This window comes from Chenopodium album, chromosome 1, assembly GCF_948465745.1.
Source record: "Chenopodium album chromosome 1, dcCheAlbu1.1, whole genome shotgun sequence".
NCBI lineage: Eukaryota > Viridiplantae > Streptophyta > Magnoliopsida > Caryophyllales > Amaranthaceae > Chenopodium > Chenopodium album.
Window position 1 is genome coordinate 56,341,593 of NC_137834.1, and position 144,179 is coordinate 56,485,771.

At 38.8% G+C, this 144,179-nt stretch overlaps 7 protein-coding genes and 1 long non-coding RNA gene across 13 annotated transcripts; 1 reads left to right on the forward strand and 7 right to left on the reverse strand.

Annotated features, from left to right (window-relative positions):
• The first annotated feature begins 6,968 nt into the window (after positions 1 to 6,968).
• On the forward strand, positions 6,969 to 19,065 carry LOC145556282 (uncharacterized). Of its 3 annotated transcripts, XR_014091827.1 has the most exons (6): positions 6,969 to 7,168; positions 8,160 to 8,226; positions 8,523 to 8,594; positions 12,791 to 12,887; positions 15,809 to 15,964; positions 18,640 to 19,065. It is a non-coding gene; the product is annotated as an uncharacterized LOC145556282 (long non-coding RNA). The 3 variants fall into 3 exon arrangements; XR_014091825.1 differs by lacking the exons at positions 15,809 to 15,964; positions 18,640 to 19,065 and adding an exon at positions 14,312 to 14,423; XR_014091826.1 differs by lacking the exons at positions 15,809 to 15,964; positions 18,640 to 19,065 and adding an exon at positions 13,351 to 13,474.
• LOC145556271 (transcriptional activator DEMETER-like) lies at positions 8,822 to 21,968 on the reverse strand. The gene is made up of 19 exons (XM_081617926.1): positions 21,009 to 21,968; positions 17,275 to 18,954; positions 16,782 to 17,204; positions 15,820 to 15,910; positions 13,914 to 15,228; positions 13,737 to 13,816; positions 13,546 to 13,630; positions 13,379 to 13,470; positions 13,232 to 13,300; positions 13,076 to 13,112; positions 12,914 to 12,996; positions 11,816 to 12,301; positions 11,386 to 11,422; positions 11,250 to 11,307; positions 10,986 to 11,125; positions 10,834 to 10,899; positions 10,634 to 10,748; positions 10,519 to 10,557; positions 8,822 to 9,198 (listed from the first exon to the last, which is right to left on the reverse strand). Exons 1-19 carry the CDS (start codon positions 21,694 to 21,696, stop codon positions 9,080 to 9,082), a joined length of 5,703 nt encoding a protein of 1,900 aa, XP_081474052.1. The 5' UTR covers positions 21,697 to 21,968; the 3' UTR covers positions 8,822 to 9,079.
• A 5,442-nt stretch (positions 21,969 to 27,410) lies between these two features.
• Positions 27,411 to 38,561, reverse strand: LOC145556295 (fruit protein pKIWI502-like). Its single transcript, XM_081617949.1, has 5 exons — positions 37,851 to 38,561; positions 36,790 to 36,889; positions 36,584 to 36,679; positions 36,402 to 36,482; positions 27,411 to 27,871 (listed from the first exon to the last, which is right to left on the reverse strand). The coding sequence occupies exons 1-5, from the start codon at positions 38,399 to 38,401 to the stop codon at positions 27,809 to 27,811; spliced, it is 891 nt and encodes a 296-aa protein (XP_081474075.1). The 5' UTR covers positions 38,402 to 38,561; the 3' UTR covers positions 27,411 to 27,808.
• A 901-nt stretch (positions 38,562 to 39,462) lies between these two features.
• On the reverse strand, positions 39,463 to 42,902 carry LOC145556305 (ATP synthase subunit beta, mitochondrial). Its single transcript, XM_081617960.1, has 9 exons — positions 42,401 to 42,902; positions 41,730 to 41,805; positions 41,536 to 41,624; positions 41,309 to 41,426; positions 41,123 to 41,226; positions 40,876 to 41,034; positions 40,548 to 40,772; positions 40,154 to 40,465; positions 39,463 to 39,943 (listed from the first exon to the last, which is right to left on the reverse strand). The coding sequence occupies exons 1-9, from the start codon at positions 42,857 to 42,859 to the stop codon at positions 39,830 to 39,832; spliced, it is 1,656 nt and encodes a 551-aa protein (XP_081474086.1). The 5' UTR covers positions 42,860 to 42,902; the 3' UTR covers positions 39,463 to 39,829.
• A 6,831-nt stretch (positions 42,903 to 49,733) lies between these two features.
• Positions 49,734 to 52,698, reverse strand: LOC145556315 (uncharacterized). 2 transcript variants are annotated; one of them, XM_081617978.1, is made up of 3 exons: positions 52,579 to 52,698; positions 52,366 to 52,435; positions 49,734 to 51,037 (listed from the first exon to the last, which is right to left on the reverse strand). In XM_081617978.1, the coding sequence occupies exon 3, from the start codon at positions 51,010 to 51,012 to the stop codon at positions 49,966 to 49,968; it is 1,047 nt and encodes a 348-aa protein (XP_081474104.1). In that variant the 5' UTR covers positions 51,013 to 51,037; positions 52,366 to 52,435; positions 52,579 to 52,698; the 3' UTR covers positions 49,734 to 49,965. The 2 variants fall into 2 exon arrangements, with proteins under 2 accessions (XP_081474104.1, XP_081474096.1); XM_081617970.1 differs by having other exon boundaries at positions 49,734 to 51,070.
• A 1,531-nt stretch (positions 52,699 to 54,229) lies between these two features.
• LOC145588617 (putative ribosomal large subunit pseudouridine synthase SVR1, chloroplastic) lies at positions 54,230 to 71,836 on the reverse strand. Of its 3 annotated transcripts, none has more exons than XM_081645257.1 (10): positions 71,320 to 71,835; positions 61,638 to 61,717; positions 61,302 to 61,402; positions 61,077 to 61,149; positions 60,850 to 60,943; positions 60,703 to 60,772; positions 58,894 to 59,044; positions 57,739 to 57,795; positions 56,739 to 56,794; positions 54,230 to 55,183 (listed from the first exon to the last, which is right to left on the reverse strand). In XM_081645257.1, exons 1-10 carry the CDS (start codon positions 71,717 to 71,719, stop codon positions 55,123 to 55,125), a joined length of 1,143 nt encoding a protein of 380 aa, XP_081501383.1. In that variant the 5' UTR covers positions 71,720 to 71,835; the 3' UTR covers positions 54,230 to 55,122. The 3 variants fall into 3 exon arrangements, with proteins under 3 accessions (XP_081501383.1, XP_081501434.1, XP_081501466.1); XM_081645308.1 differs by having other exon boundaries at positions 60,703 to 60,751; positions 71,320 to 71,831; XM_081645340.1 differs by lacking the exon at positions 54,230 to 55,183 and having other exon boundaries at positions 56,735 to 56,794; positions 71,320 to 71,836.
• A 52,678-nt stretch (positions 71,837 to 124,514) lies between these two features.
• Positions 124,515 to 125,192, reverse strand: LOC145632958 (uncharacterized). The gene has a single exon (XM_081685278.1). The coding sequence runs from the start codon at positions 125,190 to 125,192 to the stop codon at positions 124,515 to 124,517; it is 678 nt and encodes a 225-aa protein (XP_081541404.1).
• A 3,674-nt stretch (positions 125,193 to 128,866) lies between these two features.
• On the reverse strand, positions 128,867 to 130,213 carry LOC145632964 (F-box/kelch-repeat protein At3g23880-like). Its single transcript, XM_081685283.1, has one exon. It carries the CDS (start codon positions 130,211 to 130,213, stop codon positions 128,867 to 128,869), a length of 1,347 nt encoding a protein of 448 aa, XP_081541409.1.
• Positions 130,214 to 144,179: the final 13,966 nt, after the last annotated feature.

A 144,179-nucleotide genomic window follows, 5' to 3' on the forward strand; every position in this document is an offset into this window, starting at 1 on the left:
CCGGCCAACGGATGCAAAATAGCTTGAGATCCCCTGATCTCCCAACCAAGTTTTTAGCTGAGGCGTCTCAAACTGAGGACCATTATCAAACACCATAGACATAGGTACCCCATACCGGGTGATAATATTTTTCCAGATGAAGGAAATCACGTCTGAGGTTTTGATGTTTTTAACCGCCTCAGCTTCTACCCACTTGGTGAAATAATCCACAGCCACCAAGATGTAGCGCTTTCCTCCTGGAGCAGGCGTGTAAGGACCTAGAATGTCCATGCCCCATTTTGTAAACGGGATTGGGCTGTGGATGGCCGTCAGATCAGTAGCCGGACGGTGAATGAGTTTGCCAAATTTTTGGCACTTGTCACATTTCTTCACCAACTCCTTGGCGTCTTCCTCAAGAGTGGGCCAAAAATAGTGTCGTCTGGCTCTGACGGCTAGGGACTTGCCGCCTATGTGAGAGGCGCAGAATCCCGAGTGCAAGTCTTCGAGAACTTCTTTCCCCTTTTCTGGGGTGACACACTTCAACAAAGGCTTCAGAAACCCCGCCTTGAAGAGTTCTCCATTTTTCAACTCGAATCTTGCAGCTTGCTTTTTCAGGACGGCTGCTTCCTGTGGCGAGTCAGGAAGTGTGCCGTCTGAGAGATAGGCCCGGATGCCATCCATCCAGGTAGAGCTTCGGTCCAGAATTCCAACGGGATCCTCATAGATGCTTCTCTTTTCAAGAACTTCCCAGAAGACTGACCGAGGCGTATCATGGCAGGCGGAAGACGCCAGTTTTGACAATGCATCCACCTGATTGTTTTCCGACCTAGGCACCTGATTCAGCCGGAATTCCTCAAGTGCCTTGGTCTCTTCTTTGACTGCCTGAAGATATTTAATCATAGTCGGATGAGTAGCCTCGTAGCTTCCCTCATACTGGCTAACAACCAATTGAGAATCAGATTAGGCGTCAATTTTCATAGCCCCTGCCGCCTTACACATGCGAATACCGGCTAGCAGGGCTTCATATTCCGCCTCATTGTTAGAGGCCTGAAATTTGAAGCGTAGTGCATACTCAAATCTGTCCCCTTCAGGAGACTCGTAGATTACGCCTGCACCACAGCCGTTCTTTGTAGAGCTCCCGTCTACATACACTTTCCAAACCTGATCAAGATTATCCGGAGCCACCGGACGGGTCATTTCAACAATGAAGTCGGCAAACGCCTGACCTTTCACTGCCTTTCTTGGTTCGTAAGTGATTTCAAGACTTTGCATTTCAATAGCCCATTTCAACATTCTCCCGGATGATTCCAAGGTAGACATTGGCCGCTTGAGTGGTTGGTCGGTGTAAATCACCACCGGATGTGCCAAAAAGTAGGGCTTCAATTTTTTGAAAGCCATATACAGAGCAAGGCCAAATTTTTCAACCATGGGATACCGGAGTTCAGCATTTTTAAGAACATGGCTAATGAAGTAAACCGGGAGCTGCACGCCGTCTCGCTCAGCAAGGAGAACGGCACTGAGGGCATGATCTGAGACGGCTAAGTACATGTACAACGTCTCCCTAGGTAAAGGGCTGACCAACCTAGGTAGAGAATGTAAGTGCTCTTTCAACCTCTGGAATGCCGTCTCAGCATCATCCCCCCATTCAAATCTGGTCTTCTTCCTGATTGCTTGGAAGAAATAGAGGCACTTGTCACCTGACCGGCTGAGGAACCTCCCCAGGGCGGCTAGACAGCCGGTAAGTCTCTGCACTTCCTTGACAGAACGGGGTGACTTCATGTCTATCACCGCCTGTATCTCTTCAGGGTTAGCCTCTATCCCCCTTTGATCAGTCAGGAATCCAAGAAACTTCCCAGACTCAACACCAAAGACGCATTTCTTAGGATTTAACATAACCTTATGCCGCCTGAGGGTGGTCAATGTTTCTCGGAGATCAGCAAGGTGATCCGTCTGGAGCTTGGATTTGACTATCATATCATCAATGTACTCCTCCACATTCCTCCCAATCTGATTAATGAAGACCGTATTAATCATTCGTTGGAAAGTGGCAGGCGCATTTTTCAAGCCAAACGGCATCACAGTATAACAGAATAACCCCTGATCAGTGACGAAGGTCGTCTTCTCTTGATCTTTCTTCCACAGGGGTATCTGATGGAAGCCGGAGTAGGCATCCATGAAGCTCATCAAGGCGTGACCGGCTGTAGAATCGACCAGACTGTCGATCTTTGAAAGCGGGTAACTGTCCTTTGGACACGCCTTGTTGAGGTCTGTGTAATCAACACACATGCGCCAGGTCCCATTCGGTTTCTTAACGAGGACCACATTGGCCACCCAGTCGGGAAAATTACAAGGCCGGATGAACCTGGCATCTAGCAGCTTTTTTACTTCGGCAGCTGCCGCTTGACTTGTTTCCTCACCGTGGTTTCTTTTCTTTTATCGGATGGGCTTCTTTTTAGGATCCACGGCGAGCTTATGGACAGCAAGATCCGGGCTTACGCCTGGCATCTCTTCCACTTCAAAGGCAAAAATGTCTTTGAATTCCTTCAGCACAAGGTGCAAGTCTGCACCCAAAGTAGCATGAGCGACCGTCCCAACCCTTACAGTACGTTCCGGACGGTTGTCATCCAGAACGAGATCAATGTTTTCACCAGCCGGTTGGGGACGAAGCTCATCTGACCGTTCACCGGTCAGTGATTGCTATTTTTTCTCCTTCTTCACCTCCACCAGCAGAGGTGCCTTTCTTTTCTTTCCGGCTGCTGGTGGGATAGGTGCTGGATCGACATCCTTGAATTGTCAAGGTCAATTGGTTCCTGACCGCCTGGGGCCACATTGTCCCTAACGACTGAGAGATAGCACTCCCGGGCCGTCTTCTGATCCCCATTCAAGGAACCAACAGAGTCGTTATCCCTCTCATATTTTTTGATGAGCATCAGAGACGGGATGATTACTGCCTTGGCTACGTTGAGGGTTGGCCGGCCAAGGATAATGTTGTAGGCAGTCAACTCCTCAACGACCAAGAATCTGACGACAATATGTCGTCCCTGGCCTTTCTCTCCCAGCCGGATGGGCAAGTCAATTCTTCCGGCTGGGTAGACCATCCCACCCCCAAAACCAACCAAGGGGTGGGTGACCGGATGCATGCTGCTGACATTGTATTTCAACTTTTGCAGGCACCGGAGGCTGATGATGTCAGATGAGCTGCCGGTGTCAATAAGGATCCGTCCAACCAGCTGGTTGGCAACCTTACATTCAATGACAACCGGGTCATCATGCGGACGGCGGACGCTGCCCCTATCCTTCTCAGTAATCAAGACGTCTGGGAAGGAGGTGCTTGCAGATGCCTGCTCATCCTCATCCTTGTCCATCTTTCGAAGATGGCTTTTGGTGCCCCGGATGGTAGGGCCACCACAGGAGAACCCGCCTGCTATTGTGTAGACCGGCTCCTTGTCGGTATCCGAGCTACTAGCAGGCTGGGGGGTAGTCTTGGAGGACTGACCCTTGTTTTTCTTTTTTGCCCCGACTGGGGACTTAGAAATGTAGGACTTCAACAGCCCTTTGTCAGCCAGACGGTCCAACGCCAGCTGAAGACTGAAGCAGTCGTTGGTGTCATGGCCGACCTCCTCATGGAACTGACAGAATTTATTTTTGTTCCGTGACTGGACAGAACTCTTCATAGGATTCGGCTTCTCAATGGACAGTCGGTCCTTTACCTCCATGAGGATGGAGTTGCAGTCTTTGTTAAACTCGTACTTGGGGACATACGGTTTAAACTCCTTCTTTTTCTTCTGAGACGGCTGGTCAGAATCATTAACCGCCCAGATTTCTTTTCTTTTCTTGCTCTCCTCTTTATTTTTGGCCGGCTGAGCAGACCGGCTGTCTTTCGGTTTGTCGGACTTCTTGGAGTCCGACTGATTACCAGGCGAGCAGAGGTCAGTAGCTTGAATGTAGCTTTCCGCCTCCCTCAGGGCCGCCTGTAAGGTGAAAGCCCCTTTTCTGGCTAGGTCGAACTTAAAAGTCGACCCGTCTCTCGGACCCTTGAAGAAGTATGTAAAAGCTACCTCGTCAGACAGTCCTTGGATCTGAATTCTGATCAGATTGAACCGCCTGACATAGGAGCGCAACCCTTCTCTCTCTCCCTGCTTAACAGTGCTCAAATCAAGGCTTGTTTTCTTAGCAGGGATGTTCATTGAGAAGTTGGAAGCAAACAGGAAGGCGAGCTTCCTGAAACTATCGATGGACCCAGCTGGCAAGTTGCCAAACCATTGTTGGGCGATGCCCTTCAATGTAGCCGGGAAGCACCGACACCAAGTGGCGTCATCCAACCCCTGCAGATACATGAGGTTGGTCTAAGCCATGAGGTGGTCTTCCGGATTGGTGGTACCGTCATAGGTACCAACCAACACATTCTTAACCTTGGACGGCTGAGCCGCTTCGGTTATCTCCTGGGTGAACGCAGAAGGTTGTTCACCCAGGCGTAGCAGACGAAGCTGCCAGTCCAATGGCTGGACATTTGGATATGCCACCTGACCTCCAAAGAGGGCCGGCTGCATAAAGTGAGGAGGATACTGTCCGTAAGCCTGAGTAGGCACATACGGTACAGCTCCAATCATGTGAGGGCCAGAATGGACGGTATTACTGCATGTCTGACTCTCATGCAAGGAAGATGCATTCCCGGCAGAGGTATTGTTGAAGCTGTCTGGAAAGTTCGACGTTGAAGCCGACTCAGACAGCGACTGGTTTCTCTTCCGGTTAATGATCTCCCGGGCATCAAGAGTTGATTTTTTACTTCTCACCGGCTGTTGAGTCCGGCGGGAGTTATTGTTATTCCCCTTGGGGAGAAGAATTTTGGACCAATCAATGGTCCCGGCTGCCTTCTCCTTTGGTTGGGGAGTTGGCTGCCGATTTTTGACTAACTTCCCCTTTTCCAGAGGAGTCTTCTTGGCCGACTGACCTCTACTTGGACCAGCCCGGCTCTGGGTGATCAGCTCTTTAATCTCACCCTTGAAACTTGTCATGAATCTCATGAGCTCGTCCCGGGTGACAGGCGCTGATCCAGCTGCCGTTTGGGTTTCCCCTTCCGGCTGCCTAGGGGGTCTACTTGCACCCGCCTGGGAGGCACCCCGCTCCAGAGTCTCTCTGGGCCGGATGCGCTTGATTCTGAGAGAGCCATTTTCGGCTGTAAAGGTTTCGACCTGAGGATCTTCATCCTCATAGTCTGTAAAGACTTCTGGGTCTTCACCCAGACGGTTAGGGGGTGGTACAGACTTTTGAACCATCTTTGAGGTACTCTCCCCACAGACGGCGCCAAATGTTTTGGGTGTTTTTTGTCCCTCGGGAGAGTTACAACACGAAGCCTGATCCGGGGTGAACTGTACCTGCAAAACAAACGGAGACACCGGATGGGTGGTGCTCCGCCTCCGACGCACAAGTTAGAAACTTGAAGGGAGAAAAAGGTGCGGAAATTTAGGTAGGGATCTGCTCGGATTCCAAGCTCAGGATGTCTCTATCAAAGAGTAAATGTGTAATAAATGATCAAAACGTGCCCCCAAAAAGAGGGTAATCTCCCTATTTATAGGGTCTTTGGGATTTGCGCCCCTGATTAGGTCACTGTACCCTAATCAGTGGTGGGCTGCGCCGCTTTGCGGCTTTCTCGGGATTTGGGCCCGAAGGCCGCCCTTTTTTCCCTTCTTTTCTGGAGTGACACGTGTAAAGCAGAGATTGGTCCACTTTGGGCCCTCCTGAGGCTGACACGTGTCGTCCTCTGATTGGACCACGTGGCGGGGTAAAATTACCCTAAACACAAGGGTCATTCCAGATTCTCGTAGCATAGCCATCACCAATTAGTTTACGAGCTCCTTTTTCAAGGACCTCTCTCGCACTCAAAATCGAGCGCCAGGTAAAGCTCCCATTTTGGCTAGCTATGGCTTCCATAAAAGATGTTTTCGGGAAATATTTTCCTTTGAGAACTTTAGACATCAGTGAGTCCTCATTAGTCAAAATTCTCCATGCTTGTTTAGCAAGGAGAGCTTTGTTGAAATTTCACATATTTCGAAAACCGAGACCACCGAATTTCTTTGGGACATACATTTTTTCCCATGCAATCCAACACATCTTCTTCTCATTATTTTTTTGTCCCCAAAAGAAATTCCGACATAGTCTTTCCACCTCATCCAAAATGCTAACCGGTATAGTAAAGCATTGCATAGCATATGTAGGAATAGCTTGTGCAATTGACTTTATAAGAACTTCCCTTCCTGCTTGAGATAAAAATTTCTCCTTCCACCCCTTCAATTTTTTCCAGATTCTATCCTGAATATTTTGAAAAACCCGTTTTTTTGAACCACCAATGTAAGTTGGTAGTCCAAGATATTTATCATGTCCTTCGACAGCCTTAAAAGCTAACTTCATCTGAAGAGTGTTTTCCGTTCTGGCTCAATGTTTCGGCTAAAGGACACCTCGGATTTATCCATATTCAGTTTCTGACCCGAAGCAATTTCATAGGTAGAAAGGATTTCTAGCACATTATCCACCTCCTCCTCACTAGCACGAATAAACAGAAGACTATCATCCGCAAAAAAAAGATGGGAGATAGGAGTGACACTCCTACCAATTTTAATACCATGGATTTGTCTTCTATTTTCAGCATTCCGAAGTAGTACCGAAAGCCCTTCCGCACACATGATGAAAAGAAAAGGTGAAAGAGGGTCATCTTGTCTTAAACCTCTACTCGGTGTAAACGATCTTGACAGTTGGCCATTCACAAGCACATCAAAAGAGGCGGTACTCACACATTTCATAACCATAGCCACGAAATTATCCGACAACCCAAGTGTTAAATAAAGAGAGAATATATACTTGAAAAAATAAAATCAAATAAAATTTTAACTGGATTAAATAAACTCCAAAAAAAAAAAATATTGAAAAAATGTTGTCGAACATGCCCTAAAACTCTCTGGGTTATCAACTCACCAAACTCACTTCAATTTACAGTTTTCGCCGCATAGCAAAATCACGATTTCATGGCGGGCTTTAAAAAGTTGGAGGGAACTTGAAAAAAAAAAGAGCGGCAAAACCTCAAAACCACTTTCTTCTTCCCTTTACTTTGTTTTCTCTCTCCTCTGCTCATAATTCTAATGGTGGCGTCTTGAGTGTTCGTCTTTTCTATCTATCAGAACACTCATTTCGACAGGTAAGTCGAATTCTCGAAGTTTAATTTTTGTTTTAGATTCAGATTTATTTTGTAAGATCTATAATCGCACTTTGAGCAACTGAAATTGTTTTATTATACTTTAAGATGTGCAATTTCATACTTTTATTGCTAATTTTGGAGGTTTAACCAGAATCTGAAGAAAAAGTTGATTTGGTAGATTTGAATCTCGAAATTTTTATAAATATTGTTGGAAAGACGACGAAGTTCACCATTTTTCAAGGTTCATCTAGAATCTAATACATTTAATTAATCTGGTCGATTAGATTTTAAATATTATTATTTTTTAAAATGTTAGGTAATTGAATTCAATGTATTGGAAAGACGGCCATTATATATGTGAATTTCATATTGTATTGATGTGGTAGATTTGAATCTCTAACATTCTAGGTTTCTGATTAAGCTTGCTTTATAATTTGTCAAAAAGACGACGATTAAATCCTTTAGAAATCACCATTGTTGAAGGTTCTACTTGAATCTGAAGCGATTAAATTATCTTTTCGAATTTAATTTAAAACTGTCTAGGGTTTTTTTAAGCCTGTGACGGCGTCTTAAGTCACTGAACCCTTTTGAGTAAAATGGAGTAACTCCGAAAACAAGAAAAACGTAATTTTTATTTATTTATTTTTATTTTTTTTTGGAAGGTGGGATGCAATTTGCAAGAAAAGTATATAAGCTGTTACACATACTATATAAAATAAATGTATTATGTAAGTGATACCATTCAATTCAATGCTAAACCTAAATTATAAATCTGCCTTGGTATGTATCAAGCCTCTACTATTTTTTTAGTAAGACTAAGCTAAATGTCAGTTCAGTTTGTGTGTTACTACAAATTTTTAGAACCTGTGTTTGCGAAGATCCCCTGGTTCATGTGTAACTCAATCGATTTTATAAGTGAAACTTAAGATATGTTGTAAGGCTTTGTTTTGGTGATAAGAACTCACTGAGGCGTCCGTTCATCTTCTTGCAGATTCAGGGCTTGTTTTTTTGGCTGAATTTGCTGTGAATTTTGAACCAATTTAGAAGCCAGTTAAAAGGTAGGATGCCTTTTCTTTTTTAAATATGCTTTCTCAATAATACGTTTAATGGACACTATCTATAGCGCCATTGATTGTTGATCCTTGTAAGTCTCATGTGAATTGATGCCCAAGCATTGACTTTCACACCAAGCATACCTAAAGCCAGGCTAATCTAGGTTTATAATAAGAGGCTTTGATGTTTTTAACCTGTAAGAAGTAAAGTATTTTTGGGTAAATGTTTCTTTTGTTGAATGGGTTGAAATTTTTAACTGCATTAGATTAGATGGTATTAATTCTAAGTCTTCCTCTTGCAGCTTGTCAAATATCGTTTTTTCAGAAGCTAGGGGAACCACTTCAACCTATCATGTGAACTTTGGGATTTGCTGGTAAGATACTTTCCCACTCTGTTTTAAGTTTTTAACAATTTTGTGTTTCACATAATGTTAAGCAATATAAACTATATCCCTTAAGAAATGATTTATTTTTTCAATAGCTTCGCTGCTTTCATCGAAGATGTACAATTTGATATAGTATATCAGCTTAATTCTACCCAGTTTATTTTTTGACACTTTTAATTTTGTCATCAACACTGCATAACATTGGCCGATGCTGAAATTTCACTGAGAACAATTTTTTTTAATCTCAATTTGTCTGTTATGAAGTACTGTACTCACATGTTGATAGCAATTCTATGCTTTATTCCCCTACTGCAGAAACTTGCTCAATTGGAGCATCAATTTAAATTGCTTACAATCTTTATAAATGATGTACAAGGTCAATATCTTGATACATTTCCTAATTCCAGACAACGCTGTTATCTCTTTTAACCTCGCTGATATTTTTGTGACTCCAACAGCCAGTTCATCGTCATTTACTCATCATGCGTCTTACCTTTTGCCCCCTTAGTCTTGCTGGCTGGAAAATGCAATCTGGCTATGAGTGGACGAGGTGCTCTTCTTTTTCGGTCAAATCCCCTTACACAAACAAATCCTGCATTGCCATTAAAACTAAGCATGAACATGTAAATTTGATATAGAGGTAGAGTTGTGTACATAGAATTTTACACAACATAATTCATTATTATGCTTTTTGTTTTTTCTTTTTCTGTTTGTGTCAATATATAAAATTTAAACAAAAAGATACAGGTATATGGTAGAGTAGATTGTAGTATAATTTATATGCGTTGTTTGGTAAATACATTAGTAGATTGGATTTTAATTTTGTCTTTGATAAAAGGCAAATTGGAGCATATTGATGAGTAGATTTTCCTTGGAAACCATTACCTTTTAGCATATAAATCATTTACCTCATGCTACTATATAAGGCAAAATGCACTCTTACTCTTCTGTTTAGTTCTTGATTTTAAATGACTCAACTTACTTTTATTATTGTTGATATACCAAATGCTTTTGAAATTTGGAAAATGCTATTTGCTATTACTTTTTACTAGAGGTGATCAACTATGACCTAGCTTGAAAAAATATGGGTTTGGGCAAGCCTAAAACTACATTTTCAGTTAAAAACCCGAACCTGGCTTAACCCAGCTTGGCCCGACAAGCCCACTACTTTTTTGTGGTTTTGGGCATGAGCTTTAATGTCAAGGCCCGGCCCGGTTCAAATTTTGATCACCTCTACTTTTTACTATTTTGTTATCTATTACTATTTGCCAGTCAAGGTTAAATGAAAATATACTGAATCAACATAGCTTTGAGTTTGAGCTATCTCTTGTTCAGGTGTCAAAAGGATTTAAGAACTTTGAAATTTAAGTTTGAAGAAACTGAGGTTCACAGGGCCAAAATATTCACTTTTGATTTTCTGAACGCCAATATGTAAATTAAATATCTGCAAGAATCCATTGCAATCTATGCCAACAATTTTAAGCAGTTTAAGAGATTGTTCATGATGGCAAATCAGCAAGGATATTAATAACACATGGAAGGAATTAAAGAGTAGCATTAAGGAATTTTGGTATATGCATTACTGGTATCTGTTCATCTATTTGGGCTCAAGATTAAATTGGATATAATTGTTTAAAAGCATGTTGATGTATGGTTAACTTTGGTAAGTTGGTAACTAATCTTTAGCACCTTAGGGGGTCTGGGAACTGGTATAGAGAGAAAGAAGCAAACAGTCTTAGCAATAGTTTTTTGGTTTCCTCTTTATCAATATTATTGTGTCAGAAGTATAATTCTCTTCCTTGATTCGTACTTCATTCTTCTACTATCTGTGTGGTGATATGGAAATATTTGCAAGAGGGGAGGGAAATATTTGTGATTAAATTGCTTAAGGATTAGTGCCATAATTGCTTACCTCTCCAGAAGCAACGTTGAATGTCTGCAGTGGTCAAACCTGGACGTAAATTTTAGAAATGAGAACAAAGAATATCCTCACATGTGTGGAGTCAAAGCAGTTTTTCTTTCAGTACCTCTAAAGATGGTTGGAATTGATGTTCCAAAATAAACCATACGTCTTGGAAGGTTCCATAACAAAGTCCTGGGGACTGCTATTGGATTAATACTGGATTCATGGTCAGCAAATACCTGCATACGATTCGAATAAGCTAAGAGTGGGAGAATGATTGGCACAAAATTTCTAGTTCTTATGTACCCAATTGACTGAACCTACCTCATTCACTTGGAAATATGTTCCATTAAGTGGGAAACTGCCTCTCATTGCAGTTCTGCATGGTATCTGAATATAAAAATTGAGGCAAGCATGACATAGTATGTCAAATGAAGGTAAACACAATATATGCAGTTTGTGTTTTAATCTCTTACCAGAAGTGTTCCCCGTACGCTATGGGAGTTTGATTCCCGCTGACTGTTGCAATAAGAACATGTCTCCTCATTGCACAATATGCTGGGATCTTTAGAGTGACATTTTCTTTCAGGAGGTTCAATAGAGCTTGCAGTTTCACCTGTTTTAGCCATCAATTAGCATCTCTGATCTAAGTAATTGAGATGAAAACTGGAATGGAACTAGCCCCCTGGCTGTCCTCAGTAGAATCATTGTGATGATATATGTAAACTAATTGTACCTACCTGGGGTCCATATTGCAAGTAGGTATGAACATGGGTCATCAGGCTCTCTTTTTCCCAACTACAATTTTGCAGCGACAGTGAGAAAGTAACCAAGGCAAAAAGTATACACAGATAATGCAATTTAAAAATAACTTACCCCTTTCAAGAGAGGATGTGTGTCAGGGAGTTCATAGCTGCAAATGTAATACAGAAAAGAGTTAGTAAAATATAAGATTGTTTTAGTAAATTGCATAGAAAACATTCATATATTTCTTGAGAAGGGACTTGAATTTAAAATTTTATTTTTATTTTAGTAAATTGCATACAACTAGACGTGCTAGTTGAAAGCGTGTGTATACATTAAAGTTTTAGCTAGAAGCCTGCATGATAAATAGCTGTAAGTGGTTTCTGTTTATTTCATTAACATTTTCACCCGATAAAACAGGCAAAAGATAAGAAAAGGGGAGTAGGGATGTACTCATACCACATCCAACTTGCCTTAATTATTGACCTAGACTAGGAAATCTTGAATTTATGTCACAGTAACATTCCAAGTATACATGATTTGGATGGAGTTGCTAACTTACACATGATGCTCTGTTCTCAGTCGGCTTATATTCTTGAGCTTTGGTGTTGGAATGGAAGCAGCTTCAGGTGTTAAAGCCACCAAGGCACTTGAATTTCTATCCCTGCAATTCTCTAGAGTCTGAGACAATGGTTCCATATGAATTTTAACTATTGGGATTTCATTTGGATCGTCGTAAAATGTGTCTTCAATATCACATAATGTTTGTTCCTGCTCTGGTAATGGTTCTGGTGATGCAGGAACTTCCACTATTGGTTCACAGTTCCTAATTTCAGGTTGCCTCTCCAGTTGAGTCTGTTGGTAGTGTAGTGCCAGTGGGGAAGATGAAACTGCACTTATTGGAGCACCATTAACGCAGTTGCTTTGTGAATAAGAGGGGGGCAAAAGCAAAGGATTGGTGCTAGCTTGAGAATTTGGATGTGCTGAACTGCCCCCACTTGAAGGCATAATGCTTCTTTCTTCTGGCCTTGGAAGGGCAAATCTAGCACTGCAGCAAACAACAAATATTTACCGAAATATAAATGTTTAGTAACACATAAGGCACATAGCAGCTTTATGTATAATATGGGAGACTTGTTTGGCAATACTAGTCTATGCTTACAAATAGGTCTTCTCTATAACCTATCTAGTATTCATTTGTTTCACTCTGGTACTTTTGAAATTTTGAATATATACCATAGGCATGATCACTTTTTAATAGTCAAAAATAAAATTAAGGCGTAATACAAGAATTCATTCTGTAATTATATATTTCACCCTTGCCACTTTTGGAGTTTTTTTTGAAGGAAAACCTCTTCCAAGGACAATATATGATTCACTCAGATAAAAATAATTTTAGGTGAAACGTAAGGTTGAGTCTGTTATCATACATCTTTAACCCATGCCTCTTCCTAGGATAACAATTGTATTTTTTATCATTATATATTTTTTTAGACCATTTAAAATGAGCTCAAACTTCATTGTATGGTGTTGATAGGTTTTGCAGACAAAATTCTCCAAGATTTTAAGGAGGCTTTTTCAAGCGAGCTAACAGCTGTTACAACTGCTTGATGTTTTGTTCAAAACCTTGTAAGGTACGTTTTTTAATTGGGATGCTTACTTTGCAAATGCACTGGCAAAATGTCTGCAATCTCCTCTCATGGGACATGCATTGCAATTAGGCTGCTGTTTGGTGCAAAATACCTGCATGTAATATAAATTAATCCTGTTATGATCTATAATGAAAACAAAGGCTACAAAGCTTTTTTTAATGTCAATGTACCTTTCCAAAAGTGATCAATTGATAGTGCAACTCATATCTGCATCAAATAGAATGATAAATTCAATAACATTTTCCAATTGTTAATGTTTGTACTCATTCAAGAATACAATAATCAAATTAAAGAGAAAAAATTCATCAAGAGAATATTGTTTTTACAAAGTCTTCTGGTCCAGCTTGCAAAGCCGTGGCCATAAGTACTTTTGAATGGATGCCAAGATAGGGTACCTGAGACAGCAAATGGTGTTAATATCATTTGAAAATTGTCATTTGTGCAGCAATTAACATAAACTGTGTAGAGCTTACAGTTCTAAAAGATGCAATTGAAGCGACTCTGGTAGGGGTTGAAGCGGAACCCATCCTAGCCTCACAGCTATACGTCCAACATTGGTGTCAACCTGAATATAGCAACAGTCAATATGAAATCTCAATTTAAATTTTTTTTTTTGAATGGAACTGGTAAGTAGACTTACTGGGAAAGCAAGATGGTGCAGTGTCAAGAGTCGCACACATTCTACACTCTTCAATCCCAACCCTTTAACGCTCAATAGGTATTCTCTGGATCATTAACAAGAAATTGGGCATTATAGTGGTTAATGGTAGTTCATGTCATGGCTGGTGTTAAGGAGAAATTTAATACTCTGTATAATTTATTTTCTCATACTTTGTTTTGTCTGGGGGAATATCTCTCAGCCATTCCATGTCGATACTGCCATGATCCTTGACCAGCCTGTCCAACAGACGCTGTACAATTATTTGACATGAGTAATGATGCAAACAATTTATGTGATTGAACTCAGATAAATTTGTACAAGTGGAATATATGAGCTATAAATCTCACCTTTATCCGACCTGCAAGCTTGATGCTCATGCCCCTAGCCTTAATGGTTTCAGCAATTTCATTCACATCAGCGTGTCTTACTGCTTCCCAGTCTGCTGAGTCCCTTGTATTTGCTGTTCTTTCTTTTTTTATACCATTTGGTTCTACTTGTTTTCGCAAACTATCCCAGTCAAATGCATTAGCCTTTACCTCTGCCTTTCCTTTCTCAGATTCGCCAGCGCTTGCATTTGTCATCGCTGAAATTCCACCTGATGCATATTTCTGTTCAGATATTTTCTCAATTATTTTCAGATCATTGCTTGCCCTTTTTAATTCTGCAGTACTTTCGGTAACATCAGTAGTTACTTCGTTTTTCAATTTTGCACTTTTCCAGTTTGAACTTGTTTGAACATTTGCAGATGAAACATCATGTGATGGCTCCTTCATTGACTGCTTTTGTGAATGCGTCACCATGTTATCACCCTCAAGAACATGAAATGAGTGTTTATTATCAGGAAAAGATCTTGGAATGCTATCTGAACTTTTCTCCTGTGCAAAATGATGCACCGCTGATTCTGTAGTCAGATTGCTTTGTTCTGTTGGTTTGCTGTTCTCATCTTTTCTTGATATATGGGGAGATCTTCTATCTACGTCTGGTAATTGAAAATTCAGATTCAACTGGTCATTATTTGCGCAGAATCCTTGTGATTCTAGAGAACTGATTGTTACATGATTGATGCACTCTAGCGGATCTTGTTGGGTTTGGCTGTAAGATTCATTAAGGAAGGGACTCTCTGCCATCTTTAGCCGACTCACAGACAAGGTGGAACAATCAAAATAATTGGATTGGGAGCCAGTTAATAAAGGCTGTGTATTTGAATAATTCTCTGAAAAAATGCTCATTGTTCCAGCAGTCTGCAGATTTGGAGAGTTGATAGTGTTCTGGGATGACACTGCTGAGTGTTGTAAATCTTGTGATGAAGTTGCATCATCGTTTGCTCTGTCATCTCCTAAGACACTTGCTGTCTCTGTCTCTGTAGTTTGGCTATTTGCATTATCAACTGTTGAATTATTGGGGGGTTTTTGGCTGTTTTCACTGGAGTAATCCTTAGGGCTAACTGAACCAGGAGCTCTTCCAGTCACTTCTTTGCTACTGACAACATCCTTCTCTTCACTATCTGTCTTCTCGTTCCAAGTAATGCTTTTCTCTGGTTCAATTATGCAAATATTTGGTTCAACAGCCAAAGCAGTTGTAGTTGTTGACTCCACTGAGAGGGTACTTTCACTCCCTTCTGACTTGAGTGGAAAATGAGCAGCCATTTTCATGAAGGCAGAACTGCAATCAAACAAGATTTAAGATACTTCTCATTCAGGGAATGATTAGACAAGGATAAAGAATTCAGGGGATAACAGTTAAATTAAATGAATAGGGGAAGATTTGTGGAATCGATGTTTGACAGGAAGGAGGAAGAGGTAGAGGGGAAGTTTTACCCCCCCCCCCCCCCCCCCCGGCGGTTGAGATAATAACCTTTGAACACCCGCTCATGAGTCAACTTTGATTTCCACCCTTTTACCTTCTCTGTAATTTCTCTTGAAAACCTTTTACAGTGTGTTTGGATTGAAGGAGATGGAAGGAAAAAAGGGAAGGGAATTGAAGGGGTTCATTTGGATAACAAATGTGAATGGGAATTGGAGGGGAGAGAAATGGAGTGATTAAATTGTGAGAAATTGATCCCTCCAACAATGTAGAGATTTGGAAGAAAAACTCCTCAATTCTTCCATCCCCTCTCTTTCCTTTCCCTTCCCTCCCCTACCTCCCCTTCTTTTCTTTCTCGTTCCTTTATCCAAACACTATGTTAATTATGTACTCAACTCAAGTATGTTTTTAATGGAATATATTGATCTCTCAATTTCAGCATGTTGTTACCTCGAAAGATGGTCTGCTACATTCTGAGTAAGAAAGACTCCGATAACAGAGTCCAGAACAGAGCCTTTCCAAGGAGTGAAGCGTCTATCTCCTGTATGAAGCAAACGTTTTTTGTTACTTACCAACTTTATTACTATGGCTGAAGGTAAATTCGTAAACTATAATTGCAACTTTTATGAAATTTTCTAAGGCTTCAAACCTGTGTTATGCATCAATCAGTATTTCAGTATTGATATCTGTTGAATGGCATGTCTAAATTGAAAATTGATTAATGGATATGCTTAATCTCTTTTCACAATGAATAAAATGTACTCGCAATACATAATAATTAGCATATGAATGTGTTCAGATCTTTTTGCCAAATAATATGTATCTTACAAACTTCCGAGACTTGTAATATGATTTTTAGTAATCAAGTTGAGCAATTTAACTCTACAATTATCATCTTTATCATGTACACTCTTTATTTTGCAAAGTTGCATTGTCTAGTAATAATGAATGAAATGTACTCGTAGCTGATTTAGTTGCTATGCATAATTTTTAGCATATTAATGTGTTCAGATCTTTTTGTCAAATAAATTATATCTTACATTAAGTTCCAAGACTTGTTTTTATGATTTTTAGTAATCAAGTTAAACATTTTAACTCTACAGTTATTATCTTTTATCATGTATACTTTTTATTTTGCAAAATTACATTGTCTAGTAATAATGTTAGCATCAAGGTTTTAATTGTATTAGACATTACCTGTCTAGATTAATCTCAAAAATCAATAATCTGTATACCTTTCAAGGCTTATAGTATTAATTTAGGATTTACAACCTTGGAATGCCAGCCCCTTAGGAATGTACTAGAGACTCTCTCTTTGTGATTCTTATTTTCTTTCTCTTTAGAATAAACCATAGGACTATTATATTACTGAAAAATGAAAAAATAGATGAAAGGGATTTTGAGTATGATACCTTGAACGAGACGCATGCGTGCTATAAATGAGTCCACACGCCCATGGAAGACACTTCGTTCATTTGCCCACCATCTTGCTTTATCCTCATCAGTTCCATCAACACCTTTATTGTCACTGTTCTCAAGAAGAAGTTTCCACACTTTAGTGGTCTCATCATCAAGGTCAACCTTAGGCCGTTGGTGTCTCTTTCTAACAGGATCAAATGGCCCGTCAAATGGCACTATAGTCCCTTCTCTCCCGTAAACAACTAGCCCGTTTCTTGCATTTTTTACCTTCTTTGCCCGGTATGGGACCAGTGCATTCTGTTCTTGAAGTGAAAAGCTGTAGCCTTCTCTGTTGATATCCAGCAGCTTCATTCCTTCAGTCAAATCTTCAATGGAGCTGGAGCTAGTTCTTACCCATGGTAGTGCTGGAACAGAACCTGCAGCAAGTGGCACAATGAGTTATATTCCTCTTTGGATGATGTAAATGGCTGATTAGCTAATATTTACCTGTTGCTTTTCTGGCAGGCTGATTAGCATCATACAAGATTAGGTCCCTCTTGTTTGAAGAATTCTGTTTCCTAGATACCCTCTTTGATCTTGGCTTTGGTGTGCTGTCAACTTCTAGGGCCTCTGTGGAAGCATGTTCTGAAGTATTACTTGTCTTTTTGCGAGGACCTTTGGGTCCTGGTTTCCCCCTCAGTGGGGCCAAATCACTAAAACGAGTAGTGCCTTTTGATCTCTTTTTCTTTTTCAACTTTGCCATGTCAGTCCAACTATCCAAGGGCTGCACCGTGTTCTCAACGCTTCCCATAAGTAACTCGGCATGATTATGAGACACTGCATTATTACTATAAGAAGTAGGGTTGCAGTAGTACTTTGATGTGGTGGGATCAACTCTTGAATGATTTTGAGTGTCGGCTACCAGGTTGATATCTTCGGATGTAGCAGTAGTAGATGGCATACTTGGTATGTGTGGCCTTTGTACCTTTTCAGTTCTCTTCTTCTTGAAAATTTCGGGAAAGAGAAATGTATGAAGCTCTCCAGTAGTAGCATTTCCAAAATTTGAGTGGTTTGGCTGCCAGAAGGTACAGTGATTGGCAGCATCCACACTTTCTGCGGCAATATCTGCCATGCAATAATTTCTCCTCTTTGATCCTCTTGAAATTTTCTGTTCGTTAGAACTTGCACAAGGGCTTGAATTGGGACTTTGTGCCAAATGAGCTTCATTTCTGGAAGAAACCTCAGTGTTGTTTCCTAACAAACTGTGATGACCCTCATCTATTTCCTTGGAGAGGTTAATCAGGTCAGGCTGTGTATTATTCTGGTAGTCTTTTGTGGGAAGTGAGAGATATTTTTTGAGTTCCTGATGTTGGGTATAGTTAAGCTCATAAGCAGTACACACCCTGGATGTTTCCACCATCAATTCTTGGCCCATTCTAAGAGTAGTGTCACACATGTTTGGCTGTGGCACAACATGCAAATATCCATTTGGCATATGAGGGAAGTTACTTTCTGCTGCTTGTCCATTCAAGTCAAAGTTCAAGGATTTTCTGCAGGACTTGGCGACAAGTCCTGATTGTTTTGAGTCTCTTGCTTCAGTTTCTCCTGTTGGTGTTGACACTCCTGCTTCAGTTGCTCCTGCTGGTGTTTGCTCTCCTGTAGCAGTTTCCAAAGGTGTGTTCACCTTGTTCTTCCGCACATACTTTCTTTTAACTTGTGTATCCTCCTTGGGATCAGTGGGCTTGGGGGTTTTAGGTTTTGGAGTATGTTTAGGTTTCTTTTCGCTCAAGACCTTTGGTGTGTACTTTCTCCGTCGTGTTTTCTTCTGTGGTGTCTTGTTTAGGTCAATAACTTGGTCGCTTCCCTTGTCAGGGTTGTGATTCTCTACTGTCATGGAGACCTTACCAGTTGATGATTCTTGTGTATTGGGAATGGTGACTCCTTGAACATTGTGAACGTTGATCATCACAGTAGCAGCAACTTGTTTAACTTGTTCTGGCAACCCGTTCTGCTCAGTTGACCTTTGATAAGTGCCAAAAGGTGAGTTCCCTGGAGCCTCATTACTATCAATTCTCCACCGAGAGTCTGGAGTTGCAGGAGCAAAATTGGAATAATTTCCATTTGCGTGCTTTGTATCTTGAGAAGAGTTGGCATCATAAACACTCTGGTACTGATGAGGAGAAGCACCTACAACACCGTTGCTTATTATTGTCAGCAATTCAGAATCAGCTTAGGGAAATGTCAGAACAGTAATATCCAATGAAAGGTATTTAAAAAAAGATATAAGTAAATTTCAATTTGCAAGCATAGAATCCATTCATCATCTTTCCTTATTCTTTTCTCGGTTTTTTATAGGAAAAATTATATTAATAATCTCAACTTTGCTTTATTTTCTTTAGATAACCCAAATTTTGGGGGTATTTAATTTCTTCATTCCCAACCCGGTCAACAAAAGTCAATGACATGTTATAACAGGTTATGTGACACGTGTCTAATTGTGACACGTGTCTAATTGTGATATGTCCCGTCTTCCCTACCCCTTCCCCTTGAACCACCACGCTATCCCCATAACTTCAAACACCTACAAAACCCTCCCCTACCCCTCCAAACACTTACGAAACCCCTCCCCCTACCCAGAATAACCTGGGTTAGGTGTTTTGAGGGTGGGAGAGTTGTTTCGTGGGCTTTTGGAGGGGTGGGGGAGGTGTTTTGTGGGTGTTTCGAGGGGAGGGAAGGGGGTTATGGAGAATGCGGTTGGTGGTTCAAGGAGGGTGGACGGGATGGGTTGGCTGGCGGGAGGAGTGCATGTTTTCCGGTGCGGGATGAGTGGGGTTTCGGTGGGTGGTGGGGCTGGTCAGGGAAGGAGGAGGTGCTTGGTTTTCTGATAATTTTTTTTGGCTAATTAGCTCTTGACACGTGGCATTTAATTATAAAAAAAAAATCTTTTTAACAAGTAACCGGTCATAAAGATTGAAGAAAATAAACAATCCATAGTTAGGATTATTCAAAATTGGGATTTTTTAAAGAATTTTGTGTAAAGTTCGGGTTATTGAAACTAATTTTTTTTCCCTTTTTTTTTTTATTTACACTAGGTTAGCCCCATGCAATGTACGGTTTTAAAATATGATATAAATTATAGGCTCTTTAGAACATGTTGAAAACAACTACTTTCTCTGTCTTCCTAATTACTTTCTAATTAAATGTGAAAATACAATTTCCAAAAATCCATTATTTTCAAATTTAATTAGGAAGAATCAATTAAACTATATTATTAACTATTTTTAACAACTACTTGTAAATAATTTAATAGTGTAATATGCGTAGAAAATCTAAAATTTAAAATTTAATTTGAATTTAATTTTCAAAATAATGTTAAATAGGGTAGCTCAAAAAGGGGAAAACAATATGACATCATCCTTGCATTTTGGTGGAAAAAAATTAAATAAGAGAATGACACGTAAGCAATGATAACGTCAGCGGTTGTTACTTTAATAATATTTACTAGATTTTTAATTTGCCATATCATCAATTTAGATGGCTAAATGGTAACTACGGTAGAAAAATCGTCTACCCAGTGAATAAATTACCCATACCACTCGACAAAAAATAGATAGGAACTACGAGTAATATTTTTCAAACTAAAAACTAGTGCAATCCTACTTAACAATATTTTTTTTAATGTCTATTTTATGTGGATATATATATTATTTTTTAATTTTAATTGCAGCTCCCTCTGTGTTTTTTAAGTGTTACACTTCTCATTTCCGGCCGTGTTTTTTTTAAGTGGTACACTTTCTTTTTTTTTTTGGAAAAAAGCTACACTAAAATATTATATCTCTCCTTTCATGGTCCACGCAACCCACTACTATTTTTTTATTATATATTTTCTCTCACATTATTTTTCAATAAACTATTAATCCCAATGTCTTTCTTTTATAATTTTTTAATACTCTAAGTACCCAACTTACCTCTTATTTTATTTAAGTCAATTAAATTGTCTAAAATTATGTGCCGATCAAATTGTAATACTTAAAAAACACACGGAGGGAGTATTTATATTCATCACAAAACACTAAAATCATCCCTGTTTTTTTTACCCAGATTTACACCACTTTTTAGAGGTCTGCATGTGTGCTAAGAATGTTGTGAAAGACTAAGCAAAATGGTAAGAATACCCACATTTCACATAACAATTTGACAAGCAAATACTCGAAGCTTTTGAAAAACACAAGAAAACTTACAACTTTGCATTTCTCCTTGGAAAATCGGGTTGTAAATTGGGTTTCCATACACATCAGTATTATATCCTCCAAGATACTGATTGTAATCCCATCCTTGGTAAACTGCTTCATTTCCCATTCCTAGTCCCAGACCAGAAATATCATTACTGCATAAAAGGCCTGTATATGACATAGTCTCAAACTGCTCCATTGCTGAGGCGGAGGCGGCGGCGAATGTGCCATCTCCGATCCCATTTTGTGTCCACGGCATTGATGATTCCCAAGAACTCAAGTAGGGGTAATCACTGATATAACTACCCTGAGCCGCGGCCGCTGTCGGGTTTGTCCAAGGATAAGCCACATTAGTTCTCCTACCTTGGCTATTCCAAGCAGGCAGATAATACTCTAAACCCCTTCTCTGCATTAATCTACCACCATCATCATACCAAAGGTGTTGGTGATGGTTGGTATTGCTACTGCTACTAGGAATACTGCTAATACCATTATTAATTGATGGAGGAGTTCCTGAATAAGATAAAAGAGTTTGAGCATGATTATTTTGTTGAGAAAATGCTGACAAATAATTTCCAACATCACCATTTTCATTGATCGGTCCAAGATGAGGATTCAAAGGGGTGAATGGAATCCATGGCCCATTGATACCAAAATCATTTACAATTGGAATTGATTTTCCTTTGTAATTTTCCATCTCAACTCTTTGGAAAATCACTCTCCAACAAAAAACATATATTATTTTTTATTTTTGTAAAAATAAATAATTAAAATCGTTTTTTTTTTTTAGAACAAAAATTAAAATTGACCAAAAATTATTTCTTCCTCAAAACTATGTTCTCCAGCAAAATCTCCTTCAGGTTGAACCCAATTTTCCTTTATTTATAACCTGCAAAATTCAGGAAAATTTATTTAGACAAGAAAAAAAAAAATTAAATCAACAACTTTTGGGAAAAAAAAAAAAAACAAAAAAAAAAAAAAAAAAAAAAAAAAAAAAAAAAGCTCTGAAATTGTTTATAGGAATGGTAATAATAATAAAAATAAAAGCTGGTAAAGTCCCAGAAATCTTTTTAATTAATTCAATTACAACTGACATTTTAATTAGCCCAACAGAATCATAAATTTTTAAGGGGTGATTACAAAAATGATACCTTAGAAGTTGCTTCAATGGAGGATAGAAATTTCAGAAGTCTCAATGGAGAAAGTTGAGTGTGCTAGCAAACTAAGAGAGAGAAAATTAGAGAGAGAAAGAGGGAAATAGAGAATGAGAGTGAGAGTGAGAGTGAGAAAGAGAGAGGAGTACAAATAGGCCTGCCTAAATCCGTTTCTTATTACTCCCTCCTTTTTTTAAAGTGTTAGAAGTTTGACTTTTGACGAATGTTTGTGATTTATACATAAGAAAAAGACTATATAGTTATACGGATATTTGTTAGAATTATTTTAATGCATAGTTTTAAATATCAATTTTTATAATACATAATTATTATTGATGATTAAAAATATTATTGATCAAAGTATATATTAGCATATGTACCCGTATAATTGATTGCAATACTTATTTTATTCAATCGGTTCTCATTTTTATACAGTTTTTTTCGTACTTATACCAATTTTTGGGTGTAGTAGATTTGGACCGTAATGTATACTCTCTTCGTTTTATTTAAGTACATCATTTTTCTTTCTTAATTGATTTTTTTTAAGTACATCATTTTTGTATATTTTAATTATTATGTTATACTTGAATATGAGGTGTATATATTACTAAAAGTGATTTCTTTTTCTTTAATATATTTTTTATTTGAAGTATCTTCTTTGTAGGGCATTTCTATAAATTAAAGATTTATTTCAACTTTTTATTAAATGTTTTTAAAATAATAGTCAATTATTACATTTAATAGGTTATGTAATAATATGACGTTAATAAAGTCATTTAAGATAATTTCTCTTAAAAATAGATACTCAGAATAATTACAATAAAAGATTGCTGACACATCAATTTATATAATCTTTAATTGTTAAGTTTAATGATTTTACGCAGATATTAAGGAAAATGAGATAGTATAACGTAATGATTAGTTGTCACATATATCAAGTGTTGCGAAATTAATTCAACATTAGAAATATGAATATTCAAGTTGGGAGTAAATGAATATTTTTATAAATAGGAATAGTTGCTTTAGGAGTAGGTAAATATATTTTGGTAGGAGAATAGTTGCATTGGAAATATTTGCATGAGGAAATATATGTTAAAATACATATTAATTTATCAAATAATTAAAACATAACCAGCGAAGAAAAACTGTCCAAAATAGCAAATGTAACTATTTTTAGGATCTTGCTAAGTGCTAACACGAGATCTTCTTTAATGTTACGAGGCTAAGGGGAGAGGGAGAGGGAGGGACATGTGATGGACCATTTGTATGTATAAGAAGTTACATAATATTTTTTATAAGACAGAACTAAATAACAACAAAAATAGGGTCATGAGAGGGATCAATAATGTTCATGCTAACTGTCAAATACAGAAGACCTGAATATCCGGTAAAACCTGAAAATATGTAAAAAAAAAAAAAATAAATCTTAAAAAAGGGGTCAAAAGATAGATTGATCTCATGGTTGTTGCTTGAAGCCCTCAATGTGAAAGAAATTAATAGCATCAAAAAATAAGCACACCTATTAAACAGTCACGAGGAAGCTCATCTATGTTTATACTTTAAAAGAAATGACATAAAATACAAATATGCTTAGAATATAACTCAAAATGGGTAAAATTAAATGAGAACAACATAAATTTAATTGAAATTGTTTATATGTAACACAATTCTTGTGATATATAAAACGAGAAACAAATTAATTCTTCTTTTGCTCTAATTTAGTTTACACGATGCATTTATCATGTTTACCAATGCATAAATTCAACAATAAATATTTTTATTAGCAATAAAAAAAAATTGATATTTTGAAATAGGTGAACCCCTTTTCATCGATCCTTTATAAGGTAATATGGGGCATCAACAAAATTTATCCTTAACGTCAAATACTAAAGACCTGAATATCTGGTAAAGCCTGAAAAAGAGTAAAAAAAAAAAATCTTAAATAAACGGTCAAAAGATGCATTGGTCTTATTGTTGTTGCTTATATAAATCAAAATCCTCGTGATATGCTTAATGTGATAAATTAATAGTATCTGAAAATGCGCGCACCTTTTAAACCGTCATGAGGAGGATTAATTATCTTTATATTTAAAAAATACTTAAAACGCAAATATGTGTAGATTAGAACTCAAAAGGGGTTCAAGAAGATTAATATAAATCTAATAGAAAATGTTTATATGAAACACAATTCTTGTGATGTATTAAACGAACAACAAATAAACACCCTTCTTCCAATAAATTAGTTGACACATTACAGTTATCACATTTGCCAATGTATAAATTTAATTGTAAATATCACTAATTAACAAAAGTTAAAATAATAAAAATTTGATATTTATAAATTGAACTCATTGAGAAAATTCCAACAAATCTAATAAGAGTGATATTTCTTATCAATGAATCACATAAGCTAGTCATCAGTGTAGAGTTTATGAATAGTATCAAATGTTAAAATTTGTCAACTAATTTAGGAAAATTTGTGAATTACTATCTCAAAAAGAGGGCCTTTGTTAATTACTACCCCTAAAAAAATATGTTAATTACAACCCCTAACACCGATTAATTCTAGTAACTACTACCTATTTCCCTAATTGGTCTACTTAAGATTTTAATGACATAATTATTTGATAAAATTGTAATTATTAGCTTTAAAACCTTAATTAATTATATAAATCCTAGCACCACCTCCACACCACCTCCGACAAATTCCCTTTACCACCTCCGGCAGCTCCCCCACCCCGAAATTCATCCTCCTCTTGGTCATTCACCACAAAACCTATCCTCTCCTGTTCTCCCACCATAAATCCACTGTAATTATCGCCCATCCCTTTGCCCCAACCCTTAAAACCCATCTCTCCCTTTTCCCAAATTGCGATTACCACCTTTCCCCTTCCCCTTAGCCTCGGAAATAGTCCTGCCACATGATGGGGATGCAATTAGTTGTGAGGGATCGGAAGAGGGATGAGTTTCATGGTAGGGGAAGGAGTGGGATGGGAATTGAGGTGGAAAGCGAGAGGAAGGTGGTAATCGTGACGGGGAAACGAGTGAGGATTAGATTGGATTTCTTGCTAGGGGAACAGAAGAGGTGGTTTTCGCGATGGGGGATCGAAAGGGGAACGAGATTCACGGTGGGGGAGCTACTGCAGGTGGTAAGGAGGCTGCTGGAGGTGGTGCAATGGTGGTATGGTGGTGGTGCAAGGGTTTATCTAATTAATTATGTTTAAAAGCTAATAATTACTGTTTAAAAAAAAAAGCTAATAATTACAATTTAGACGGATAATGATGCCTTTAAATAATTAAGTAGGCTGATTAGGGAAAAAGATAGTAGTTACTAGAATTAATCAATTTTAGGGCTATTAATTAACAACTTTTTTTTAAGTACTCGGCTCGGCTCATTTACACCCCTAATTTTAAGGTAGTAATTTACAATTTTCCACTAATTTAAAACAGAGGGAAAAAGTAACAAAAATAGTGTACATCCTTCATAAGGTCACAAAAAGGATAAAAGATCACTGTACTAAATGCCAAATTGAGAAACAGATGATTACATAAGCACAACTACACAACACTACTTGTTCAATTAGAGCTTAAAAGAGTAAATTAAAATATCTAAAATTAATATAGTGGAAATTGTTTTATTAAAAAAAATGCATCTAATGAGATACAAATTAATCGGAATGTATACAATAAAACTTGATCATTCGGTTAGATTTTAAAAAAGATATAAAGAAAATACAATCAATCTATTCACTCTTATTACCATAAAAAAATAAAAATAAAAAATAAAAAATAAAAAAATAAAAAATTCTATTCACTCTTATTGACTTGTTGTATGAAAATTAGATCTTGTGTGAATTTGTGATATACTTACCCTGTTTTTATTAACCACGCCATTTTAACACGCACATTAAGGAACATATTAGACTAGGTAAACATACAAATTAATTGAAAAAAAATTATGTCATTATTGTTAAGTTGTTACAATATAAATTTTATACCTTAATGTGTTGCAAGTATATAAAAGCAAAGAAAATAATCACAGAAAAAATATGCCCTAAAGGTCACGAGGAAGATTAGATAACATAACAAGTTATTTATCCAATTAAATATCAAGGAGGCAAAATTAGATTAAATCGATCTAAGAAAATCATTTTTTTTCTTCATATAAACGATGCATTTAATTAGACACAAAATAATAGCAACTAAAAATGTGCACACCATCTATAGGGGCCCAAGTTGCAGCACCACCTTCATACTGAATATCAATCGTTCAAGTGAAGATAGCATAAACACACAAAAAGTCTAAACAAGATTCGAAATGGGTAAAAAGAAGAGCAAATTATATAATTGCAATTATTTTATATGAAATAGAGTTCCCACGGTGGATTTAATAAAATCAATATAAGAAAAGACTCAATTTTCAACGAATAACTTCAACTCAGACATGAAAATTCGTTAGAAAATACGAATATTCTGACAAATTTCGTCGAAAATTTCCAAGGATTATAAATTTTCCTTTGAAAAATCCGTCGGAAATTTTTATTGGAATTTAAATCCATTAGAAAATACTTTTTTTTTTTTTACGGGGATCCATTAGAAAATACTTTATTTCCAACGAATTTTGATTTCGTAGGAAATTTCCTACGGATTAATTCCGTCATAAAGTACATATTTTATAACGGAATTCGTCAAAAAAAATAAAATAAAAAAAAAAAAACAAAAAACAAAACCCTACTAATCCAGCCGCCCCCCTTCCCCCTTCATTTCACATTAGCGCTTTTGTCTCTCAATCCCCCCTTCATTTCATATTCTCCTCTTATTTCTTCTTTTCTATGTCTCGATCCTCCCTTTCCCTCCTTGATCCTCCTTTCTCTTCTTCTCTTCTCTCTCTTTCTTCTCTGCCCTCCCTCTCTCTCTTATTCCTTCATCTCTGTATAAATTTTAATAAGTCGAAGGTTTTTATATGAAATTCGATCATGATCTAAAGTTTTCATGGTCGAATATGACCTATTTAAGCTCAATTTCAAGGTTTTGTATGGTGGGATTTAGGAATGTATCTCGTTTTTTTTCTTTTTTTTTTTTTTTTTTTTTTTTTTGAGATAGTAATTGACAAATTTTACTTAAATCTTATTCCATGAACATTTTTTTTTTTTTTTTTTTTTTTACGGGCATGAACACAGAACCCAGCTTCAAACTAGTTACTCCATATATGTTATTACTTGTTTATTGCCTATATAGCTACTAATCAGCGAGAAGATTGAGCAACTCAACCACTGTTATATTGCAGACATACAGGGAACATTACAAGCTTAAAGTTTAAACAGAGTTCATAATACAACGTTATATGGTATACCTAATCCTTTTCTCAAGAGAGAGACGACAATGTGGTATAGCTGATGTTGAATCTAGAGAACTATCAACTATGTATCTAGATACAGCATAGACTCACGAAGGAAGGTGCATAACTGGAACAATATTGCTAATTTACTGTTGTAATATATGTCAAAATTTTAGAAATCAGATTTATTTTTGCTATTCCAAGCTGAGAAAATTGATACTCAGCAACGAGGAATAAATGAATGGAAGAACATCACTGCTTCCTGTAACAATTATACAACAGATGAAGAGGAGCTCCATCTCATGAAATTGATGAGATTAGAAGTTCTTGAGTATATTGTCAGTAGAGACCCCATCTTCTGTCAATATAGAAGTGATTTCCTGCAATAAGCATGCATTTATTAATATAACTTCTGAAAGTTTCCAAAACAGACACCACTAACTAAATCTGGTAAGAAAATAAAATGCAATTTCATGTGTCAACCATTTGCTACCCAAAAACAACCAAAAAATCTGACACATAATATAGTTCATCTATTGCAAAATTCTAAAAGTTCCAAATTTGTGGTTGACTATAGCAAAACAAAGATGTATAATCGACTTAATATTTAGTTCGTGAACTTAACATGATAGACAACAACAAAACAAGGCTATGTGCAAATTCAGTTTGGATAAATCAACCAGATTCTAATGTCCCTAAGAACAAGTCTCCCTCACTCAAACCCACTGGCAGCACCAAGCGCAACATTTGGGAGCCCCCAAATTGATACCCTAAACCAAACCCAGCAGCCGAAGCAGAGCAGCAACTAATAGAACTGAGTTTGCTATCCTTACCAGCGGTGACAAACTGTCAGCCAACGGCTGAATATCCGATAATTCTCTTAGACCCTCAAATGCATCAGAGCTAATGAAAAGTGTTTTTTTTTTTTTTTTTTTTTTTTTAATTTCCTAAAAACCCTAACTTCTATCAATCTCATTCACGAATCACGCCTCTTCACTCTCACTCTCTGTCCTCTTTCCCGTTCTCACTCTCTTCCCGACGCCACCGCGGCTCCGCCCCTGTTCTCAACCACGGTCCACGGACCACGGCACCGCCCTCATCTCCGCAGGGCGCAGCACCGCCCTCCTCTTCGACTTCCAGCCACCAGCCCTCCAGGTATGTTCTAGTTCGATTGTTAGCCTCTCTTCGTTTTTTTTTTTTTGTTTTTTTGTTTAATTAAATTCAATTTGTTAAACTCAGCCTCCTCCTCCGATCACTCCAGCCGTCGACGCCTAACAGCCCTCACCGAAAATTGCTCCTGTTCTAGTTCGAAAGTACACAGGTTAAAAAAAAAAACAGGTTAAAATGCAGGGGGAAAAAAAAAAAAGAAGGTACAGTCGGTCCCAACCGGTCCAAAACCGGAATGGACCGTATTAAACAGGTCCAGACAGGGACCGGACCGGCAGAATACGGTCCGGTTTCCGGTTCTTAAAAATGGCTTATTCCGGGTTCCGGTCCGGTTTTGGACCGGTGCACAGCCCTAGGTACAGGAGTATGGGTGTGGGTGTTTGGCCAGCAGAGCAACTGAGCTTTGAAACATGAAACATTGTCGTTTGAGGATGGAGGTGACAGGTATACGGATGAATTTGGAGGATGAAGGGTGACAGGTATGATTAGAGGTAAAAGATGAGGAAAGATATGGAGATTTGGATGAAGACAGAGGAAGCATATTGTTCATATATTAGGGTTTATTCTCTCCTAAATTGAGTAAACTTTGTGGGATATTTGAGGGTTTAATGAAAAGCAAAAAGCCAGAAAAATGGTGGATGGGTTGTTGCAGTTGACAATGGAATGGGAGGAGAGAGAAGAAGAGGAAAGAGAGGGAGAAAGGGTTCGTTTCGTGCTGGTTATGGTGGCTGGTGGTGGCAGTGGTAGTTGGGAGAAGGTATTGTTCGTGGTGGTAGTGGTGGTTAGGGTTAGGTTATAGTGGCTAAGGGAGGGAAGCTAGAGTGGTGGCACGAGATGGGAGGAGCTTGGCTAGGCTGAAGAGGAAGAGATAGATAGGAAAAAATAAAAAAATAAAAATTAACCAGTCCAATAGGTTACTATGGTTGTGAATTTTTCCATAATCATACTTACCTCCGTTTTTTTCAGTTGACACATTCCTTTTTAGGAAGATTATTTTTAGTTGACACGTTTTCTTTTTGGGTAAGTTTTATACCTTACATTTACTTGTGTACCCCACTTGCTCTATCATTCTCTTTCTCTCTCCACTCCTTCATATGTGTGCCTAAATTAAACGCGTCAACTAAATAGAAACGGCAGAAGTAGCATTTAAATCCAACCCCTTAGCCCTTACATGCAAAAAGAACCAATAAATAATTTCAATTATTTTTGAATGAATAATTTCAACTATTTCAATGTTTCATTTTTGGTGGCCTACAGAAGAAGTATAGTCTGTGTCGTACAGAGATTCATACGTCTCCCCCCACCTCCTCCACCCAACCCTACAGTAGACAAGAATTACATTACCTAAACTTGGCTGCTAGTGTTGAGCAATAGTACATGACCAAAGAACCAGAAATGGCTACATACAGTTTCAAAGCATCCTTATCTGGTGGGAACCCTTCAGGTGAAAACATGTTCAAGCAACACAGTTCGAAAGTCCTGTCGGAGGCATTGGGGTAGTCCTATAGTGCTTGCTCATGGTGACAGCTGACAGGTTTCTAACAACTCTATTTCAGCTCTCATAAATACTGTATTTCATACAATCAAGTAGATGCCTACCAATCAAATATGACAACCTATCTCATAATTCTTAATAGAACATTAGTAATTGAATCGAAGGTCATGTACTCATTCATATACAAGTGAAAGCATTGTTGATTCCAGGTGAGATATAAAGTCTGAGGCACAAAGAACGGAAGCCCTGTTAAGGCATTGGGGTAGTTCTATAGTGATGTGCAGAAGGTGGCAAGATCCTAACAACTCCATTTTGGCTCCCATGTTTTGATCCCATGTGAGCAGAAAGAACCGAACCCAAACTAACTCATACAGTCATACCAAACAGCACATGATATCATATCTTAAAATTCTTGGGACATATCATCACCAAACTTCATTAAGCATCAATAATTATGTAACCTGATTCTAAATCACCTAAGGAGATGCAAGAGAAACAAATTAAAGGAGAAAATGAATTCAGTATTACTAATACATTAAATGAGATAGATGTTCAACATAGGCCCTTTTGTCCGGTTCACTATCCTTATGCTATTGCAATGGCACCATCATACCCACAACTCCACCTGATAGACGGGTCGTTCGGGTCAAGTACGGGTCGGGTCGAGTCAATTTGGGTTTAGGGTCAGTTTCGGGTCAATGGCAATTCGGGTCGAGTTGGGTATCGGGTCAACACTTTGGGTAGAGTTCAGGTCGGGTCAATCTTCGGGTTCGGGTCTGGTTTATTCGGATCAGGTCAATTTTTGTTTATGTCGATATAGAAATTTAACCAATAATATATTATACTTGTGAATAAGTATAAGGTATAACAATTGAATATTAATAATACATTTATTAGACAATTCCTACAAGTACTATATACACAGTATTATTTCATATGTATGATCATTAATTCATTATAGTTGATTAATTAGTCATAAATTCAAATTAGATAAAGGATTTGTTCTCTTCAGCTCCAATCAGTTCCAAATTCCCTTCTCTCATAAAATATTCAGTTCAATCCAATCCAGCCAGCCAATAAATCAGAACAGGCCTAAAGTGAATAGTGGAAAAAAATTCAATGTAACACTTAAATGAAGAAGCTAAGAGTAATAATAACAATATCAAAAACTAGTGTTCCTAATCAAATAGAACTCTTTATGAATTACGAGTAATAAATTACACGCACATTTCTGCAGTATTATACACACAATACTATACTGTTTAATTTAGGTTGTTTTTGACAAATCTTCATTCGATTAAAGTAATTAAGCCCGAAATCAGTTAAGATTTTGAGTATTTGTGAATTTTGGGTTGGGTCAGTTTGGGTATAATTAGGGTCACTTCGGGTTTTGGGTCCGTTCGGATCAATCAATTCGGGTCACTTCGGGTCGAGTTGGGTCGCTTCGGGTATTGAGTCGATTTCGGGTCGGGTCAATTCGGGTATTGGGTCAATTTCGAGTCGGGTTAATATGGGTCGGGTCAATTCGGGTTCCGGGTCAACTCCACTTTGGGTCGGGTATGGGTCGGGTATGGGTCGGGTCGGGTCAACTTTGTGTTCGGGTCAATTTCGGGTTTACGTTTTGGGTCAATTCGTGTCACGGGTCGGGTCAGTATTGCCAACTCTACCCACAACCAGCACACCACTATAGCTACTAGAGTAAGCAACCACCACCACCACTCCTGAACAATAACATTAATGAATGTCAAAGTTTCAACAACCCAATCCACCCTATAACTAGAACGCCCCATCTCCACATTCTCAAACAGGCCTAACATCTAGAAAAAACTTTTGGAATATCTTATACGAGACAACCACCTTTTTCTAAGATGATGGGTTTGTTTAATGCTTTGAAAGCCAATAACAGCAATCAAGGCTCTGATTAGTTGGGGCTGGAACCAACCTCTAAAAGTTCTAGTGCATCCATCATGGAAAACTATGCCTCCATGAAAGGATGAGTCCCTTGCCACAGTTAAAAATTTGAGAAATGAGATGAAGAGAGATGATAATGATGACATTTAAGGAAATGTGAAAACAGCACAATGAAAATGGTTTTAGCAAAAAGATTTGGTATTGATAAAGGATGGAGGAGTGGCGGCGGGAGGAGGAAAAAATACACTTCCTCTGTTTTTGTTTAGTAGCAACATCTCTGTTTTTCAAGTTTGCCAACGCATAGCTTCAATTGTATACTTCCACGCCTCACAATATAATGTCTCTTTTCCTTTTTGGGTAAACTAAAATCCAATGTCTCTTTCTATTTAAAGGTATTATTTTTTTGACATTATTACCCTATTTTTAATGAGTTGTCATCTTTTTTTCTTTTCTTTTTTGTACTTTTAACATCAATTTCCAACACTTTCTCTCTCTCTATCTCTTCAATTTTCCCAACTTTAATAAAAAGGGAATTTATATTAGTGTTGGGAATTGATGATTATATTCACTAATGACCCGAACTTATTATTAAATTCCTCAAAATTAATGATTAGAAGTACATATGCGCGTATATGTACTTCTAATCATTAATTTTAAGGAATTTACAACTTTCTTAATTCACACGTAAAAAAACAAAGAGGCATTGTATAATGAGATGAAGAGAGAATATCTTAAATTATGCATTTGTAAAAATTAGGTTTAAATAAAAATTCCATATGATTATGTTTATACTGAAGTATAAGTCCCGAAATGTTATTGAAGTTGAGTATGTAAATGTTATACTTCGTTGAATTGTTGCAAGTTTTTTTTTTTTTTTTTTTAAAAAGGGAAATTCTCAATGGTGCTCACAAGCTTTTTAATTTTCTCATTGGTAAACAACAAAACTTTCATCTTTGGTACTTATGAATTATCTTTATCAATTCAATGGTAACATTAGTTTATCAATTTAATCATTTATTAACCATGGTTTGTTTGTTTTTGTTTTTTTAATGATTAAATTGTTTTAAAATATTTTTTTTTACAAGAAAAAAAAACTACCAGCCCCAATCATGGTTCAAAAACTCGGTCGTTATGTCGCGAATCGGCCGAGACGTAACAGATTTTGAAGTTGTCGTTCTGATATTTATCGGTATAGCATGCTGCTTTACAATACTCCGCGATTTCGGCCGGTACGACCGTTTTAAAGTGAAATTCGGCCCCATCAAACATTACCAACGAATTTCCGAAGAAAAAACACCGAGTTAAAAGCTTTGTAGACATTTTTTCCGGCGAGGGGTTCTGAATTCTCCATAAAAGTCGAGTTTTCTTTAAAAAAAAATGGGATACAACTGGTACATCACTTTTAATCCCCTTTTGAAATTGACTTGACCCCACTACTTCTCTATCCTTTTGTTTTTTCCTTATCTCACATCCACGTGACCCCCCCCCCCCCCTTCTCTTCCCCTTTTTTCAATTACCAGTACTAATTTACTACATGGGTCCCACACTCAAAAAAAAAAATTAATTTTAAATATAAAGAGGCGTGTAAGAATACATAGCAGTAAAAAGGGAAATACAGCAGTATACCTCTTTAAGAATATAAAATTTTCAAAATTTAAGAAAGAAACCATTGTAAAAATATAGAGTTTACAATTTAAATATAATTTTAATTTCTTACGCGACAACAACGATACGATCTACGATCAACGCATCAATTCCGTTACCGAATCACGCGACCATTTCCACGATCGCAACCAAAACCGCATTTTCGTACTATGGCCCCAACCACTCTGCAGGCGCCGGTGGTGCCCATACCACCCTCCTCTAGCGCCGGCGTCGACTCTCCTCCCCCTGTCGCGTCTCCCTCTCCAGATGAACCACCGATCCCCTCACTCTCCCACGAAACTCATCGTGCAACCCAACCCAATCCCCCTCCCCCCAAAACTCTAATATTATCTCACACCCTAAATCTGAAATCCCCCAAAAAAAAAATGTAGACGATTAGATCAAGGAAGTATTTTGAAGAAAGTTATAGATTTGGTGACTGATGCCAACTTTTATTGTTTAAGAGTTTGAGATCGTCCATTTTCCAGTTTGACGTTTTTTGAGGTGTTTGCCGGAGATAAATGGTAATGTTGAGGTTTAATCGGGCTGTCGTCGGAGGTCGCGGTGTAGGGAAGGGGGGTTCAGCGCGGCGCCGACGCCGGGAGGGGTTCTGGAAGAGCGCGGCCGACACAGACACCGAGGAGGGGTTCAGAGAGCAGGGGGGATTGGGGATGGCGGGGGGGGGGGAGTGGGTGGTGGGTTTTTTTTTCTTTTTATTAAAAAATAATTATAAAACTAAGCCTAGTTAAATATTTTAACCAAAATATATCATTAATACTATTGATAATATATACTAAAAATACATGAGTGCCATAGATAATTAAAATTTTCGTTGTTTACCATTGAGAAAAATAAAAGGATGATGAGTACCATTGAGAATTTTTCCAAAAAAAATAAAATAAAATTAAGTAATAGGCACCACAAGGGAAGACTTGGAGGAGTTGGAAGATGGGCTTTACATATAAGGGACTTGTTTTATATCAATACTATTTCTTAACAACTCCATCAAAACCCTATGAGCACATTTGATAACTCTTATTTAATCCATTGGTATCAAGCAAATAGACCTCCTTCTTACTCAAAAACTACAGGTGTTTGAAATAAAAGATTGATTTGGGCACTGATAATTTCAAGAACTTCTAGGAACATGTGTGTAGGTTTGTTTAGTTTCATAATCATATTATAAAAAATTACTTCCTTCATTTTATTTTACTTGTAACACTTCGGTTTTTTTCACGTTCGTCAATGCATAACTTCAACCATTTATATCTTTAATTATGCATTTGTGAAAATTATAAAAAGATTCTAATAAAGTAGACATTGAGACGAATCTAACAAGTTCCAATATGATATATGACTATTTTTTCTTTAAATGTATGTCACGAAATGTAATTGAAGATAAGTATGTGAAGTGTACACTATCTAAAATGTTAAGAAAAAAAAAACGGAGGAGGTACAAATGTTGAGAAAATGTGCATCTTCCCAGGCCATCAAAAGCATTGTCTACAAATCTTTTTTTTTATATATATAATTTTATGATTAAGTGTCAAAATCATTTTTCAAAATACTTAGCTTTATCTAGAAAGCTAGTCCAAGACACTCTTTTGACCATTTCGACGAATAGGCCGAATTTTTTGGGAAGAATGTCAGATCCTCTGAATCCTACTCAGACTGAACACCTTAATCAGAGTCTAAGCAACATATGTAAATTCAGATCCATACCCGTCAGCCTATGTTCCACAAGATAACATTAAGCTTAAGCCAAAAAATTAGCATAATGTGAGTAGATTCAGGGCTTGCCTTAGAGAACACCACAGCCTTAGAGAACACCACAAAAATATATTTTGCTCACATATGGCTGAGAAGTTTCTTATTTTCCTATTTGGTTTTGCGTCTTATAGAAGGACCTTAATATAATGTTTCCCTTAGTTGTCTGACTTGTGTGTTGACTGTCAAGATAAAAATTATGAAAAATACTGAGTTGTGGGAACATCGATCTCTGTCATAAGCATATAAGATAAAGTTAAAGAAGTACTCTAAATCAGTAACTCTTCTAGAATGCTTTGCTACATCTCTGCTGTGATTTCTTACCTATGTTGTTATTCAATTTACTAATATCCAATGAAGATATCAGGGACCTTCAATTTCATGACACATGGATATGGTAAGGGTGACCAAGATGAGTCATCTACTTCTGTTCAGTACTCAATTCTTCTTATTCTAAATTAGCAAAACAAAGGTTGCTGAGAATTACAATTAGAGAGGTAATCTATGAACAAAGTCCCTCCAAAGATTGAGCTTTCACCTGGAATTCTGGACTACTTCATCTTATTAGTACAAATACCACAAACTATGTCTTGTGCAGACTAAATTCCTTCATATGTGTACTAATTCTCCTCCAATACCCTCATTTTCGAACCCAAACAAACTAGAAGAAAAGCTGATGCTGATGGATCATTAGAACTTTTGATAATCTATGAAGCAATAAAACAAATTCTAGAACTAAACAAATACCATATTACATCAGCTGCATCCTTTAACTGACACTTAAAACAATTACGGTACGACAATATTATCTTTAATAATGACAGCTAAGCAAGATATTGTGCCACAAATAGTAGAGTACTCATTAAGAAGAAAATAAGAAAGAAAAAAGAAAAACACTGCAAATCAAACCATTAAAGATAAATTACCTCTGTCATCTGTTTCTGCCCACACAGTACAACACCAGTAGAGTTTGGGTTTGAAATGTTTTTGGATCTACAAAAGGCAGCCTGTTTAATTGCCCCAAAAACAAGTGTTAATATATGATTACACCATCCAATGTACTTAAAAATAAAATTTGCCACACCTATCAACAAAAATTTTACAGTACCTGCACATAGCCAGCTTCACCTGTCCATTTCTCATCCGGTTGTGACAATACTGGAACTATCTTAACACCAGAAGATTCCCAATCTTTGAATCTATCCTGTATAATAAAGATAAGACATAAGAAAAAGAGCTGAAAAAGAGAGAGATTTTCTGTAATTTATTCTATTACATATTTTCATAGACCAACAAAGTATTTTTGTGAACCACCTGATATGCCATCCTTTGCAAATTTCTAGCTCCGTAATAAAGCCTCACATCTGACCTCTTGTCAGCACTAAAGCCAGATTCAATAAGAGATCGGATTGGACTGCAAATTGTCAAGAGGAAATATGGAAGTCAGACAGCAGGTATCGTAACATAGTCATGAAGGAATACAGCATTAGCACCTTAAAAGCAGACTAAGGAAGATTCACAAAAACCAAAAAAGGCAAGCCGCAATGAACAAATACCATCATATGAAACCCAAATACAGCAAGCCAAACTGCAGTGCTAAAGGATTTGTACATCGTAATATATAGTAAGATACAAATCGGTTTCCATTTTATCAACTCAAAAACTAGGAAGGAACTAAGCCCCCCCATTAATCAATTCAACCAAAAAATTCCAATTGCCCAAAGCCTGACGCTATGGTTGGATAACAATAGTGAAGGGAAAGGGAGGTGAAGGAAAAAGAGGGAAAGGGAGGTGAAGGAAAAAGAGGGAAGGGAGTAGATCTGTAGATGGAACTTCCATTTTCCTTTCAAATCTCTCCAACAACAGAGGGGTTTGGTTTATTTAAACGGGAAGGAAATTGGATCCTTCCAATTCCCTATTGCATAGAGTATCCAAACAAAGGATGATGCATCCTTCCTTTTCTATTCTCTTCATTTCCCTCTATTTCTCTCTATCCAAACATAGAGTGAGTAAAGAACAGAGCTTGACATTAAAATCGAAGACTATCGAGAGAATCCCCAAATGCACAAACAAGAATCCAACAGCAGCTATATTCTATATGTAATCCTACTTTCTCGTATTCTATAAGTAAAAAAGCACCTTTGTAACTACACTCTTTAACTCTTTTGTGGCATATAGAGAATAAATACTAGCATTCCTTACACTATAGTCACAGAAGTTGAGTGATCATAGAGTTGGTATACAAATGCACAATAAAATTCTGGGAAAATGTCAAGTAATTCAATTGACAAAATTACACATAGTTCTACAGCCAATCACATCAAATAGAAGAACAATTGAAAATTAATAGTATGTGATAATGAAACGAAGAATACCTGATTCCAGATCCAGTGGCAAAGATAAGAACAGTGGGAAACTCCTCGGGAGGCGAAAGCCGATCAACATCAAAACCATTCCCCATGACAGCGGTCAATTCAACAACATCCCCTTTATTCAACCCACATAAAAGCTCAGCGGTAGAGCCCGCGACATTCTTAACAAGAAACTGAAACTCGCCGCGCTCAGCGGCAAGGAGCGGAGGAGAGGCGATAGCGAGGAAAGAAGGTTTAGGAGAGTCAGGGACTTTAAGCTGCAAGTACTGGCCAGGGCGAGTGTAGGAGGCGGCGATGTGAGGGGCGTCGGAGACGTTGATGGAGATGTGGAAGAGTGATTCGGCGGCGGGTTCGATGAGGGAGATAGGGGTGGGTGTCCAGAGAGTGGTGTCTTGGCGGACGGCGGAGGCGACGAGGGAGAGGAAGCGGCGGCGGTGGTGGCGGAGAGGGGGGGTTAGGCGGCGGAGGAGAGACATGGAAGGGGTGGAGTGGAGGTGGGCATGAGGGTGGTGGAGAGGTGAAAGGTGGGGTAAAGAGGAGAGAGAAATGGACATGTTTGTTTGGAGGGGGTTTATATGAGGTTTGGTTAGGTGGAGGAAGGTGGAAAGAAGTAGTAGAGATTTGGAGATGGTGCCGGTGAAGGTGGTCAAAGATGGGAGGTGGTGTGATTTTGTAATGGGTTGAGAAGTCTACTACGAGTACTAGTACTTACCTCATTGTTTGGAGTTGTGGTGTGAATTGTGATGGGAGGTTTGTAATCACTTATCCAAATCAATTGGAGCCGCATGATCCATGCTTCTCCTATTGGCCTCCAAATTCATTTTTTATACTACCTTCGTCACAAGTTTATGTGTGTCACGATTTGATATAAAACAGAAAGGAAAAATGTTTAATCGTTACACATTACCTGTAGCGGAGGTAGTACTAGTATTTTTTACAAATCAATTTTTATTTCTTTATCAGGATTTAAATATGGTTTAACGAGTTCATATAAGAGAAAATCATATAAATAAAACATGATTCTAAGAGTTGGTCTTACTCGATAAGAGCTTTTAACAGAAGTTAGCACAACCTATGTACCTTTATTAGTTACGGAGTATATTGTATTGTAGCAGTAAGCTTCCAAAGCTAATTGCTTCCTCGATGGAATTATACAATATTTTCTCTTTAGACGGCACACGACAAGTCCCATTTGAGTTGACCTTTGTATATAATAGTGATCCTATATTGATACATACGTCTGTATTGTCCATCCTCTATTGTAACTGTTTCTGAGGTTTGTTGCACATTGAGGAAAGTTCGACAACTAAAATTGACTACACTACTGGACATTACCCTAATAGTACTCATAAGAGCCATAACTAGTAGCAATTTCTTCCCTCACATAGTCACATCCTGACCTTTGACAGCCTGGACTCACAGGAGTGACAGCGGCAAATTAATCTTGTAGTTATTCCTTCGTAAATCCCAACCAACATCGCACCCATCAACACACATTCAAACCACCTGTGAATCTGTGATCTTTAATGGTAGAAATCTAAAACACCTGTTTGCTTATTAGCTGCAAGAAGAGCTTATTAATATTATACATTTTCACCTTGAAAAACAGGCAGGCTATATGAAAATGTAATTAGACCATTTAAAATCTGGACTTAACAAAAAGAACAAAAATATACATTGTGTCCATATGTTGTCTCCTGCTCCCGTTATTCAATGACAGGGAGCTGAGGGGGGGTTGGGATTGTACTAGCAGGCTAACCCTCTCTGCTCCGTTAAAATGGAGCGTCATCATCACACTTGTGCAACAAAGATAAATAAGACAAAATGGAAAAACCCTTGTTCATATGTTTGGCTTCCCAAAAAAATCCTTCTCAACTCCGGGAGCTGGTAAAGCCAATGTCAACTAAAAATTATTTTCGCAATTATCAAGGCAAAGAGCCAAAGGAAAAAAAAAAGTCAAAAACAAATTATCTCAGATTTCCTTAAGCTGCAGATTCCTTGGCAATCTTCTCAGCCTTGGCAATGACCTCCTCGATTCCTCCAACCATGTAGAAAGATTGCTCAGAAAGGTCATCATATTTACCATCCAAGACACCCTGCAAATTATATGCCACGACCAACATTAGACAAACTGAAATAAATACTTCGTATAAGAAATCGAGAAAATAAAAGATTGCATGATCACATATCAATAAAAGGAACAAGTGCAACCTGTCTATAATCAATCAACCAAAAGCAAAACTAGACTAGAGCAGCAGTAAACTGATAAATTTACACATTTGACCAGCATGAGAAATTTCAATTACCTGGAAACTCTGGATGCTCTCCTTCAACTCAACGTACTTTCCGGGTGCACCCGTGAAAACTTCAGCAACATGGAAGGGCTGACTCAAGAATCTCTGGATCTTACGGGCACGAGCGACAGTCAATTTGTCATCTTCACTTAGCTCATCCATACCCAAAATGGCAATGATATCCTGAAGATTCTTGTAGTTCTGGAGAACCTTCTGTACACCACGAGCAGTGTTGTAATGCTCTTCTCCCAAGATGTGAGGTGAAAGCATACGAGATGTAGAATCAAGAGGGTCCACAGCAGGGTAGATACCAAGCTCAGAGATCTGGTCAAAACGTAGGAAGTTAGAAGATAAACTAGATGCACTTGAATAAAAGCATTTGGTCATCTGTCATCCCTCAAATTACCTGTCGGGACAACACAGTTGTGGCATCCAAGTGAGCAAAAGTTGTAGCAGGAGCAGGATCTGTCAAATCATCAGCAGGCACGTAGATAGCCTGGACAGAAGTAATAGAACCCTTCTTGGTAGTTGTAATACGCTCCTGAAGACCTCCAAGATCAGTAGCCAAAGTAGGTTGGTAACCGACAGCAGAGGGAATACGTCCAAGTAAAGCAGACACCTCTGAGTTAGCCTGAAATCAACCAAAGAAGCATTGTCATAAATTAAGGGAATCATCCAACAACAGATTTATAATAACGAGTAAAAAAACAAGTTATTCAAACAAGAATTCATACTTGGGTGAAACGGAAAATGTTGTCAATAAAGAGTAGCACATCTTGTCCCTCAGCATCACGGAAATGCTCTGCAACAGTTAGTCCAGTAAGACCAACACGGGCACGAGCACCTGGGGGCTCATTCATTTGACCGTAGACAAGGGCACATTTACTGTCAGCCTACAAAGGAAAGATTAGGCAAAGGATGAGCCAATGTAAAATAGACACATAAATGAAACATCTATTACAATGCAAAATCGTGACGGACCTGCTTTTCACCTAGCTTAATGACACCACTCTCAATCATTTCTCTGTACAAGTCGTTACCCTCACGAGTACGCTCACCAACTCCGGCAAACACGGAGAAACCACCTGATCATGACAACCAACATCATAAACCTACTGAAACAAAGCTATTAAATTCTATGGAGCAAAGGTGCCATTGCAAACATACCATGAGCTTTGGCAACATTATTGATAAGTTCCATAATAAGCACAGTTTTCCCGACACCAGCACCTCCGAACAGCCCAATCTTTCCTCCCCTTTGGTATGGAGCTAGAAGATCAACGACCTTGAAAAGGCAAAACCCAGGCAAAGCGATTTATACAAGTCTCTCATACAAAACACCACAATGTCACAGCAGTTCAACGAGGAGATGGGAGTTATATTTTAAAATTCACCTTAATTCCAGTAACAAGAATCTGCTGCTCAGTTGCTTGTTCAACAAAGGCGGGTGCTTCTCTGTGAATGGGGAGATAGTGATCGGTTGCTGCCAATGTCACCACAAAAGTCAGCATAGTAACACCAAATTCCTAAGACTCTAATTAAATTCATTAAGACAATTATTAAATGATAAGAGTAGTCAGCTACTTACTCAGCTCGCCCCTATGATCAATTGGTTCTCCAATAACATTCATAATACGACCAAGGGTAGCTCTTCCAACAGGAATCTACAGTATAAAATACATTTTCATGATGAGAACAATTTTAGACCAATACAACACTTAACGAACCCAAACCATTGAATAACTTGAGGCGGCACGGAAAAAAAAACCTCATTTTTGAAAAGCATATGACCCTAACAAACACTTTTATAACATCATACAACAACGCGCCTCAATCCATACAACAAATACAAAGGTTTTCCCTTTCAACACAAACTAGCTTTGGTCAACATCCAGAGATCGCATACACATTCCGCCAATTGAAAAATGTACGTAGTGTAACATATAACCCGTTTCATCGATAAAGCCCGAAACAAAAGCAATAATTCAAATGTGTAATCATTCACAACAATAAAACGAGCAATCTCTAATACGGGGTAACTAAAGTAAAGTAATAATCTAAATCAAATGAACAATCTCTAATAAATCAAGCACCACAACAAATCCAGATCCAACGATCCAAACCCAGATCTAAAATTCAAAATGCAAATCAACAAAACCCTAAAAAATCCCAAATTAATTAAAAACAAAACACCCCACATTTCCAAATCACCAATCCCAAAACAAAAACTTTGACCAAATCAAAAAAATGAGATCTTACAGTAATGGGAGATCCAGTATTCAAAACGGGTTGACCACGAACAAGACCTTCAGTACCATCCATAGCAATAGTCCTAACCATACTCTCACCCAAATGCTGAGCAACCTCAAGCACCAATCGAGTCTGATTATCTTGAACCTCAAGAGCGGTCAAGATCGGGGGCAAACCCTCCTCAAACCTAACATCAACAACAGCACCGATCACCTGACATACCTTTCCAATAGACCCTTTACCGGTAAACTCATCGGTGATCTTACCGGCGCCGGCACCACCGGATTTAGCAGGGGTCGAGGGCTGCGCAGCAGCAGCGGAGGATGAGGCGTAATCAGCGACGCGGTTGAGGAGGTAGCCGCGGGCAGAAGCGCGGTGAGCAGCGGAGGGTTTGGGGGAGGAGAGAGAAGGGCGGGAGGATCGGCGGAGGTTGCGAGCGAAAGAGTGTATGAGCCTTCGCGACGCCATTGGAGAGGAGGAGAGAGAAAGAGGAGAGAGAAAATGGGGGAAAATTGGGACTAGGGTTTGGGAAGGTGACTGTGTGTGTGGTCTATATAGGGTCGAATGAACAAGTTTTGATGGTGTTTTGTTAAACGATGTCGTTTTTTAGAAAGGGAGGAGTTTTCTCTTTGTTGGTGTGGTATTGTTTTACTAATTCACTTCCTCTACGTGCGAAGATTTTGGAGGTGGTGAATATTTTTGAATTTTTTGTTTGATCCGATTTTTCTTATTTTTCTAATTTTTGTGTTTTTCTTAAAGGAGTAACTTTTTTATTTTCTTGTAAAAAAAAAAAAAAACTTTTTAATTTTCTTGTAAATAAAAACTTTTATTTTTTTTTCCTTAAAATTTGTCATTTATTTTCTTCCAAAAAAATAATAAAAAACTAGATGAAGCTCATGCGATGCACGGTTTGTTAGTATTTTTTTAAAAAAAAATTATTTTTCATACTTATGTGATTAAAATTGTTATTATATTAGTTTTAAAATATTAGATAAAACTAGTTTTGTGCCCGTGCGATGCCCGAGTTGCATGTAATGACTAATAATAATAATATTGGTGAAAACATTTCTTTACCCGTAACCTGAAATAATGACCCTGTCCGAAATGACTCGTGATCCGACCGATTGATGGGTAGGTTTACACACAGTAATAAAATTATATTAGATTTTGAAGTATTATTATTTTAATTGATTAGAATATATTATAAATAATAGATGTGGTACATTTTGAACTAATTTCTACGCTCCAAAAAAATATTATGATACAAAAAATAAAATTATATGATAATTGTAGGGAATATTTCAAGCGTTAATCCCCTAGCTTGAACCCTACTGTGATCATACACTAAAGTACGGTGGTGTCTAAAGGGAAAGAAGATAGAGCAAAAGAGTCGCCAACAAGTTTTTTAAGGAACTTGTAAACCGTTCACGAGGTGAAGATTACACCCCTTAACGATCCAAGAGATCGTAAACTCCATAAGGTCTTGAACCAAATAGGGTTCGGGGATGAAGGTACAAATCCAACCTAAAAGAGATTGAACATGCCCTAATAATAGGCCTCTACTTTATTCAGATCGTATTCATGTGCGCTTTCTGACTAACATGCAATCAATAGGTTTAACCCTAAACCTGTTTATATATGTTGGTTGAATTTAATGCAAAAATAAACCTATTATTGGCGATCACTTGAATTATAATCAAATTAACCCTAAACAAGATTATTAATTATCTTATTAAGCGTGATTACAAGTACAAATTCCCTTTAAACATGCATAAAAAGGTGTGATCAAGCAATAATAACAATAAATATCAAGCAACATAGTAATAATCATTATAAAATTAACAATAATAACCATAATAATTAAAATAATCTTGTTAATAATAAAGCACAATAATAGCAAGATCCTAGACATGATACTAACAAGATTAATAACAAACTCTAGCATGTCACTAACAATAAAGATCAAAGCTTTAACCTAACATGATACTAACAATCATAAATATTAGGAAGAAAACAGAAGGCATCATAACAATCATACTTGATATTAAAGTTACCCTAGACATGATACTAGGAATTATAATAACTACCTAAGCATGAACTCTATATCATAGCATCAATAAAAACCATTAAAATACTTGCTTTGATGCCTCGTACCTCTTTCTAATAACAAAATACACGCGTTACTAACTTCAAGGAAAATGATAAACAAAACAATTAAATTAAATAATGGAAAGAGAGATTTGGGACCAAACCCTCAGAAATTAAACCTTTCACGTCTAGGGCGAAGGGAACTTCGAATATGGCTAGGTGTATCTAGATCTAATGAGTGCGGAATTTTTATATTTGAGAGAAGGCTAGTTTAGAAAGAGAGAGAGAAAGTAATCAAGATAATCTTGATGCGAGTTGGTGAGAATGAGAGAGAATAAGAATTGATGATTGTAGGTTGCAGATGAATGAAAATGGAGTTTTTACGACGTTATTTATAAAGAAAATCAGCCAAAAAGATAAAACATCAAAAACAGAGTTCTGACGCAAATAACCGAGTTGGCGCCAGACGCTGACCTTAGCGCCAGACGCTAAGATAAATGGCGCCAGGCGCCAATCGTAGCGTCAGGCGCTACAACTGGCGTTTGGCGCTGACTCAGAAATCCACGCGTTTTCTTAAAATCAGATTAAAATTGTCGTACAGGAGGATAAAATCGTATTTTCCTCAAAAAATGTTCTTTGATTCTAATTAAAACTCTAAAAAGTCAACAAAAGTCAATTTATCAATGCTAATTGAATTAGGAATGAAAAGAACCTTCTAGAAGAATCTAAAGGACTAAAACCATTCCTTATTGCATTAGGAATGATAAATCTATATTAGGCCCTCCCCTAGATCATTGGGCCGCATATAAGGCTCAAACCGGGCTCAGTTTAGTAATTTGGCCATAACTTCCTCAATATTCATCGGAATTGGGCTTATAATATATCGTTGGAAAGCTCTTGTCAAGCCCCATCCAACTACACTACTATTGGACCCATATCATGGACCAACCAAAGTGGATTGGCTGTTTTCTTAAAATAAGTTTTCAAAAACAGAGAGAAGAGAAAAGAAATTAAAACTATCCGCAACACTAGACTTTCCACACTTTCACTTCATTCGATTATGATTCGACGCGAAAGGTACTCATCACTGGGTTTGGTTTTGGGGAGACACAAATGGGTGTCTACAATAATTTATGAGAGTTATAATGTAATTATTTTTTTGAATAAAATTATAATTCAATTTGTAAATATTGGTACTTTATCGAAAATAAAACTCTAAATTAACCATTTTATCTTAAAATTCTATCCAAATTTGATTGAAAATAGAATTCTAAACGAACTTTTTTATCCTACAAATTGAATTCTGTATAACTCTATCCTACATGGCGCAACACTTGGCGAAAAGTTAGAACGCCAAGTGTCGCTGTCTCGTCGCTTGGCTAAAAGTTTAGCTTTATATATTAGTTATATGATTCCTATCTCAAAAGATAATATTTTGTATTTAATTAATTTAAACTTTAAAATCTCATTCGACAATTTTGCTTACGTGTCATTTGAATTATTTAATTGTAAAAGAAATTAATAATCTCTTATTTAATTGGCTACCACTTAAATTTATAATCCTACATGGCGCGCTAAGAAAATTAAATCTTACGTGGCTCTCTAAAAACTCGGGGAAAAACTCCCCTTTAAATATATATATATTAGATTTGTCATTGATTTTGCGATTGGTCGCAACCATATGGCCGCTTAGTGGGTGTTACTATTTGACAACATGTACATTCGCGACGACATTATAAATGATCATTCTAACCCTTTCCCTTAATTTATTCAACCCCTCTTTACAGCCACTTGATGCGTTATCGTCTCCACCCCAACCACCTGCTTTCCTACCGCAATCACTTAGCTCCTACCCACCACAACTAACCATGCCTCGTCAAGGTAAGCCCCTGCCACCACCACCTTTAATCAAAGTCGTCGTGACCATGCCTTATCAAAGGAAGGAGCAGTCGCGGAAAACCCTTGCTATCACTAACGTAATTACGTAAGTACTGAACGTTTAGGTCAAACCCATTTTAGATCACTTTTTTAGGTTTTTGGCTCATGGGTGTCTGTTGGAGACTCCTACGTCATGGTATACACGTTCGTAGGAGATGTACTTACAATGGTATGGACATTTTTGACAAACAGCCATGCTATAGTTTAGGTGTATTACGCAGACGCCTATACCAGGCCACAATGGAGACTCCTAGAGATTTAAAGATGCCTATACCATGGTAGGGGTGTATGTGTTTAACGTATTATTCAAGGTAAAGGCATCTGCGTAAGACGTCTCTCCACACCATAGTATAGACATCATACACAAACGTTCATAATTTATTTGGTAGTTAAGAAGGTTGCACTCATAAGCCTTTTTTTTTTTTTTTTTTTTTTTCTTTTGTGAATGATAAGCTTATTATTTGTGCGAGCGTGTGTAAAAAAAGTAGATGAGATGCTTGATATTTTATAAATCTATGAAGCAGCATCACGTCAGATTTTGAATATGGATAAATCTAAGGTCGATCTCTTTTAGACTAAATGTGGAGCTTGCAAAGAAAAAATTGTTTCAAACGATTTAAGGCAGTTGAAGACCATGAGAAATATCTTGGGCTTCCTACTTATATAGGTCCGTCTAAGAAAAATATTTTCCAAATTATTCGAGATCGAATCTAGAAGAGGATGACGAGTAAAAGGAAAAATTTCTCTCACAAGCGGGAAGAGAAGTGCTCATCAAAGCTATTGCACAAGCCATTTCGGCGTATGCAATGGAATGTTTTTCTTTGCCGATTGGTATTCTTAAGGAAGGTGAGAAGATGTATAGATAATTCTTTTAGTGGTTAAATGTGGCCACAGAGGAAATTAGCTTGGGTGGCATAGGAAAAAATGTTTATGCCCAAGAAAGAAGGGGGTATGGGTACGTGGTTCAAGAATATAGAACGTTTTAATGAAGCACTCTTAGCGAAGCAAGGATGGTGAATCCTTAATAACGAGAGCTCTTTGATGACTAAGGTGTTAAAAGGGAAATATTTTCCATATACTTTTTTTCTGGATGCAAAAATCTGTCCTACAACGAGCTATACTTGGAAATCTATAGCTAATGCTCGCTGGCTCCTTGAAAAAGGAGTAAAGAAGATGATTGGGAGTGGGTAAAGGTTGAAATATAGGAAGATCTGTGGGTGCGTGCCTACATTACTAGAGTTTCGAATTATTAGTTTGCCAATCTAGGAGGGGGCATGGTCCCAAGTTTGTTAGTGAGTTACCGAAAGATGGGCATTGGAACATTGACTTGGTGCATGAGCCTTTCTCGGAAGTTGAGGTGGAGGCAATTTTAAAATCCTTGTTTCAATGTTTAACATTGATGGTTTTTGGTCATGGAGACACTCCAAGTATGGAGATTTTAGTGTGCAAAGTGTGTATAACATGCTGAAAAATAGCAAAGCTTCTACTTCTCCTTCATATGGTGATTTCAAGTGGGAAAAATTGTGGCTTGAAGGCATCCCTCTAAAAATCAGATTTTGTTTCCAGGATAGCATATTGCATATGTTGGTTACTTGTCTTGAGGTGCGCATTATTTGGTGGCAGTTTGTTATGAGGTTACAGACTTACAAGTGCCAAATTTTGATAGAGGTAACTTTCGTCAGTGGTGTGTCCATGTGGCTAAAGATTTTTTCTGGACCTCGGTGGTGGAGTATTTTTAGGTTCATTTTGTGGGGCTTGTGGCTCTGTAGGAACACCTGGGCGTTTGATTAAGGAAAGTTGGAGGGGTGTCATTAGTCACAAGGCAATGCAATTGGTGAGTGAATATGAAGTTATTGATGTAAAGGGTGGAAAGGGGGGGGGGGGGGGGGGGGGGGGAAGAGAAAAAAAACTTCTAAGTGGAGGAATCCTATGGGTGGAGTTTATAAGGCTAACTCGGATGTTGCGGTATTTGATAGGGGTAAGATTGGTTTAGGGGTGTGGTGAGGGACTCAGAAGGTAATGTTGTGGTGGAGACATGTAAGCAATCAGGGGCAGTGCAGAAGTGGATGTTGCCGAGGGACTAGCTATTCGTCATGCTCTTAGCATCACCATAAAAGTTGGATCTCACAACCTCATCCTTGACACCAATAATCTGAAGTTGTACTATGCACTTAAAAATAAGAAATTTGAACCTTTATATTATGGGAAGCGCACCAGGACATCCTCCAGTTAGGCTCCTCGTGTAGCTCGTGCTCTTACTCATGATTGAGAAGATTTGGAAACGAAGTGGCTCATTACTTGGCATGTTTAAGTAGAACTATGAGGGTTGTAGGGTCTGGTTAGAGAAAGTCCCTACTATAGTTCAATCTTTTGTTTTGGCTGACTCTACTACTTATTTCATGGTTTGCTTATCGATTTTTAGTTTTGAATTTGTTTTTTTGAAAATACGTAGCTTATAATATTTTGATTACAATATTGCAATGAAAATTGTACAAAAAATAAATATAACAGAGAAGTATCACTCTACCAGAATGGTAAGGAGGACCCTGATTAATCTCAACCCTCACGGTTTTTTGCAATTGGGAGGATGAGGTCACAAGGCGAACTTCTCACCACTACACCAAGCCTTGAGGCCCTTGACCCCAAAGTTATTGTATAAGTATTTATTTATAAGTTACCCTTCCATGGCCTCTTATAGCCAATTCGCAAATTCCTTTCACACTAGCTGAATAGATTTAGCTGACTTTTCTAAACTACTAGAAAATCATATAGAAGTATATTATTAAGCCTGTCATATTCTTCCTACAATTACTTGCCCCTATTTCTTCAACATCTTGGTTTGTAATTGAAGCGCCAAGAGAACAAATCTTATAATCCTATAAATTTCTGCTGTTTTATCAAATTTCTGCTGTTTATTAGTCTCAATAAGCATAGTGATCAAAAAGTATATGAGCTACAACATGACAATTCCTTCTCGTTCAAATGCCAAGTTCTCCATGAAATGCTTGCATGTAATGTTTGCATAAAGCACGCTCACAAGACAAGTTACCACGGAGAATTGAATAACTCTTCTCAAACGACCATGTTTATCATAATAAACCTCTGTGAAAATGGATAGTTCCTGAGTTTGTTATCACCAGAATTACAGACAGGAAAGATCAGCAAGATTAATAAACTGGAAAATACAGGGTTATATCTAAAAAAAGAACAACATTCCAAGGTACCTTGTCCAAAACTCCTAATCCTCCAGAATCACCCTAAAACATCAAGAGTTTAAATTGGCTTAATTGTGTAGAGCAGAGAATAAAGAAAACAATTTCATCAAATCAGCAGACTGAACTGGTATAAAGCAAAACACACTAAAGTTGATGTACAATTAACAATGAACCCACATTAGGTAATGTAAAGCAAGGTCAATACTTGTGCAAAGGCTAGGATAACTCCTGAAACAAGAGAAAGATGACTTCCTCACAGAAACCCTTAACAATGATAGAAAATGCTAAAACAAGACGATAATCAAGTTCAACGAAAAACTTAGTTTTTCGTAATTACTTGCTAAAGTCAGCAAGGTGTCCATTCTCAGGGTCAATCTTTCCTTTCACCTCTGTGCCAACCTCTTGTTTTGAGCAGCTGCCATTCAAATGGCAATTGGTATTGGTATCTCCATGCTGCAGATAATTTCCATTTGCTTCAGATGGTTGACTGCCTGAAGCAGCAAGTTCTTTCACGCTGCTGTGGTTTGCATGCTTGTGATGGTGATGGTGATGATGGTGACAATCACCTTTCTTGTGTCTATGTTTGGCAGCTTCATCACAGTTATCATCAGATGATTTTCCTAGTAATCGGCTCCTCCTATCATGCTTGTGGCCATGAGAATCTGAAGAATCAACACTGTGTGATCTTCTGTGCTGTTTGCGGGACCTCCTGTGATTTCTCTTTTCCAGCGAGTCATCATCACTAGAAGAATCTGAGTCATTAGACCTGGATCGACGATGACGCTTGTGGTGCTTGGAATGGCTTCTCCTCCGATCATCCTCTTCAGAGTTTTCAGAAGAATCAGAGTCTGACCTCTTGTTGCGTTTGTGGTGCCTCTTGTGAGATCTCCTCACAGCAGCATCTTCACCAGAAGAGTAACCAGAACTAGAATCCTCAGATCTTGAACCGTTGCGAGACTGCCGACTGTGCTTTCTCTGAGAGCACTTCCTTCTTCTTCTTCTATCGTCTTCAGAGCTATCACAATCATCACTGCTGCCATTTGAGTCTGAAGAGCGTCTCTTTGACCTATGCTTGGATTTCTTCTCCCTCTTCTCATCCCCAGAATCAGAATGGGAGTGCTTTCTGTGCTTCTTATGAGATCTTTTTCTGGACTTTCTGTCCCCATGACTGCTGTCAGATTCACTCTCACTCTCGTAACCAGATACAGATTTTCTTTTATTCTTTTTTGCCAACTTTGCCTTCCTTTCTCTGGCTTCGGCATCAGCTCTTGCTTTTGCAGCAGCTTCTAGCCTCTGCTGCCATTTAAACGGGGCTTCTTTCCTTTCCAAAACTCGCTTCTTCTTCTCCTCGACCAACTGAATGAACTTCTTGGCATCCATTTGGATTCAAAAACCAGCTCAAAAACTGCATTTTGGTATGAAGATGCAGGAAGTACATCTCATAAAGAGAAAAATCCAGGTTAGTTCTTCTATCAACACTTAAGCGCCAGAAATTCAAAATGAGTGGAGGATGTATAAACAAACATACCACCCAGCAAATAAGCTTTCCAGGAAAAAAAAATGAAGCAGACAAAAACCAAGTGGACACATTAAAATATGATTCACAAACTTTATTCAAGATCAATATAAAAAACAACATGCAACAACCTGAACCTGAAGCATATGTATGTAGAACTGTAGATTACCAAGGCAAAACATACTTACAAAGATTGCTATTCTTTTAAGCCTCATAAGAATCCATTCCGTTTGAATCAATCATCACCATATTGTATAGCAAGATCGAGTATTTTGTGAAATAATGAATTGAAGAAGGACAATCAAACACTAATGGCGATTAACCTATTTCCCGCCCCACCAAGGAGAAAAGAAGTGATATAAGACTCTTTGTTGTGGGATATATATCTATACTCCCATTCAACTTGACAATTGCAGTCACCTATATACCAATATTGGCAATATACTTTGTATATGGAAGGCAAAGACTAGAACTAAACCATAACTTTCATATAACACTAAATCATATTCGAAATCAGGCCTTAATATAAGGGCCTGTTCTCATTGACTGAAATGAGAACAACTGAGCTGAACTGAACTTATTAGAGCTGAGCTGAACTGAAATGAATATTTTATAAGAGAAGGAAATTAGGAGTTTGAAAGATAAATAAATGCGTACACAACTACACACCACCAAAATACTCTAACATAATTCTCAATATAATGAATATTTTATAAGAGAAGGAAATTAGGAGTTTGAAAGATAAATAAATGCGTACACAACTACACACCACCAAAATACTCTAACATAATTCTCAATATAATGAATATTTTATAAGAGAAGGAAATTAGGAGTTTGAAAGATAAATAAATGCGTACACAACTACACACCACCAAAATACTCTAACATAATTCTCAATATAACCCCTCTTCCCAAAATTCGCTTTTGAAAGCCATAACACCGATAACAAAAATTCAGGGAGCTAAGTAGATTGGCCAATTAAGCAACTACACGGTGCATCGAGAAATCGAGAATTATCACCTAATAGCAACTGAGATCAATATCATGATTCGCCCAAATTCATTTTCAAAGAGCTGAACAATACACAATCTAATGAGCAATACACAATCTAATGAGCAATACACATACAGAATCAATTAACATGCTTTCTATATCAGCATCTACAAGATTCATTCTGTAGCAGCAAAATAATGGAAGCTCTGAAACGTAATTCTTACCTTGTGCAAGAAGTTTGATTGATCAAGACCCAAATGACGAACAGAATTCGAAATTGGTCAGGTGGAAACCCTAATCAAGAAAGTGAATAAAATTTGAGAATTAATGGAAGCAAACCCTAAATCGCGCAAATAAATAAAGGGGAAAGCAGCAATAGAAAACCCTAACGATTGAATTGAGTAAAAAAAGTCAAAGCGTTGAAGAATTGAAGTTACCAGGTACAAGAAGTAGCAGAATCTGAAATGGAGACGACGAAGAGAGAGAGGAAGACGGATGAGGTGGGAGATCTACAGGAAAGAGAGAAAAAAGAATTTCAGAGTTATATATATTACTTGTATTATACAGTACAAAGTACAACGAACTAACTACGAATATCACGAGGTCGAGATTGAGCAATACCTGGAGTGTTTAGAGTTTTCCTCCCGATTTCAGCATTTTCAGGACATCCTGAGATCGAATAATAAGCATACTCTGCATATAGATTCGCGCGTTTTGTTGTATTTAATGTTTTTTGCTGACTGTGTCATAAAAAGTTTTACGGCTGACGCGTAAATATTTTCACATCGTTTGATTGGGAGTAGATAGGTTTGTTTCGTCAACGCTAACCAAACACTCACGGATATTACCAAGACCATATTGAAAGGTGAGGAATGGCGTTACCATCAAAGTTACGTTATGTTAATGGTTTTTTTTTTCTTTTTTATTTTTTTATAAGATACGTTAATTGTTATTCATACCAAATCTAAAAAGTTATATTTCTATCCCGGATTTAGAAATGAAAAAGACTTACCTCATGAAAAACATGTTTTTTTTAAGGATCATGAAAAACACAATTTGTTCTCATGTTGAGTAACTTGTATTTTTCTAATTTACAGCGTGCATTGACTGCATTCCAAGAGCGAGTGATGCTGGCCAAATATGCCTCCTACTATTTCATCTTGCTGGTACACTTGATCATCAATGTTTACTGGCTATAGGTTGCTCAATTTGCTTGTTATTCCTCCTAGATATATAGCAGGATGTGATATGATAATGTGATGGGTGATGGATGATGCAAGGCATTAAGTTCTGAGCCCTAAATAATGTTGGGAAATTATCTAATTTCCAAATTACAACTACTCTTTTTTTAATTCCTACCATACCGTCCACGTCACCGGTTCAGCGGGAATTTTTTTAAAAACGGGTTTATTAGAAAACCGCTACTTCAAGTAGCGGTGTGCTACTGAAAACCGCTACTTCAAGTAGCGGTTTACATATTAGAAACCGCTACTTGAAGTAGCGGTTTGTATTTACTAATTAATTTTTTTAATAAAATCACTTTCTCCCCTTCCATTGTAAAGTAATTCAGCGGAATCATCCAAAAAGAAAAAAAAATAAATAATTAAATTCGAACGACACTCCTCAAGTAGCCTTCCAACGCAGCAATCCCTCGCGCTGAAAGCCGTTTTCGCCACCATCGACGCCTTCCTACGGTTGTTTGCCGACAATGATTGCTGTGAGAATATAACCAGAAACGAGGATATATCAAAGGATTTGTGATTGCCGACACCGATTGCACGCCAAATTGCACCGATTATCAAAGGTTTATGGAACTTGGGGATACAACTATTCAAATACTTGAAGGTTTAATTTTGACTGATTTACAGATATTTTGTTTTTAAAGAAAACTTACTAAACAAACCCATAAACCGCTACTTGAAGTAGCGGCTTTAATTTCATAAACCGCCACTTCAAGTAGCGGTGTTTTGAGGAAAAAGTAGCGGTTTACAAAATTAAAACCGCTACTTAAAGTAGCGGTTTGTTGCTGGACCGAGAAAAAACAAACCGGTTTGTTTTCCTTAGCTGACGTGGACGGTATAATGGGAATTAAAAAAAGAGTAGCTGTAATTTTGGAATTAAATAATTTCCCAACATTATTTAGGGAAAGGGCTCTTAAGTTCTAGTACTATCCTTTTTTCATACTCATTTGGAGAATATAGTTATACGTTCTTGCTTTTCAATTATCTATGGCTTGAGTATGTCGATGAAGATCGTTGACCTACTACTGAAGTTGAACCAACCATGCCATTTGATATCTTCTTCCCCGTATGAAGCAGGTTAGCAAGAGACCAAAACATGCGCCCTAAATCGCCTTTCTCCTAATAACTTTCAAGAGCAAGTGTTGTACAAATCTTAACTGGCCTTTTTTCGCATGTTAAAGCAACATTTACTTGAGCAAAAGTTGAGACACAGGTAACTGCCTGCTCACTAAACCTGCAGCACAAAGCAAGAATTTCAATCATAAACATCTTCTCTGAGCAATACACTAGATTATTAGGGTCAAATTTGTTCCATATATTCAGTTCAAGAGTTCTTACATCTCAATCAATAACAAAATTGGTATACACAATACTCGCAAATATTACTGCAATAAACAATTATATATGTTCTTCAATCATTAACTTTACAGAGTTGACATTGATCACCATTCTTCATCTCGATTCCATCTTGATTTGTGATTCAATTGCATTTGATTGTGCATGAAGCATCTATCTTAAAGAGCATATTTTTCTAGAATACCTGCTTTGACTGCACGTCTTCCATTTTTGGGTAACTAGCTTCTCACATCTCCACATGAGCAGGCCTCAGCATGTAGAAAGTTACATCAACATATTCACAGAGGCTCTAAAATGTAGTGTCATCCTTTGCTGATAAGACATCACATTTCTGATCAGTAGTGCAGAAGTTGCTCATTGGTTAGCCAAGTTGGCAAAAGAAATTTACTTCTTCCATCCCAAAGCTTTGAGATCGTTTTCTTTCAGTTCAACATATTTACCAAGCCTACAATAGACAACAAACTAAGAACATCACATATCTATATTATATAAACAGAGTAATTTAAACACAGTTTCTACTCTATGCAACGCATCATAATAAACATCCCAAAGACATCTACCTGCTTTTCGGTGAAAAAATTAAAATCACACTTCCTCCGTTCCTTTAATAATACCCAATATACTAGTTGTTATTACTTGCTGTAGTTAATGTTTGCAATCACATAGACAAGTTTTTCCCTCCCTTTTCTCCCAATACCAAAAATCTTGTGCACTCTTCCCATGTTGCAATATCTAAGGAATGGATGAAGTATGATGTATTCATCAAGCATCACTGTTATTAAGTAAATAAATATAGAAGTGCATCTAAATTTCATTTACTAGAAAGCAAGTAAAGTGCAGCTATACAAATACCTACTAATATATCTGAAGGCTAAAGAGATTAGGATAACTGCTACATTATCTGAAGGCTAAAGAGATTAGGATAACTACTACTTTATCTGAAGGCCAAACACATAAGTAGCCATGCTAAAAAATCCAAACTTTACAGACATACCAAATTCATTTGTCATGCATAATCAATACATTAATCCGAGGTTTGCTAATATTTTCATAGTTACTCGTATTTAAACTTGCATTAACAGAAAAATACAAAAACTACTGAACTACTTTTTCTTTCCTAAACTTAGCACAAGTTAGGTATCCACATATATCCTTATTCCCCTAATAGAAAACTTCCAATTTTCAAGGCTATTGCAAAGGCTAGTTATATAGTCCAGTCCACTGGACCCAATGACCAAAAATAGCAACCAGAGTCAGGGTTTGATGTTTTTTCCAAGTGGCATTTGAAACAGATTCCATTAACAGCTTCATAACTTATTAGAATTTGTATTTCTTAATTATTAGAGCTAAATCACACTTCAAATCTACTGGTACCCATTCACCAAAAATTTAATGTTAGATTTTACACCTTATCCCTTATTGTGTCTTCGGGGATTTGGTGTAATGCTTTCTAATGAGAGAGGGAAAAATAGTTAGTGGCTAGATTTGGACACTGATATTTCAGAAAAATAATTAGCCATAGTGAAAATTAGTTTTTACTTTATAGGGACATCCCAATAGGGAATATGGAGTAAACATTTAGGATTGGAAGGAGTCTTGTCTAAGTGTTAGCTTGGTTTCTATCTTAAGTGTAAGCCATAGTGAAAATAATTTTGGGCATCCTTCTCAATTATAAGACACACCTCCCAATTGCAACCATTTGCAATTAACATGTTTTTGTGGTTCAAGCATAGCCTTCAATTCTAAACTACCAAAGTACAAAATTTTGTTAGTGAGCGTACTCGTGAGGGTACAACTACCAAAATACCACAGTCGAATAAACATGCAAATGCTAAATACTACACATTGAAGAGGCAATTTATATAAATAATGCACTCAGCCACATTTTACAATGATTAAATGAACATAAAGATACATAAGGTTATCCTCCAGAATGTGGAACTTAATCAAAATATCTAGACAAGTGGAAAAAAAAGAAAAATTAAAAATTATTAAATTACCCAAGGTCAGAGGAAAGCTTGAAACCACCAATACGTACACGTTTTAGGGAATGGATCTGTATGAGAAAGGAAGGGAAATTAGTTGAAATTGATGCATGTGTTACACACACACACAATAAATGAGATGCTGCCATTTCTTTTATGTAGTCAACTAGCAATATGAGAACTTATTGAGAAGGGAACTTTTTAAATTTGTTTTCCTAGAGAATAGACATTAACCATCATTTTCACCATCAAAGTACTTTAACATGATGAGCCATCAAAATATTCCTGCATAAATATACTACAATTATAAATTTTTCAATGCAAAATGTGCAAACCTCAACTTATCATCCAAATAGTACAATAAACAGTCATGCTAATGAAGTGAAGCTAACCTACTACGTTATCCCTTTGTTTTAATACGTTGGCTTGGTAAACATGAGATTAAAGTTAACGGAATAATACGTAGTAATAAAGAAATAAAAAAGAAGTAAAATTCAACAAAGTAGAAGAATTATACTAATAAAAAAGAGTAATAGGGAATAATGGCAACCAACCAAAATTGAGTGAAGCCTCAATCAGTTGCATCCATGATAGATATTATACTATTTTGAGTTTTAATTCTAGGGAGAAAGTTTAATAAACTCTTTAGGCTCTACCAAGAATTAAGACACAAAATTTCAAAATCTAGATAAATATTTAGAATAATAACTAATGATTTTTCTTGCATGTAAATAAACTGTATGGAAGATGAATTGTAGTAAGTCCATGGAAATTTGATAAATTGGCTTTAAGTACTGGGGAGAAAGGTTGAAGTGGAGAATCCAGGGAAATTTGATAATATGGCTTTAAGAATTGGGGAAGATGAGACTGAAAAAGGGAAAGTGCCAAAAAAAGTTCAGTGTTTTGTATATATGTCTCATAACAAAGTGTAATCTGTAAGGCGCAGCGTTAGTGACTTGAAGAAGGAAATACAAATAGCACATGTTTACTATCAAGCCAAAAAGAGGAAAATAACCTCAAGTCCAGCTTTTTTCACCAGTTCTCGAACCTCATGGTTTCTTCCCTCATTAACCTATCAATATAACAATGGCAGTAAGCTGTCAGATGCTCAGTTACCCAACTAGACATAAAGCAATGAAAGAATCAGATAATTATACTCCATAAGTACCAAAACTTGGGGAACGATTATTGTATCAATATCAGTCCCCTCAGCTCCAATAGTCATAGCATAGAAATACAATTTCAATACTTCAAAAAGGGAAACACACACACAATTTCTATATATTTTAAAGTGAGTTAAATCTGACATCATCTATTCCATTCAGTCACAAAATTAAAAAAGGCAATATTACATATTTACTGCTTTCCAGATTTACTAGACACAAGAGCATTAATTGACTTTGCTCAACCAATAGTAATGAGACCCATCCAGCTTGTCTACAAAAGTAGCAGTATAAATCATGAATTATCTTTCTATACAGAATTATGGATTTACCACCTATACATTACATCCAACCGGCACCATTTAAACCACAAGCAAAAATGTCCCAAAGAGCATAAGCAGTGTGGTCAGTATGTTTGTAGAGGCTCCAAAACTATGGCAAACTTAGATCCATCATCAAATAGGTGAGTCTCCTCAAACATGTGTGCTCAGAATTAAAAATCTGAAGAATATTATTTTCATGCATACTGTGAGATGGCAACTATTATTTGAAGCCAGCTGTTAAAAATCATCAAGATAGGAGTGCTCACTCTATGCTTTGTCGAATCTGTAAATTAGCAATGTGCAAGTTTGAAGGAATAAAGGAAGCAAGTTTACACAAAGAGCACACTTGTTTAGCCTTTAGTTTTAATCGTTGAACATAATTCCAGAATCTACAAGTTTCCACACTATCCAAACAGTGTGGGACTTCTCTTTACTGTCTTCACAATGACTAACGCATCTTTGTTTTTCATTCAAAAATTCGATAAAATTTCTTTTATCAATATATGAAGCTAAAAATTACTACTACTCTCAAAGAATTACGTGGAGATAATGACATAGAACTATTTAACTAAAGAAACTGAGAACAATACCAGACTTTATCTATCTTAAGATTGAAAATTTTATAAAGAGATTAATCCATTGCAAATCACTGACACAATTAATGTACAATACCGTGATGCTTACCACAATACGCAGACGAGATCTGAGAATATCTGGCTGTCGAGGCAAGAGTTCTACATATTCAGGCGTACAATGCACACCATCAATGATTGTTCCTTGGATAATGGCCACTAAGTGTCGTTTATGAACTTCACCATTAACAGTGGCAATGTATCTTCAAATGCAAAGAAAATTCTATCACCATTCATAGATTACATATACTATGCAATACAGCAGTGTTGTGATGAGTGATGATTCAGTTAAATTATAAGTACCAGAATTCACCACAAGCCATCAACAAATCAAATCATGTTCTCACAGATAAAAAATTTCTTAATTTTGTAAATATATAAGGATTTGGAGAAAAGATAATCATGAAATGCTAATAAAAGATATGCACCAAACTAAGACAGAATAGAGGCACGATATCAGTAGAGCATGCATTCAAAAGACCATGTGACAGGCACCAAGCCTAGAGTATCAATAGATGCAAGTTCCATTGTTTACAAATATGGTTTTGGTAGCGATCACTGGAACAGCCACACAGTGCTTAGATTAAGAAAATGATTCATTGGTCATGGATTGTGTTGCAGTTATCGCAAAGTGAATTTGACTTCAATGGTCACTCTTTTTCTTGTGATGCTCTATTTTGAAAGGGACTATGTTTTCTAACTTGGCAATTTTGTGATGTTCCCTTCAAGATAATTTAGAAAATCAAAGAGATAGCTAAGTTAGAAAACATAGTCCCTTTCAAGCTATGATGCTCGGACTCTGGTAGCCGTGTTTGAAATTGGTACATGTACAAGTGTCCAACTTGGCAATTTTGTGAAAAATTTCAGTGATTTGGCCTAATATGAAGTGTTAAATTGACTTATCCATGTCTGAGTGTCAATGATCCAACATGATTACTTGAGGTGAAGTGAAGAATAAGAGATGCGTAGCTTTCAAGAACAGCACAATTACACTGCAACTGGTTACATCTTTCTTTGGAAAGACATCCTAGAAAGTGTCTCAAATAACAATACAAGCTACTAATTATGATGGATGTCAGCTTGAATGAAGTGTGATAATATGTCAAAATCAGATGATGAAATTTGTAGAGGGGAACTCAACCAATGAGCGAGGATGTTACATAGCAATATACAAAAGAAATTTCACATAGGCCTATGAGGGATTGATGGATAGAAGCCTGTAACCAACTACCAAGAAAAATGATGTATAGGTGTTAAAGGCAAAGGCAAATCCTATCAGTATGTGAATTATCAAGGATATGCATGAAAGTGCAAGTAATCAAATTAGAACACTAAAAGGGGATGGTGTTTTATGCTATAAATATAAGAATTCATAAGGTACGTGTTTTGAGTCCATTTCTTTTTGCCTTTGTTATAAATGAGTGTTCTAAAAAATTGGGGAATTTCCATGGTGTGTCTGCCTTTTGCTATATACACAGGACTTCATCAGGTTTGTACTTTCAGTCCATTGCTCTTTAAATGATCTTCTAAAAAATATTTGAAGAAAAATTACACAATATAATGTATTTGCTGCTTGAATAAGCAGCATGATTTTATGTTCGAAAAAGCATAATAAGCTTCTAGCCTGCTACTGCTTCACAGACAGCATAAGTTGCTAGTAACCCAGTGCCAATTTGAGTTCAATGATAATAACCAAGTGGCATAAAAAATTATGCATCAAAAATTGAAAATAAAGTTAATTCAGATTTCTGATGCTTTTACATACAAGCTCAAAACACAAATTAATCATCTTTAAAAGTGAAAATCTAAAATATCAAAAGTTAACTTCCAAATGGAGAGTAATAATAAAAGAACTACTTACTCTTTTGTTAAATTAGAAGATGGATGTGATACTCTTTGAGCAAAGTCACCTGGATAAAAGAAGCAAATAGCTATAACAAACTCTACTAGACTCGAAGTCATACTTGATATTTTTAAAATTGAAAGCTATACAAAGTACAGCAGTTACCATCATTGGTTATAATAATTAGTCCAGTAGTTGCAACATCTAGGCGTCCAACAGTAAAAAGCCGTGGCTTTGGCTCTCCAGGATTCTTTTTGTCCTAAAAGAATATATATTAATTGACGTTAATAAAAGAGATAATATGCATTTAAAACATGACAAGATTTCAAAAAACAGAGATCACTTATAGAGAAATTTGAGGGGCTAAAAATTGGAGTCAACAGTGCGCATACCCAACTCTTCAGAAAATCATCACACAAGGATAAAATAGACTTGGACTCTTTCTCACCAGAAGAGCATATGTATCTGCAACGATTTAATCATATTAAGCAGGAATGTAAATCATTTCGGGGTACTAAGTCGAGAAGAACTCAGACAGAAGACATGCACAAGACAGTAAAAAAATTTTCTTTCTTTATTCACAACTTTGAGAATGGAGTAGAGTTGGTGAGTGTGACCCTTTAGGTTTGTTCAGAGCAAGATACACCTTTGATGGCAACTTTTTAGGTAGGCGGCTTCCCTTGACATAAATAATATCCTTGGCAGGATCAACTTTTGTCTGTGCATCACCACTAGTTAGTTAAAATTGCAAATTCAACAAAACAAATCACTGATGGAAAGTGAAACAATAACCATGGAAGAAGCAAGTCAAATCAGTGACACAAGATATTCAGACACCCTAGCAAAAATTTAGAAGCAGTAACTTATAAAGCATAACAAACTTTTTTTTTTTTTTTTAAATTTTTTTGAGGAAAATAACACACTAATTTATGTGAGTGTTAAGAGCAGTTAACCTGAGGTGTATCGCAGACAGAACCATTGACAGTCACCTTTCCCTGAAATATGAGCTCCTCACTGCTTCTCCTTGATGCCACTAAGAAGAGAGATGCAAACTTAGAACAAACATAAGACATATGCCACCAACTAGCAATTGGCAGTAGAACAAAATTCCGGTTTCATTCTACCCTAAAACGACAGATTCCCCCCACTCACATTAATTTTTTCTTCTCTGTAATTTTTTAATCTATTATTCAATCTAACCACGCTTACCTCATGTCCTGATAACAGCCTATATATGTGATTAGTTTTCAACTTTGTTGGCTGCAAATTGAGACTCAAAAAGACCTACAATCTTATCTTATCACAATGCAACATAAAGCCTCTGTTGGGTCTGCATTGAGATTGAACTAATTCAGGTAGGTGCAGCAAGTATATAATGTGGAAAATTGTGGGAATAACCACCAACCTATCATGACCTAATTCAGGTGCATTCAGGAAAATCTGAGAATGTTTTCCGTTAAACACAATCAGTAACCAATATAAGCAGAACCAAGGCACAAAGAGATCATCCAATGACACCCATAACCAGTCAATCTCATATAATCAGAGGGGAAAAAAAAAAAAAAAAAAAAATCCCTCGACGACATGATGGCCAGTCTAGCAAACAACCAAAAATCAATCACAACTCACAAAGCCAATGCATAAATTTCCAAAAACCTCAATTCCTCGGATGAGATACTGCATGGTATGTTGTTTAATACTTTAATTTGCATCAAATGATCCACATAAAAGTGTTGCAGCTGTTGCTATCATAAGGTAACACAGGAAGTCAGTGGATCCCTTGCATACTACTGAAATGTAGAGTGACTTCATACTATGTTGCCCTGCATATTACTGAAAATTACAGTGACTGCAATGCTATATTTTGCTTCTGGTCTTTATACTTTCTTCATTTCACTAAAATTGCAACACTTTGACTTGTGCACAATTTCACTCCGCATTGACTAACTTTTACGATTTATGGTTGCGTAAAGATATGGTCACGTGGGATCTTGTTAGAATCACCTCGATTTATTTTTGACAATATCAAATTTTATAATTCTGACTTTTTAGAAATTAAATATATTGAAATAATGCATTGGCGAGCATGAAATGAGAACCGTTGCAATTTTAGTAAAACAGATTAAGTATATTTTTATATATTACCTATTCATAAACCGGTTGATTGGTAGTTTGACCACAAAAATCCAAGCGATGCAAAGACAGTGACGCAGATCCATACAAGTGATTTCATATTAAGGGACAAACAAGGTAAGAACAACGAAGAGCTGATGAATTGAAGGTCACTTAGAAACTAGAAAAAAAAACTTTAAACCATCAAACAATGAAAGCTAAAACTTGAGTTATGATAACTCAATGAAGAGAAGTGGCAGCAGTAATGGAAAATTACTGTACCAAGAAAATCACCTGTCTCGGTTAGCTAGCCAGAAGCTCATTAGCACATAGGCAGCATATTAAGCTAGCTTCTTAAAGCAAGAAGACAATTTGATCCTATATCTTAGTCACAATAATGAGAAGTCAATGAAATTGATAATTGAAGTGTGTGGTGGGACATGTGCAGGGTCTTTGATTGAAATGGGAGTAGATTATCTCAAAACATGTTTGCTGTGTCTCACATGAAAACTTTGTACTTCCTCCGTTTTTTTAGTTGCTACACTTTTATTTTCACGGTCTCCTAGACAGTCTTTTAATAGGAGAGAGATAGAGAAAAAAATAAGATGGACCCATGTGGGTAGGAGAGAGATAGAGAGAAAAGAATGTCACGGATCCACATGGTCAAGGTGTCCAACCAAGTCAACCACCCATAAGGGTCTATACAAGAAGAAGGCAAGTCAACCAAGATGGAAGAAAAGCAACAGCAGCAGCAAACACTATAAGGGATTATGGAAGCTCCAATTGAGAAGAGGACAAAAGTAATTAAAAGGAAGAGAAGGAAAGAAAGCCAATTAGTTTCTTTGTGTTGATTTATGTTTTTCTAATTTAGCTAAGTATCACATGTAAGCTAAACCAAGTCAACCACCCATAAGGGTCTATACAAGAAGAAGGCAAGTCAACCAAGATGGAAGAAAAGCAACAGCAGCAACAAACACTATAAGGGATTATGGAAGCTCCAATTGAGAAGAGGACAAAAGTAATTAAAAGGAAGAGAAGGAAAGAAAGCCAATTAGTTTCTTTGTGTTGATTTATGTTTTTCTAATTTAGCTAAGTATCACATGTAAGCTTCAAGGTCTTCTATAACCACCTTAGTATAAGTTGAGTAGAAGGTGTTAGGAAAAGGTATCCAGAAAATTGAGTGAAACACACTGTGAGAGTGGCGGCGTCAAGCTACTAAGTGAGAGTGATAGCCTAAAGTTATCAATTGTAATCCTTCTCTATCTTAATTCAAATTAAGCTGTTGCGGGCTGCCGGTGACCGGAACTACCAGTCCGACCACCACAATTTTAAAAAAAAAAAGTTAACATAATATGGAGTCTAACACTTCACAGCGACTGGATGCCATGGAAACAGCGCTCAACTGAAAACCCAGATGACGACCATCGCAGAGAAGCTGCAAACACCAAACAACAACCTCACGCGAGTAGTCGCGGCCGCCGTAAAAGCAGCCATGGAAGAGGAACGCAAAACCCTCGAAGAAGATCGGAAGAAAACAGAGGAGGCCGTTGTAGCCACGGTCAGCAAGTTGGAGGACCGCATCGACCGTTTTCGACCACCGTCGACACCCAGGCCGCCAATGACCGAGGGAAAATCGCCAAGCTCCAACAAAAACTGGAGATAACGAAGCAAAACCAAACTCAGCAGCAACAGAATCCTCCGTTCATAACGTTGGAGGACGAGAACCTCTCTCAACCAGAATTAGAACGCGCTCCGACACCAATCGGGGGGCGGTCACATGGGGAGCAAGAATGGCAACCGCGAGCGAATGGCGCGGTGGAAATTGGAGAGGAGGCGAAGGCGGCGAGTACGGTGGTGGAGGCCATTGGAAGCGTAGAAAGTTGGAGATGCCCATTTTTTACGGCTCCGATCCTGATAATTGGACCGCAAGGGCCGAAATGTATTTTGAGGTCTATCGATTGACGGAGAGGGAGAAGATGGAGGCATCGGTTGTCGCCATGGACGGGGTGGCGATGAAGTGGTTTCAATGGGAGCAAAAACGCCGACCTTTCTATGGTTGGTTGGACCTCAAACAAAGAATCTTTAGCGAATTTCGGCCCTCCCACTCCGGGTCGTTACATGAGCAGTGGTTAGCCATGACCCAAGACGGCTCAATGGCGGAGTACCGGCGAAGGTTCATTGAGACGGCGGCGCCGTTAGAGCCGGAAATCATCATGTTGGGACAGTTTATAAATGGTCTGAGGAGGGATATTAAGGTGGAGCTAAGGCCGTTAAATCCCCCAAGCTTGGAAAGAGCTATGGAGGTGGGAGGGAGGATCGGAGAGAGGAATCGGTTACACAGGAGAAGAAGGGGACTAGAGGTTGGAGATCTGGACCGATTTCTGGTGGGATAAGTAGTAATAGCCTAGTACAAAAGAGTGGAGGGGGTACTGGGCTCATAAGGACGTATGGGCTGCCAAACTCTTTGGGCCCAAAAGCGTGGCCTAAGGCTCCTGAAGCGTCTCAAGGGTCCGTTAATCAGGCCCATCAAACTCAAATTCCGGCAGTAAGACAGTAGGAACGACGCGCCGGTTAACCGAGTCTAAAATGCAAGAACGACGGGCTAAGGGGCTTTGTTTTCGATGTGACGAGAGGTGGGGAGTCGACCCCCGATGTAAACGAAAGGAGCTCACACTTATGGTCGCCGGGGATGGCGATGGGGAAAACGGAGAAAGTGAGTTCAAAGAAGAAGAGGAGGTGTGGGAACCAAGTGAAGCCGCGGTCGGAGTGTCCTTATGCTCCGTGGTGGGCCTTTCCAACCCAAAAACCATGAAATTGGGTGGAGAAGTTAAGGGGCAACGCGTGGTAGTAATGATCGAACCGGGGGCAACCCATAATTTTATCTCCACAACTAATGTCGGAGTTGCCACTAGAGGTGCAAGGTGACTGGGAGTTTAGGGTGGCTCTCGGAAATGGAGAGATGGTGAAGGGGCGTGGAGTGTGTAAGAAGGTGGTGATTAAGTTAGATGGAGGAGTTACTATAATCGAGTAGTTCCTACCCTTGTCCTTAGGGAACACGGAGGTGATACTTGGGGTTCAATGGTTGGAAAAGTTAGGGTCCGTGGTGACGAATTGGAAGACTCATGTCATGAAGTTTGCCGTCGCCGGAGTACCGGTGACCTTGGTGGGTGATCCGACCCTCGGGAAGTCACTAGTGTCCTTGAAAGCCATGGTGAGGAGTTTAAGTAAAGAGAAAATGGGCATACTAGTTGAAATCAATATGTTGGGTGATGGGTGTGACTGTGTGAGGCCCAATCCGTGAGGCCCAATCCCACATATGTTAGGGCCTTACTTGAGGAATATCAAAATACCTTTCAAATGCCCAAAGGACTTCCACCACAACGAAGTCATGAGCATTTCATTACACTTAAGGAGGGAAGCAATCCCGTGAGTGTCCGGCCGTACCGGTATCCACAAGTCCAAAAGGACGAAATCGAGAAGCTCATAAGAGAGATGATTGAGGCCGGAATTATAAGGCCATCTACAGGCCCGTTTTCGAGCCCGGTTCTTTAGTAAAAAAGGACGGTTCGTGGCGGTTTTGCGTTGATTATCGGGCTTTGAACAAAGAGACGGTGCCGGAAAAGTACCCAATTTCGGTTATCGATGAGTTACTTGATGAGCTTTATGGGGCTAGAATTTTTCGAAACTCGACTTGAAGTCGGGTTATCACCAAATTCGGGTCAAGTCCGATGATATTTCTAAAACCGCATTCCGTACACACGAGGGGCACTATGAATTCCTTGTTATGCCCTTTGGTCTTACCAATGCTCCGACTACCTTCCATCCAATCCTGATGAACGACATTTTTCGCCCATACTTACGAAAATTGGTTTTAGTGTTTTTTGACGATATTTTGGTGTATAGTAAAGATGAATGTGAGCATGCAAGGCATTTGAAGGAGGTGTTTGAAATATTGGCAGTAAACAAATTGTATGCCAATTTGAAAAAGTGTGAGTTTGGCCAAGAGGAAATTGCTTATTTGGGCCATGTGATCTCTTATCATGGTGTGGCCATGGATAAGGGAAAAGTGCAAGCAATCTTGGATTGGGCTTGTCCAAGGAACCTAAGAGGGTTTCTTAGGCTCACGGGCTACTACCGAAAATTTGTAGCCCAATATGCTTTCATTGCCGGCCCACTCACGGCCCAACTCAAGGAGTGTTATGGGTGGAACGAGGAAGCCACTCAAGCGTTTCACCGACTTAAGGAAGCTATGGTCACCGCCCCGGTTTAGCTATGCCGAATTTTGAAAAAGAGTTCGTAGTGGAGGCCGATGCGTCAGGCTATGGGCTGTCCTTATGCACATGGGCCGACCCATAGCCTACTATAGCAAGATGTTGGGGGTTCAAGTCCAAGAGAAGTCCATTTACGAAAAAGAACTCATGGCGATTTGCTTAGCCATAGTTCGTTCGAAGCATTACTTGATGGGCCGACACTTCATCGTTCGGACCGATCAACAAAGTCTCCGTATATCACCCAACAACGGGAAGTTGGGGGTGACAACCAAAAATGGTTAAGGAAGCTAGTGGGTTTTGACTTCGAGGTTCAATAAAAACCCGGAGCCTCAAATCGGGTAGCGGATGCGCCGTCTAGGAGGAGAAATGGGCCAGCACGTTCAAGAGGCCCAATTCGTTGCTCTAGTATCCTCAACTTGGGTGAGTTGGGCTAACTTGGAGAAAGAGTTGGAAGCTGATATTTGGCTAGGCCAAATTAAAAAAAGGGCTTGTTAAAGGAGAGGTCCACATGGGTTTACACTTGAAGGCACTAGACTCCTTTACAGAGGGAGAATCGTGCTCCCCAAAAACTCCAAATTCATTGCTAAATTGCTGAAGGAATATCACGCCACCCCCACGGGTGGTAATGACGGTGAAGTTAAGTCCTACATCTGAATTGCGGCGGACTGGTATTGGCAAGGTATGAGGAAGGATGTGGGAAAATTTGTAGGAGAATGTGAAGTATGTCAACGAAACAAATCAGTTTAACACCACCCCCTCGGTCTTCTACAACCACTTCCGATTTCGGGAGCAATTTGGGAGGATTTGTCCATGGATTTCGTGGAGGGTTTACCCCTCTAAGGGTATCGATTCGGTGCTAGTGGTGGTGGATCGGCTGTCCAAGTACAACCATTTTATTGGATTAAAGCATCCCATTAATGCATTACGGGTGGCTGATTGTTTCATCAAGGAGGTGGTGCGCCTCCACGGGTTTCCGTCCTCAATCATCTCCGACCGGGATCGAGTATTTATGAGCATCTTTTGGAGGGAGTTATTTCGCCTCCAAGGTACTCAATTGAAACGAAGCACCGCCTACCATCCACAAACGGACAGTCAGACGGAAATAGTGAACAAAGGGCTCGAGATTTATCTCCGGTGTTTCGTGGAAAGGTAGCCGAAATAGTGGGCAAAGTGGCTTGCGTGGGCTGAGTACTCGTACAATACATCACCGCACAAATCGACCAAGATGACTCCTTTCAAGATCGTTTACGGTCGGGATCCTCTAAAATTATGGCGACTGGGAGTAGTTTAGAGGAAGGATTGAAGGTATTATGATGTTAGAAGAATTACGCCTTAATTTAGTACGAGCTCAACAATTGATGAAGGAATTTGCGGACAAGAAGAGGACAGATGGCGAGTTTCAGGTTGGCGACGCGGTGTATTTGAAGATCCGTCCGTATCGGCAGAAGTCCCTGGCAAGGAGGCCGTTTGAGAAGCTAGCGGCTCGATATTATGGGTCGTATACGGTGGTTCAGAGGGTGGGCAGGGTCGCCTACAAACTGGATTTGCCGCCCTCATGTAAATTTCATCCGGTGTTTCACATCTCGCAGCTCAAACGCGCGGTGGGTACAACCGCCATTAACCCGAACATTCGAGAGACTCTCACCGAGGAAATGGAGCTAGTGGTCGAGCCGGAAGCAATCATGGAGGTCCGTTAGTGCAAGGCACAAGTGGGAGGTCCTGGTTAAGTGGAAGGGGCTGCCGGAGTTCGAAGCGACCTGGGAAGATGGTGAATCCTTGAATCAGCGTTTTCCCGACTTCCACCTTGAGGACAAGGTGAGTCTTTTGGGGCGGGGTATTGTCACGGATCCACATGGTCAAGGTGTCCAGCCAAGTCAACCACCCATAAGGGTCTATACAAGAAGAAGGCAAGTCAACCAAGATGGAAGAAAAGCAACAGCAGCAACAAACACTATAAGGGATTATGGAAGCTCCAATTGAGAAGAGGACAAAAGTAATTAAAAGGAAGAGAAGGAAAGAAAGCCAATTAGTTTCTTTGTGTTGATTTATGTTTTTCTAATTTAGCTAAGTATCACATGTAAGCTTCAAGGTCTTCTATGACCACCTTAGTATAAGTTGAGTAGAAGGTGTTAGGAAAAGGTATCCAAAAAATTGAGTGAAACACATTGTGAGAGTGGTGGCCTTAAGCTACTAAGTGAGAGTGGTGGCCTCAAGCTACTAAGTGAGAGTGATAGCCTTAAGTTATCAATTGTAATCCTTCTCTATCTTAATTCAAATTAAGCTTTAAGCCTTCCTTCGCATTAATTATCGCATTTTACTATCATTAATTGGTTGCCGGAAGTCGGTACATTACAAAGAATGTCAAAAATAGAAAGTGTTGCAACTAATTAAAAATTTCCAAAATAGGAAAGTGTAGCAACTAAAAAGAAAGAGAGCAAGTACGTATAAAGATGGAGTTTTAGTGAATACTTAACTAATACTTCCTCCATTTTTATTTAGATGACTTAACATTCCTAAAAAGAAAGTGTCACAATACTTGATAGGATACTCTTTTTTATAATCACAAATCACCTACAATTAACCAACCTTATACCCATCCTAATGAACAAATCTCTAAATAATCAGCCCAACCCAAAACCACCATCCCCATAACCCAACATTATTCATCCTACTAAGCCACCACCACCCTTATCGAACCACCACCACCTTTATTTAACCACCACAGAAAGCACCACTCCGATATACCGAACCACCACCAAAACAACCTTGTCTAACGAATCACCACCAAAAGCGCCACCCCGACCTATCAAACCACCACCAAACCACCCTTTCCTTCCTTGCCGAATGACCACCCCAGCCACCATACCACCACCACCACAACCATCTTTACCCTCAACTCTATTATCTCTCTTCTCAACCCTTTTCCTTCCTCAACCACTAGATCCATAACCCACCCACCACCACTCTCAAGTCACGCCTCCAATTGTCACCATTATAGCGCACACCACCGCCATCTGTGTTGTTTTAGAGAAAGAAATGTAAAGGCAAAAAGAGCTAGGAAGAAAATCAGATCTGAAAAATTACATATGCTTAGTGGTGGTTTGATTTCTTAATCTTCTTTCTCCTCTTCTCAAAAATTCAAAAGCCCATTTTTATGGTGGTAGCTAAGTGTGGTACGGTGGTGGTTTGGATGTGAGGGTGGGGTGGTAGTAGTCGGATGCGGTTTGGTGATTTAGATGAGGGCGATGGTTCTTGTATTTTAGATATCTAAATTCATTATCTACCCTCCTTAAAATTAACCTTCATTATAGCAATAGCTGCTTCATCCTGCCATGTCTATCAGCCTTAGTAGGTATTAAAAGCATTGTTCTCAAACTCTTCGGTTCTCTTCGGGTACCAATGTCAATTCCTCCACATAGGTATGAACAATTGGACACTTCGATTTAAACCCAAAAATGGAGAAATAGCTGAATTTTAAATGCCTGGACACAAACCCATGTCATACACGTACCCAAAATACATTGGCTTAGAGCCTTAGATAGAAACTCTTAGAGCAAAAGCTAAAAACATGGAGCTTTTATTCTAGCACTTTGTAAGTTATGCTAGCATGATTCTCTCTATTTAGAGCAAAGAACAATAATACGTAAAAGACTACACAATACCCAAGAACAGGTTCATGTTCGTTCAAAAAGTCGACAAAATCAACTATCACAGCACATTATATCCATTAATCCAATAGCTTTAAGAGTAATCATCTGGGTTTTCAACCATATACGTAGTATATAATTAGGCCCAAATTTAATTTAATTCACCCTAACAGTTAAGGGTTCGTTTGGCATTGTTGTGGTTTTCTGTTTTTTGGTTTTTTGTTTTCTAAAAGTATATGATAGGTGTCATAATGAATCAAAAATTATATAAACTTATTAAAATTATGATAATTTTGAAAACTCACAATAGAAAAGTGGAAACACCTTTTTCTTGTTTCCTGTTGTTTTTGGTTTTAAAAAAAAACTGAAAACCAAAATTGATGCCAAACAAGCCTTAACTTTTTCAATCAATTTTCCCCAAAATTGAAGTAATTAGCCTAAGTACGGCAGTTCTCATGAAATTCACAGCATATTTGTCAAGAAAATATAAAAATCAATCGTAATTAAGACGAATTTCAACATGTTTATGCAAAGCACAATTAATTATAATCACACAAACTATACAGTAAACAAATTCACATTTGAAAGAAATAAAATTCTCTCACCTCCAGCAGCAGCAAGTACCTTAGCAAGACGCTGAGGCTTCTCCCCAAACTTCTCATTGTAAAACCTACGAGCAGCTTTCGAATAACGAGGCTCTTCAACCATCTTTTTCTTCGTCGTCTTCGCCGCAACCGCCTTCTTCTGCTTTCCGCCTTCGGCAACCGATTGAAATGAGCGCGTCGTGGGAAGTGCGTGGAGAATCCATGGTGCGGAAAGCTTGGGGGAGGACAACAATGGCGGATGGTCTTCGATGGAAGAAGGGAAGGAAGTGAGTGAAATGCGAAGGCGAGGAGTGAGAGTGTGGAGGTAGGTGCGGTGGATGGAGAGGAATGATGGTCGAGTGAAGTGGAGGGTTGAAATTGCTAGTGTTGTTGAAGCGGTGGTGATGGTAATGGCCGCCATTGATGGTGGTTTGTGACGGAGGTGGTGGGTGTGGGTGTGGGTGTGGTGGGTTTTGGATAGGGGAGTGGAACTGTGTACTGCTGAAGTGCTGAGCGAAACAAAAAGGAGAAGTATTACTATTTTCGCCTTTTCGGACGTCTGACATATTGACATATAATCTCCCCTCCCCGTTTTTAAATACTTGTTTCAATTTCATTATATATACTCCTTCCGTTTTTAAATATTTGCTACATTTTTCATGCGCGGAGTTTTAGGAGAAATTGGAGAAAGTAATAAAATATGGAAGTAGTGAGGTTGGTGGAAGAATAAAAAATTGTAAAAAATCAAAAGTAGTAGAGAGAATTGAAGGAGAGAGAACATAAAATTAATATTGTTGGGTCCACTTGGTGAGAAAAAATCATTAAATATTATAAAAGTTTTCCAAATAAGGAAATGGGGCAAGTATTTAAAAACGACCTGTAGACACCAAAATGTGTCTCGCCAAAACCAAATCCAGTGATGAATACCTTTCACGTCATTTGATTATCGAACAAAGCGAAAGTGTAAAAAGTCTAGTGATGAGGATGTTTTTATTAAAATATCTCTTCTTTCTGTTTTTGAAAATATTTCTTTTTTTACCCTATTTTTGAAAAACGTGCATTCTTGTTTAGTTTGGTCCATGACATGGGTCCAATAATGGTTTAGTTGGATGGGGCTTGAAAATACCTTTCCAACGATATATTATAAGCCCAATTCCGATGAATAATGAGGAAGTTATGGCCAAAATACTAAACTAGGCCCAAACCGGATTTTACCTGCGACGCAATGATCATGTGGAGGGTCCAAAGATCTAATCCTATTCCTAAACTAATTAGGATTAATTAGTTTCTTCTATAAGTTTCTAAAAGATCTTAATTATCCTTTTTGAAAAGATAAGATTAAAGAATTTGAGTTAAATAAAAACTTTACTTTTTTAAAACTTTCCTTTTTCTTAAATCCTAATTCTATTCGAATTTAAAAATGTTCAAAAACAGTCAGATTTTATTTTTGTGCCTCATAATCTTTATCCAAATTTTATATGGTTGGATAGATCTTGAAATTATCTTTCCAGTTATATAATATAATATAAAATCCGAGCTATAACGAAAAAGATATGAATGAAACATGAAACTCTATCCAAAACTGACACCGTCCTACTATTTCGGCCATATCTTTTTATATACAAAATATTTTAATCTGATTCTAATTGGGTTGGAAAGTAGACTTCAAGAGCTTTCCAACGACATATTATATGCCTTATTTGGACTTTTGGATCAAAAGATATGATAAAAACAAAATCCGCAAAAACTGTTGTCCATCGAGTTCTATTTCGATTCGAATTCGGATTCTTTTCTTTATTTTTCGACTCTCTTTTTTCCTATAAATAGAGGCCATATCTCCCCTTTTCAATAACCAACTCTCATCAAGAAATTCTTGATTCTCTCTCTCTTTCGAAGCCTAGCCTTTTACAAATACAATTCCTCATACATTAGCACTAGACGCACCTATCATTGTTCGAAGTTGCCTTCGCCCTAGACATGAAAGGTTTTTGTAACACCCTAGAAATTCCTTTATTTTAAAATACATGTTTTGCCCTGTATAAAACTTTAAATAGGAATATCTAAGACATTACTGCCACCGTGAAAACGGTTAAGGCAAATATCAAAGATACACAGCGGAAGACTAATTTTAAAAACCTTTCCAAAACAAACCAACTTGAAAAGCTAACCAAACGAAAGTAAAGTTAAAACCAAAATGAGCGAAGTAAAATGAAAATCAACCTACAACTTGGAACTGTTTTGGGGTGTTTTTTTCCCTTGGGAGAGTTACGTCACGAAGTCTGATCCGGCTGAGCTGTACCTGCAAAATAACGGAGACTCCGGGTGGTTGGAGCTCCGCCTCCGACGGTCAAGTTAGTAACTTGAAACGGAATAAAGAGAACGGAAATTTAGGTGGGTATCTGCTCGGATTCCAAGCTCAGGTCTTTCTCTGATGTAAGAGAATAAGGGTGTAATAAATGATTGAATGTGTCCCCAAAATGGGGAAATATCTCCCTATATTATAGGGTCGTTGGAAAGTGTGCCCCTACCTAGGTCACTTGACCTAGATTTTAGTGGGCTGCGCCGTTTTACGGCGCCCCTAGGAATTTGGGCCCTTGAAGGCCGCCATTTCAGAGGCATATCTGAGGGCGCCAAGTGTCAAGAGGAGGTTGAGCCACATGGGCCATCCCGAGCTCGACACGTGGCGACCTCTCATTGGTCCACGTGTCAAGAGGATGTTGAGCCACATGGGCCATTCTGAGCTCGACACGTAGCGACCTCTCATTGGTCCACGTGTCTAGGGTAAAAATACCCTAAACATTTGCCCCTCACAGGTCGCACGTGCACATCATGTGGGGCCTGTGACACGTGTCCACCTTTCATAGGTGAACAGTAACGGACAAAATTTTTGAATTTTAAATCAAAAAATTTCCCCCCACTTTTACTTTCTATAAATAGAAAGTTACTCCTCTCCTTTTCACACCTTACGTTTACTTTGACTTTTTAGAGAGAGAAAAAGAGAGGTTTTTAGAGAGATTTCTACATCACAGCAAGTTTCAAGCTTCCGAGTGCTAGCAATACATCACCCGGTTCACCGGCTGTAGCGGTTTTCAGATTTTTCAGAGTTAAAGCGAGGTAACCGCCTGTACCATTTTAGCTTTTCTCCCTTTCAATTTGCATACCATTTTTTCCGCCTGTATACCCGGCTTTCTTAAGAGAATATAAATGAGTTCCCAATCCACCCACTCGGCACTGCCTAGGACACTCAGCCGATCCCTCGGAACGACTGAGTCTAGAACAGGGGGTGCCTCTTCTGGACTGTCGGAACCAATATGCTCATCTCCAAATTCCTCCCTCTCTGTGTCTGTGCAGGACACAATGGCCAGAACGAAACAAACGGCCAGGCGGTCTAAAAGCTGGCGCACCATGAGAGTGTCAGCCGATGAGGTTTTCCCGGAAGGGGAACAGAGGAATTGGGAGGAGAGCGGATCTGACGAAGAGGCTCCCTCTACCTCAGGGAGCTCTGGAGTAAGAGAGGTAGACGGCGAGGGAGCCGCCTCCTCTAATGGAGCCGACGATACTGAGGTCGGCCAAGGATCAAGAGCGGAATCTTCCGGCTCTGACTAGGGTGATTTTGCGGCTGACTATCAGCAGCCGCCCAAGGTTGCTGACAATCCCAACCCCAAGAAGACCCGGATGCTGCCGAGTAACATTGCACTTCTGAATAGCGGGTTCAGGGCCTTCAAAGAGAAGCACCTCTTTGGAAGGGGTTGGGAGATTATTGTCCCTATAGCTGATGCTGTAATGGCCTGGAGTGACGACATTGATCACGCGAATGATTACTTCATCTGCTACGAGGCGGTTATCGAAGCCGGCCTCCGGTTCCCCCTCCACCCCGGGATTAGGAAAATCCTCAAGGGGTACGATCTGGGGGTTTGGCAGCTCACCCCTAACTCGTGGGTGAACATTCTAAGTTACGTCGCCGCCTGCGAGTTTCAAAATTTAAACTCAGTTTTTCCGCCTTCGCTCATATGCACTACCTGAGCAAGGCCCCAGGCGGCCATGGGGCATGGTATACGCTAACTACCTTGCCCCAATATCTAATGACTTTGGACAAAGTGTCCAAGTGGTCCGGGTGGAAGGACAAATTTTACTTGATTTCTTCCTCCACTCTAAGACACAACCGGACACTGCGCCGGTATAATACTGAACCGGCTCTCCTTGGACGTAAATGCCCTCTCCCGGTACTATCTACTAAGGCCCAGGAGCAAATCATGGAGCCGGAATTCTTTGAAACGACAACTGAGCCCATGGGGGATGGGACTCACATTATTGTACTCAAGAACTGGATCCCCCATCCGAACTTCTTCAAGGACGAGTGCTTCTGTCCGCCTGCGGGCTGAGTACAATGTTCCCCAGGGGTAGAATACTTCTCATCCGGAATGATTGTGTAGACACCTAAAAATGTCTCCCCAAAACCAAACCCATTGATGAACGCCTTTCACCGCCATTATTGGTCGAGTTGAGTATTTAATCTTTGGAGTGCTTAAGTCCATGTTTCTACCCAATACATTTCATAAACCAATCCATTTCCTAGCTCATTTCCCTAAACCATAACTTACTTTCCACTTTCCATATCCACATTACAAAACCGAGCTGAACTGATTTTATGACTATATAATTTTGATTCAATTATTATTTTGTTGGATAGGTCTTTCAATAAGCTTTCCAACCATATATCATAAGCCCAATTCCGAGCTATAACGAAAAAGATATGAGCAAAACACTAAACTCGGCCCAAAACCGACACCCTTCTACTAAAACGGCTATATCTTAAAATCTACAAATTATTTTGACCTGATTTTAATTGGGTTGTAAATTATACTTGATAAGATTTCCAATGATATATTATATGCTTTATTCCGAGTTACGGATCAAAAGTTATGATGATTTTAAAAACGCGTAAAAAACTGGAATTACCGCGCAGCAGCTAAAATGCCGCGACGCGGCAAGATCTGACGTGGCACGGGAGAAATTCCCGTGACACGGTAATTTGGAGGGGATTTTCATGTTTTTTAGTGCCCTGTGACTTGGCATAAGTACCGTGACCCGGCGCCATATGTCGTGACACGGTGGACTTTGCCGCGTCACGGCGTTTTCCGCCGTGTCACGGTGGGTTGCTGACGTGTCACGGTGCTTAAAACTTCCCCGCTTCACGGGGAACTGTGCCGCGACATGGGAATTACTGCCGTGTCACGGTAGGAATTCCCGTGTCACGGTGCCAGTGCTGTGACACCACCGTGACACGGGACAACTCCGTGTCTTTTCCGCGTAATCCCTTCACGCGTTTTTACTCCCGTAGGTCAAATATTTCCCGCGTCACTCTATTTTTCCCCGCGTCACGCTAATTTCCCCCGTGACACGGTAGAATCTGCCGTGTCGCGGTAGAATCTATCGTGTCGCGGTAGCCTTTTTTAGGGTTTTTGTCTTTTTAGGGTTCCGTGTGTTCCCTCTGCTCATTTTCCCTATAAATACCCCCCTCCTTTCTGTAGTTCGAGGCAGCAATAATCACTCTCTCACCTTGCACCAAAAATCATCCTCTTCTTCCTCTTTAACCTAATTTCTAGCCTCCTTATTCTTCCATAATAATTCCCCTAAGCACTCCAAGGAGTCTATACTTAACCCGAGGTTCCGTCCTTAAACCAAGGCGTGAAAGGTACAAATAACTGAGGGTTTGGACCAAATCAACTCTACTTTTTATTTAATTTAATTTTCATTTACTTTATATTTTCATTGAAGTTACTAACAGTTTATTCATGATGTAGCAATTTAAAGGAACGCGCAGAATGTGAGTAATTAATTAATTTAATTACTCTTATTTTATTTTTAATATTGCTAGTATCATGATTAGGGTTGTTATTATTATTATTATTTGATTTGACTCACGTTATTATTGTTAAATTGCTTCCAATATTAATGTTCGTTCTATTATATTTATTGATCACCATATTGCATGTTTAAAAGGAATATGTAATTGAAAATCACGACTAATAAGATAATTTGGACAACCGGTTTATGATCCTTTTTAATCTTGTTGCTTAATTGAAGTGATCACCAAATTTTTAGAATTATGTGAGCATTAATCTTAAACCAATTTAGTTAAATAATAGTTTGGAGCGAATTGAATTATTGTTTGTATGCCTTTGAGATCACAGGAATGCTTTTCAATATAAGAATCGAGTAGAGGCCAATACGGGCGAATGTGACTCCATGACTCACTTCGTACCATCATCCCCGATCCTCCTTTCGTGGTTCCGAACCATATGGAGTTAGTAATCTTATGGATTATGAATGGGGTGTAACCTTCACAGGTCAATCGTTGTTGCCTATCGTTGTCCCTTATCGTGGTTGCCTTTTTATGATCCGTGAACGGTTTACAAGTTCCTTAAAAACTTGTTGGCGGCTCCCTACTTTCCTTGTCCCTAATCGTATTATGTCAATTCCTACTTCCTATGAGTGCCAAGCATATTCACCACATGCTTTTTAACGTAGGCGCACTTCAAACGACGCCTACAATTTGGCGACTCCACTGGGGAGGATTCTTAATTATTATCGATTTGAGTGATCGGTATTTAATTAAGATGAGTGGATGAGACTTGAAAGATTCTTGAAAAAATATTCCTGTGATTAATTTGGCATTTTTGCATCTGCATAGACGTTTTAACGTCACGTTCAGGTCTGTCCCGTAGGAAAAATTGGATAACTTGGTTGCGCGCGAAGGAAAACAAGGCACCAGTCAGATTTTCTGACTGCCGTGCCACGGCAGAATCTGCCGTGTCACGGTACAGTGCACCGTCTGACGGTGGACAGTACCGTGACACGGGAATTTCTGTCGTGTCACGGCAGTCCTAAAATCAGTCCGGTGGCTTATTTTCTTTCCTCACAGTCGACTTCCTTCGATTTTTCTGAAAAAACGTATGTGTTCTACATGCGTCTTAGCCCCGGGGGATTTAAGCTCTATCGACCCAAAAACGCTCATGACAATAAGGGTTCATCCGAGTTATTAAATCCACTCAAACCATGGAGTCGAGTTTGATTTCATCACGAACTCGCGGAGCCGCCCGTTGGCATACACCCTCAAGGGAGGCTGCCTTGCTAACGCGTCCAAACTCTTAACCATGGTACCCTTTTGACACCCAAAGCTTGACCAATAGTTGAACATAGATCTTGACTCTAGGTTGCGAACTTTTTTACATCATTGTGCCTAAATGCTATGTGGTTGTTTGGTGCTAACCTTCATGTGTTTGCTCTTTTGTTTAACCCATGACCGAGGGTTCTTATTCTCACATAGTAATTAGTACGGATCTAAAATCGGTTAAAATATGGAAAAATCACAAAACTGACCTGGAACTGCGCACCGTGTCACGGCATGTTCTGCCGCGCCACGGTGAACAGTACCGTGACACGGGGCTATCTACCGTCTGACGGCAGACTGCACCGTGTCACGACAGTCTGTACCGTGACACGGTGCCCAGAAAAGTGTCCTATCAGTCCTTTTTTCGATTTTTGTGCGAATGCTGTGTCCAGTTTTGTGTCGTGTCTAGTTTTACGGTCAAAACACGCGTCCATAACCTCACTTAATCACTCACATGTCGTGTTCACACACTTTTTTGCTTTAAGTCGTGCACCACTTTTTGACCGTATTTTAGGGAACTCTTGTTTTTGTGTCGTTTTTTTTAGAGTAAGTCGGATGGTATCCTCCCTTTAAAAATAAACAAGTAGAATTTCAAAATTATAGTTTTTTTTTTTTTTTTTTTTTTTTTTTTTAAAAAAAAAAAAAATCTCGTGCCACGTCAGCATCCACCGTGACACGGGAATGGTTGCCGCGACACGGGACTGTCCACCGTGTCACGACACAGTCCACCGTGGCACGGTGGACCTGTAAAAAAAAAAAGTAAAATATTCCCGTGACACGGCAACAAAAAAAAAAAAAGTAAAATATTCCCGTGACACGGGATTTAATCCCGTCTGACGGGAGAAGTTCCCGTGTCACGGCAAAAAAAAAAAATTAAAATATTCCCGTGACACGGGATTTTATCCCGGACGGGAGAAGTTCTCGTGTCACGGCAAAAAAAAAAAAAAAAAACCGTGCCATGTCAGCATCTACCGTGGCACAGGAATGGCTGCCGCGCCACGGGAAACTCTACCGTGTCACGGCAAATTTCCACCGTGACACGGTGGAATTTTCAAAAAAAAAAAAAAAAAAGAAAGAAAGAAAGCGTCAGTCAAGTCTTCCATGTTAATTTGGTCCTCGCGTCAGTCATTTTGGTTATTGTTCACATGTCTAGCCATACGATCATACCACGAGTCTTATAACATCACTTAGTCACTCACAAGTCAAGTATAGTCCACACACTTTCTTTATGTTCCGACTCGAGTCGTGCACCAGGTCGTTTATGATCGTATATTAGGTTCATGCACCCTTTTTTCGTCATAATAAAAAATGAGTGGAGTTTTCTCACCTGTTTTCAAATGTCTATTTTTTTTCCTTCCTTTCCTATCTTGAGCAATGAGTCAAACAATTAAGTGAATTATTTTATTTCACAGTACTTGGTCAAGGAACAGGGATAGATCAATACGGTTCGAGCCATTACCGCAACAATCTCTCAGATCTAATAGGCGTTCAAAGAGAACTTTGTCATCTCCGTTACTCATCACCTTTCAATGGCCACTAAAGAAGACATTGAGAACATCAACAAATCCATTGAGGCTCTGTCTTCCATGATGCAAACCCTTACCACTAGGGTCACTACCATGGAACAAAACAAGGTCACTGTTTCCACCCTTGACAAACTGAAGGAACAAATGAGTAAGATTTATGAGGATTTCACTTATGTGGAACGACCTCCCACTCCTTTGAATGTGAAGGACAGACTCCCTGAAAAGTTCTCCACTGCTGATATTCCAAAGTTCAAGCCTACTGACAATCCAATATTCCATTTGAAGGCATTCTCTGCAACCATGGCTCTTAAGGGATTGGATGTAACACTCTTCCCTACGGTGTTCCCTCTCTCCTTAGAACATGCTTGCCAACAATGGTTTTATTCCTTAGATGCCAAGCATACTGCAACTTGGCAAGATGTCACCGAAAGTTTCATGAATCGTTATAAGTGTAACATTCAAACTAAAACTTCTAAACGTGAACTCTCCATTCTCAAACAGAAAGAGAATGAAGGCTTCACCGCTTACCTGAACAGGTGGAGGGAAACAGCTTCACTCTTGGTAGATCCCCCCAAAGAAAGAGAGATGGTTCGCCTCTTTATTCAAAATCTGACTCATAAATATAGGGAACATCTCAAATTTCTTCCACTGAACACTTTCGAAGCTGTATACGACATCGGCATCAATATCGAGGATGAGCTAATAAAGACTGCTGGTAGTAACAATAATAACACTTGGAAAAACAAGAAGAACGACCATCCTTCTTCTTCGTCTTCTAAGCACGAAAATACTACCAACAATATAAGCTAAGTTGATCTCAATGAAGTGTTAGCTCTTGATACTCCATTGCCCAAGAAGAAAAGAACTTACACTCCTTTAGGAATGACTTATGATGCGGCCTTTGATCGCCTTTACAGTTAAGGCTTGATCACACCTATTGGGCCATTTTCAGAGCCAAAACCTGAAGAAAGGAGCGCCAAATGCAATCCCAATGCCCATTGCAAGTACCATCAAGGAAGGGGCCACACTACGGAGCAATGTTGGAATTTGAAGGACGTCATTCAAGACTTGATGGATGCAAATAAACTTCCTGTCCCTCCAGGCGGTAAGAAGTAATGAATACAAGGCACACAGATCCTTCGTGCAAGATTTCATGCTTTTTTTTATTCTTTTGTTTCAACCCTCTCCCCCAATAAGTCTAGCATAGGTTCCCGTTATCCATGTGTACTGTCTATGTGTCATATTTCTTACCTTTTCCATCAATGAGCATTCCTTTCCTTTGTAATCGATCATCGAATTCATTTGTAAAAAAAAAATAAAAAAAAAAATCAATTACCGAACTAAACCCAAGGTACACCAATGACTTGAGGCACCTTTGCAACCATGTCATTCCTGTTAACCGTTCAATCACATTCCATTTCTTCATCAACCATTTTGAGCCTCGTCTAACGTTTGGCCTTCATTTCTTCAACCCACATTCACTTAACCTTGGGATTAGAAGATGTGTAATTGTGTAACATTCAAAAAGTAAGTAAAAAAAAAAAAGCAGCAAAGCAACAATAAAACAATGTCTAAAGGCAAGTGTTCCAATGTCTTTGATATGAACACGTCTCAAATTGCGTCTCTCATCGAGTGCTCGGTACCGTGCCTGAGAAACATGAATGATAAGTGAGTGATGGACCGCATGGTCTGAGATTGCCTACATTGATTCAAAAGAATGAAAAAAAAAAAGTTCAAAGCAAAAAAAAAAAAAAAAAAAAAAATGTGTTGAAAATAAACTTGCAAAATTCAAAATTTTCAAATTCACAATTACACATCATGGGGGCTTCTCTCGGGTCTTGAGCCTTTTACCTCTTTCTTCCTTAAACCATCAACTTAACCACATTACAACCCTTGAAAGACCTCTTTGAGGTGTACATACACTTGTGCAAAGTTCGGTTAGAGCTACGTTCGGCCTGATTCCTAACGGATACGTAGGCAACCTCACATCGAGGTGTGGCCACATTCATATTCATATCCATGCATGATCAAGTCAAAGAATATCCAATGCTTTTCCCTACCCATTTAGAGCTAGACTTGGGGGCTTGAACCCAAATCACATTAGCTTACCCAGCCTGAAGAGTCATCATCTTTAACTCTTCTCACATCTCTTTCCATCGCTATAACCCTTGCAGCCAGCCTTAGTATCACATTCACACACTTCACTCACACATCCATATCCATATCAATCATCCTTCCCTTTAAGAGCCCTTTATCATGAAATCTTGTTTCAACACTGTGCATGCTTCATCATATTTAAAGACAACAGAAGAAACATTGCATACTTGCTTAGCTTCCTGACCTGAGCAATGTTCATTGTTTCGCATAATGTGCTAAGAAACATTTATATATCAATGATTTTTAATCATACAAAGCATATCGTGCTTAGCTCCGTGACCTAAGCAACGTTCATTATGCAATAATCACTATACGTGCTTAGCTTTCAGACCTAAGTGACGTTCAAAATCGCTTCTTTACACCATATATGATGCTTAGCTCCATGACTTAAGTTCATTCATCTATCGTGTCACATGATGTAATTGTCCTTAGCCTCCCGGCCTAAGAACATGCATCATGCATACATTATATTCAGGACAAACAATTCAATCCATACGATTCATTTCGTCTTGCTCAAGGAGGAAGTTCAAAACTTCTCTCCCTTTTCATTATTTTATTTTGGGGAAGTTCAAAAAACTTTTTCCAAGTTTTCATCGAAGGAAGTTCGAAAATAAAAGTTCAGTTTTCACATCTTTCTTTTTCGGGAGAAAGTCGGTACCCTCCACTTATGACAAAAATTGACGGAAAATTTTTGCTTTTGCATCTTCATTTGCTTGTGTCTGCACACACATATATACACACACACACACACTCACAAGTCATACACATGTCATGTCACATCAAGTCAAACTTGGTCAAGTTAGTGGTCAAGTCAATCACAGTATATACGAGTCCATTGGCAAATTTATTTTTGCAGGTCTTATCTACAGCCCACGTCCGGGGACAAACGGACCATCTACAGCCCACGTCCGGGGACAAGCGGACCATCTACAGCCCACGTCCGGGGACAAGCGGACCACCATCATTTCATGACGCAAGGTTCTCGATACACAGAGACTTGCAATCTCATCATCTTTCGACTTTCCTCAAGCATGGAAAGTATTATCCGGTGGATTTTTCTTCAAGTATAGAAAACCGCCAAGTCGGCTTTCCTCAAGCATGGAAGGCATTATCGGTGGAATTCTTCAAGCATAGAATGACACCATATTCATCAGTCGGCTTTCCTCAGGCTTGGAAAACGTTATCGGTGGATTTTTCTTCAAGTATAGAAAACCGCCAAGTCGGCTTTCCTCAAGCTTGGAAAGCGTTATCGGTGGATTTTTCTTCAAGTATAGAAAACCGCCAAGTCGGCTTTCCTCAAGCATGGAAGGCATCATCGGTGGATTTCTTCAAGCATAGAATGACACCAAATTCATACGTCGACTTTCCTCAAGCATGGAAAGTATTATCCGGTAGGTTTCTTCAGGCTTAGAAAACTACCAAACTCCTCAGTCAGCTTTCCTCAGGCATGGAAAGCGTTTCAACAGAAGTCATCCGGTGGATTTCTTCAAGCATAGGAAGCTACCAAGCTCATTTGCCACCAATACACTGGTGTTAGATAAGCATTCTATCCCTTAACTCTTTTATCTGTAGAACTAACATTTTTCTGCAGGTATCGGTGTATATAGAATGATTTAGGATCGCAGAACGTCTTAAATCATTCTCCGTCCCTATCGGCTACTTTGACTATCGTTTTTCGAAACTGACGTTTCTACAAACTCAGTCAAAGTGGGGGCTTCTGTAGACACCTAAAAATGTCTCCCCAAAACCAAACCCGTTGATGAACGCCTTTCACCGCCATTATTGGTAGAGTTGAGTTTTAATCTTTGGAGTGCTTAAGTCCATGTTTCTACCCAATACATTTCATAAACCAATCCATTTCCTAGCTCATTTCCCTAAACCATAACTTACTTTCCACTTTCCATATCCACATTACAAAACCGAGCTGAACTGATTTTATGGCTATATAATTTTGATCCAATTATTATTTGGTTGGATAGGTCTTTCAATAAGCTTTCCAACCATATATCATAAGCCCAATTCCGAGCTATAACGAAAAAGATATGAGCAAAACACTAAACTCGGCCCAAAACCAACACCCTTCTACTAAAACGGCCATATATTAAAATCTACAAATTATTTTGACTTGATTTTAATTGGGTTGGAAAGTATACTTGATAAGCTTTCCAATGATATATTATATGCTTTATTCCGAGTTACGGATCAAAAGTTATGATGATTTTAAAAACGCGTAAAAAACTGGAATTACCGCGCAGCAGCTAAAATGCCGCGACGCGGCAAGATCTGACGTGGCACGGGAGAAATTCCCGTGACACAGTAATTTGGAGGGGATTTTCATGTTTTTTAGTGCCCCGTGACTTGGCATAAGTACCGTGACCCGGCGCCATATGCCGTGACACGGTGGACTTTGCAGCGTCACGGCGTTTTCTGCCGTGTCACGGTGGGTTGCTGACGTGTCACGGTGCTTAAAACTTCCCCGCGTCACAGGGAACTGTGCCGCGACATGGGAATTACTGCCGTGTCACGGTAGGAATTCCCGTGTCACGGTGCCAGTGCTGTGACACCACCGTGACACGGGACAACTCCGTGTCTTTTCCGCGTAATCCCTTCACGCGTTTTTACTCCCGTGGGTCAAATATTTCCCGCGTCACTCTATTTTTCCCCGCGTCACGCTAATTTCCCCCGTGACACGGTAGAATCTGCCGTGTCGCGGTAGAATCTACCGTGTCGCGATAGCCTTTTTTAGGGTTTTTGTCTTTTTAGGGTTCCGTGTGTTCCCTCTGCTCATTTTCCCTATAAATACCCCCCTCCTTTCTGTAGTTCGAGGCAGCAATAATCATTCTCTCTCACCTTGCACCAAAAATCATCCTCTTCTCCCTCTTTAACCTAATTTCTAGCCTCCTTATTCTTCCATAATAATTCCCCTAAGCACTCCAAGGAGTCTATACTTAACCCGAGGTTCCGTCCTTAAACCAAGGCGTGAAAGGTACAAATAACTGAGGGTTTGGACCAAATCAACTCTACTTTTTATTTAATTTAATTTTCATTTACTTTATATTTTCATTGAAGTTACTAACAGTTTATTCATGATGTAGCAATTTAAAGGAACGCGCAGAATGTGAGTAATTAATTAATTTAATTACTCTTATTTTATTTTTAATATTGCTAGTATCATGATTAGGGTTGTTATTATTATTATTATTTGATTTGACTCACGTTATTATTGTTAAATTGCTTCCAATATTAATGTTCGTTCTATTATATTTATTGATCACCATATTGCATGTTTAAAAGGAATATGTAATTGAAAATCACGACTAATAAGATAATTTGGACAACCGGTTTATGATCCTTTTTAATCTTGTTGCTTAATTGAAGTGATCACCAAATTTTTAGAATTATGTGAGCATTAATCTTAAACCAATTTAGTTAAATAATAGTTTGGAGCGAATTGAATTATTATTTGTATGTCTTTGAGATCACAGGAATGCTTTTCAATATAAGAATCGAGTAGAGGCCAATACGGGCGAATGTGACTCCATGACTCACTTCGTACCATCATCCCCGATCCTCCTTTCGTGGTTCCGAACCATATGGAGTTAGTAATCTTATGGATTATGAATGGGGTGTAACCTTCACGGGTCAATCGTTGTTGCCTATCGTTGTCCCTTATCGTGGTTGCCTTTTTATGATCCGTGAACGGTTTACAAGTTCCTTAAAAACTTGTTGGCGGCTCCCTACTTTCCTTGTCCCTAATCGTATTATGTCAATTCCTAGTTCCTATGAGTGCCAAGCATATTCACCACATGCTTTTTAACGTAGGCGCACTTCAAACGACGCCTATAGATTGTTATTTCATTTTTATTGCAAACTTGCCTTAATTTTTTCTAACTTGAAATTATTGTTTTTGCAGACGAAGCCTTGAGGATGGTTGACCAGGATAAAACTCCTGCTAAGTCTGCGGCGCTGCTGCGCAAGGAGGCGACACTTGCCAAAAAGGCAGCCGTCGAGGCTAAGGACACGAAGAAAGGCGGGGTAAGACCGCCTGACTTTATATGTTTGCATTTTTTTTTATACGTATACCGGTTGGGTATACTTACATTTTGCTTCTTTCTCAGGTTTCCGTCAAGAGAATTCCTCGATCATTCTCCAAGCTGCTCAAAAGGTAAGGAAATGATCTGGAGAAGGCTATGGCTGCCAAAGCCGCCAGGAAGGATCCCCCCCAGAAACAAACCTCTGCCCAATCCGGTCGTCCAACGACTGGGGGCAAATCCCCTGCTGTTCTGAAAAAACTCAGCGAAAGCTCAGAACAGCAGAAAGCGCCGGATGCCTCAACGACATCGAAAGGTGGCGAGACACCTAAGGTTGCAGGCGGTGCGGCAACCACTGGGGAGGAAAATAAGCCGGAGACCCATCCGAAAGCTCAAGGTAAGGAACGAACTGAAATACCTTGGCCACTTGATTTTATGAGAGTCAAGACCAAGGTTGATCCTTCAAAAGGGTCAGTCAGCAGCCGGCAACGAATGAATGCCGACTACGCTGCTTCTATCTCACAAAGCATTACTTTTGATGCAGATCTGACTTCTGACTAGCCGGATCTTGCGAGCTTCGCAAAGCGGATGGTGAGGACCCTCACCCGGTCTGAGAAAGCCTCCATACCTGATCTGCAGATCGTGGACTTCGACCGGATAATGGGTTCTCTGGCTGAGGTAAATGATTCCTCTATCTTGATGTCTTTAATCTTTAATTTGACTAAGTAACTCATAAACCGGCTGTTATTGTCTCAGGCTATGGTGAGAGTGGACAGTCTTCGGGGCCCCTTCAGGCGGAAGCAAGAAGAGGTAAATGACGCCAAACGGAGGGCCCTAGAAAACCTCAACTTTGCTGAACATTCTGATTATATGTGTAATTTAAAGATTAAAGCAGTAGAGTTGAAACAGGAGGAGCTGATCCGGAGTTTGACGGCTGCAAACGATGAAGCTAACAGTCGGGCTGATGACCTTGACAAGAAGCTGAAAGATGCCAAATCAGATCTCAAGGCATTGGAAGATGCTGACAAGGAGAATGCCCAACTCCGGATTGACAATGACCGCCTGAAGGTCGAGCTCATGAATCTGCGCAACAAGCAGTCGGATGAGCTGGCCCAAGAGCAGACTCGGCTGACTGAGGAGAATGAACGGGACAACTTGGCCCGGCTGAAGATCACCTGGGGCCTCCTCTACCCAGAAATAGACTTTGAGATCTATAAGCTGAGGTATGATTACGCCACTGCGGTGTATGATGCCCAGCAACTAGGTGATGCTCCACCGCCTCGCTTCAAAGACTGGGCTGCTGAGTAGGGATATGAAGTCTCTGATGATGAGGAGCCAGAGGCGGATGATCATCATGAGGGCCAAGCCAGCCAGACTTAGCCGGAGAAGACTCCACCTCAGCATTAGGCGGGCCTCCCCAATCTCTGCGGCAGTATGCCAACCATATTATTTACCGGCTTGTATGCCGTATTTTGTTGTATCTTTTACCAACCATGGGGTTGGATTAACATTTTATCTCTTTCTTTCTTCACCGGATGTGTCCGGTTAACACTTATTCTGGCCTTTGTGCCATTTTAAATATAAATGAAGTATTCCGACTCAGTCGGTGTTTATATATGTCTGTGTTTTGAGTTTTTTTAATTTGAATTTTGCATCTGTTTGCAATTCTTTAGTATTTTGCCTAACTTAAAAAAGCATGCGGCAATTTGCAATCCGGGTGCTCTTTCCCCTGGGCGGCTGTGTGGTTGGTTTAATGTCAAGCTGATTGATTGGCTTGAAAACACTTGATACTTGGAGAAGTATGGAGTGTTTTAAGGCCAATCAATCACAATGGTGATTGCCCCAAACCAAGTGCACAGCCGGCCATAAAAGCGGGTGCTTTGAGCTTCTTACCCAGGCGGTTATATTCCGTCTGGGGTTAACGCGTAGCCATTACACAATCTTTTGCCCCAATAGGGGAAGTGAGTGCAACTTTGGAATAAATAACCTAAGTAAGAATTTCAACCAATGACCGACTGATGCCTTAGGGCATCCGGTACTTGGTTACTTAATTGTTCTTCATAGATTATTCTGGTCAGACAACTATGAGTTGACCAATTTGGTCGTTCAATTTTTGCAGTCTGCATGGATACGTAGAACCGACAAATAGTCTGTTCTCTGCGACGATTGCACCCGGAGGGGTGTCGCCGGACGCCCTTGTCCAGGTTGGGACAGACGATTTTATAAAATAAGCAACCATCCGGCCATATTGGCCTTTGGTCTTGTTTGAGACCGGTTGTATAGCTACTAAGCATTTTTGTGCTTAGTTTTTAATCGGATCATTTGGCCGAGCATAATTACAACATTGAATTTATACTAAATATCAAACTTAGTTTGTTGAACGAATAGTCCGTCTGAGTATTACCCAGGCGGTCCAACAGTTATTGAATTACATTATCAAACGTAGTTAAATAAATAAAGAGTCCGTCTGGGCTTTACCCAGGCGGTCAGGCAGTTATAATATCAAACTAAACTAAGTATCAAACTTAGTAAGTTAAACACAGGGTCCGTCTGGGCATTGCCCCGGCGGACGAACAATAAAAATGGCAAAATAATCCTGCAAACAAAGCCTGAATTTTCATTAATTGACTTACTGTTTACAAAAATTACACATTCTCAGAAGTAGTACTTTTTTAGATTGTCTACATTCCAAGTTCTAGGCAGGCGGCGTCCGTCTGGAGTTTCCAGACGGTAGGTGCCGTTCCTGACTTCTTCATAAATCCGGTAGGGGCCTTCCCAATTAGGGGTTAGCTTCCCAGCCTCATTGGCCCTACCGGTTGCCTCCATTTTTCGTAACACAAAGTCATCCACTTTCAGGGGACGTTTGTGCACTCTCTTGTTATAGGCTCTGGTCATCCTCAGACGGTATATCTCATGGCGCAGGGCAGCATTGCCCCTACGTTCCGGGAGGGAGTCCAATGCCAGCCGCATGGCCTCCAAATTTGCCGCTTCATCATAGAGCATAACTCTGAGAGTCGGCTCATAATGCTCAATAGGCAAGATGGCTTCAGCACTGTATACCATAAGAAATGGGGTTTCTCCGGTTGCCCCTTTAGAAGTAGTCCGGATGGCCAATAGGACATGAATTAATTCTTCTGCCCATAAACCACCGGCCCGTTCAATTTTCTTTTTTATGCCGTCTGAGATGAGTTTGTTGAAGGCTTCAACTTGGCCGTTTGCTTGGGGTCGGCCGACTGATGCAAAACAATGTGAGATACCCTGATCTCCCAACCAAGTCTTGAGCTGAGGGGTCTCAAACTGAGGGCCATTGTCAAACACCATAGACATAGGTACCCCAAACCAGGTGATGATGTTCTTCCAGATGAAGGAGATGACATCCTTTGTCTTGATGTTTTTAACCGGCTCAGCTTCTACCCATTTGGTGAAATAATCCACAGCCAACAAAATGTAGCGCTTTTCGCCTGGAGCAGGCGTATAAGGACCCAAGATATCCATGCCCCATTTGGCAAATGGGATTGGGCTGTGGATTGCCGTCAGATCAGTAGCTGGGCGGCGAATCAATGGGCCAAACTTTTGGCACTTGTCACATTTTTTGACCAACTCTTTGGCGTCTGCTTCAAGAGTAGGCCAGAAGTATTGCCGCCTGGCTCTGACGGCTAAAGACCTGCCGCCTATCCGACATGCAATTCTTCGAGAATTTCTTTTCCCTTTTCTGGGGTAACACACTTCAATAAAGGTTTGAGGAAACCTGTCTTGAAGAGTTCTCCATTTTTCAACTCGAAGTTTGCTGCCCGCTTTTTCAGGACGGCTGCCTCCTGTGATGAATCAGGAAGCGTACCGTCTGCTAAATATGCCCGGATGCCATCCATCCAGGTAGAGCTTCGGTCTAAGGTTCCAATGGGCTCTTCATGTATGCTTCTCTTTTCAAGAACTTCCCAAAAGACCGACCGAGGAGTATCACAGCAGGCGGATGAAGCCAATTTGGACAATGCATCCGCCTGGTTGTTATCTGACCTGGGCACTTAATTCAGATGAAATTCCTCAAGTGCCCCAGTCTCTTCTTTGACTGCCTGAAGGTATTTGATCATAGCCGGATGAGTTGCCTCATATGCTCCCTCATACTGGCTAACAACCAACTGTAAATTAGAACAGGCGTCAATTTTCGTTGCCCCTTGACAGGGTAAAGTCGTATCCCCTAATCAAAAGTAATTACCTAAATCACTAACTAAGGTAGATAGGGAAGTAGGGTCGAACTCCACAGGGAAACATGTCTTTTTAATTCTAATTAATTAATATAATCTAAATTATCCAAGTAACTAATATTTTGAATGTGAATTCTATATTACGAAGAATGAGTTTAGGGAGAAAAGAATCAATAATAAGGAAACCTAGGATCACAGGTTCACCAATAATTAATATTCCGGGATAGAACGAAGTAATTAATAATTAACAATGCATAGATAATATGATTAACAGGCTCTCGCAATTTATTAACCAACATAGATCTAACAGGCTCTCGCAATTTATTAGACCTAAGTTCCTATTAAAAATAGCCTTTAATATTAAATCAACATCTGCTCGATTCATCAATTCGATATTGCTAAACATTCACAACCAAATTACATCTGCTCGATTCATATTCTAATTGCAAAGAATTAAAACAATTCAATAGGAAATTATCATGCAATATCAACAATCAACAATAACAAGCTATCCCTTCATATTAATTATGGATCCCCTTAAACCCTAGAATTAAACTACTCACTAATCATCATAACTAATCCAATCAAATAAACAATTAAAAACATAAACAAGAAAACAATTAAAATAGCTGAAATTAGAAAGGGAAGAAATTGTACCAAACAAATCTGGAATTAATGAAGAAATTAAGTACAAGAGTTAGAGAGAATTTAAGAGAGAGAAAAATACTAAGTAGAGAGAGAAAGTCTAAGAGAAAAAAAAGATCCGTAAAAATCCGTACAGAACGTATATAAAATACTTCCCCTAAAACAAGAATTAACTAAACTAAATCAGACACTAGGAAAAACACGCGCCCGATCGGGCGAAGGGGCGCCCGATCGGGCCCGCCTTTTTTTCCTATGCCCAGTCTAAAGTGCCGCGCCCGATCGAGCTCACGCTCACCCGATCGGGCGTGCCTTTCTTGATAGCCTTCATGCGCGCAACCGCCCGATCGGGCGTATGCTTGCCCGATCGGGCCCGGTCTTCATCTTCGAGGCTTGGACTTCGATTGGGCTAGATTTCTCGGCCCAATCCATATTTCCTCTCGGGTCTCGAATACATGGTCCAATTGCCTCGTGATCCAAATAACCGAGCCCTTAATCACCGGCTCGATGGCTCTAGCCAGCCTTGGGCTCCAAAAGTGGTCGTGTTCCTCCAATGCTCGTAGTCGCTTCATAAAAATCCCGGGAAAATACTCCAAAGGTGTAATTCCCTGCAAAACTTAACCAAAACTACGAAAACACTAGAAAACACATATTAGTAATAAAAGTGGCCCCAAAAGGCCAAAAACACTACTAATTATGACCGAGGGACGGGGGTAAAATACTATATAAAATAGACATATCAAACTCCCCCAAGCCAAACCTTTGCTTGTCCCTAAGCAAAGAGCTCATCAATGAACATATAAAACATACTTCACCCCAATCAACAAATCAAAATCCAACAATTCAAGGTAAAATTAAACAAACATGCTTCGACGTCAATCAATCTTATTCATCTAATCACCCTTCCTCCCCAACAATTGTCAAGTAGAGCAAACCACAAGAGCATATAGAATTCAAGACTAGTGCTCACACACTCGACTCTCATTTATGTGGCGAGTAAAGGATGTACTCGATCGCTCTCCACCCAACCCCTTTAATGTGAACAATGCCCTCCCAACTCACACTCTCGTGTGTATGAAAACATTGAACGCTCATCCTACTAGTCGACTCGAAATATGTCAAGTCATAACTTGCATTGAAAAACAACACTTTCACATTCACATAACTTCTACGCACATGGTCGGAAGGTCTTTTAAGCTTATAATGTAAGGCTAAGGTAAAGGTAGGATAAATTTGGGATTATGTGAGAGAAAAGCTATGCATTAAGGGAGCCAAATCCTAATAAGACCATGATCAAGAGTAATGATCATAACATCTCCAACATAACCAACTCCAACAACAACCAAATATAATCCAAACAATAAAACAAACCCACCACTCACAAATTCACTCATAAAAACATGATAGTGTAGAACAAGAGTGAATAACAAACTTTGAACTCATAACTTGAAATATTTACATTGAAACTCAACTTTTTTTTTCTTCTTTGAATTAACCTTCACTTAGAACATTTGAACATCAAACACTTTTTCTCTTTTTTTTCCTTGAGCTTCTTTTTTTCCATCACACTTTTATTTTTCAAATATATACAACTTTCAAATTCATAAAACAAAAATATGATCAAGAACAAATTACTTCTCAAAGCCCACCCAAATTGCGCAAATAAAGTGCACATCACAAACTCCCTCATCTCACTCACTAATAGCTCCCCCAAGCCAAGCTTGGGACTAGTAACCAATGGGGCAAATTAGGCTTGCAATGCGGCTATGAACAATAAAAGGGCACAAGCAACAACATGGGTGACAAGAAGGGAACAAATGTATCTAAGTATCTCTGAAGGCTACCTAAGGAATGAACGCCTTCGTCCTCCTCATGTGCATATTATAAAGTCATGAAACACTACTCATAGTTGCAAATCAATACTCAAATTCATTGACATACCAGGAATTATGGAACTATCACACATTTCCTAACCAAATCAACTAGTCAGGCACTATATTCACAAGTAGTTGGACAAAATTGACGCAAGTTAAGGAATCCAAACAATTAGACTTCAAATCATGACCAACAAATCCACAATGTTCATCATCAAATACCAAGAATCAAAACAATTTTTCTCAAGTACGGGGCACAGGGAAGCATGATTTACAATTCATTGGAACGTATTTTTGAATTTTTTTTATTTTTCATTTTTTTTTTATTTTTCATATATAAGAAAGCAATAAAAACTACACTAGGAAAGCAGATAAAGGGAGAGAAGGAAGAGAATTTCAAAGGGAGATAAAGAACACCCCCCCAAGCCAAATCAAGCAATGCCCTCATTGACTTGGGAGAGTAGCCTACTCCTCATCCTCATCCATCCTAGAGTACCCTCCACCGTGGCTAGAGCCGGCCCCTCCATGGCTAGAGCCACCACCACCATACCCCGAACCACCGGCATAGTAGTTAGGGTCTACATTCCCACCCATACCCCCATATCCGTGGACCGAAGAGTAGTCCACATAAGTACCATAAGCACCGGGGTTAGAATACCCTCCTTGGGGGTATTGAAACCAATCGGGAGTAAGGGAATCGGGAGGAATAGCCCCCCGACGGGCATAATCATCATACATGGGGTAAAGGCCCCTCCCTAGGTTCCTCTCAATAAGACCAACCCTCCCATCCAGGGTGCTTAACCTAGAGTCTAGGTTTTGCATCATGCCCTCTACCCTTCCTTGCCCCGTCTCAATACGGTCTAGTTGGCTCCTAAAAGCCGAAAAGTCATATGGGGCATTTGGGTCGACATTGTAATCGACCGAGGAAGTTGGCATTGTAGGCATGCCGTAGGTGAAAGGTGGGGGTGGTGTGTAGTGAGGTGAATGGTGAATGGGGGATTGGTGAGGTTGTGGTGAGGGGTGAGGTGGTTGAACCGCACCTTGACCATCTAACTCGAAGGTATAAGAGGGCTCCCCCCTCTCAAATTTGGTCAAGGCGGGGTTGGGTAAGGTAAACGCTTGGTCTCTCCTACCCGATTGTCGGTGGACAATCCACCAAGTATCATTCCCCACCGGTTGTACCCAATTCAAACTCCCAAAATAAGGTAGGTCCATTAGGTTCGACCCCACAACTTTTCTATGGCCATCGGGGTTCCAACCTAAATGCTTCCTAACTATATGGGTCACTAACCCCCCAAAGTAAATAGGCGCTCTAGACCTACTAGCTTCGGCCGCATTGGCCGCCCTTTGAAAATGGTTGGCTATCCTATGGGGTAAATTTAATTTTTCAGCATTAGGGATTATATAGGAAGCCAACAATTCCAATTCATCCCTCCGAACATTTGCCGGTTCATGCCTCCCAAAAATAGTGAGGCCGGCAAATCTTTGCCAAAGTTTGGGGACGGGGTGTTGAATCCACGTCCCTTTGGCATGTTGGAGGTTCACCAAATCCTCCCCTGTTAACCTCTTGTAGACCACGGCGGTGTGGTCTTGAGAAGGTTCCATAGGCTTGTCCGATTTCAAGTCAAACAATTTACCAAATTCCTTTAAAGTTAATCTCACATTATTGTTCAACAATCGAAATTGGACGTGAGTGATAAGTGCATTCATTTTGATAACATTAAAACTTGATATAAATTCCAATGTTAAATAATCATAAGTATCGTGGCACATTTGAAAAAAACCACTCATGCCTATGCCCTTAAACAATTTTTCCACATATTTGTCAAGACCTAGCCTAGCTAAAGTAGGATGATGTATGAAACGGGTAGAAATTACCTGACGATCGATGAGGTTGATCATCCGAACCCGTTGCTCCTCCGAAACGATTACAACTTCCTCCCATCCCGGAATTTGAAGGTCCGGGTTGATTGCTGGTTGTGCCGCACTAGAGCTCTCACCCCTTTGATTTCTTGAACGCTTGGAGGCCATTGTTGTTGAAAATAGTAGAAAATTTGAGGTTTCTCTCTCTTAGGGTTTGAGAAAAATTGAGAAAAAATTGGGGAAAATTAGGATGGAGTGTAGAGAAAGGTGAGGGAAGATGAAATATGTAAATATTTTTGATTTTGGATGGAGGAATTAGAGAAGATCTTAGATTGAAGTGAAAGTTTAAGGTTTGAAAATGGAGGTTTTAGAGAGAGAAAGTGAATGAAGAAGAAAAAATAAGGAGGAAATGAGGGAAGAAAGAAGAGAAAAGAAAATAAAGGGGGGTCGTCCTGATGGCGCGCCCGATCGGGCGAGCCTTGCCTGATCGGGCGTAGGTGTGATTCCCCAAAATACAAGTTGCGCGCCCGATCGGGCGAGCACCGCCCGATCGGGCGCGAACGCGAACGGTTTTTCGCCCTTTTTTTCTCGCCCGATCGGGCGAGCTTCGCCCGACATTTCTTTTTCTTTTACTCGATTTCCAAAAATTTTGCCCGATCGGGCAAGCTTCGCTCGATCGGGCGAAGATAACCCTGGAATCCACTTGGCTTGCGCGCCCGATCGGGCTGTTTCGCCCGATCGGGCGAGATTTGCTTCGATTCTTAGCTCACTTACGCGCCCGATCGGGTAATTTCGCCCGATCGGGCGAAATTGGCCCTGAATTCTGGCTCACTTGCGCGCCCGATCGGGCGAAGGTCGCCCGATCGGGCCCGAGAGTGCCTGTTTCCTCCGATTCTGTTTCTTCTTCAAAATTTCTCTAAGTCTTTATACTCTGTGAAATTCATACCTGTACAAAAACACTTAAAACCGGTGAAATATCACTCTCCTCGCCTCTCTAAAAAAAAAAAAAAAAATAAATAAATAAAATAATAAAATAAAAAAAAAAGAAATCTAGACTATAAAGCATGAAATACGGGTTGCCTCCCGCAAAGCGCTGGTTTATCTAGGTCCCGCACGACCTTCTCACCACCTTGGAACTCATGTTGAGAGTGGAGTTAGGAGAGTCTCCTCCACATCTCTGATGGTAGCACCTTCATGATACACTTTCAACCTTTGGCCATTCACCTTGAATTCTTCACCTTTGTCATTCACCAACTCTACCGAACCAAATTTGTTTACCTTTGTGACAGTGAAGGGACCGGACCACCTAGACTTCAACTTTCCTGGGAAAATCTTCAATCTAGAATTAAAGAGGAGAACCTTATCGCCCGGTGCAAACTCTCTTGGTAGGATCCTCTTGTCATGCCACCTCTTGGTCTTCTCCTTGTAGATCCGCGCACTATCATATGCCGACAATCTAAACTCCTCCAACTCGTTGAGTTGAAGGAGTCTCTTCTTACCCGCGGCCTTAGAATCCATATTAAACTCTTTGATCGCCCAAAAAGCTTTGTACTCCAATTCGACGGGAAGATGACATGCCTTACCATAAACCAATCTATAAGGTGAAGTACCGATCGGTGTTTTAAATGCAGTCCGGTATGCCCAAAGTGTGTCATCAAGCTTCATGCTCCAATCTTTTCTTGACTTGGCTACTACCTTTTCTAGAATCGCCTTGATTTCCCTATTAGAGACCTCAACTTGACCACTAGTTTGAGGGTGGTAACTAAGCCCTGTTCTGTGATGTACGCCATACTTCTTGAGGAGGTTATCCAATTGTCTTTCATGGAAGTGGGTACCCCCATCACTAATAATAGCTCGTGGAACACCAAACCTGGGAAATATGATCTTCTTGAAGAGCTTAATGACTACCTTGGAATCATTCGTTGGTGAAGCTATGGCTTCAACCCACTTGGACACATAATCGACGGCTACAAGTATGTAACAATTCCCATTGGAAGATGGGAACGGCCCCATATAATCGATACCCCAAACATTGAATATTTCAACTTCTAGGATGCCAGTTTGGGGCATCTCATGCCTCCGCGAAATGTTGCCAGTCCTCTGGCAAGAATCACAAGCCTGCACAAAAGTGTTAGCGTCTTTAAACATAGTAGGCCAAAAGAAGCCTGACTTATTAATCTTGGCCACCGTTTTAGTGGGGCCATGATGTCCACCATAGGGTGAAGTATGACAACTGGTAAGGATGCCGTGAACCTCCCATTCGGGAACACACCTGCGAAATAATCCATCTGCACACTCACGAAACAAAAATGGGTCATCCCAAAAATAATGTTTAACATCATAGAGGAATTTCTTCTTCTGTTGGTAGGACAAGTCAGGAGGTAGAGTACCACCCACTATATAATTAGCAAAATCGGCGTACCAAGGGTGATGCTCTACAACTGCATACAGGTTATCGTCAGGGAAAGAATCATCTATAGGTAAAGAATCCTTACCCTCATCATACCTGATACGTGACAAGTGGTCTGCCACTACGTTCTTTGCTCCTTTTTTATCTTTTATTTCAATGTTGAAATCTTGGAGCAAGAGAACCCAACGGAGTAGCCTTGGCTTTGATTCCGCCTTGGCTATCAAATATTTTAATGCTGCATGATCAGTAAAAACAATAACTTTAGAACCAACTAGATATGATCTAAATTTCTCTAAAGCATATATAACAGCAAGAAACTCCTTTTCTGTGGTGGCATAGTTGACTTGGGCTTCATCTAAGGTTTTGCTAGCATAATAAATAGCATGCAAAACCTTATCCTTCCTCTGTCCGAGCACGGCTCCTAGGGCAAAGTCACTTGCATCACACATGATCTCGAAAGGGAGGTTCCAATCGGGAGCACATATGATGGGTGCCGATATCAAAGCCTGCTTAATCCTGTGGAAAGCCTCAAGACACTCGTCAGTAAAAATAAATGGGGCATCCTTGAGCAAAAGCTGTGTCAGTGGTTTAGCAATTTTAGAAAAATCTTTGATAAAGCGGCGATAAAACCCCGCATGACCCAAGAAGCTTCTAACTCCCTTGACATTAACTGGGGGAGGTAATTTCTCAATCACTGATACTTTAGCTTTATCTACCTGTATGCCCTTATCAGATATAATATGACCAAGGACTACTCCCTCTGTCACCATAAAGTGACATTTCTCCCAATTAAGCACTAAGTTGCACTCCTCACATCTTTTCAGAATTTTAGCGAGATTAATTAAACATGAATCAAAAGAAGAACCATATACGCTAAAATCATCCATAAAGACCTCCATAATAGACTCTATGAAATCAGAAAAAATGCTCATCATGCAACGCTGAAAGGTAGCAGGTGCATTACATAAACCAAAGGGCATTCTACGATATGCAAAAGTGCCATAAGGGCATGTAAAGGTGGTCTTTTCCTGATCTTCAGGGTGAATCGGAATTTGGAAAAATCCCGAATACCCGTCTAAATAGCAAAAGAATTTGTGATTAGCTAACCTCTCAAGCATTTGATCAATAAAGGGGAGAGGGAAATGATCCTTTTTAGTGGCGATATTAAGTCTACGATAGTCTATGCACATACGCCACCCTGTCACAGTTCTGGTGGGTATTAATTCATTTTTATCATTGGTTATCACAGTCATCCCACCCTTCTTCGGTACTACCTGCACAGGACTTACCCACTTGGAGTCAGAAATAGGATAGATGATACCTGCATCGAGTAATTTCATCACCTCTTTCTTGACTACTTCCTGCATGTTTGGATTTAATCTTCGTTGGGGTTGAATGCAGGGCTTATAATTTTCCTCTAGATGAATCCTGTGCAAACAAAAATCAGGGCTAATACCCTAAAGATCATCAATACTGTACCCTATAGCCTTCTTATGGGTTTTGAGAACCCCTAGAAGTTGGGAAGATTGTAGGTCAGTGAGTGCAGTACTGATGATCACGGGGTGTAGTTCCTGCTCATCTAGAAAAACATATTTTAAATGAGAAGGGAGAGGTTTTAGCTCAGGTTTCTTGACCTCTGCAGGTTTTGATTCCTGAACTAAATTTACTACCTTCATTGTCTCCTTGGGGCTTAACTCTTCTAAGGAAAGAGATTTTTCAATATTTTGTACCTCATTACCCCAAATGCTTGCATTATCGCTGGATAAATTCCCGCAGAGAACTTCCTCCAAGGGATCCTTAGCAAGAACCTGTGGCAAGCTATCAACACAAATATTGTCCATTATATCAATTGTATCAATATAACAACGATTTTCCTCCAACATAGGCCCTTTCAAAACCTTCCCTAAATTAAAGGTAACATTATCGTCGCCTACAGAAAGGGTCAGTTTACCATTTTTCACATCAATAATAGCTCCTGCAGTGTGGAGGAAAGGCCTCCCTAATATAATGGGTATTTGTGTGTCCTCTGCCATATCTAAAACAACAAAATCAACTGGAATGAAAAATTTACCAACTCTGACAGGTACGTCCTCTAAAATTCCCAAGGGATATTTTACCGAACGATCTGCCATTTGTAAAGTTATATTAGTAATTTTCAATTCCCCCATATTTAATTTAGCACATATAGATGATGGCATGACACTGACACTAGCACCCAGATCACATAAAGCCTTATCAATAAAAACATTCCCAATGTGACAAGGGATAGAAAAACTACCGGGATCCTTTAATTTAGGAGGTGATTTATTTTGCAAATAAGCGCTACACTCCTCTGTGAAAGCTACAGTTTCTACTTCATTAAAGGCCCTTTTTCTAGTCAGAATGTCTTTCATGAATTTAGCATAAGCAGGTACTTGAGTGATTAAATCAGTGAAAGGGACTGTTACCTGCAGGTTTTTCACGACCTCTAAAAACTTACCGAATTGTTTATCAAGCTTACTCTTCAGTTGTCTATTAGGGAATGGAAGCTTGATAACTGGGCTCTGCACAACTCCTCCCTTATCCTGCAATTTACCCTGCACAGAAACATTGGTAGGGTTAGTGTCTTTTTGTAGCCCTGCAGGGCTAGCAGAATTACCGTTTGATGTAGAGGAATCTAGATTAGAAACTGGTCCATCTTCCTGTGGCATAGGAGGTCCATCATAATGGGAACCGCTCCTTAGAGTGATTGCATTAGCATGATCTGTAGGATGGATAGGCTGTGACGGTAGAGCTCCCTGCTGACGGGATTGTAGGGTAGATGAAAGTTGTGCAATTTGATTGTCCATGATTTTATTGTGGGCTAGGATAGAATCAATTTGCGCATCCCTACTCTCCATGTGCTTTTGCATATTAGCTAGCATCGCTTTAATTTCTGTCATGGCAGGATCGGAAGATGATGAGGGTGATACTTGGCTTTTCTGGCCGGCATTAGGATGATAATATTTTTGCTGTGGTGGGGGTTGCTGTTGTGGTTGTTGTGGAGGTGGAGGGTTTTGTACATTGGTACTCCGGTATGAAAGGTAAGGATGATTTTTATAACCGGCATTGTAGGAATTGGAATAGGGGTTATTTTGCCTATAGGTTTGAAAGGCATTAACCTGTTCCATAGAGCTCCTACAATCTTGCTCCCAATGACCTACAATTCCACAATTTTCACAAAAAGCTTCATGGTTAGCAACAGCAGAAACATTAGCTACAGAGTTAGGAGTAGTAGTAAGATTATCTAATTTTTGACAAATAGAAGTTAATTGAGCTTGCAAAAAGGATACAGAATCGACATTATGTTTTCCCTTATTTGCAAACCCCCTCGGATTCCCATATTGGGAATTGTGTATTGCCATGTCCTCGATAACTTGTCCTGCATCATCCACATTTAAATTCATAAACCTCCCACTAGCTGCCGAATCTAGTACTGATCTGGAAGAATTTCCAAGTCCATTATAGAATGCTTGGATCAATTGCCATTGTGCTAGATTGTGGTGGGGGCACTCTCTCTGTAGATCCTTGAACCTCTCCCAAGCCTCATATAGTGTTTCGTCGGCCTCTTGAGCGAAGTTCTGAATAGCACTTCTTAGCACCGCTGTTCTCTCTGCAGGATAATATTTATTATAAAAGTTCAAAGCAAGAGTTTCCCAGTCAGTAATACCAAGTGCAGTTCTATTCAAACCATTAAACCATAATTTTGCTTTGCCACATAAAGAAAAGGGAAAAAGAATCTCCCTGATTTGGTCCTGCGTAACCCCGGCTTGTCTAATGGTGTTACAATATTGGCAGAAATCTGCGATGTGAAGATTAGGATCTTCACCCTTAGCTCCGCTGAACTGCTTCCTCTCTATCATAGTGATAAATTGGGGCTTGATCTCAAATTGAACTCCATCTAGAGCCGGAGTAGGAGTAAGGTGCGGGAAATCTGTGAGCTTCGGTTGCGAATAATCACTGAGTTTCTTCTGGGCCGTCATCTCTGATTCCAAATCTGAAGGAATATCTGTATCACTAGAATCGGTGGGAGGATCTCTTCGATCGTTGTCCTCCTCAGAACCCGCCAGAATTCGTCTGTAGAGTCTCCTTTGCCTATGAAAAGAACGCTCGATCTCAGGATCAAAAGGGATGTCACCTGATCTAGAACACCTGGGCATAAACAAAGAACTAAAGACAAATATGAGATTTGCCTCAAAGAACTAATGTTCTCTGAGGCAAAAGGGGGGATAATCTAGACTACAAAAATATAATCAGAAAATAAAAATAAAACCGTTTCCCCGGCAACGGCGCCAAATTTTGACAGGGTAAAGTCGTATCCCCTAATCAAAAGTAATTACCTAAATCACTAACTAAGGTAGATAGGGAAGTAGGGTCGAACTCCACAGGAAAACAGGTCTTTTTAATTCTAATTAATTAATATAATCTAAATTATCCAAGTAACTAATATTTTGAATGTGAATTCTATATTACGAAGAATGAGTTTAGGGAGAAAAGAATCAATAATAAGGAAACCTAGGATCACAGGTTCACCAATAATTAATATTCCGGGATAGAACGAAGTAATTAATAATTAACAATGCATAGATAATATGATTAACAGGCTCTCGCAATTTATTAACCAACATAGATCTAACAGGTTCTCGCAATTTATTAGACCTAAGTTCCTATTAAAAATAGCCTTTAATATTAAATCAACATCTGCTCGATTCATCAATTCGATATTGCTAAACATTCACAACCAAATTACATCTGCTCGATTCATATTCTAATTGCAAAGAATTAAAACAATTCAATAGGAAATTATCATGCAATATCAACAATCAACAATAACAAGCTATCCCTTCATATTAATTATGGATCCCCTTAAACCCTAGAATTAAACTACTCACTAATCATCATAACTAATCCAATCAAATAAACAATTAAAAACATAAACAAGAAAACAATTAAAATAGCTGAAATTAGAAAGGGAAGAAATTGTACCAAACAAATCTGGAATTAATGAAGAAATTAAGTACAAGAGTTAGAGAGAATTTAAGAGAGAGAAAAATACTAAGTAGAGAGAGAAAGTCTAAGAGAAAAAAAAGATCCGTAAAAATCCGTACAGAACGTATATAAAATACTTCCCCTAAAACAAGAATTAACTAAACTAAATCAGACACTAGGAAAAACACGCGCCCGATCGGGCCCGCCTTTTTTTCCTATGCCCAGTCTAAAGTGCCGCGCCCGATCGAGCTCACGCTCACCCGATCGGGCGCGCCTTTCTTGATAGCCTTCATGCGCGCAACCGCCCGATCGGGCGTATGCTTGCCCGATCGGGCCCGGTCTTCATCTTCGAGGCTTGGACTTCGATTGGGCTAGATTTCTCGGCCCAATCCATATTTCCTCTCGGGTCTCGAATACATGGTCCAATTGCCTCGTGATCCAAATAACCGAGCCCTTAATCACCGGCTCGATGGCTCTAGCCAGCCTTGGGCTCCAAAAGTGGTCGTGTTCCTCCAATGCTCGTAGTCGCTTCATAAAAATCCCGGGAAAATACTCCAAAGGTGTAATTCCCTGCAAAACTTAACCAAAACTACAAAAACACTAGAAAACACATATTAGTAATAAAAGTGGCCCCAAAAGGCCAAAAACACTACTAATTATGACCGAGGGACGGGGGTAAAATACTATATAAAATAGACATATCACCCCTGCTGCCTTACACATGCGGATTCCGGCTAGCAGGGCTTCATATTCCGCCTCATTATTTGAGGCTTGAAACTTAAACCGCAGTGCATATTCAAGTTTGTCCCCCTCAGGGGACTCATATATAATTCCTGCACCGCAGCCGTTCTTTGTTGAGCTTCTGTCTACATACACTTTCCAAACCTGGTCAAGATTATCCGGTTGCACCGGTCGGGTCATTTCAACAATGAAGTCGGCAAACGCCTGACCTTTCACTGCTTTTCTAGGTTCAAAAGTGATTTCAAGACTTTGCATTTCAATAGCCCATTTCAACATTCTTCCGGATGACTCCAAAGTAGACATTGGCCGCTTGAGGGGCTGGTCGGTGTAGATTACCGCCGGATGAGCCAGGAAGTATGGTTTCAATTTCTTGAAAGCTATATACAGAGCAAGGCCAAATTTTTCTACCATGGGGTACCGGAGCTCAGCATTTTTTAAGACATGGCTAATGAAATAGACCGGAAGCTGAACACCATCTCTCTCAGCAAGGAGAACGGCACTGAGGGCATGATCTGAGACGGCTAAGTACATGTATAACACCTCCCTAGGCAGTGGACTAACAAGTCTTGGCAAAGAGTGGAGGTGTTCTTTCAGCCGTTGAAAGGCCGCCTCAGCCTCATCCCCCCATTCAAATCTGGTCTTCTTCCTGATTGCTTGGAAGAAGTAAAGGCATTTGTCACCTGACCGGCTGAGGAATCTCCCCAGAGCAGCCAGGCAACCGGTTAGTCTCTGTGCTTCCTTAACAGTGCGGGGTGACTTCATGTCAATCACCGCTTGTATCTTCTCAGGGTTAGCCTCTATCCCCCTTTGATCAATCAGGAATCCGAGAAACTTCCCAGACTCAACACCAAAGACGCATTTCTTAGGATTTAACATGACCTTATGCCGCCTGAGTGTGGTGAAGGTTTCTCAGAGATCAGCAAGGTGATCCGCCTGCTGTTTGGATTTGACTATCATGTCATCAATGTATGCCTCTACATTCCTCCCAATTTGATTAATAAAAACAGTATTAATCATCCGTTGGAACGTAGCCGGCGCATTTTTCAAGCCAAACGGCATCACCGTGTAACAGAATAGCCCCTGATCAGTGACGAAGGCCGTCTTTTCTTGATCTTTCTTCCACAGGGGTATCTGATGGAAGCCGGAGTAGGCATCCATAAAACTCATCAAGGCATGCCCGGCTGTTGAATTGACCAGACTGTCGATCTTAGGAAGCGGATAACTGTCCTTGGGACATGCCTTGTTGAGATCCGTGTAATCAACACACATGCGCCAGGTCCCATTCGGTTTCTTAACAAGGACCACATTGGCCACCCAGTCGGGGAAGTTACAAGGCCAAATGAACCTGGCGTCTAGCAGCTTTTTGACTTCGGCAGCTGCCGCCTGACTTCTTTCCTCGCCGTGATTTCTTTTCTTTTGCCGGATGGGCTTCTTTTTAGGATCCACGGCGAGTTTGTGGACAGCGAGATCCGGGCTAACGCCTGGCATCTCTTCCACTTCAAAGGCAAAGATGTCTTTGAATTCCTTCAGCAAGAGGTACAAGCTTGCACCCAAGGTAGCATGAGCAACCTGAACTTTGCCTCATCCGCCGAAATTAATCCCTACTTTCGTTTATTATCTATCACTCCCAACTTTAGGGGGTATTAATTTCTATTGCACCCTACAGGTCATCCAACCTGATATAGTAGGTTACCTAGACACGTGTCAACACGTGATAGGTCCAAATAAAATTTTAAAAAAAAAATTAAAAAAAAAAAACAAACCCAACCCAGCCCAGCCCCCTACCCCTATCCCGTAAAACACTCCATCACCACCCCCACCCCGCCGGAAATTCGCCCCCACCCCTGAAATCCCCTCCCCCGCTGCCGGAAAACGGCGCCCACCACTCCCCCGCCCTGATAACTCACCTTATCTTCCTTATCCCCCGCCGTTTTCCCTCCGTTCTCCACCGAATTTCAACCCCTTTAATTTGAATTGGAGCATAAATTGCTAATTGTTGCTGCTTGTGCGCCAAATTGGTGATTCGGGGGTGTGAGTGTGTGTTGGGCGAGTTAGCAGAGGTGGTGCTGGGCAAGTTGGAAGAGGTGGTGTGTGAGTGTGTGTGGTTTGGTGGTGGTACTGAGCGAATTGGCAGAGGTGGTGTGTGATTGTGTGCGCGGTTCAGTAATGGTGGAGGTGCTGGGCGAGTGCAGCAGGTGGGTTGTGGGTGTGAAGGTGTTAATTGAGGTTGATGAAGATCGGAGATGAGAGGTGACGGTGGTGGTTGATTTTGTGGTGTGTTGTTGCTGAGAAAGTGGCGTCCGGCGTCGATGTGGGCCAGGGTGGGGGTGCATCCGGCGTCGAGGTGGGTCAGGGATGCGCTGCGCTTCTTGTGGTGTTGGTAAGGTGGCTTGGTTCACTAGTGGTTGTGGCTGAGAGAATCTTTATTTATTTTTCATCCAATTACATATTGACACGTGTGCAAAAAAAATTAATTCACAAATGTTTACCTGATTAACCGGTTGCAAGTCATTTGGGTGCAACAAAAATTAATACCCCCCAAAGTTCGGTGCAATAGATAATAAACGAAAGTTGGGATTATTTTCGGCGGACGAGGCAAAGTTCAGATTAATGGGAGCAATTTTTCCTATTTAATTCATTCTTTCACCTAGTGGACCCAACATAAAGTATATTTTATTAACTTCATATTCTCCTTCTTCCAATTCTCTCAACTACTTTGCTTTTTACAATTTTTTATTCTTTCACCCTACCCCACTACCTCCGTATTTTATTATTTGTCTAATTTCTTCTAAAACTCTGTGCATAAAGAAATAAAGCAAGTGTTTAAAAATGGAGGGAGTATTTTGTAATATTCAGTTTTGTACTAAGGGTATTGTAGACACCCATTTGTGTCTCCCCAAAACCAAACCCAGTGATGAGTACCTTTCACGTCGAATCATAATCGAATGAAACGAAAGTGTGGAAAGGTCTAGTGTTGCGGAAAGTTTTATTTCTTTTCTTTTCTCTTCTCCCTGTTTTTGAAAACTTTATTTTTAAGAAAACAGTCAATACAGTTTGGTTGGTCCATGATATGGGTCCAATAGTGGTGTAGTTGGATGGGGCTTGCAAAGACCTTTCCAACGATATATTATAAGCCCAATTCCAATGAATATTGAGGAAGTTATGGCCAATTTACTAAACTGGGCCCGGTTTGAGTTTTAAGTACGACCCAATGATCTAGGGGAGGGCCTAATATGATTTATCATTCCTAATGTAATTAGGAATGGTTTTGGTCTTCTAGAACATTCTAGAAGGTTTTATCATTCTTAATTCAATTAGGATTCTTCAGAGTTTTAATTAGATCAAATAGCATTTTCGACTGAAATTATATTATTTTATCTTCCAGTACGGTAAAATTATCAGATTTTCGAAAACGAGTTAAAGGCCGGTTTGGCGTCCAACCCCAGGCCTTGGCGCCTGGAAACAGGATTGGCGCCAGACGCCAGCCATTGGCGTCTGGCGCTAGCCACTGGTCCTGGCGCCAATGAGCCAGGGCTGGCGCCAATTAGGTTCTGTGATCTTCAGACTCTGTTTTGATAAATTATCTTTTTTGGCCGTTTTTCTTTATAAATATCGTATCAAAAATTCCGTTTTGATGGACGAATCAATCTACAATCTACAATCAACAATCATCAACATTCACTAATTCTCCTTATTCTTTATCATCATTCATCTCATTCACCGAATTCTCTTTATTCATCATCTTTCTTTTCTCAATAGCATTAATCTTTTAGCATTCTTTCTTTCTTTCTTGCTTTTTCATACAAAATTCCGCATTCATTAGATCTAGAAACACCTAGCCATATTCGAAGTTGCCTTCGCCCTAGACGTGAAAGGTTTTAATTTCTGAGGGTTTGGTCCTAAATCTCTCTTTCAATTATTTAATTTAATTGTTTTGATTATTATTTTCCTTGAAGTTACTAACGTGTGTATTTTGTTATTAGAAAGAGGTACGAGGCATCCAAGTAAGTATTTTAATTATTTTTATGATGTAGACATCATGTTTAGATTATGATATTCCTAGTATCATGTCTAGGGTGTTTTTAATATCAAATATGATTAAAAGTATGATGCTTCCTATGTTCTTTCTAATATTTATGATTATGATTGATGATTATTTATTATGTTGCTTGATATGCATATTGTTGTATATTGTTATTGCTTGATCACCTTTTATTGTATGTTAAAGGGAATTTGTACTTGCAATCACGCTTAATGAGATGATTAATAATCTTGTTAGGTTAATTGTGATTATAATTCAAGTGATCGCCAATAATAGTTTATTTGTGCATTAATATTCAACCAACATAGATTAAACAGGTTTAGGGTTAACATATTGATTGCATGTTAGTCAGAAAGCGCACATGAATACGAGCAGAATAAAGTAGAGGCCTATTATTAGGGCAGGTTCAATCTCTTTTAGGTTGGATTTGTACCATCATCCCCGGACCCTTATTTGGTTCATGACCTTATGGAGTTGACGATCTCTTGGATCGTTAAGGGGTGTAACCTTCACCTCGTGAACGGTTTACAAGTTCCTTAAAAACTTGTTGGCGACTCTTTTGCTCTATCTTCTTCCCTTTTGGACGCCACCGTACTTTAGTGTATGATCACAGTGGGGTTCAAGCTAGTGGGATTTTAAAGGCTTGAAACTATTCCCCACAGGTATGTTCCAATTTACTGAAAACAACTAAACTGAACTGGCCTAAATAGAGCTGAAATGAATTTTTTATGAGAATAAAATTAGGAATTGAACTGAATTAAACTTGTTAGAGCTGAACTGAATTGAACCGAAATTATGTTGGACAAAACAGGCTCTAAATTTAATAAATTAAACTAATTTATGGCTTTTGCAATGCTTCAAAATTTGTTTATAATTTTTGGGAATAACCCCTACTATTGTTGTCGTTTTAGTAATAACCAATTAACCATCAACAAGTTTTTTTTTTAAAAAAAAAAAAAATTACCATGTAGTGTTTTAGTGTTTTCAAAAACATTAAATTTTCCCACCACATTACCCAAGCCTTCATACATGACATCATCATGCCTTCTTCTTCTTTGAGTTTCATGTTTAACTCTTTGTTCAACATAAATTAAAATTGAATTATGGAAAAGCATTTGGTAGTCAATTCAACATAATTCAAGCTCACACAAACATGATTAATCACTATATATGTGTAAATTATAATTTGTTGTTCTTCATTCAAGGTTTTTACAAAATTTGAAAGATTTTTCAAACTAAGATATATTTGTTAAAATTAAGCATTATTTACATTGATGAACACTATATTGAACCAATATGTATGCTCAATTTAGGAATACTAATCATATTTAGAAAAACAATTGATTTTATGTTTTTTTTTTTAAAAAAAAACCCAAAATATACATGAACCCTAATTTTTCATAACAATAATTAGTAATAATTTGTGGCCAATCGCATCAATTTCGGTACTAATTGAAGACATAATATGTGAAATCGATGCAAACTAGTCCCAATTTCGTAAATTAATCACTAATTAACAAACCCCAATTTCATTTTAAAACCTTATATGATGAACACCATTTTATAAATAGCCCCAATTTCATAAATTTGGTACCTAATTTAATGGTTGGTTTGCATAATTTGGATTTGCAATTAAGAAATTAATGAACAAGGTTAGGTAAGGGGAAAAATTTTGAATAAAAATCTGTCAATGGGGCCCACAATGATGTCATATATGTAAAAGACTTTAATACACACTCTAATTAAGTTTCTAATAATATAAACAAACTTTAAAACACTTATAAACCTTTTAAAACATGCTAAAATTATTTATAATTACTTGATTTTTTTCATAACTATGGATAATTGAAATTCTTCAAGAAACCCTAAGTTTAACTTTTATATAAAAATTTCAGCAATACGGAGTATAAAACTCTTAAAACTTGCTATAATTTGCTTCAAACACAATTGTTTTTTGAAGGGGGCTTCCATTGTTAATTTTGAAGGGGTTCCATCGGATTTCACCTGTAGAAAGCCCCAATCATTATTTCTTTTATGTTTTTTTTTGTTAGGTTATAATAATGTCTCCCTCGAAAGTAAGAGTTTATCTCTTTCAAAACACAAGATTTTTTTTTTATCTCTTTCGAAAGACAAGGTTTGTGTTGGGCTACGATTGATTATTATATTGTTCGGATCTGAGTTACAAAATCAGCACAAGATCTCTCTCATAATCAGATTAGCCGAGAGTGGAAAAGGGGAGTGGCGTTGGTAGCGTGGGTGGGGGAAAGGTAGGGGTAGGGTCGCTGGCGCCGCGGGATTGTTTGGGCGCCGACAGCCGGCGCGGGGAGGGGTGGCTGAGTGGCTCACAGTGAGGCAGTGGTTGAGATTTTTTTTAAAGTTTTTTTTTAATAATTTAAATTATTATTTAATGGAATAATGGTCCCACCTAACGAAATCCTATCATATTCTGTTAAGTGGTAGCAAAAGCTATATTTTGTAACTTTTAGAGGTAGCAAAATAAAATAAAATTTTAGATAGATAGCAAATGTCAAAACATGGTGTTTTGGTGGTAGCAAAACTCAAAATTTCCTTAGACAAATTGCCAATTTCTCCGAGAGTTCCGGGCACATATGGTCGTTGTCGGCGTTAGTTGAAGACATGGTTCTACAATTGAAAGAAATTGATATGAAAAATCATTTTTATTTAATAAAATTGAATTCATGCAAATTTTTCAAATTTATTTAAACGTCTTATTCACACATTTAAAAATGTCCCTATTGGTTAGAATAAAGCGATTCCAAGATCCAAATAATCAATGAGTGATTAAGCATGCTTTGGCCTATCTTAACACTTATTACTCTACCGTAAGCAACTCTTTGCTAATGGCTCCAAGCCACTCTTGGTTTGATAGATCGTCGCATCTAATGCTCTTGTGATAATTTATCTATTTTGCCATGACATGTTAGAACTCCATCACTCATATCGTTGAGTCTCAAAGTTATCAGAATTGGGATTCTACTTTGAATCGGTGAGTGGGGTAGAATCGAATCAGAAAAATCGAATCGTACGATTCTACCAAAATGTAAAATTGGGTTTCAAAATGTAACAAATGACTACATACATAATTTTATAGCAATGAGAATGATAATTGTATACACCCAAATGTGTCTCCCCAAAACCAAACCCAGTGATGAGTACATTTCACGTCGAATTATAATCGAGTGAGATGAAAGTGTGGAAAGTCTAGTGTTGCGGTTTAGTTTTTAATTCTTTTCTTTCTCTCTGTTTTTGAAAACCTATTTTAAGAAAACAGCCAATCCAGTTTGGTTTGGTCCGTGGCAAGGGTCCAATAATGGTATAGTTGGATGGGGCTTGAAAAGAGCTTTCCAACGATATATTATAAGCCCAATTCCGATGAATAATGAGGAAATTATGGCCAAATTACTAAACTGGGCCCGGTTTGATTTTTATGTGCGGCCCAATGATCTAGAGGAGGGTCTAATATTTATTTATCATTCCTAATGCAATTAGATTGATTTTAGTCTTCTAGATTTTTCTAGAAGGTTCTTTTCATTCCTAATTTAATTAGCATTGATAAATTGACTTTAGTTGACTTTTTAGAGTTTTAATTAGAATAAAAGAAGTGTTTTTAAGGAAAATACGATTTTGCCCTTCTATACGGCTAAATTTTATCAAAATTAAGAAAACGCGTGAAAACGACTATTAGCGCCTGGCGCTAGCATTTAGCGCCTGACGCTAATGTCCAGCGTCTGGCGCTAATGTCCAGCGTTTGGCGCTAACCTTCAGCGGCTAACGCTAATGTCCAGTGTCTGGCGCCAATCGTGTTTTGTTCTCGTCGAAACTCTGATTCGATTTTTTATCCATCCGGCTGATTTTCTCTATAAATAGCCTCCTAAAACCTCCGTTTTCAATCATCAATTTCCATCAATTCTCTTTAACTCTCTCTCTCTCTAGCTTTTGCAAACAAAATTCTGCATTCACAAGATCTAGAAACACCTAGCATAGTTCGAAGTTGCCTTCGCCCTAGACGTGAAAGGTTTGATTTCTGAGGATTTGGTCCCAAATCTAGTCTAAATTTTCTTTATTTCCTTACTTCAATTATTTAATTGAATGTTTATTTTATTATTTTCCTTGAAGTTACTAACGCGTGTATTTTGTTATTAGAAAGAGATGAGGCATCCAAGTAAGTGCTTTAATTTCTTAATTGATATTATAATATAGAAATCATGTTTAGGATGTTATTTTGATTCCTAGTATCATGTTAGGATGCTTTTCTTAGTATGATGTTTAGGGTAAAGAATAAGTTCCTTAAATCAATTATGATTTCTGTGATGCTTCCTATATTCTTTCCTAATATTCATGTTAGTATCATGCTAGGGCTAAAGCTTTGATTTTTATATGCTTAGTAACATGCTAGGGTTTGTTATTAATCTTGTTAGTATCATGCCTAGGATCTTGCTATTATTATGCCTTAACATGATTTATGATTGTTTTTTTTATGATTATAATTTTATGATAATTATTATTATTATGATTTATTTTTATAATTATTATTGTTATGATTATTATTATGTTGCTTGATGCTTCTTATTGTTATTGCTTGATCACACCTTTTATGCATGTTTAAAGGGAATTGGTACTAGTAATCACGCTTAATAAGATATTTAATAATATTGTTAGGGTTAATTTGATTATAATTCAAGTGATCGCCAATAATAGTTTTACTTGTGCATTAATATTCAACCAACTTAGATAAACAGGTTTAGGGTAAACCTATTGATTGCATGTTAGTCAGAAAGCGCACATGAATACGATCAGAATAAAGTAGAGACCTATTATTAGGGCAGGTTCAATCTCTTTTAGGTTGGATTTGTACCTTCATCCCCGAACCCTTATTTGGTTCTAGACCTTATGGAGTTGACGATCTCTTGGATCGTTAAGGGGTGTAACCTTCACCCTGTGAACGGTTTACAAGTTCCTAAAACTTGTTGGCGACTCTTTTGCTCTATCTTCTTTCCCTTTGGACGCCACCGTACTTTAGTGTATGATCACAGTGGGGTTCAAGCTAGGGGTAATGTTTGAAATATTCCCTACAATAATAATATATATTGTTAATTACATAATATTGACATACAAGCATAAAATATTTTTTCATGTAATTTCACATGCGCATAACTCAAACAATACACTATAAACTATAAAGTCAGATTATTGGTACACATTCTTAACCATGAGAGTACACGACAGTTGTTAAATTATGAAAAAAATAACGTTGTTGACTCGTAAAGTTGTTTTCCCTAGACCCATGCATAATTAAAAAAAAATCCAATAATGATAGAAAACTAAGTGTCAAGTTAGTTCATTTAACGAGATAGCTAAAGAATGACAACTACAACAAACTCATGTTATAAAAGTGTTTTTTATATGCCTAAAGTTGAGTGCATGAGACTCATAAATACATTCTTCTGCCAACAAAATTTAAATGGTTTGATAGAATCTTAAAAGTTATTTAAATTGATGTTTCATAAGCTTTATTATGATTTAGATTGAATAATATGTAAGTCATTGACTAAAGTTAGGTTCAACTATGACACCCTTACACTCTTTAGTCTATAACATAAAATATAAAAATGATATAGGTACGAAACCAATTTTATTAGAATGTAGACTTCAAGAGCTTTCCAATGGCATATTATAATCCTAATTCCAACTTCGGAATCAAAAGTTATGGGTTTTCTAAAAATCAGGTTTTTTGTAGGAGTAGAATCGGTATAGAATCGTAGAATCGGTACCGATTCCACCGATTCTATGAGCGATTCTACAGCATAACGATTCTATCAGCGATTTACATCGTTCAGATGGATTGGGATCGTAGAATCGTACAATTCTACGATCTGAATCGCGATTTTTATAACATTGACTTGAGTCTAACCAAAACTAACATGCATATCCGGTATGCCTTACGTTCCTAAGAAAGTAGTGATGTCTCGCTTTGGCGTAGCCCATCACTATTCTCATTAGTTCAGTAAGTGTTGTTTTGGAATGTCAAGTTTTACTCCGTATTTTAGGGACCTAGGGTTTCTATGTTGGTTGATTTAAGTGTACTAAGTTAATCATCGCAACATTTAGAAATCTTAAGCATGTATCTAACATATCATTCATATATATGAGCATAAATGTATATCTAAAACATAAGTAAATGATGCATTTGGCAACTAGCATGACCCCTTGAGTCTTCAAGTCTTCAAGGGTCTTCATTTGCAAATTCATGGCTTCGTCTTCCAAGAAACTCCGTCTTCAAGACATAACCAAAATTATGCAACTACTAGTATCTACGATTAGGACTAATCTTTAAGGTACAAAATTATGCAACGATTCACATACCGTATTTAGATTTACAAAAATACATGACGGAACGCAGTCCGTATTTTCTATCCTAATCGGGCCCCACTAGTTGTCATTGCATAAAACCTGTGAGAGAACATACCTTCGATTCATCCATTCATTTTATATGAATGGACCATGCTGCCATGCATTTTACAACGAAAAACAAGTAACAATGCATCAACACTCTTAAATTAGTAACTAACTTAGGTGATTAATCCGATTAACGCGCCTAATTAAAACTAGTCAAGGTTGTTAACCGATTATGTGATTAGGCGCAATTAAAATGGCTAAAATAAATAATGAAGCTCCCACTAAATTTCGCATCCAACTTAATTAATCCGATTAATTAAGCCGGTAAACCCAAAAAAATTTCCAAATTAAAATTTGCAAGTGCCGCTCAAGACCGAGGCCTAGCCTCCAAAAATTAATTAAATTAAATAAATATATATAAAATAATTAAATCGGTAATAAAACGCAAAATTACATAGCCCTAAGACCCCAAGTGCCTAGCATCAAGCCTTTCGGCTTGGTGTGCTAAGCATCGAAGGGCATGGGTACCTTGTGAGGGCTCGTGCGCACAGCCATAGCTCGCGCCAAGTGTCACCCAGTAGACTACAACATCGCACTAGGAGTTATGCTACCTATGAGGCGTGCTCACGACAGCATGGCCATGAAGGCCACTCGGGCTTGCTGCTATGTGCAACCCTTGCTGCCTCGCAGCAACATAGTGCACGCACATGCACACCCAAACTACACCAAGCTGCTGCCCTGCACACCTAGCTCAAGCATCGCACACACACGAGGCATCAGCCAGCACCCTTCGGCAGCCACATGTGGGTTGCGAAAGCAGCCCGGCTGGCCGAAGGTATGCACATGGATATTGTGCCTCATTTTGCGTGCTTGTGCCTCGAAAAAATTTATGATTTTTGTGTGACGTCTCTAATCAATTATAAATTGATTTTAGAATTGATATTTTGAGCAAAATGAAAATTAAAACAAGTCCAACTATATAAAATCCATTTAAGTGCACAAACCAAATTAATCCAAGAACTATTCTTTAAATAAAATTTGGTTCAACTTGATGCTAAAAAATGAAGGGCTATTCTCACTATTAATTTAACCAACATAAATTAATTATGAGATTTGACAAAATTTAAAGGGAATTGGAATAATGAACATAAAAGTCAATGAAAAATTCCAACTTTAACTTGTGAATCTTTGAAAAATCACATCTTTCAATATGACAATTAATTAAATTTCAATCACAAGTTTGAAACTTTATGATTCTAATCAACTTAATAAATGATTAAATCAAGAAAGTTCAATAAACAATCATGGAATTTAGAAACACAAAGTTCCAACCAACTAAAATAATTAAAGGTTAGATCTTTAGTGCTTAAGAGCCTCAAAACACAAACTTTTCACACTTCATGTGAAAAATTGGCCCAACCATTAAGTACCAAATACTACATAGTAATCATGTTCAAAAGTGGTCTAAAATTGCAGAAGCTTAAAAGGAAAGAATCAAACTCATAATCACAATTAATATGCCATTAAGATTCAAGGTTTAAAAGATTTAAATTTTTTCGTCAAAACGAAAAATCCCTCAAAACAGGCAATTCTGAGCAGAATTTGGCTTTTTCACAGACCTTATAGGAATGAATCTTTTTCAGAGCGTCGTTTCCACCCAAAATTCACTAGTCATGGGTGAAAATCTAGGTTCGAGAGAAAAAATTCTAAATAAAACGAGATTAAAATTAATAAAATCGAGCTACTAATCTAATTAGCAACCACAACCATAGCCATTTTAACACCTTGAAAATATTAGTTACAAAAATAAATGAGCAAGGCTCCGATACCGCTGTTGGGTTTCGAAAATTCCGACTTTTCACGAAAATAAAACCCGACCCCAAGACCCACACACAATTAATATAAATAATAAGCATAATTAACAAGACAAGGAGTAAGGCAATATTACCCTTGGCGCGTTCTTTGCTCCATTTAATGAGCTCTTACTTCGAAAGCTTCGAGTCTCGCAAGTGCGTAGACCTCCAACAGAAATCCACCCGCAACACGACCCATCCGGCCCTTACTCAGAGTTTAGCCGAGCTAGACAAAAAATAAGACTACATGAGTTTTTGTAAACTTAAAGGTTTTCTCACTTTTGGAGATGCCTTATTGAGTTCAACTCAAGTGGGTTTCTCAAATCCCAATACTTTGGTGTTTATAGAGAATTCCCATGAACATTCAACTCTCCCATAAATGTGGGAGTGTTGGTGTAGACACCCATTTGTAGACACCCATTTGTGTCTCCCCAAAACCAAACCCGGTGATGAGTACCTTTCACGTCGAATCATAATCGAATGAAACGAAAGTGTGGAAAGGTCTAGTGTTGCGGAAAGTTTTAATTTCTTTTCTCTTCTTTCTGTCTTTTGAAAACTTTATTTTAAGAAAACAGCCAATCCAGTTTGGTTGGTCCATGATATGGGTCCAATAGTGATGTAGTTGGATGGGGCTTGCAAGGACCTTTCCAACGATATATTATAGGCCCAATTCCGATGAATATTGAGGAAGTTATGGCCAATTTACTAAACTGGGCCCGGTTTGAGCTTTATGTACGGCCCAATGATCTAGGGGAGGGCCTAATATGATTTATCATTCCTAATGCAATTATGAATGGTTTTGGTCTTCTAGAATCTTCTAGAAGGTTCTTTTCATTCCTAATTCAATTAGCATTGATAAGTTGACTTTGTTGACTTTTCAGAGTTTTAATCAAGATCAAATAGCATTTTCGAAGAAATTATATTATTTTATCCTCCAGTACGGGAAATTTATCAGATTTTCGAAAACGCGTTGAAATCAAGCTTGGCGTCCAACCCCAGGCCTTGGCGCCTGGAACCAGGCTTGGCGCCAGACGCTAGCCATTGGCGCCTGGCGCTAGCCGTTGGTGCCTGGCGCCAGCTCTGTTTCCTGAGCGTCAGACTCTGTTTTGTTAATTTATCTTTTTTGGCTGATTTTCTCTATAAATATCGTATTAAAACTCCGTTTTCGATAACCAGATTTCATCAATTCTTATTTCAATTCACCAACTCTCATCAAGATTTTCTTGATTATTCTCTCTCTCTTTTCTAAACTAGCCTTTTCTCAAGTAAATAATTCCGCATTCGCAAGATCTAGAAACACCTAGCCATATTCGAAGTTGCCTTCGCCCTAGACGTGAAAGGTTTAATTTCTGAGGGTTTGGTCCCAAATCTCTCTTTCAATTATTTAATTTAATTGTTTTGATTATTTATTTTCCTTGAAGTTACTAACGTGTGTATTTTGTTATTAGAAAGTGGTACGAAGCATCAAAGTAAGTACTTTAATTGATAAATTGATATTATGATGTAGAAATCATGTTTAAATTGTTATTATGATTCCTAATATCATGTTTAGGGAAAAGGTTATAATATCAAATATGCATGTTTAATATGATTGTTACGATGCTTCCTATGTTCTTCCTAATATTTATGATTGTTAGTATCGTGTTAGGGCTAAAGATTTGATTTTTATTGTTTAGTGACATGCTAGGGTTTGTTATTAATCTTGTTAGTATCATGCCTAGGATCTTGCAATTATTACGCTTTAATATTAACATGAACATGATTATGATTATAATTGTTATAATTTATGATGATTATGAATATTATTATTATTATTATTATTATTATTATTATTATTATTATTATTATTATTATTATTATTATTTTGATAATGATTATTTTATTTATGATTATTATTGTTATCATGATTATTATTATGTTGCTTGATATTTATTATTTATTGCTTGATCACACCTTTTATGCATGTTAAAGGGAATTTGTACTTGTAATCATGCTTAATAAGATAATTAATAATCTAATTAGGTTAACTTTGATTATAACTCAAGTGATCGCCAATAATAGATTTATTTGTGCATTAATATTCAACCAACATAGATTAAACAGGTTTAGGGTTAATCCTATTGATTGTATGTTAATCAGAAAGCGCACATGAATACGATCAGAATAAAGTAGAGGCCTATTATTAGGGCAGGTTCAATCTCTTTTAGGTTGGATTTGTACCTTCATCCCCGAACCCTTATTTGGTTCATGACCTTATGGAGTTGACGATCTCTTGGATCGTTAAGGGGTGTAACCTTCACCTCGTGAACGGTTTACAAGTTCCTTAAAAACTTGTTGGCGACTCTTTTGCTCTATCTTCTTCCCTTTTGGATGCCACCGTACTTTAGTGTATGATCACAGTGGGGTTCAAGCTAGTGGGATTTTAAAGGCTTAATTATTCCCTACAGTTGGTAAAAATTCCTTTTTCCATTTTATTTTTAAATCAAAAATCAAAAGAAAAAGCAATGCAATAATTAATCAACAAGTGTTAAGCAAGGAGGGAGAGAGTAGGACTACAAAGGGGGGGGGGGACCAAAGCCTTGTTCCCCAAGATTCCAAACCGCCTCACCCTTGCTCTCTCTCGGCTCCAACCACCTGGCATGCCTAGCCTTGGGCGCCAAGGCTGCCTAGCTAGCGCTTGGTGCCCTCGGCTGGGTTTGCTAGCTTGTGCGGCTGCAGCTGCCTCGGCCCAGCATGCCTGGCATGCTTGCGGGCTGCTGGCCAAGGCCCTTGTGCGCCATTTGCTAGCAATGCACTAGCACGCTACTAGCTGGCTAGTGATGTTAGCTTGCTAGCCTTGCGAGCGCGCCAGTATGCTTGCTAGCCATGCTAGCATGTTTGTGCTAGCTTGCTGCTCCACGCACCAGCCGGCGCCACTACTAGCAGCCTCGGCATGGTGCGGTGCGCATGCTAGCTCCATGCTAGCACCATTGGCCCCTAGCACTCGGTTTGCTCAGAGCATTCCGATGCTAGGGGGTATTTTGGTAATTGTTGATTAATTGATTTTTACCATCTCGTTGTTTTATTAATTCGACTCGACTTGCGACGTTCGGTCTCGACACTTCTAGCTCGATATCCAATTAGGCATTCCAATCACTTGACCTCACTAAATAATTAGCTTTCTAATAATTCTGAACCCTATATCGGAATAATACACTTTGTTTGAAGGACAACATTCCTATCAGTATTCCCCTTTGGCAACGTGATTGAGGATGTCGGTATACCAAGGTTCTTCCTCCTCCTCTTCTTGGACTACTTCCTCATCTTCAATAGCTTGAATGTAATAAGCTGGTTTATGCCTTTTCTCTATTGTCAAAGGCATTTGCTCAATTTCCTTAGGAATTCTAACCATCGAGGCTAGTCTTGCCAAGACATCAACATACTGATTCTCTTCTCTTGATAAGTAGGTATATTCAACTTTCTCGAGTTGATCAGTAAGGTTTCCAAATATGTCTGGAAAGGAGCCAAACTTTCACTTCTTACTTTCCATCTTTTGGAGATTTGGTAATTTATGAGGGAAGAGTCTCCAAATATCTGAAGTTTCTTCACTACTAATGCCAAAGCAGTTTCGAGGCCTACCACACATGCTTCATATACTGCTGCATTGTTGGTAACGTCAAAATCTAGCTTGATTGAGATTAGGACATGTTCTTCTTTAAGTGATACTAATTAATAGTAAAATGTAGATATTGCATGAGCAAAAAAATCCTATACTACGTAATATAATAGGATATTGCATTTTGTAAGGTAGGGTAGAATTACAAGAAACTTACCATACACAAAAGATTTTTTTAATAAAATATTATCATGCTTACCAAAATGAGTCAAAAGATGTAAAAGATATTATTCTAAGATATAAATCAATTATAATAAAAATGGAATAAATGATGTCGAATATATTTTCAATAATAATTAAAAGATATTATAAAAATTTCTTTACTTAAAAAATTTATAACTAGGCGGGAAAATATTAAATAATAAAGTGACATGTGTCATTTATTCATCTAGGCGCCTTTTGTTTTAGTATAGTTATAGTTTTTGCCTCATGCAAATACACGGGTTCATAATTATAAGACTTAAAAATAATAAAAGTCAATTAAAATAGAGTTAGTTTAAATGTTTTTTTTTTGGTGTTTAGAGAGCCACAAGGGCGGGGTGAGAATCGATCCCAAGATCTCCTAGAATCGGGAAGGAAACACTAACCACTTGAATTATCCCTCACTCTCTCAGTTAGTTTAAATGAATTGACTTATATATAACAATTTATTTTTTTTTTGAAATTTAAATTTATTAATGCCTACCCTTAAAACTCTCTTGTTAGTTACATTATTTTAAATATTTTAATAAATTATTGTAAGTTTTATTCATTACATTTTTTAAAGAAAAAAAAATGTTGGGCGAGAATTTTTTTTTTTTTTCGAATGCGACACGTGTAATTAAGGGATAACTTTGGTGATTACTTTAGGCCTTGTTTGGTTGACTAAAAATTTTGTGGGAAGTCAAAATTCCCATGAATTCACTTACCTTACCCTCCCTTGGTAAGTTGAAATTCCCATGAAAATTTACTTCCTCCATTTTTAACCAAACAAATTTGTTGAATTCCCATGATTTTGATGATGGAATTTATTTCCAATAAATTGAAATTTCATGGGAATTTACACTTCCCTAATTGTAGGCGTTGCTCGAAGTGCGCCTACGTTAAAGCATGTGTGAATATGCTTGGCACTCATAGGAAGTGGGAATTGACATATACGATTAGGGACAAGGAAAGTAGGGAGCCGCCAACAAGTTTTTAAGGAACTTGTAAACCGTTCACGGATCATAAAAGGCAACCACAATTAAAGGGACAACGATAGGCAACAACGATTGACCCTTGAAGGTTACACCCCATTCATATTCCATGAGATTACTAACTCCATATGGTTCGGAACCACGAAAGGAGGATCGGGGATGATGGTACGAACTGAGTCATGGAGTCACATTCGCCCGTATTGGCCTCTACTCGATTCTTATAGTGAAAAGTGATTCATGCTATCTCAAAGGGATACAAACAAAATATTCAATTCTCTCCAATCTATTATTAAGCTAAATTGGTTGAATGTTAATGCAACATATAATTCTAAAATATTTGTGATCACTTGAATTAACTAACAAGATTAAAAAGGAACCTAAACCGGTTGTCGAAATTATCTTATTAGGCGTGATTTTCAATTACATATTCCCTTTAACATGCAATATGGTGATCATAAATATAATAAAATAAACATTAATATTGGAAGCATTTTAACAATAATTCTAACAATACAAAATCGTTAGAAAAATAGTAGAAATAAAAGGAACATAATTCTTACTTTGATTCTGTTTGTTTGCAATTACAAAATAATAAACGAGTTAGTAACTTCAAGGAAATAATAATAAAACAATAATTAAATTAAATTAAATAGAATTGATTTCGGGCCAAACCCTCAAACAGTTCTACCTTTCACGCCTTGGCTTAAGGACAGAACCACGAGTAAAGTATGGACTCCTGGGAGTGCTTGAAGAAGGAATTTTGAAAGAAAGAGGGTAGACTAGTGTTTAGGTTAGAGCATAAAAGAGAGAAAAAACTAGAGAATTATTGATGCCCCGTACATCAGAAATGAGGGGGTATTTATAGAAAAAATGTGTTGAGGAAACACATGGAACCCTAAAATGATAAAAACCCTAAAAAAGTATACCGCGACACGGCACTGTGTACCGTGACACGGGAATTCCCACCGTCAGACGGGAAAAATTCCCGTGACGCGGGAAATATTTTAGGGTACGGGGAATAAAACGCGTGAAGGGTTTACGCGGAACGGACACGGAAACTCTCGTGTCACAGCAGGTTTCCCGTGTCACGGGAAATCCCACCGTCAGACGGGACAGTTTCCCGTGACACGGTAGATTATTGCCGTGACGCGGGAATTTTTTGTCCGTTTTTCCGTCTAAATTCATTTTTAACCCTAATTTCGTTCAGCATTTTAAGTGCCGATTGATAATTTCGGGGCATTTCTGATTTATTATTATTTGGGCTAAAACAAGAAAATAAGTAAATAAAATAAATAAAAGGTTTGGGCCAAAATAAATAATAAAACAGTAAAATAAAAAAAGGTTTGGGATAAAATTAAATAATAAGTTTGGGCTGAAATCAAAACTATGCTTTGACCAAACATCAAAACTAATCCATGGACTATTCAAAAGTTGAATTTAATTAAATACGATTTTTTAAGCACTCTCGGGATTAAATACTAAACCCGACCAATAGTGACGATAAATTGTTCATCATCGAGTTTGGTTTTGGGGAGACATTTTTAGGTTTCTACACTAATGAACCAAACGAACCCGTATATAGTAAGTATAGATAGATAGATACCTGGGTCGACTGGAGTGTACAGTACACGCAGGGTATACTGTCATTTTACTCGTTTTTTATTGCACGTGAGTTACATGTAATACCTGGGTTTCATAGTTTAATCGTTTTCCTATTCTTCCTTTCTTCTTTCTCTCTGTTGATTTCCACAATTTTTTGATCTACATTTTCAATTTTTTCAGTTGAATTTCATTTACTATCTTCATATTTATTTATCTACTTTTTCCATATTTTCCTTCGAATTGCGTCTAATTGCTACAATGGAGGAATCTAGGTAAAATTCCTTTTTATTTATTTATTTTTTTTCCAATTTTTGTTTGTGTTTTTGGTTACATAATTATCAATTTCATGTATTTTTGTTCAATAATGCTTCGAATTAAGTTTCTTGTATGATTTTTTTGCTCTATTATTCTTCTTATAAATTTTTGTGCTCAATATTAATTTTGCTCAATTTTTGCTCAATTTTGTTGTTGCTCGTTTGATTGTTACTTGAGCATTTTTATGTGTTAATTTGTTTTTTTTTTTTTTTTTTTTTTTTTTTTTTTTTTTTTTTTTTTATTAGGTTTGCTCATTTGAGCATTTTATTGCAATTAATACTAGGTTATATAAGGTGATGTTATAGATGATATAGGTTATACAAATAATTGGTATGGCATGATGAATTGAGATGAAAATGTTCAAAACTAGGGGTTTTGATGTGCTTATACTCCGTAGAAGATTTGGAAATTGTAATATTCTTATGTTGGGGATAGTAACTTTGTTGGAATTTATTGTTAGGATTAAAAACTCTATAATGGAGAGAAATGAAGAATGCCATAAGATCAACTAGTTAATTAGTGATCAATGGTAGTGTGGAGACATTGTATTAAAGTGGAATAAAGCTGTAAGCGGTGTGCGTGTTTAATTTTGATGCCACAATAGTTTGCCTTTTTTATTTTTATTTTTTATTTTTTGTAATTTTGTAGCTCATGTTGTGTTGTGGAGTGAACTTTAGATCCCGAGGACGTCTTGATGAGGTTGTAAAGAGAGTATTTAGTTCCCTGTCAGACTGAAATCCCTGAATGTGCTTTGGAGTTCTGATTATCAAGCTAGCTTAGTTAGAATGTTACCTATGAGGAGGAAGGCTGCTTTCCATGAGCCAGTCAAAAGCTCGAAGAGGAATCCTTTTTAATAGATTGATCATCAACTCTTTTATCTTTATTGATCTGATATAGCAACCAAATTTGGGCCTTATCTTTAAAGTGAAATATCGGCATAAGAAATACTTAGGTTGTAAGGGTGAGTGAGTGTGACACTAGTATAGTATTCCGTATAAACAATACAAGTAGAAGTAGATGGTAATGAATTTGAGTTAACAATACAAGTAGAAGTAGATGGTAATGAATATGAGTTGAAGAAGTAACCTTGTAAAAGGCAGAAAGATCCTCATCACGTAGCATATTCTTAGCACCTGGACTGCAGAACCTTGACCTAACTGATTTCTCACCTATTTTATTTCATTATTGGCCCTGTCATCTTGTTTGGATAATTAATCTTAATCATGCAATAATCAATAACATATACAACTGTAACAAAAGTATAAAATGTAAAAAGAGTACCTTGACCATATCAATGGGCTGAATGACACAAGTAGCAAGCATACCTGAGGCACCTCCATTCACATAGGGCTTCACTGTCTTCCATATAAATAATTTGCTGCTTTTCTCCTCTCCCATTTATATATATATGGAGGTTTTCAGGTTCCTCGAAACAGAGAAAAAGTAATTTGTATGTACGCATTAGATTCCAAAGGAAACAGATGAGAATGGCTTATTAGTTATTACTGTATCATCATGATCAGCATCTGGCATCATCAAAATGGCATATCAGACTGTTGTTATTGCACTCACTTTGAATGAAGTTTATAGCCAAGCATTTACTACTTTAAATTATTAGCCTATTAGCTCAATTGGTCGAGCACTGTGTTCCTACTTTGCACAGAAGATGCAGGTTCAAATCCTACATAGGCTACTAGTTTAAATCATTTATAATTGTACTCAATTGGGTGTTTATAATAAGATGTTATAGTCAATCATTTCAACTGATTTAAGATTATTCTTATCTTCAAATAAGTAAACATTATTGCTCATTTTAGCAAAACAATGTTGCTCAATTCAAAGATGAGTAAAATTGTTTTGCTCATTTCAAAGATGAGCAAAATATTTTTGCTCATTTCACATAGGTGCAAATTTGTTTTGCTCATTTCACAGATGGACAAAATTGTTTTGCTCATTTCACAAATGGACAAAATTTTATTGCTCATTAATAAAATTATCACAAATGAGCAAACGATTCAAATGAAAATATCAGTCCTTTCACAGGTTCTTCCCATTTGACGGTCAGCAAAAATGAGCAAAAACAATAATTCAACAGCTTGTTCAAATAGCGAAATTTGCTCATTGTGATTAGTTTTACATAAATGGAATATATGTATGGTTATTGGACTCGAATGAGAAAAAACACTTACTACATGTTTGCCCAAATTTCAGAAGTTTTGGTCATTTGCATATAAATCAAATTAATAACCTAAGTGGGATTCGAACCCACTTCCTTTGTGCATTTGCCCAATGCTCTACCAATTGAGCTAGTAGGTTAGTGTTATAAGAAAATTTGTCAATAGAATCATTGAGTACAAGAGGTATAATACAACTCGGAAAATCCAACAACCATACTCTCCTATTTGTACCCCAAGGCAAGCAATGAGCTAACTCATGGGATACTTTATTACATTCCCTCCTAACAAAATTCCAAGACACAAAATCAAGAAAGCTAGACACATGATAGATATTATCTAAAATCAAGTGGAGACTACTTCCACCCTTCTCTTGTGATTTGATAGCAGCCAAGACTCTGACAGTCACCCTCCACCTCCAACCTCGTATACCCGCAATCAACTGCAACTTGCAGCCCAAAGAGGACTGCCTTGGCTTCTGCGATCATAGGTTCCCACTTATCCTCCACCGTCCACGCAGCAGCAACCTTTACCTCCCCCTTTTCATCGCGCAGCACAGCCCCAGCTGAGGCACCCAACCCCTCCACAGCACTCCCATCCACGATCAGCTTAAGCAGCCCCTGTCTTGGGGGCTTCCAAGTCGCGCGAGCAGCCATCCCAGCAGACTTCTCTCCCTTGTCCTTCCCTTCCATCTCCCTGACCAACTTCTGAGCATACTCCATTGACTGAGCAGGATTGCAATGTTCTCCTTCAAAAAGCCACCTATTACGAGCTGTCCATACCTCCCAGCAAGCAGTAAAAAACAGTCCATGATCCTCACCTTGCAGCCGAGCCAAACAAGCTTGCACCCAATCTGCAAAATCATGAAAAAATCCGTCTTCTCCAGGCTTTAAAGGACAACAATCCCAAATCATACGAGCAATAACACAATCTCTAATACTATGGAGTTCCGTCTCCTCTGCTGCCTTACACATGCTGCATCGCTTACTCAACCCAAGTGACGTGGGTAAAGCACCTCGACAAGCTCTCCACATAAATACTTTAATTCTCGGCAAGGTTTTAACATTCCATACCTTGTTCCAAAGGGAAGAAGAACTCGAACCAGAAGCATCATTCACCTCATCACATTCACCGAAAATAGCCCGATAAATTCTTAATTGTTAATTTATGCTTTTTTATGAATTCTTAGGGAACATTATTAACTTATGCTTATTTTTATAAATTCTCAATTGTTAACTTATGCTTTTTTTTTTTTTTTTTTTTTTTTTTCCAGGGAACATTATTAGTCGAGCAATATTATTAACTTACGCGTTGTATAGAAAAATTTTGTTTTCTACTGAATAGACAACTTCACAAATTAAAAAGTCACTAATTAAAAACACACATTTAATGATTCCCTTATAGAATAGACAACTTAGCTAAAGTGAACTACTAATTTATCTAACATGTGTTTGTCAAAAAAATGTGTTTGTTGCTCATACCTTAGAAGGATTGAGGATGTTTCTTATTATTTTAACAAAAAAATAGTTTTGGTCTAATTTAAAGTATACATGAAGTACAAATAAATTGTCCTGCAATTGGGGAATTTAAGGTGCTGAAGATTTGAGGAGATAATATGAGAAAGCAAATGCTAAAACTCCCACTGATATTAGCATTAAGCAGCCTCCTAGACACTATTGGCAGGCTCCTGCTACGGGTTGCCACATGGTTAACTAAGTGCAGCTATTTTCAGAGAGTACAGCAGGCCTTGGAGGAGTTGTTCGTGATTCTGTGAGGGACATTGTGACTGCAACTTGTTGTAAAATTAGTGGCTGCCTAGAGGTAGATGTCCTTGAGGCTTTGGCAGCTAAGCACTCAATCTCTATTGCGCTTGAGGCAGGTTTTAACAAGCTTGTTCTGGAGTCTGACAGCCAGAAGTTGATCAATTACTTGAAGCAGAGCAAGTTTGAACATGAGTTTTGGCCTTATCGTGAGAGATATCCTCCACTTAGCTAATTTTTGTACTTCGATTGAATACTCCATGTTGGCAGGCTGGGAAATGGAGTGGCACATAAACTTAGCTAAGCTCAGTTGTAATTTTGAGGAGATATGGTTTGGTTGGAGGAGGCACCTAATAGTATCCTAGTATCCTAGATGCTGTAACTCTTAGTATTTCAAGTTTAATTTGATACAAGTTCTTTGCTTCCCGTCAAAAAAAGGTATATCAGATTGGCTAATTACACTACAGTGCCTGGGAATATGAGACAGAATCAAAATATTCAAGCCCAACTACCTTATTCATTTACACAATCAGTTTTATTAAGTAACCCTGCCATCCCCCACCAATTGGCATTAATAGATAGACCCACTCCACAATCATACTACAAAGACCAGCAATTGACATTAAGCTTCACATATTATAGATTACAGATAACTATGTTACCACATTCAACTCCACCTTTGCAATTACTCTGAGATACCTTAAAATACTGCAGGAAGAAACAATAACAAAGCAATTATGTCAATACGTTTCACTAGCAATTGTCAACACAACCTATTTATCGCTTAGTTTATAATCCGAAGTATATCAAATCCAAAGTTCAGTTCCAATTACAAGCAGCATCTAATTACAAACATCATTTATCATATCGAAAATTAATTGTTTATGCAATAATGAGAAGACACTAAGCTACTATACTCACAACACCTGGGTCCTAATCTGAAGCAATGCTAACCATGTCGCCAATTGTCTGATGCTTAAATGATGAACTTTGTCTCTCTTATGGACTTCTCCTTTTCTATCTTGTGTCGTACTCTGTATCTGACTCTCCAACAACTTTCTGTTCCACAAAAGGTAGTAAACGACGTTATTAACAGCCATCACTTAACATTTCTTACCATCTAACAAAAACCTGTTACAAGTTAAAACACAACTATGGTACAGAATAACATAAAATGAATATTTCCTGAAAACCAAGGCTAGAAATCACAGAAGTGCCACCTGTTAACAAGCTTTGTTCATCAACCTGATGAACCAGGGCTGCCTCCATAATCAAGCAAAGACTAACAGTAGGGTTCTGTTAAGGAGGTGAGGGGCACAAGGATTTGGGAGGGTGTCCTTTTTTATAGGCCAAGTTGGGAGGTGGATGTGGTATCAACATTAAAGCTTGCAAGTTGAAGATCTGGTAATTGGGTTCTTTATTTTTTACTCTGTCTGGAATTATAAATAAATTCAATGCGTCTGAATCTTTTTGTACTTGAGTATTTGCCACAGATTCACTAAAAATAACTCATTTATACTTCATATAAGTTGTCTTCTTTTATGTGTAGATCTAAACATAATCAACTTCTATGCTAAGTGGGAAGTATAAAGCAACAATATGTGAAAACTTTTTCCAAATATTTTCTATGTACTCGTAGATACATACATGATACTACCTATCTGAGCCCCAAGGGATTTATTTATTTTTTTCTTTTTTGGTTTTCTTACACTAAAATTTTACGCCCCACTGTCTAGGAAAGATATTTTTGGGAGGTGAGGACCAAACATATTGGTGGTTGATACAAAATGAAGTTATGCCCCTAGATTTTTTAATCCGATTACCAATATCTACTACTCCGTAATTGAAGAAGAGGTAACATGTCCTTGCAATATCGTGTGCTAGCTATGTGGAAATAGTATAAAGTTCAGAATCCTGAGACCCTTGTTTCATGTGTTCATTCGCTTTTGGGTAAGGCCTGCTGCTGTGTCAACTATGCAATTTATGTAACATAAAAAATAAAAAAAAAAATTCAGGCAGCAAACTTCAGAAATCAAAGCACTAAAATTCAGAAAATCAAAGCAGTCAAATTCAGAATTTCAAGCAGCAAACTTCAGAAATTTAAGCTTCAGTAATATATATTGTAGAGAAGCAGACTACTTATAGTTAAAGCATTAAATAAACAATGCATGGAAAGGGTCAATTTAATTTGATGGTCATGTGTGGCTCAGTTTTTTACTGTAAATTGGAAAAGGATTTTAAGAAAATATGACTGTAATTTAGTGTCACTGAGTCACGAACACACGCCTGTGTTACTTTGACTCTTCTATATACTTTGACACCCATACTTACCCGAGACATTGATTGCCTTGACATCGTAATAAAGATCAAAAATTTTGTAGAAAAAATCAAGATAGAAGGAAAGCAAAGAGAGAGTTATGAACTATATGCTTGGAAATGGGCTTGAAATACAATTTTAATCAGGATTAGCAGACAAGCCTTTATAAAATGTGTGTTACTGTATCTAGTATCTACTAATAATGTGAATGAACATGTTAACAAATATTTTTTTCATCTATACCTTATCTCTGCTTCCATACCCAATTCTAGGACAGGTTGCCTGGTCATAGTTATTTTACTTCGGTGTGTTTGATACTTGTACAATACTCTCACAAACCTGATGTGTCTCGAGTACAGTGAATTGACTACTAGCTTAAGAATCTACCCGCATCTTTACAGCTACTAATTAGTACCATTGTATGCCATCATTGCACAAACATAATCGAGCAAAGTACAACACAGCTTTCCGTACTAGCAACTACACAACTCGTATAAGGCAATGCACAACTACACTACTCAATAACTCATATCCTTGCAATTGTAGCAAACATAGGAAATTATCAGAATTTTGAGACTTACTACTAGAAAGCATTTTCTAACAATAGTTACGTACCTTGTATCGATCCATACTAATCTTGATCCTGTGGCGGGCTTAATAAAAGAGGAGACATGAAGCTTGCATCATAATTCACCGCCTTAACCTGCTCTTTGAATTTAAAACTTGTATAGACAGGAGGATCGAGATAAAATTCAGCAAGCATGAGCTCATCAGTACATGACAGAATCAATGCCATTTCAGAACGGTTAAATCCAAAGAAATTTGTTATGCCATCATATACACCCAAAAATCCCAACATATCAAAACGAAACAACATTGTCCATGAACTGTCTATACCATATATTTTCATCATCCACATCTCTACTACTGTTCGATCATTGTAAAGCGCCCAAGCACACAAGCAATCATTCAGGCGACATAGACCAAACGCTGAACGATAATCATCAAATTCTCCAAAGACTTCACGTGGCAATGGCATAGTCTTAAACTGGTCCTGGCCAAACCAATCAAATACAGCAATCATTTCTTGACAACTTTTCGAAATCACAGCATTCACAGGCCAGTGCAACAATTCATTTACCAGGATGCCACTCAAATTATACCACGGAATTGCAAACTCTATAATTGGCTTGACAGTACTCGAAATGTCTATTCTGATCCATCGCTGGTCTTGTAAAGAGTATAGATGCACAGTTATATCCAGATTCGCAATCATACGAGAATTAACAGCGACGATAAAGTAATCATCTCGGGAAAAAGAATAACCAAACCCAAAATTATAGTCCTTAGCATCATCTATTTCCGTTTTAAGAAGAAAATTTTCTGGTGGGTCAATCCTAATTGAAGAAGCAGGACCAAGAAATGGATTATAAACCACAAAATAAAAGCGAAAGTAAAGAAGATGATCAGGAAGTTGTTTGTTAACAGGTTCAGAATCATCCTTTGAGCAAATCAACAAGAGTAATCCATTACAAGACTCAACTATATAAGGAGATTCATCTTTATAATGCTTCTTGAAATCGGTGAAATCCAAATTAGGGTAATCTTGATAGTTGAGAGCTGTAAAAGAAGCATAGTAATCAATCGATATTACAGACCTGATATTTGGATGCTGAAGAAGATGAGCTCTCGCGAATTCAGGAGTCTCAATTGTAGTCCTCCATTTGCTACAAACTGCTTTGAATCTAACTAGGGTTTTAGCAGGGAGCTTGGGCAAAATGTGTTCCGGTAGAATGTGCTGGGTAAACTCATTACTTTCTAAGGAGGAAAGATATGGTGTTATCGGGTTTTCCGGCATTGTTTCCGGCGTTGCTTCCGGCATTGTTCCCGGCGTAGCTTCCGGCATGATTTCCGGCGTTGGTTCCGATGTTGTATCCGGCGTTGTTTCCGACTTTGTTTCCGGCGTGGTTTCCGACATTATTTCCGGGAGAGAAAATGGTGCTACGGTTTTGTGTTTTCGATTGAAGTGGAAGATTAGAGATGGTTTGGCGGCAAATTTGGAGTGAAAAGATTTTGAACTTGTGGGCCAATACGGATTGCACTTAAATTTAATCTTTGAATTAAAAAGAATATCAGATTAATAACCCCTTTGAAGGCTTTACTTTCCCTTAAAAAAAAAAAAAAAAAAAATGCTTTACCTTATTTTTACTAAATTGAAATTATTTTAAATTAAAATATTATTTTTGCTGAACTAAAATTATATTTACTGAACAAAAAATTAATTTTACAGAATTGAAATTATTATAACTGATTTTCTATTATATTTCTTAACTTAATTGATTTTTATTGACTGAAAATATTTTTACTGAATTGAAATAATTTTTGCTGGAGAAAATACCTGTTAATATGGGGGGTGCGGAGGTCAATTTGCATACTTTAGTAAGGATAGACTCGTAATTTAGTCAACGTCTTTATTTACCAAACTAACACCCGTTAACAAACGTCAATATACTCAATTGTTTGATAGTGTTCTGTTCTATGATAATGCTCCATTCAAATCATCATGTCGTTCTAACACCATTGTTCTATCCATATGCCTTTAAATTCAAAATCGCCGACAAAACACCATTTGCCGTTCAAAACCTCAAAACATTTGAGCTTCAAAGAGCTCGACGTAAATTATTCAGCTACATTGAATTTGATAGAATGGGTAATTTGATTATGCATCATGGTAAGAATTTTCGATTTAATTGAAGCTTGATTGGTATTGTAATTTGGTATAATCGTGTTTGTTTGGGTCCAATTAAGCCTAATTGGGCCTAGTCCATAAATGATTCAATCCAAGTCAAGGTCAAGGCCCAAGCCTCCAATCATGCCAAGTCAAGCTCAAGTCAACGGCCCAAGTTATCATGGTCAGCCCATGTGACTCTAAGCCCATGTCTCCTCCTTGTTATGCTAATGTATAAAAGCCTTCAATTACATCATTTACATTCATACACATTCAAGCCTCAAGCAATTAATACTCTTGCATAGCTTTCTCTCTCTAAACATTGTTTGACTTCGGCATCGGAGGGGCCTTCCTCGGCACAACCCCCGAGGCCAGTTTACGTGTGTTTTCTGTGTAGGAAACCCTCGGCCCAGCATCACTTGGACCGAGTCAGTCTTAAACCACATCTCAGGACCTTCGACAAGGTCCCATTGTTTTCACCCGAAACAATTTGGCGTCGTTTGTGGGGAAGACTTTCAAAAAATCTTTAAGCCAATCTCAATCGTTCTACCAAAATCTTAGTACCAATGGCTAAGAATCGCAAGAACAAGAACATCGGTGTTTCCCCATCGTGGAAGCGCCGAATGGTGCAGGGGAAGAGGCCCTTAGACCCTCCTACTCCAACACCATCGCCTTCACCGGAACGGAACTCCTCTAAGGGCTCCAGTTCGGGAGGGGCGTATCGGGAGGGATCTCTTTCTCCCATAATTCAATCTCAACGCAGGCCGAGCCCTCCTCGGTCCAACGCTGAAAATAAGTCCAACTACAGGACTCAATCTTTGCTCGGAGCCAGCCTTTGAGCATCCATTCTCGTTCTCACACTCAGCCGAAGACGCCTTTAACGGGGACCAATTCGGAAGAGGTAGCGAGAGCTTTGGCGGTACTCATGGACGCCATGAGGGCCCAGAACATGCCACCTCCATGCTACCGAACTCCTCCGCAAACCAGGCACTAGCGGAGAAGGCTCGGCCAGGAGGGGGAGAAACCCCCCTCTTTTAGGGAGTTGGCAGAGTGGGAAGAGGACACTTGGAGAACCGAACGAGAAAGGCAAAGGAACTCTCATTTCTTCAAGGAACCCTCTTCCCAGCTCACCCAGAGCAAAACTCACCAAAGCAGCAGCTCTGCCTCTCGGCCAGAGATTGTCCGCCGAAGCGTTCTCGACTGACTGGGCGATAGGGAACGGAGCGTGCATAGCCGCCTCTCCTTCCCTGTAGCCGAGGCCCAACCTTCCCAGCCGGGGACGAAAACCACTCCTACCTCTCTGAGAGGGCGGAGCGCGGTCCCTTCGGCTAGGAACAAGGGTAAGGCTGTGATGCTTCCCACCAGTTCTCCATTTGAGCAATGGATTCTTGAAGAACATGTGCCGACGGTTAAAATCCCGTCGCACATTACTTACAATGGGACTTCGGATCCGAAGGACCATATTGCCTCCTATGAGGGGCATATGCATCTGTGCCCTAGGTCCGAGGAGACCTGGTGCAAATACTTTCTTACTACCCTCAAGGGGGTCGCGCAAGCGTGGATCTCCAAAAGAGTAAAGGAGGGTTCAAAAACTAGGTGGGACGATCTGTCCACCAAGTTTAAAAGTAAGTTTTCTACGGCAAACCGCCGAGAGAAGACTATTGCAGAGCTCATGGGCCTGCAGAAAGGGGAGGCCAAAAGCCTTCGGGATTATCTGACTCGTTTCAGCAACGAATCATCCAGCGTTTCCCAGCTGGATCAAGGGCTGGCCGTCTTTGCTATGCAAAATGGCCTTCAGCCAGGAAAGTTCCTTGACTTCATGATCATGCATCCCCCGCAGACCTTGGAGGAAGCTCTGAACGCTTCGGATAAATTCATTCGAGCCGAAGAATGGAACAAAGAAAAAACCCAACCTCAAACCGGGGGTGGGAAACAAAAACAACAATCGAATGAAGGCCAAGGCCAGAAGTCGAAAGGAAAGGCGAAAGCCTCGGAACAAGCTTCGGCCAACGAGCCGAAGAAGGAGAAATCTGCACCATACCTGGGCAGATATGAATCCTACACTCCGCTCGCCCTTCCGCTCGCCAAAATATACAGCGTAACGAAGAGAGAGCAGAGTTACCGAAAGCTGAGACCACTTCCTCAGTGGTATCAGCAGAAAAATAAAAACCTTTGGTGTGAGTTCCACGAGTCACCGGGACACAACACTGAAGAGTGTATCCAGCTGAAGGACCAAATCGAGGATATGGTTCGGAAGGGGTACTTGAAAAAATATATCGCGGATCACCGCGAGAAAAAAGAGGCTGAGAGGTCTGAGAAAGACTCTCGGCAAGAGATGGACTTTCCCCAGAAGAACAATAACAAGACTTCGGAGGAAAAATTTCCCCCGATACATGTTATATCCGGAGGGACGTGTTCTCGAAGGGAGAATAAGCATCACCTTAGGGCTCTGACCTATCAGGTGAACAATGCTAATGTTCAACCTCCTCAGTCGCCAGCGCCGAACATGACGTTCTCATCTGCCGACTGCCGAGGGGTAGCATTCCCCCACGAGGATCTCTTGGTAATTGTTGCTACAATTGCCAACCACGACGTGTCCAGGACTTGGATGGAGGTAGCGGAGCAAACATTTTGTTCCGAAAGGCCTACAACCAAATTAAGCTGAAGCCCAAGCACCTAACGCCAGTACCCTACCCGGTTTCTGGATTCAACGGAGCTTCAACTTATCCTGATGGGAAGGTCCTTCTTCCTGTCACCATCGGCCGCGCTGAAGCCGCCAGGAACGTCATGATTGAATTCTTGGTCATTGACGCTCCTTCAGTGTACAACGTGATCATGGGGAGACCTATGATCCACGAAATTCAAGGGGTAGTCTCAACATACCATCAAATGATTATATATGTTTCGGATGCCGGCTACCCCGAAAGAATTGAGGGCAGCCAAAAGGAAGCCCGAAGGTGCAACTACCTCAAGCCATCCACTAGTCATTCGAAAGATGACGACGATGAGGATGAGGAGGAAAAAGAAAAAGAAAAAGAGCTAAGTACGAAGAAGCTGAAAGGCCTAAGTGCTTCGGCCCAAGGATCTCTGGCCAAGGAAAAATGGCCAGAGAAAGAGAAGGCTGGTTCTTCATTTGAGTCGAACGACTCAGAGAACCAGCCGAAGAAAAAGTCTGGGACGCCTGCTGATATTGACAGCAGGCCAGATGACGTAGAATCCGGCTCCAAAGCAATGGAGCTGGATCAGCAGACTGAAACGCTGGAGTTGACCGAAGGAGACGCTGAAAAATGTGTAACAATCGGAATGGATCTCGATCCAAAAGTCCGCGTTGAACTCATCCAAATCCTTCGGGACAATCGAGACGTGTTTGCTTTCTCGGCAGCTGACATGCCCGGGATAAGTCTAGACCTCTTCTCTCATAAGCTTAATGTCGACCCCACGTGTCGGCCAGTTAAGCAAAAGAAGCGGAATTACTCCGCAAATAAGAACCGAGACATTGCAGCCGAAGTAAAAAAGTTGCTGGATGCAGGCTTCATCGAACCCTGCCAGTATCCAAAATGGCTGGCTAATGTGGTGATGGTTCAGAAGGAAAATGGCACCAGGAGAATGTGCGTTGACTTCACGGACCTAAATAAGGCTTGTCCAAAGGAATTTTACCCCTTACCGAGGATCGATCAGCTAGTCAACTCGACAAGCAGCCATGCCTTGCTTAGTTTCATGGACGCATTTTCTAGGTACCATCAGATCTTCATGCACCCCGACGACCGAGCAAAGACGACATTCGTCACGAACGCCGGGGTGTACAATTACAAAATGATGCCCTTCGAATTGAAAACTACGGGGGCAACGTATCAAAGGTTGTGGATCAAGTTTTTGCCGAGCAAAAAGGCCGAAACATGGAAGTCTATGTTGACGATTCTAACGTCAAAAGAAAGGAAGATAAAGACCATGTTAAGGACCTGGATGAAACATTCACCACCTTAAGAAAGCACCAAATGAAGCTGAATCCGAAGAAGTGTGTCTTCGGAGAGAAGTCTGGAAAATTTCTCGGCTTCATGGTCAGCAAGAGAGGGATTGATGCCAATCCCGCAAAGGTGCAAGCAGCACTCGATCTCCCTGAGCCGAAAACAAAAAGATATGTTCAGCGGCTCACTGAAAGAATGGCAGCCCTCTCGAGGTTCATTCCCCGAGCCTCGGATAAGGGGTCTACCCTTCTTCAAAGCGCTGAAACTTCCAAAAACCAAAGAGCTCATCTGGGGAGACGAGCAAAAAGAGGCCTTCATGTAGGGAATTATAGGTACTACGCAGCGGAATAAACATGAATTATATTCATAAAGCACCCAACCAAGAATCTCATGCATAACACATAAAGAGTAAGAATTATACCTTTGAAGTGTGATTCCACTAGTAATCGAGCAAGAACAAGGGAGATAAAGAACCTCAAACGTGATTCCTCTACTTGTCCACAGGCACGGATTAACACCTCCACTAATGCTAGTTAGTCGCGATCGAACTCTTCAATCGACTTTCAACGGAGAAGTATAAACAACGAACTAGTCACGAACCACCACGAACCACCGCGAACACCACCAGGGGTGGCCGGCTGCAAGTCCAAGGGGGGGGGGGGAGGTGGGCCATGAGAGAGAGAGAGAGGGTGGTTAGGGTTTTTGGGATTTGGTTGCCTTGATTCACAATTCACTGTAAGTTAATTGTGACTCTTATATTCAACCCTAGGCATGGATCTTATTTATAGATCACATCTCTATATAAGAGTCCATGACAAAGCCCAATTCCTAATCCCAATCAAACTACACTAGCCCAATCCTATTCATGATTAGTTAAATTCTCATAAGGCCCATTAATGGGCCTCTTACTTGCTTAACCCAATACCTTTGTGTGTGACCTCATAGGATCCATTCTAGCGGGATTTGGACTATTTTACTAGCCCAAAGATCATCTCTCATAGTCTAGCAACAGATGATGACCCCCCAAGAGAATGAACTTATTATCTCCATAATAGTGATCCTTGATATATCTAGTAATTGCACTTATCGAAGACACAACTCTTTCAATCTCCCACTTGTCTGAGACAAGTGCGCAATATTCAAATTCCTTAAGTCAATGTGTGTCGATTTGATAATATGATTGCATCTCATGTCATGATCATATTAGTCTACAAATCTTTTCTTGAAAAACTGAGTGAGATTCAAAGAACAAATTATTACTATGCAATGCATTTGAGCACGGCCATGCATTTTTCTTAATTCTCCCTCTTCAAGGGGCCAAGACACATTCCTATTTAATAGGTAGACTCAATCCAATCTTGTGGCAACCAAAGCTCCCACTCAACTTCTGAAATATCCGGGAAACACCCTTTATAATCTCCAGTTACGGGAAGAGTGTACCACAGCTATAACATCCATTGAATGAAATCAATGTTCCACTCATGTCAAAGGAATCCACTAATATATCCGGAAGCTCTATACTTGAACTTCAAAGTAGGTCTATAGTTCGATCATGCATCATTCATGCATATCCATGTGATTGATCGAGCCTCGCTATGCTCCTATAGCCCATGAAACTGCGCTATTCAATCAATCTTACATGCTAGTCCATTATTAGAAATCATTTATGTCCAGTTTAATGATTCTAAAATAGGAACTTAAATAATGTATGAATTTAGTTCACCTGTGGGGTTTCATTCACCAGGTCATCAACCTGATGAGCCCATCAATCCATAATTATTTTGGACATTTTATTTAATATTGAAACCACGATTAAATAAGAGAAATGATAAATTTCTGATTAAACATAATTCTGCAAATGAGTGTATTACATATGTAACTTATTTTTCTCCAAAAATAAATACAACTTCTAATTACATCATTTGCTTCAATCCAGCTTCACTAGCATGTTTCTCATGCTTAGGTAGTGGAAGGGGTTTAGTGAGTGGATCAGCGATATTCTCATCCGTATGAACTTTGCACATCTTCACATCTCCTCTGTTAACGATCTCTCGAATGAGGTGATACTTCCTCTCAACATGTTTGGATTTGAAGTGTGACCTAGGTGTAGGGAATATTTTCAAGCCTTTAAAATCCCACTAGCTTGAACCCCACTGTGATCATACACTAAAGTACGGTGGCGTCCAAAAGGGAAGAAGATAGAGCAAAAGAGTCGCCAACAAGTTTTTAAGGAACTTGTAAACCGTTCACGAGGTGAAGGTTACACCCCTTAACGATCCAAGAGATCGTCAACTCCATAAGGTCTTGAACCAAATAAGGGTTCGGGGATGAAGGTACAAATCCAACCTAAAAGAGATTGAACCTGCCCTAATAATAGGCCTCTACTTTATTCTGATCGTATTCATGTGCGCTTTTTGACTAACATGCAACCAATAGGATTAACCCTAAACCTGTTTATCTATGTTGGTTGAATATTAATGCACAAATAAACTATTATTGGCGATCACTTGAATTATAATCATATTAACCTAACAAGATTATTAATTATCTTATTAAGCGTGACTACAAGTACAAATTCCCTTTAACATGCATAAAAGGTGATCAAGCAATAAAGAATAATGTAAAATATCAAGCAACATAATAAATAATCATGAACAATAATTATAATCATAACAATAATAATCATCATAAATAAAATAATCATCATCAAAATAATAATAATAATATTCATAATCATCATAAATTATAACAATTATAATAAATATTATAATCATGTTCATGTTAACATTAAAGCATAATAAAAATAGCAAGATCCTAGGCATGATACTAACAAGATTAATAACAAACCCTAGCATGTCACTAAGCATTAAAGATCAAATCTTTAGCCCTAACATGATACTAACAATCATAAATATTAGGAAGAACATAGGAAGCATCGCAACAATCACATTTAATATTAAAATTACCCTAGACATGATACTAGGAATATCATAATAACAATATAAACATGATTTCTACATCATAATATCAATAAATCAATTAAAGTACTTACTTTGATGCCTCGTATCTCTTTCTAATAACAAAATACACACGTTAGTAACTTCAAGGAAAATAATAAACAAACAACTAAATTAAATAATTGAAAGAGAGATTTGGGACCAAACCCTCAGAAATTAAAACCTTTCACGTCTAGGGTGAAGGCAACTTCGAATATGGCTAGGTGTTTCTAGATCTTGTGAATGCGGAATTTTGTATAAGAAAACCAAAGTTTAGAGGAAAGATGAATGAGGGAGATGAATGAAAGAATGCTAATTAAAACTAATTGTTGAGGAAAACATGTGAATGAGGAGAATTCGTGAATGAATGGTGAATGATAGATGTAGATGATGAATGAAAACGAAGTTTTTAATACGATATTTATAGAGAAAATCAGCCAAAAAAGATAAATTAACAAAACAGAGTCTGACGCTCAGGAAACAGAGCTGGCGCCAACCCTGGCTAGTTGGCGCCAGGCACCAGCACTAGCGCCAGGCGCCAATGGCTAGCGCCAGGCGCCAAGGCCTGGGGTTGGACGCCAAGCTTGATTTTAACGCGTTTTCGAAAATCCGATAAGTTTACCGTACTGGAGGATAAAATAATATAATTTCTTCGAAAATGCTATTTGATTTTGATTAAAACTCTGAAAAGTCAACAAAGTAAACTTATCAATGCTAATTGAATTAGGAATGAAAAGAACCTTCTAGAAGAATCTAGAAGACTAAAACCATTCCTAATTGCATTAGGAATGTGTAGGGAATAGTTTCAAGCCTTAATCCCACTAGCTCGAACCCCACTGTGATCATACACTAAAGTACGGTGGCGTCCAAAAGGGAAGAAGATAGAGCAAAAGAGTCGCCAACAAGTTTTTAAGGAACTTGTAAACCGTTCACGAGGTGAAGGTTACACCCCTTAACGATCCAAGAGATCGTCAACTCCATAAGGTCATGAACCAAATAAGGGTTCGGGGATGATGGTACAAATCCAACCTAAAAGAGATTGAACCTGCCCTAATAATAGGCCTCTACTTTATTCTGCTCGTATTCATGTGCGCTTTCTGATTAACATGCAATCAATAGGTTAACCCTAAACCTGTTTATCTATGTTGGTTGAACATTAATGCACAAACAAACTATTATTGGTGATCACTTGAATTATAATAATAATTAACCCTAACAAGATTATTAATTATCTTATTAAGCGTGATTGCAAATACCAATTCCCTTTAACCTGCAATAAAAGGTGATCAAGCAATAACAATAAATATAATATGCATATCAAGCAACATAAATAAATAATCAATATCATGAATAAAATAATCATCATTAAAATAATCACAATCACCATGATAACCATAAATTATAATTATAATCATGTTAAAGCATAATAAACATAGCAAGATCCTAGGCATGATACTAACAAGATTAATAACAAACCCTAGCATGTCACTAAGCAATAAAAATCAAATATTTAGCCCTAACATGATACTAACATGAATTAATATTAGGAAGAACATAGGAAGCATCGTAACAATCATATTTAATATTAAAGTTACCCTAGACATGATACTAGGAATCATAACAACAATATAAACATGATTTCTACATCAATAAATCAATTAAAGCACTTACTTGGATGCCTCGTACCTCTTTCTAATTACAAAATACACACGTTAGTAACTTCAAGGAAAATAAATAATCAAAACAATTAAATTAAATAATTGAAAGAGAGATTTGAGACCAAACCCTCAGAAATTAAAACCTTTCGCGTCTAGGGAGAAGGCAACTTCGAATATGGCTAGGTGTTTCAAGATCTTGTGAATGCGGAATTTTGTATTAAAGAGAAAAGTTTAGAAAAGAATGCTAAAAGATTAATAATTCATAAAGTAATTGTTGACGATTGATGATTGTAGATGAAAACGGAATTTATTAAAACTTAAGAATAAAAGAATTGGTGAATGAATATTGATAATCCGTCCATCAAAACGGAGTTTTTGATACGATATTTATAGAGAAAAACATCCAAAAAAGATAATTTATCAAAACAGAGTCTGAGGATCGAAAAACCACCTTGGCGCCAGCCCTGACTCATTGGCGCCAGGACCAGTGGCTAGCGCCAGGCGCCAATGGCTGGCGTCTGGCGCCAATCCTGGTTCCAGGCGCCAAGGCCTGGGGTTGGACGCCAAACCGGATTTTAACGCGTTTTCGAAAATCTGATAATTTTATTGTACTGGAAGATAAAATAATATAATTTCAGTCGAAAATGCTATTTGATCTAATTAAAACACTGAAGAATCCTAATTGAATTAAGAATGATAAGACCTTCTAGAATGTTCTAGAAGACCAAAACCATTCCTAATTACATTAGGAATGATAAATCATATTAGGCCCTCCCCTAGATCATTGGGCCGTACTTAAAACTCAAACCGGGCCTAGTTTAGTAAATTGGCCATAACTTCCTCAATATTCATCGGAATTGGGCTTATAATATATCGCTGGACAGGTCTTTGCAAGCCCCATCCAACTACACCACTATTGGACCCATATCATGGACCAACCAAACTGGATTGGCTGTTTTCTTAAAATAAAGTTTTCAAAAACAGGGAGAAGAGAAAAGAAAAGAAAAGAAAACTTTCCGCAACACTAGACCTTTCCACACTTTCGTTTCATTCGATTATGATTCGACGTGAAAGGTACTCATCACTGGGTTTGGTTTTGGGGAGACACATTTGGGTGTCTACAGAATGATAAATCATATTAGGCCCTCCCCAAGATCATTGGGCCGTACATAAAGCTCAAACCGGGCCCAGTTTAGTAAATTGGCCATAACTTCCTCAATATTCATCGGAATTGGGCTTATAATATATCGTTGGAAAGGTCTTTGCAAGCCCCATCCAACTACACTACTATTGGACCCATATCACGGACCAACCAAACTGGATTGGCTGTTTTCTTAAAATAAATTTTCAAAAACAGAAATAAGAGAAAAGAAATAAAAACTTTCCGCAACACTAGACCTTTCCACACTTTCGTTTCATTCGATTATGATTCGACGTGAAAGGTACTCATCACTGGGTTTGGTTTTAGGGAGACACAAATGGGTGTCTACATTAGGCTCCTTTGATTGAGCAATGGTGCCATTGTTTTCACAATACAACTCGATTCCCTTTTGAGCACTTGGTATGATATCCAGCTCAGTTAGGAACTTCTGTATCCAAACTGCTTCTTTGGCTACTTCAACTGCAGCCAAATATTCTGATTCTGTTGTAGAGTCTACGATAGTGCTCTACTTCGAACTCTTCCAGCTCACTGCTCCTCCATTCATACAGAAAATGTACCCAGACTGTGATCTAAAGTCATCTCTGTCTGTTTGGAAACTCGCATCCGTATAACCTTTGACAACCAACTCATCTTCGCCACCATAAAATAGAAACATTCCTTTCGTTCTTCTCAAGTACTTAAGGATGTTCTTGGCAGCTGTCTAGTGTGCATCACCTAGATTTGCCTAAAACCTGCTACACATGCTTAGAGCAAATGCAACATCCGGCCTAGTAAAAATTATGGCATACATTATCGATCCTATTGCAGAAGCATAATGAGTGATAGCCATACATCTCATCTCATCCGGCACAACCGGACATTGAGATTTACAGAGCGTAATGCCATGAGACATGGGGAGAAATCCTCTCTTGGAGTTTGCCATCTCAAACCTGTCAAGAACCTTATCAATATAAGTCTCTTGACTTAGTTCAATCATCCTTCGAGACCTGTCTCGATGGATCTTGATTCCCAAAATGTACTCGACGTTACCCAAGTCCTTCATGGAAAAACAACTCTTCAACCATTCCTTGACTGACTCAAGCATTGGTATGTCATTTCCCATGAGTAATATGTCATCCACATACAGAACTAGGAAAACTATGCTGCTCCCACTAGACTTATTGTATACACAAGGTTCCTCTTAACTTTTGAGAAAATCAAACTGTTTGATTGCTTCATCAAAACGAAGATTCCAACTCCTGGATGCTTGCTTCAATCCATAAATAGATTTCTGAAGTTTGCATACCTTTCTAGGATTTTCTGGATCTTCAAAACCCTCAGGTTGTGTCATGTACACTTCCTCCGTCAAGAACCCATTCAAGAAGGCGGTTTTGACATCCATTTGCCAAATTTCGTAATCGAAAAATGCAGCAATCGCTAGAAGAATCCGAATGGATTTAAGCATGGCTACTGGGGAAAAGGTTTCATCATAGTCAATACCATGAATCTGTCTGTATCCTTTCGCAACCAGTCTTGCTTTATGGATGTAGGCATTTCCATCCTTGTCTATTTTAATCTTGTAAACCCATTTGCAACCAATAGGTTTTACCCCATCAGGCAAGTCAACTAGGGTCCACACTTCATTTTCAGACATCGATTCCATTTCGGACTTCATGGCATCAAGCCATTTATCTGAGTTGGGGCTCGCCAAAGCTTGCTTGTAGGTTGTAGGTTCTTCATTCTCCAATAAGAAGATTTCAAAATCCTCAGTTATCAGAACCTCAACAAACTGTTTGTTTCTGATTCTGGAAGACCTACGTGGGTAGGAGAAACAATAGAAATATTCTCTCCAACTCCTTGAAGATTTTCGCATGAACTAGGTTCAAGTAGGACGATAGGAGTCTCACTAGTCGAATTAGCTTTCTTCGACGCATGATTAATCGACTCATGCGCCCTCGCCTCTGATATGGTGTTATCCACATTCATTTGTTGCTTGTCTCGAATTTCTTCGAGAACCACTTTACTCCCACTTGGCTTTCTAGACAGGAATTCCTTTTCTAGAAAGACACCATCGCGAGCAACAAACACTTTGTTATCTTCGCGATTGTAGAAGTAATACCCTCTTGTTTCTTTTAGATAGCCCACAAAGAAAAACTTGTCTGATTTAGGGTGTAGTTTATCACCTTGTAAACGTTTTACATAGGCTTCACATCCCCAAATCTTGAGAAAAGACAACCTTGGAGCTCTTCCATTCCACATCTCATATGGAGTCTTTTCAACTGCTTTGGACGGGCTTCTGTTTAGTATTCTCGCAGTTGCTTCTAATGCATATTCCCAGAACGATATGTGAAGATCAGTAAAGCTCATCATGGACCGAACCATGTCTAGTAAGGTCCTATTCCTCCTTTCTGACACACCATTCAATTGTGGCGTTCCTGGAGGAGTTAACTGTGAAAGTATTCCACAATTAATCAGATGTTCATCAAATTCTTGGGTCAAATATTCACCACCACGATCAGATCGTAATGCTTTAATCGTTTTCCCAAGTTGGTTTTGTACCTCATTCTGGAATTCTTTGAACTTTTCAAAGGATTCCGACTTGTTATTCATTAAGTAAACATAACCATATCTACTTAAATCATCAGTAAAAGTAATGAAGTAATTAAACCCACCCCTTGCTTTTGAACTCATTGGTCCACACACATCTGTATGTATGAGTCCCAAAAGGTCACTAGCTCTTTCACCCATACCCGTGAAGGGTGACTTAGTCATTTTCCCAAGCAAGCATGACTCAAAATTTTCAAATGATTCATAATCAAATGAAGAGAGAAGTCCATCCTTATGTAATTTCTGGACGCGCTTTTGGTCGATGTGACCAAGCCTACAATGCCATAGGTAAGTTGGGTTTGAACCATATATTTTCTGCTTTTTATGATCAATGTTGTAGACATATGAGTTGTATATTCTAAGACATACAAACCATTAATTAACTTTGAGTTAGCATATAACATATTTTCTTTCGAAATAAAATAACATTTGTCTCTTATTTCAACTGAAAATCCTTCAGAATCTAAAACAGGAACTGAAATAATGTTTTTAGTAATTGTTGGTACATAATAACAGTTATTAAGCACCAAAATAAGTCCAGAGGGAAGTCTTAAGTGATAACTTCTAATAGCAAGTGCAACAACTTTTGCTCCATTTCCTACTCGAAGCGTTACTTCCCCTTTTGCTAACTTCTTACTCTCTTTCAAGCCCTGCACGTTATTAACGATGTGAGCACCACAGCCGGTATCAAATACCCAAGTGGAATATGAAGTAAGATTAATTTCTAAAACGAAAACATCAAGTAACTCTTTACCTTCTATTTTCACTGGTGTATAGTGGGGATACCCTGGTGTATGGCATGGCCAACTACCGCAAAAGAAGCATTCGCTTTCTCTCCTTTTTAGGAAC

What these genes read in the sequence shown, in the direction of transcription:
- LOC145556271 (XM_081617926.1), bottom strand. Translation starts at nt 21,696, where the DNA reads ATGGAAAATTACAAAGGAAAATCAATTCCAATTGTAAATGATTTTGGT. An exon ending in ACGCATGCGTCTCGTTCAAG is followed by an intron (nt 15,911 to 16,781) that starts GTATCATACTCA and finishes TGCTTCATACAG; the next exon opens with GAGATAGACGCTTCACTCCT. An exon ending in TTTGCCAGTGCATTTGCAAA is followed by an intron (nt 12,302 to 12,913) that starts GTAAGCATCCCA and finishes TGTTTGCTGCAG; the next exon opens with TGCTAGATTTGCCCTTCCAA.
- LOC145556295 (XM_081617949.1), bottom strand. Translation starts at nt 38,401, where the DNA reads ATGTCCATTTCTCTCTCCTCTTTACCCCACCTTTCACCTCTCCACCAC. An exon ending in GTGAAGCTGGCTATGTGCAG is followed by an intron (nt 36,483 to 36,583) that starts GTACTGTAAAAT and finishes GCAATTAAACAG; the next exon opens with GCTGCCTTTTGTAGATCCAA. An exon ending in GGCAGAAACAGATGACAGAG is followed by an intron (nt 27,872 to 36,401) that starts GTAATTTATCTT and finishes TGCTTATTGCAG; the next exon opens with GAAATCACTTCTATATTGAC.
- LOC145556305 (XM_081617960.1), bottom strand. Translation starts at nt 42,859, where the DNA reads ATGGCGTCGCGAAGGCTCATACACTCTTTCGCTCGCAACCTCCGCCGA. An exon ending in TAATGTTGCCAAAGCTCATG is followed by an intron (nt 41,227 to 41,308) that starts GTATGTTTGCAA and finishes TGTCATGATCAG; the next exon opens with GTGGTTTCTCCGTGTTTGCC. An exon ending in CAACTGTGTTGTCCCGACAG is followed by an intron (nt 40,466 to 40,547) that starts GTAATTTGAGGG and finishes CGTTTTGACCAG; the next exon opens with ATCTCTGAGCTTGGTATCTA.
- LOC145556315 (XM_081617978.1), bottom strand. Translation starts at nt 51,012, where the DNA reads ATGGATGCCAAGAAGTTCATTCAGTTGGTCGAGGAGAAGAAGAAGCGA.
- LOC145588617 (XM_081645257.1), bottom strand. Translation starts at nt 71,719, where the DNA reads ATGGCGGCCATTACCATCACCACCGCTTCAACAACACTAGCAATTTCA. An exon ending in CTGTCTGCGATACACCTCAG is followed by an intron (nt 61,403 to 61,637) that starts GTTAACTGCTCT and finishes GGTGATGCACAG; the next exon opens with ACAAAAGTTGATCCTGCCAA. An exon ending in TCTTCTAATTTAACAAAAGA is followed by an intron (nt 59,045 to 60,702) that starts GTAAGTAGTTCT and finishes TTGCATTTGAAG; the next exon opens with ATACATTGCCACTGTTAATG.
- LOC145632958 (XM_081685278.1), bottom strand. Translation starts at nt 125,192, where the DNA reads ATGTGGAGAGCTTGTCGAGGTGCTTTACCCACGTCACTTGGGTTGAGT.
- LOC145632964 (XM_081685283.1), bottom strand. Translation starts at nt 130,213, where the DNA reads ATGTCGGAAACCACGCCGGAAACAAAGTCGGAAACAACGCCGGATACA.